Source organism: Fundulus heteroclitus, chromosome 20 (genome assembly GCF_011125445.2).
Source record: "Fundulus heteroclitus isolate FHET01 chromosome 20, MU-UCD_Fhet_4.1, whole genome shotgun sequence".
NCBI lineage: Eukaryota > Metazoa > Chordata > Actinopteri > Cyprinodontiformes > Fundulidae > Fundulus > Fundulus heteroclitus.
In genome coordinates this window covers 28,759,608-28,903,786 of record NC_046380.1, presented here as the reverse complement: position 1 = coordinate 28,903,786, position 144,179 = coordinate 28,759,608, and the positions used below count along the sequence as shown (strand labels likewise).

General features: G+C 41.5%; 4 protein-coding genes across 11 annotated transcripts in view; 3 read left to right on the top strand and 1 right to left on the bottom strand.

Moving 5' to 3' along the window:
• Positions 1–8,074, top strand: part of mapk14b (mitogen-activated protein kinase 14b) — a 25,738-nt gene extending 17,664 nt beyond the window's left edge. The window contains exons 8-12 of one of the 2 annotated variants that reach the window (XM_012870529.3): positions 584–655; positions 3,808–3,887; positions 4,326–4,404; positions 5,115–5,288; positions 5,384–8,074. In XM_012870529.3, coding sequence (XP_012725983.1) covers positions 584–655; positions 3,808–3,887; positions 4,326–4,404; positions 5,115–5,288; positions 5,384–5,448 — 470 coding nt within the window. In that variant the 3' untranslated portion in view covers positions 5,449–8,074. Of the gene's footprint in view, positions 1–583; positions 656–3,336; positions 3,417–3,807; positions 3,888–4,325; positions 4,405–5,114; positions 5,289–5,383 lie in introns of both variants that reach the window. The other variant, XM_012870528.3, reaches the window with a different exon arrangement.
• Positions 8,075–9,396: 1,322 nt separating this feature from the next.
• Positions 9,397–28,060, top strand: srpk1b (SRSF protein kinase 1b). Of its 3 annotated transcripts, XM_021320459.2 has the most exons (16): positions 9,397–9,523; positions 10,124–10,178; positions 17,002–17,129; positions 18,068–18,176; positions 18,933–19,020; positions 19,724–19,811; positions 19,985–20,091; positions 20,233–20,398; positions 21,315–21,340; positions 21,434–21,653; positions 23,206–23,622; positions 24,146–24,240; positions 24,424–24,531; positions 24,951–25,020; positions 26,471–26,563; positions 26,750–28,060. In XM_021320459.2, the coding sequence occupies exons 1-16, from the start codon at positions 9,511–9,513 to the stop codon at positions 26,932–26,934; spliced, it is 1,968 nt and encodes a 655-aa protein (XP_021176134.2). In that variant the 5' UTR covers positions 9,397–9,510; the 3' UTR covers positions 26,935–28,060. The 3 variants fall into 3 exon arrangements, with proteins under 3 accessions (XP_021176134.2, XP_036007322.1, XP_021176135.2); XM_036151429.1 differs by lacking the exons at positions 9,397–9,523; positions 10,124–10,178 and adding an exon at positions 12,844–12,929; XM_021320460.2 differs by lacking the exons at positions 9,397–9,523; positions 10,124–10,178 and adding an exon at positions 15,053–15,846.
• Positions 28,061–29,313: 1,253 nt separating this feature from the next.
• lhfpl5a (LHFPL tetraspan subfamily member 5a) lies at positions 29,314–33,747 on the bottom strand. Its single transcript, XM_036151430.1, has 3 exons — positions 33,116–33,747; positions 30,750–30,986; positions 29,314–29,748 (listed from the first exon to the last, which is right to left on the bottom strand). Exons 1-3 carry the CDS (start codon positions 33,516–33,518, stop codon positions 29,738–29,740), a joined length of 651 nt encoding a protein of 216 aa, XP_036007323.1. The 5' UTR covers positions 33,519–33,747; the 3' UTR covers positions 29,314–29,737.
• Positions 33,748–46,742: 12,995 nt separating this feature from the next.
• On the top strand, positions 46,743–141,884 carry kif21b (kinesin family member 21B). 5 transcript variants are annotated; one of them, XM_012870520.3, is made up of 35 exons: positions 46,743–47,188; positions 77,501–77,723; positions 79,437–79,619; positions 80,715–80,864; positions 83,932–84,066; positions 84,333–84,512; positions 84,625–84,740; positions 84,832–85,027; positions 86,710–86,899; positions 87,012–87,075; positions 87,206–87,436; positions 90,060–90,183; positions 90,264–90,402; positions 90,544–90,732; positions 90,805–91,004; positions 91,092–91,199; positions 91,781–92,097; positions 92,740–92,923; positions 93,293–93,496; positions 93,589–93,690; positions 94,334–94,499; positions 97,439–97,499; positions 97,683–97,731; positions 98,174–98,418; positions 106,001–106,069; positions 106,173–106,283; positions 111,946–111,984; positions 118,487–118,623; positions 120,187–120,367; positions 120,627–120,791; positions 121,680–121,797; positions 123,746–123,916; positions 131,746–131,945; positions 133,378–133,514; positions 135,275–141,884. In XM_012870520.3, exons 1-34 carry the CDS (start codon positions 47,148–47,150, stop codon positions 133,475–133,477), a joined length of 5,088 nt encoding a protein of 1,695 aa, XP_012725974.2. In that variant the 5' UTR covers positions 46,743–47,147; the 3' UTR covers positions 133,478–133,514; positions 135,275–141,884. The 5 variants fall into 5 exon arrangements, with proteins under 5 accessions (XP_012725974.2, XP_021176151.2, XP_012725975.2 ...); XM_021320476.2 differs by having other exon boundaries at positions 84,330–84,512; XM_012870521.3 differs by lacking the exon at positions 111,946–111,984 and having other exon boundaries at positions 84,330–84,512.
• Positions 141,885–144,179: the final 2,295 nt, after the last annotated feature.

The following is a 144,179-nucleotide window of genomic DNA, read 5'->3' as shown; positions in this document are numbered from 1 at the left end:
TGTGTGTAAAATGAGAGAAAGCCTCGCTAAATCCATGGATCTGATTTAGGTTATTATGTACAGCGCACCCGTCTGCATATAGAAAGCTGCTGAGTCCCTTTTCTTTTGTTTCCTTCGGGAGTGGTTTTAAGTTTGCAAAATGATATTCCGGTTTGACCCATTCTGTTCATGGTGATCGTTAATATTAATGTCGTCACTCTTCAGTTTAACTTTTCTCTGGACTTCCTCGGAATAAACCTTTTTGAACAGCAGTCTGCTAATTTCCAATCACTGAGATTTGTCTTGTATAAAATGCATGTGCTTCTTTATTTTTAGAAGGGATGGCTTGTAATATCAGGTTTAAGTGGTTAACTCACAAAAGATTTAGAGCCACATGAATATGGCATGGCAATCTAAAAACTAGTTTTAGATCCTCCTGTTAAATCTGTACTAAACCAGAAAAACAAATGCATCTTTAATGCAACAGCCCTAAAATCTTATTTTATTATTTCCTGGGTTTTTCTTTGGAAGAAAATATTTGTACCTCATCTGTTCAAATTTGTTTTCATAATGGTGCTAATGTTTTTTTGTTTTTTTTTATCAGTGGATATCTGGTCGGTTGGGTGCATCATGGCCGAGCTGCTTACAGGACGGACACTCTTTCCAGGCACAGACCGTATCCTTTCACTAATGTTACTGTCATGGGTTATTAAATTACTTCTTGTCCATATTTTCTTCAGTGCTATGCATTTGTTGATGTGCAGTTTTCATGGTTTTCCACCAATCTGAGTTCTTTTTTAAAAGTTGTTCCAAGCACAATGATAATGCTGCCCTGTTCAGACTAAACCAGAAGTGTTAAGTGCTTGCTGGTTGCATGCCAGAATTATAAATCTATGTATCTTGTACATAAACCACAGTGTTGTGATTGACCCTTTAGTGCATGGCTTTACCTTTTTGTTTTTCTGCCTCTCCATGACAGTGCATTTTCCTGCTTCCTCACAGATGAGCACAAACAGCAGCTGGGTGATGATTTTATTAAAACATGCACGATAATAATGTTGTTCAAATGCGAACACAATGAAGTGCAGAAGTTTGCACCTGCCGCTGGGGCCATGGTCCTGTGAGAAACAAAGAGCATGGGGCTGGCAGGCAATTGTGTAATGTGTTTGGGGTCCTGCTCCAAGTAACCAACTCATCCACGCTTTCTGTGCATGTCCTGTGTGTGGGTGTTGTTTGAGTTGAACTTTCTTACCACGTCTGAATGTTATCAAGATCGAGCTTACTGGTCTGCCTCCTCACAACCTGTCTGAATGAAAGGTGATCGTTTATTTGGAAGAAAGAGATCCAAGAGGACTAGGTGTTTGCTTATTACAGTTGACAGTAAAAGTATATTTGCAATTATGTGCAATAGTAGCTAAAGGGGAGATGACTGATGCATCGTTGTCAGTTCTTGTGTTGTTCTTTTAGAGAGCAGCGCAGATAAAAAATAAAAAAAAACATTTGGTTAGTCTTTTTTGCTGCATCTCTGGTTTCATGAACTATCAGTAGGTGTCCATTTTCATACGGTTTTCTGGATTCAGTTCTTCCAGAATAAGGTCTTGCTGTATGACAGTAATGCTTGGTGGCTGAAAGCTAAAATAATGATTGGAGATGAACCGATTACAGTTTGTGGCTCATTTCCAGTCTCCAGTGTTTTCTTTTACAGGTCTGACCTACTTATACTTTCAATTTCTGCCCAACAACTATATTATAATAATGGCCATAGAAAATGTTTGAATTAATATTTTTATATTTGCAGCGGAGGGGATTTTGTGACGCGTGTAAGAGTGGAGTTGCTGTAAAACAGGGTTTTACTATTTTAAATCAAAGAAAATTATTACAGAGTTTAGAGTCTTAGCTATTAAGACTGCTAGCATCGTTAAAATGGCTTTCTCTCTGGGAACTACACAGAGAATGTGGATCGTTATGTTACCTGTGAAATTGCCAAAAGGCTGGCAAAATCTCCAAATTCAGTATATTTCATCATGACAAGCAGACGTTAAAAGTAAAACATAAGTTAGAATGATGCAACTTTGCTGTATTTTGTCCAGCTTTCTAACTATCCCCTGAAGAGGTGCTCTCTCTCGCCCCGTTGCAGCATGCATAAATTTTAGACACACAAAAGAAGAGTTTCCTTTAGCACAGCTTCTTACATCTCTGTGCTTCCTCTGACTTAGCGTTGAGCACCTCATTGATACTGAAAGTGGTCAACTTGGAGGCTTCTTCACTTTCTGACCAATGATTGTTGTCACTGCACCTTGATGGTTCCTGGATAAGGTGCAAAACATTAGATTTTTTTTAACCGCCATTCTGGTCCCCAAATGGTTTCTCTCTGCACTGCTAATAATTCATTTGATTTGAATTTAATTTTTAGTTTGTTGTGAACCTCAAAGTTAAATAACACTGCACGGCATGACGTGATGTTTTATACTTTGTGATGCTTACTGAGAGCCTAATCCTAACTCCTTATCCACTTTATGACTACACTTGTAAAGAGGAATTTTAGACAAATTTGCACCGGGGTCTTCAAATCCAGTCTGTGAGAGCCACTGTCCTGCTATTTTGACATGACTCTGCTCCAACATACCTAAATAAAGATGCTTCCTCAACAAGCCATCAATTCTGCAGAGGCCTCATAAAGAGCCATTTGTTTGTTTTCGGTTGTGTCGGCTTTGGCTTACATCCAACGTTGCAGGAATGTGGCATCCCCAAAACTGGAGTCGGAGACCCCAGAATTAGTGTTTTTGTTTTGATGCAGACAAAAAAAGCCTCTTTTGCTAATCAAATAATAAAAAAAGATTATTTGTTGCTGAGTGTGTTAACAAGAAAAGCACCAGTAGCAACAGACAGAGATCAATGGAAATGGCAGCAGGAATCACTCTTTTAACTTTAATATTTATCAGAGGGAAGACTGGATTGTATTTGCTTCTGAACATGAAGGAAAAAGCACCCCCTTCATAAACCAACAATTATAGATCAAAAAAAGGCTTTTATGTGTCAAACATTCACAAAATGACTTTGACATCTCAGACGGACTTAGGGCTCAGAAATTAGAAAGCTGAACGGATGATAGAGTAAATGTATACGAACCAGTAATAAATGTCTTAATAGAGATCTTGAAAAGCTCTGAGGGATTCTCATGCAGTCTTGCTAGGCTAGGTGGGTAGCGTTGCATTTTGTACTTGAAATCCAGGCGGAAATTAATTTGCTTGGTTTCTTCTTTTTTTTGCATGTTTTTTCACTCATCTTTCCTTTTTTATCAGTGTCGTCCATCCATTGCTTTGTTTTTTTTTGTTTTCCTTCATGCGAGTGTGGTAGACATTGATCAGTTGAAGCTAATAATGATGCTCGTCGGAACCCCAGGGCCCGAGCTCTTGATGAAAATCTCTTCAGATTCTGTGAGTGCTAAGTACCATCAATCCCAGTTTTTTTTTATTTTATTTTATTTTTTCCATTACCTGCTTGTGCATTACCTTTGTTTAGCTCTGGTTATCATCAGTCTACTTTCTTGTGTTTACATTAAACCATCTTTTTTCCAGCTGTGTGTTGATCTGCAGCGTGGCTTATTTTTATCTTCACTTTCCATGTTTGTGGAGCGGACTTTAAGCCCTGCTGTGCGCTCTTTTGTCTTGGACGGCCGGATGATTACTCTATACAGCAGCTCAGCTTCTTGTCTTCTACCTCCCTTCCACTCTTCCAATCTGCCTCTTTCCATCTAATTATAAACTCCCCCATGCCCCCCTCATGCTTGTTGACTTGCTATGATTCCCCTTGACTCAGAAGCTTTAGATATAAACCAGCTGCAGCAGATAATGCGCCTGACGGGGACTCCCCCAGCCTCCCTCATAAGCAGGATGCCCAGCCATGAGGTGAGACCCCCGTTTCCAAGGTGGCCGCCTTCAGCCAGAGTCGGGCTCGAGCAGCAGCAGCTGTTGTTTGTTTGCAAACAAATAGCTGCAGACTTCCCTTCCCCTCCGACAGGCACACCACCCTACGCTGTCGCTCCACTTCTTCCCTGTTTCCTTTCTGACTCACCATGCCTGTCACAGCGATGCTTTTCAGAGTGCTTTCCCTGTGCAGCCACTGTTGCACTGGTTATTAGTTTTCATTCTGATTTTTTTTTTTTTTTTTTTTTTACAAACTGAAGTGTGTAGTGTAGGTTGTTGGCCGAAGGTTTGAAGCCACCATCTCATTATAACTGAGCATTGCTGTGTAAACATTTCTAGAAGTCTTAAATGATAAAAGGTGGCATTGTTGTTGTTTTTTTTATTTTAATGGCTTAGCCCAATTTTGTTTCTCTTTAACAGGCAAGGAACTACATTAATTCACTTCCTCACATGCCCAAGAGGAACTTTGCTGATGTGTTCATTGGTGCCAACCCTCTTGGTAAGTTCCTCTTTCAGTATTGGGCTGCGGCTCATACGACTTCTGGCTCACTGCTTCCCTCTAGTGGCATCATAAAACATTAGTTTAAAAGTTGCAAATTTTTTTTTTTAAGCATTAACATTGAAATATATGAAACTGTTAATAATGATATTGAGCTGGGGAGCTAAGTCTGTGTTGTTGAGATTACATCTCAGACCTTTCAACTAAGGAAACAGGCAAAATAGGACAATCCTATTTCATTTAGAAACTACTCAGGTCATGTTTTTCATGCTTATTTCACATTTAAATCAGAAATATATTTTGGTGGGATCTTATTGAAAGATAAACACATAACCTCCCTGAAGTGTCAAATAATAATTGTTTCATGAGTCATCCTTGAAGAATTGTTTTTATTTTTGCAGACCTTATGTTTATCTTTCACGCATTCCTTCCCTAATTCAAAGCAACATCTCCTGATATGCATTATCGAGTGAGAAAAATTTGGATTGAAATTTGACTTTTGGTAGAGTAAAAAAATTAAACGAAGCAAAATCTAGTTAAGAAGTTTTTATAGCACTAATCGGGGAAAATTTAGTTCCACATAAACAATGTTTTATTTACCTCATCAGACGTACTCTAAAAACCATATCTAAATGTTAGAAAAGCTCCAACCATATCAGTGTTCCTCACAGCAAACCTTACATATCCATTGTGTGATCATTGTGCTTCAGCTGTGGACTTGCTGGAGAAAATGCTGGTGCTGGACACAGACAAGCGGATCACGGCGTCGGAGGCCTTGGCGCATCCGTACTTCTCTCAGTACCACGATCCAGAGGACGAGCCCGAAGCAGAGCCCTACGACCAGAGCTTTGAAAGCCGCGATCTGGAAATTGAAGAGTGGAAGAGTAAGTTTGGAAGAGGGAACTTGGTTTATGTACATTAAAACGTGTGTGCTAGAACTGGTTATGCACTATTTGTTTCTTTTTTGTTTCCCCCTCAGGCCTAACCTACGACGAGGTACTCAGCTTTGAGCCGCCACCTTTAGATGATGAGATGGAGTCCTGAGTGGGGACGACGCTTTTCTTCCTTTTTTTTTTTTTTATTTAGTTTTTATTTCAAAGGAACACTCTTAAACAATCTCACTTGACTATCCATTTATTTCCTGCTCACATGCAAAACCTTGACATTCAAGTGCCTGCCGTCATTCACACCTTGGGGACGTCGCGATAGCGGAGACAAAAATCTCGACATCCTGTTCACAATGTCTCCGACGTTGCACCCCGATCTGCTGAGCCCGTCTTTTTATCTGATCCTTTTGGGGGTTTTCTTTGCTTCCAACCTTTTTAGTTTTTAGCTTTCAAATTATATTCATCAAAACGTACAAGCCAGTATCTGCAGGACATTTATCCGAGGATTAATATTTAAAAGGTTTTACTACGTAGGAGTTAGCACAGCGGGGGACAAATTTTAATTAGTTTTTCTCTCCTCCAGATATTAGTATAAATGTTATTTCTGTGTAGATATTACAGCAAACAGTATTTGTACATAAGTATTTTAGGCATAATCACCATATTAGAAGACTTGTAGACACTTTAACCAATCTCAACAGTATAAATTTGATTACCAGAGCTCATCCTAAAATGGCCTAAAGTTGATAACATATGTAATTTATACCATGTGTGTACAGAATGAGGGAAATGTATGATAGTAATTCACTCTGACAAGGAAAGAAAATGTAGGCTTTATATTTTTCTTGGTTTTGTAGACTTGCTCCTTTTGTAAACAAACTATTGCTTATGAGAGTATTGCATAGTCATCAAATGCGTTTGTTTTTCTCATCAATTCACAATACTTGTTTATCTCCAAAATGAATGTTTTAGCAGTCGGCCAGCTCCTGTGTCACAGCAGCCTTTGGCTTCGTAATTTATTCACATCTGATGTTTCCCGCCAGAACATCAGCTGACGGCGTAATTTAATCATATTGCGTTTTCTAAAGCATATTACATATATTGTGTGTTGAATGTTTTTGGGCACCAGTTTGCTCTGTATTTATGATCTCATGTTGTTTGTATATCAGCGCAAAATAGAATGTTATTTGTCAGAATTTAGGGTTGTTTTTGTTATTTATGGAGAGCCTCTTGTGTCAACATCGTCAAATATCAGATTTTTTTTTCCTTCCCTCGTCGGCCACGGGGACTACAGTTACGGCTTGTGCATCTAAGCAGACAGTGAGCGAGAGCCCGGTTGTCTCACATGTATTCATGTTGGGATTGGCTGAAAACTGTGTTCTCAGCATCCTGTCCGTGTGATGGCCCTGTTTACGAAGTCAGGAGTTTGTAGACACCTTCAGAAATCTAGAGCCTTGAAAATCTGCTCATACCTCTTCAACTTCTTGTTAAATTACAACAAAATTTTAACGTACTGAAAATCTTTTGTTTAATGGACCAACACAAAGTATTACATAATACAAAAAGAGGATGCATGGTTTTAATTTAATTTCACTTCATTTACAGCTGCAAACAGTTTGCCTCGACTAGCTTTGTCGACCTGGAGATGAAGGATTTTTGGACGAGGAGCATCAGTTAACATGTTTTTTCATTCTTTCTACAGTTTCTTAATTGCAATTAGGTCTGGACTTTGACTAGGCCATTACACATACTTAACCTTTAATAACCTTTAATCAGTGCTCTGTGATCGGGGTCGTTCTCTTGAAAGAGGAACCTTCACCCCAGTTTCAACGCTCCTGCATCCTCTCACATGCATTTTTCCATGATTGTCAGAGATTTAGCTACATCTATCGTAACCATCAACTGTGACCAGCAGTCCACACTACTTTTAGAGTGTGGTGTTTGTTTTCGGGCCACACGTAATGTTTTAGGCCAGATGGTTTTAGTTTGGTGTGATCTGACCAGACAACCCACTTGTTAACGATGTCCCCTACATGATCTGACTCTCCTTATGCTTTGTGTTGGTCTGTTGCATTAAATCTTGATAAAATACATTGACGGTTGTGGTAAATATATAAAATATAAAGTTCCAGCGGTATGAGTACTTTTGAAAGTCACTGTTTACAGCATCCTTCAGACCACTAAAGTGAAGTAATCTCTTTCTGAAGCAGGAAAAACATTTTCCAGTTGAACCACATTTCTAAGCCGCGCACAAGCTGTACTATAGTTGCTCTGGCCGTGTCATCTAAAAACGATGTTGCATATCTTTTTCATTTCTTATCTGTTGGTTCATCTAGTGTTTCTTTCTTTCTGATGCGTTACTTTGTGTTGAGTCAAAATGTAATGTCAGTCTTTTATATAGGGTTGATTTTTTTTTTCTTTTTTTTTTTCTTTTTTTGTATTAGTATTTTCCCTCCCCCTTTTTGGAGGATCACAAGCACCGAAAAGTTCATTTATCAGAATGTTCAAGCAGGGCACATGAGTGGATGTTTACTCACTGGATCCTGAAGGGTGATGCTGAAGTCTCGCTGTCATTTTTTTACACATTTGCATCAATCAGATTAAGATATTTTATCTTCTCCAGGTCCCAATGTCATGTTAACTTGGTTTGCTTGCTTTGCCTGAGATGTGTTCATGTATTTTTCACAGAGTTCTTTATCCTATGTACCAAGACAGCAAGACCGTACTATCTGTAAATATAAAACCACGAGAAAATAAAGGCTACTATTTTTCAAAGCTGTAAAGGCGTGCATTGTTATGGGTTGCAGTTTGGTGGTTGGTAAATCGCCACATGGGGGCAGCATAAGGCAATAATCTCCCTTTTTTCCACACCACTCAATCAGAGTAAATGAATCGGAGTAAATTGAGTAAATTAAAGGGGCGTTATCACACCGTTTTGTAGACCAAAGTAGCATTTCTTGCAGTAGAATTTTGGCTTTTTCTTTTCTTTTCACCTTTTAAAGGGGTTAAATACTTATTAAATGCAGGGTGTAAAACGTTATGATGATTGTTATTTTAATGCTTTACCCTGCAGCACTCGGGACCTTTATGGTCTCTTGTGATTTGAAATGAATTATATTTTTAGAAATCCATTTAGTGCATTGCTGTTTATGGCTTAATTTATAATTTGGGCTAACATTGTTTATTTTACAAATATAAAAAGCCAGGTAGCATTTTACTGGATTGATCACTAGTCTTATTTTAAATGTATTAGACATTCTGCTAAATGTGTTGTTTAAAAGTTTGCCACAAGTCATGCAGGGGAGGTGAAAAAAGACATGTATTACAAAATAACACTTTTTTGTTATTTTATAATAAACGCTACAGGAGGCACAAAGCTAACACTGCCCATCGCACGGAATACAGCATTCTCACGGTGAAACATGGTGGTGGCAGCTTCATGCTGTGGAGGGTCACAGTTGATGGGAAGATGGCTGCCCTTCAAGGTTAAAACACTGCTGACCAATAAGAACACAAGGGCCCACCTGAGAATAATATAAAACACTTCAGTGTGAGAAAAAAAAGAAGGCATTCTGGAAATGTGAATACCTACGTTTAATCAACAGTTTCCAGGCACGGACCATCTACACCGCATATATCCCTTTCTTTCCGCGCATCTCAAGCGATCTAGTGATGAGCATCCCGGCTGTGTTTAGAGAACCGGCTCTTTTGGCTCGTCTCAACAAAAAGAACCGGAACTCTTTCGGCTCCCAATGGGCTCTTCAGATTAGGTGTCGGTGATTGTGGTGTACTGCATGATGCTGTATGCACACTACCACATCCATTAATAGCAGGTTATCAGCGTGTCTATTTTTTTTTTTTTTTTTTTTTGCATTTCACTAGATCCAGATGTTTTTCCTTTTCTGGCTGTTGCTCACTTTCTTCATGCCGCCTTTCAAGTAAAGCGCGTTCATTCTCTGGTCCCTTGCTTTCTTTTTCTCTTCCCTGTTCTCCTGTTTTGTCTGTGCTGTGACAGGGAGGACACGACCCTTGACAAATCAAGTGAAAAAACTATGAGAGAAGGGGGTGAAAGTGGCTCCCGATCGTAGCCGGTCCCCGTCGTTCACTTAAAAGAGCCGACTCTCACAGCCGTTTTTATTCGCGACCGGGCGGCACGTCACTAACACGGTTCCCACATTTCCAACAGCAACTGAACGCAGCATTTGACGGGTTGTTCGGCATGGAAAGAAAAGGTAACGTCGCCAACTAAACCAAACGGCTTTGTACATTTTGAACCCGTAACTCACAACTTATTACTATTAGACACTTCTCGCTGGTTACTTGCCCTAGGAGTAGTTGCGGAGGAGATAAAGCAACCCACGCAGGAACCGGTGTAGAGTAACCGTGGACCATGCGCTCTGCTGTGTGTTTCTGTGGTAACATTATGTTAGCATTAGCTTTGTCACATTAGCTTCACATTGCGGACAGTTTGTGCCGAAACATGTTTGTGCCGGGAGGAAATATAGATTTATACACGTCTTGTCGTCACAAACGCTTTTAAATAACAACCAGGAATATTTGTGGCGAAAACAATTTTCAAAGCGAAACGCTCAACGTCGCTGTTAGCCGCTATTTAAAAAAAATACCCATAAGACACCGCTAGGCTCTGTTACCTGCTAACCACATAGCTGCTTTTATTCAGCCGTCACTGTGTTTTTTTTCCACACCTCAGAGAAGTCAAGTATGTTTTCCCCTTGATGTCAGGCGTGGGGGGCTCTGAATTAAACGCGTGTTTTTCTCTGTCACACAAACACATCGCCATGTTTTTTTTTTGTTTTCTTTCTGCTTTTCAGTTCTCGCGATCCAAGCGAGGAAGAAGAGGACGAGGCCGAGGAAACCTGGCAAAAAGTAACCAGAAAACTCTCCCCCTTTTCCCCCCTCTTAAACACATTTTCACACGACAGGTTTCTTTATTCTGATCAGGGAAGTTACTATTTCAGGGACTCACTCCATAAAGAGGATCTGATCTAAATTCATTAAACACAGGGTGATATATTTCAGCACTCTATGTTTTTGTTTGATTTCATAATTATGGCTTCCAGCTAATGAACACACCAAATTCAGCTTCTCATAAAATGTATAGGTGCACCAGTTACTGCATTAATGCGGCGTGCCACGGAGGCGATCGGCCTGTTGCTCTGCTGAGGTTTGCCCAGCTTTGCTTTATTAGTGTCCTATTGCAATTAGATCAAGCCAGTTTGCTGGCCAATCAGGCGCAGTGAAACAATGGTGATTCAACCAGGTGTTGGCACTTTTTGGCGGTCTGAGCAGGTGGCAAGTCCTGCTGAAAAGTGAAGTCTGCATTGCCATAAAACTTGGCAGTAGAGAGAGGATTGAAGCGCTCTAAAGAATACCTGACCAGGGGCTTTGCTGACTCTGGACTTGATAAAACACTGGCTGCTCCATGAAATGCATCATTTCATGTGAAAATTGATATTTGGGACAACTAAGCAACAGTCCAGCCCCTTTTTCTCCTCAGCCCAAAAGCACGGCACCCCTGATGTCTCTGGTTCAGGAATGGTTTAACACAAGGACTCCAACGGTTGCGGTCCAGGATACGTCTGTGTTTGTGTGTGTGAGATGGCTCTTAAAGCACAGACTCCAGGTTCTGTCCACGCCTTCTGAATTTCCCTCAAACTATTGCTTTGTAATCCTCTTAAAGCTTTTAACCTTGTGCACCTTTTTCCTACCACTTAACTTTCCATGAATATGCTTGCATTCAGCATGAGGCTTCTCTAGCGAGAAGACTGTTTGCCGATTGTGTGTTAGGCCACGGCCTCAAATCTAAAAGCCTTTGAATATATCACTCTTTGTTTGATTAATCAGTTTTTTTATTATTATTATTTCAATTAATGAAGCAGAGAAACTTTTCAATTCTTCAAATTTATTGAAATGCACTTGTATTCCTAGTGCTGCAGCTTTGTCTTTTTTCCAGATTACGTTTAGTGCAGGGGTCAGCAACCTTTACAAGCCTCAGAGCCACTTTTGCCCTCGGTCCAGCTAAACAAATTTCTTAGAGCCACAAACGTTACACATCTTTGAAACAAGAGCTTGTTTTTATAGTATACTATAGGAAATTTGTTTATTTTTTTTATATCAAAGATCAAGTTTTATTATTTAAACCAACAGTATTTTTATACTTAGGTATAATGCATTTTCTTCAATTGGACATTTGATTTTTATAGCAAATGGCATCAAAATAATGAAAAAGCAAATTGTTTGCAACCTATTGACAAAAATATACTTCATTTATCTTTAGTAAAATATTCTATACACCATTAGTTTCTTTCTTTCGTTCTATTATGCATATATTGCAGAAGTAAATGCATCCTAAAGCCAGCAATTTTAGATTACCTTTACATTTAGAAACATTGACCAATTTTCTTCCCCCCCTGCATTTTTGCTCTAAGTTTTTAAGAGCCAAAGCTGAAGGTGTAAGGAGCCACAGGTTGCAGACCCCTGGTTTAGTGGAAGTTAAAACATCATGAGACGATAGACGGGGCACAGTTTGATACATGATACATAAAAACGAGGCTTTCAGTTTGCCAGGTGTTGTTTTAATAACTGCTATCAGTACCAAATGTCCAGCTTTTATGATCCAGTAGCCGTTCTAAAGACCCTAAGGTGCCGCTTCGCTGCAATTTGCTTTAATCTTTCAGATCATCCTCCTCGCAGCTCCCGGTCTGACGGTAAATAGTACTATAAAGATATCGGCCAAAATGATTTAGGTACATCTGTGTTAAAGAGACTGTTAGGGGGGGCTGTCATTTTTGCAGTGTTTTTTTTTTTTTTTTTTATTTCTTCCTCACTTACTAACTGTACTCAAAAACGGGTAGTGTTTAATAATCCCTTCATGGTTTGTCTCTACGGCAGTAAAAGATGAGTTTCTTTATCAAGGGTGTCAATAAATGGGGCTCTATGTTTCCATTTAATTGGTGATATGATCTTTATGGGTGTAGTATATGTTTCAGATGGGGGGGGTTCGGGCCCTAATGGTTTGGTCATGGCTTTTTTTTTTTAAGGTGACATAATAAGACAAGCTAGCGGACTGATGCTGCTCGCTGGGACGGGGCAACCTCTGGAGCCTAGAGAACGTCTTAAAGCATCCTGCTGCGCTTCAGGATTTCTAACTTTCTAAAACAATATGGCCTCCCTCGGGTCGACCTTCTTCTCGCAAACGCTGCAGACTTTTAACGCGTGAAGCGCGGATTGCGTTGCTCTTTAAATTGAGAAGGTGTCATTTGTGGGGTTTTAAAAATGTATTTCTTTCTGAATAGCTGGGAAGCAGCCTGATGTTGTTCAGTCTCCAGCTAAGCCTGCCCCTGCTCCCTCCCTCCCTCCCTCCCTCCTGCGCCTCCTATTGTGTGTGCTGTGCTGAGAGGGACTGGGGAAGCACAGAGCATCCAAACAGCAGAGGGGGATAGGGCAGACCTGGTCACAGCCGAGGGTCTGGACACATCTTCCCTCGCCTCGTTCTGGCCGCACTGGTCCGCGTTTTAAGAGGGAGAGACTTTTTGTCCTTTTTGTCATGTGGCTCTTGGACTGGATCTTCTCCATCAACACGGCTGTGGTGAAACTTGCCAGCGGTCTAACGTGCAAGTGAGTCGTCTGTATGCGTTTGTTTGGAAGAGAGACCGGTCACAAGTTTAACGTTGTAATAATGTTGAAACTTGGTGTCTGCGATCACGATGATGGTATCAGCTTCCGCCGAGCCTGACTCGCGTGTTATTAGGATGATGTATTTTTTATGAGGGAGCAGATTGTTGCAGCTTCAGCGAACACCTGCCTGCCTGCTTGTTTCTTTCTGCTCACCATGGGAGAAAAGAACCGATTGTGGATTTTTGTGCAACACGTTTGAATTTTCCGGTGGCGTGACGCTCTCTGATCTCTTTATTTTTCGCATCCCCCGTTAGTCAAACCACCTGTTTAGGTAACTTTTCCTGCGTTGAAGGAAATTTTCATCAACGCGTCTCAGCTCAGGCGAGCGAGCAAGCAGCAGCCGCCTGGGTGCTGGCGAGTTTTTGCCAGTGTTGTGGCTCTCTGTCGTGTTTTTTTTTTTTTTTTTTTTCATCTCTGCTGCTTCTCTCCCAGCTCTAGCTGTGCCTTCATTACATAACCCATCAACTCCTTTCTCCTCTGCAGTCCACTACAGCGCCGTGTTCTCACACTGCAGGTCCTCCTGTCCTGTTTGTGGGACAAATACATTATTACGCCTGTGCAGATTTTATTATGCCTGAAGCTGGGTGACTTCAGGCGGAACAAACTGTTATTTTTTTTTAAGCTGTTTATAACCAAGAGCTGTTGTTTGTGTGAGAGGGGGAAAAAAACCTTCAGTGCAGTAAAGAGTCTGTTTTGGCAGCTTTCTCCTCAGTACAATGCTAGTGGAGAAAAACCTGAAAAGTCATTTGATCAAAACTTTTAAAGTTTGCATACTGTTGCTTTGAGCCTTCTTTTATGACTCCAGTAGGAGCTGGGAGGCTAAAGTGGAGCAATTTACTACTTGGTGTGCATTGCACCCTCTTTCTGCTTCTCAGACACTTTGTATTGATTTGACGTGCAGGGAGGGGAGCTGGGACAGCGGCCTTTCTGGCCCAGCTTTGTTGTGAGGAGCAAAGTCTTCCTCTGCGCCCTCGTTTTATTCTACTTTGTGAAGCGATGCGCTCGCTGGGGCAGCGGGCGACGCTGATGCACGCCGTCACGTTACACGTTTTCCGCCGCGGTGGACATGTCAGGAAGTTGTTTGAGTGTTAGTTTTATCACTAACACTCAAACTTTTGTTGAAACGAGCAAAGGTTCATTCCTCGTGCAATCCAAGTGCGATTCAAACTGAGTCAGTTCTCCAGCTAAAGATTCTGACTTTTATTTTTTTATTTTTTTAAATAGTCTTGAAAACATAAAGCCCATGATGATTCCGGCAAACACCTTGTTTAGCCTCAGCCAGCTGTGTTTCCTGGCATTCCCCTTTTAGACAGAATCTGGATTTTATGAAGCAAATCAGCTGACACTAACTCAAATTAGAGACATAGTGGCAGTTTTATTTTATTTTTCTTGGCTATACCTACCTGGATGATGGTTGGGCAGCGAAGTGACAGGATGCATTAAGCTGCAGCTCGTCTCTGCTGTAGCTGCAAATCGTTTACGCGCTCCCTGCCTGCAGCAGCTTGGTGCAGCGATAGAAGAGACCCGTCTATTAGTTTTAATGCTTAGGGCTTGAGCCCTCAGTTGATGGTTTACAGCCCAGAGGAAAACGTTATCATCAAGGTTAACGCGCGGCGAGAGGCAACATCCGTTCAATACAAAGAGTGCGCGTAACAGGCTGAAACACGCAGAGCAATCGGCGGTATCTAGGAGGTGTTGGAGGGTTTCTCCCCCAAATAGGCTGTTTACAGCTAGGTTGTTGGTTTAGTGAGTGCACTGCTCACCCGTCATAGGGTCAAACTGAAATCAGCGATTTTTTTTTTTTTTTTTTTTTTACATAGGTTTGTCGTTTGCCCTAAAGATGATGATCTCAGGGAGTTTAATGATACTAATGCTGGGTTTCGTGAGCAGAAATCCTTATTTCCAGAACTGTCCAGATCACGGCATGTTTATCAGACATCATTCTGGCCGGAGGAAAGCCGGCTTGGCCTTCGCAAAACAATGTTGGTGTTAAACACAAACCAACAGGGTTGTTATGTTTATACAAGTGTTTAGAAAAATCCAGCCTTTAATTGGAAGGGTGGATGGAGAAATGCAGCTTGACTGGCATTCCAGGGGCGGAAAAACTCCTTTTAGTTTGACCAGTTTACCTAATCTAGAAATTTAATTTCAGCAAAGCGTAGAGTTTTGAAGTGAAAGATGTGCAGCAGCTACGTGAGTATGTGGGTGACTTATGATCCTGTGGGCCTGTTGTTCTTCAAAGCCCCGAGGAATCCCTCCGGACTGCAGGGCATCTGAAAACCCTCTGAAATTCCAGGACATTTTACCCAAACAATCTGATGGAGTTTATCAGAAACCTAGACTGTGTCATCAGTAGATCTTTAGCGAAGGAGATTGGTGTTTGGCTCAGATGAGGAGGGGCTTTGATGTCGCACCTCACCTGCAATGCAGTGCTGGGCTCTCTCCCCCAATCATCTTCCAGCTGTCAGCGAGAGGGGGGCGGGGCCAGAGGCTGACGACAGCCAAGGAGAGTTCTCGGTCAGACGGAGCGATGGAGAGACAGTAGCGGGAGAGGGAGAGGAGAAAGTGAGCAAGAATCAGAGCATGTAGTGGAAGCCTGCAGTCCAGGACTCGGTCTGCAGCGCGGCCTCGCCAGCCACGGCTCCTCTCCTCTCCTCCTCCGTCTCCTCGCTATATTTGCTTGGCTTTCTACTCGTCAGCGCTGGGCGATTTCTGCTGCCCTCTCTCTACTTTTCCACTTGCTCACCACCTCCATATTTTCCTCTTCTGGCGCATGGAGTGAGAGGCTGTTTCAGTACCCGCCCTCCCCTGTCCTCCTCCTGGCCTCCCATCCCATGGGCATCCGTGCATCTTGCAGGTAGGACCTGCATTGTCATGCTGTTTTTATACAGAGCTGTAGCACCCTTCATGCCTCGGCAGCCAGAGCGAGGATTGGGTGCAGGTATCTCCAGTGTTGCTGAGGTCTTTCAACTATCCTGGTGTCTGTGTTTTGATTACAGGGCAATGAGCTGTCTCTGCTCTTTGTGTTGGAAATAACAGGACGAAAACTTACTCCCCTGATGCATGACTTGGAAAAAACACGGTCATGTTGTTCTGGGATCAAATGTCTGATAGTTTTGAGAATGGAATTGGCTCTCCTTAAATGATGTACTATAAGACTAAAAGTGTGTTTAGTGTTTAATGTGACGGTTTTCTGATTAAATGAAGTGGAAATTCAGGCAGTGCTATGTTTCGGAAACGATAAATGCGTCCTTTGCGTCCAGTTTCTGTGAACAGGAAGGGCATGTTTTATTCAAAACAGTGCTGTCACTTCAGAGTCTCGCCATGATTTATGTTGTGCCTCGGTCCTGCAGAGGTGCGCTGTCCTCCAGAGCAAGGACAGCGCCCCCCCCCCTCACTGTAGACATAATGTCCTGGCTCAAGGAAGTCAGGGACTCACTTCGGCCTCCCAGCAGCAACTTAAGATGATCCAACGCCTTTTAATTGGTTTTAATAGGTGGCGGCCGCCGTCGTACTGCAGATGCCGAGGTGACACAGGAGTCTAGGCGGTCGCTATGGCGATGTTAGGTTGCAAAGCATTAAAGCGTGCTGACGATCTGCTCTCAGACGGGTTTGCATCCTCTGACTTTCAGAAGACTCTTCCTGGCTGCTCGTCAGATCGGGTCCTGCAGTAAAGCTCGGCTAATGGCTCCTTTATGCAAGGTCGCCACGATGCTGGCCTGTTTTCTGTAACCTAGCAACTCTACGCTGTATATGGTTTCATGTTGCATGTGTGGAGAAAGTCGCAGCCCTGCACATAACTTCTCTTTAGTGGTGCGAGTTATCTTGTGACTTTCACCTGAGCTGTTCTGTGAGCGTTTTCACAGATTTTCACTAACTGTAGTCAGTGAAGGAGCCTCTTGGTGCTTCTTTTAATGCATTTCTTTATTCTGTCCATCGCTGATGGTTCCAGCAGTCCTCTCTGCACCCCCCCCCAGCCTTACGTCTGTGTTTGTCGCTGTCGTCCAATCAGACCAGAGCCTCACGGTCGCGGAGGGACCTCTCAGCATGGCCAAGCGGACTCTCCCCTTCCAGAGCAGGACGAGGAGATCCTGGGCTCCGACGACGACGAGCAGGAGGATCCCAACGATTACTGCAGGGGTAGGGTCTCTCTCGCTCTTCAGACATCAAAAACATGAAAAATTACTCAGAGGAAATCAGTGTTGGCAAAACTTGATGTTGTTTTATGTCTGTAATGGATAAAGCAGCTGGACTGAATCCACGTTTTGATTTTTATTCCACAGAGCAGCTTAACCTGATACTCCTGTTGTTCTTACCTGCTTTTGGTCAAATACCTTTCAGCTCAGGTGACAGAGAGTCTGTCTTAACACACCCTTTACAATTATTTTTTTTCTGCTTTAATGACTCGAGCAATCGTTTTTACCATAATACAGGTAGAAGATTCAGGCTCAGAACTGTAGATGAAAGAGAAATGAAGTAGAAAAGAATAGTTGGGTGATGGATAACAGAAACAATTCAGCTAAAAAAGGTTCCTACACAGTTTGGCAAAGGTGTGGAATTTGATTTCCATATTTTCTAGCTCTGGATTACTATTAAAGAAAAGTTGTGAATGATGAAATAGACTGTTTCTAATCCAGTCATTTAAATTTTGTGATCTTTTTTCTTTCCCATCATCCTTTCCTCTGTCCATCTTGTCTCTCTCCCTCCTTTGTGGTGTTCCCTCTTTCTTCCTGTCGCTCCATCCCTGTGGCCGTCCTTTATACCTTCCTTCTTTCCAGCCATGTCCATCTTTCCTCCCATCCTTGTGTTGTACAATTCCCTTTCCTGTTATCCTTCCTTTCTTCCAGTATCTGTATTTTTTTTCTCCCAGCTCCCATATTTAAAGCATCCCTGGTGTAGAGATATTTGCCATAAATCAATGCTGGACTGGATTTCTAAATGAATTTTATATGGATCCAAGTTTTTCTTGGAAATATGTGTTGGACCCAAATATACGCTAAACACAGAGCGCCTTATTGTACATGAATGACAACGTTTCAGTTGGTCTTCATGGTTTTTTTGCGTATGCTTTTGTTCAGGTGGATATCATCATGTGAAGATTGGCGACCTGTTCAACGCGAGGTACCATGTGATCCGTAAGCTGGGCTGGGGCCACTTCTCCACCGTGTGGCTGGCCTGGGACATCCAGTAAGTCTGCTCATCAGTTTGAATCTCGCCGAGGTTCTTGCTTTCTGAATGAAACAGTGAATTCAAGACTTAGCAAAAAGATTTTGTACAAGTTGCTGCATATAAGTGATGCATATTGGCGTAGTTGGTTCAGGATTTCTTTAGTAAGCAATTGTTCTGAACGGACACGAATGACCTGATGTTGAGTGATGGGACGAAACTGGAAGCTGTGGTGACAGCCGGTTCTGCCAGCTACTGCCAGCGCAGTGCCTCTAAGAGGTTAGCGCTTCAGATCTGGAAATGATGTCACACCCAAGCTGAGCACGCTCTGAACGTAGGAAAACCAGTATGATTGGCTAATTGTTGTTATGATAAAAGGCGTATTCATTTTCGCAAGCAGAAGCGGTGAAGTACTGCGTATGCTCTCAGGTACAAACTATTTAGCAGCATCAGACGTGCTAAGAAATAGTTTCTACCTGCAACTATTTTTTTAATATAAGCAGCCGCCATATTGAACATTGAGCTGTGGGCGGCTCAGAGACGTCCAGCTTTCCACTTTAGAAATCCAACAAGAAGATGTTTTTGTTTCGATGCCGACTGAAAATCCGACTTATGATTATAAAGACTACTCAACAAAATTCTCCTATTAGTTTCACCTTTTTCACCTTTTAACTACATGTTACTTTATCCTAAATGTCTTTTGAATTTATTAATGATCTTTTTGAAAAGTGTATTCTGATTTGATACATATTTCATGCATGTTTTTGTCATTTCCAGAGAGAAGCGCTTCGTGGCGATGAAGGTTGTAAAAAGTGCTGAACATTATACAGAGACGGCCCTGGACGAAATCAAGCTGCTCAAATCTGTAAGGCACACATATACAGTTACATATTGTATATATAGTTGTTACTGTATAAAATATTTACCTGTTTCCTCCGTATGTCTTTTAACCAGAGTAAACCTTTACTGTTTCAGGTTAATTAAGCTTCATTCTATCTACCAGTATTCATATTCTGAATCAGAAGTTTATCTACACTAAAATTACTGTGTAATTAGATAATTTTGGAAAGCCCAAATGATGATTATCGTACGTGGTACTCTAAGTGTTTCACAGGTTGTTTCACAACATTGTAGTTGGGTGAAGGCACCCCTCCAGCACACTGCCACCTTGTGTGCCATCACAGAAAAATATAAAAAGATACGAGCCACGTCCAGAGGAATTGAATTTACAGACCTCCGTGGGTCTGGTTCATCTGTAGGTGGCACCATCACTTTTCCCAAACCGTATAGACATAACAGCAGTGTCCAGCCATCATGCTGTTCAGAAAGGAGACGGGGTTTTGATCCACAGATGAGTGTTTTGATGCAGAATGTGTGAATTAACCCAAGAACGAAGGCTTAAAGGCAGTGTGAAACGGCACGTTCTGTCCTTTAGCAGATCAAAATCCTTTTGTTTGTAACGGACCTAAAACTGGAAAGCTTTAATCTGATCTAATGTCGGTGAAGAAACATTTTTTTTATGTCCCTCATCATCACTGTTAATTTTAATTTTTTTATTTTATTTCCAGGTGAGAAACACGGATCCCAGAGATCCCAGCAGAGAGAAGGTGGTGCAGCTGCTAGACGACTTCAAAATCTCCGGCATGAATGGAACTCGTATCCTGTAGTCCGGAAAATGTTTCAGGATAAAGAGTTGCATCTTCCATCTTGTTCTTTAAGTTGCTAGCCTGTCGCTAAATGTCAGGGCCGATGAAAGGCTGCAGGCTGCTAGTTATTCGTGCCACCTGTTGATTCTGTGCTAGAGATCTCCTTGACTCTGGTTCCTTCAGATGTATGTATGGTCTTTGAGGTCCTGGGCTACCACCTTCTGAAGTGGATTATAAAATCGAACTATCAAGGCCTGCCCCAGCCTTGTGTGAAAAGCATCATACGACAGGTAGAGCACAAAAAACACAAAACGGAGTTCAGGGAATCAAAATGTCAAACGTTCAGCGTGTCAAACCTGACTTTATTCTCTTACACTTGAATCCATTTCACCCAAAAGATCCTTCTTCTTTTTGACCCGACTCTTCTGCAGGTTCTGCAGGGCCTAGACTACCTCCACACCAAGTGTAAGATCATTCACACAGACATTAAACCTGAAAACATCCTGCTGACCGTCAACGAGCCCTATATTAAGAAGATGGCTGCTGAGGCTACACAGTGGCAGAAGTCTGGTGCTCCGCCTCCATCTGGATCTGCAGGTAACAACTTCCTATCTTTTACACCTTAACAAAAAATTAATAGATTTGAATGCTTCTGTGATCCAGCGTTTTTTGCTTTTGTTTAGAAATTTCCTTCACAACACTTTGAAACTGGCTGAAACATGTGGAGGAACTGAAATATATCTTTAACTATTACATATAATTTGATCAAGCGATGTTATTCTGGTGGATCCTTAAATTTACAGATTGCCAAGTACCTAAGCAGCTTATACAGTGCCTCGTCTTAGGTTTTCAAACCCCGTAAACATTTTTGTCACATTCCAACCACAAACGCCAAAGTATTTTATTGGGATTTTATGCGATAGAGCAGGAGTGCCGTATAGAGATGAAAGCCCACCATAACCCGACTGAGAATCTGTTTAATGAAATGAATCATTGATCTTTGTTATAATAAGATAATCTGTCTGGATCAATATTTTAGCTGACACATAATTGATTTCTTAACCAAAATTATAACCTCTCAATATTCTCCCATTTTTCACTTCATGCTACCCTGTGTTGGTCTCTTGTATTGTAAATTTAAGGCACATTTTAATTATATACTGTGATTTTTAAAGCACAATTACGCTCCCTCTTTTTTGATATAGTCACTTGTACTAAATTTGATGACATTGTTCAGAAGCTTGAGCGTTTTCAGTCTAAATCTGTTTCTAATAAAAGCGGCGAGCTGAGCCGCGTCTGCTATGAGTCACCGCTGGATTGGTTACGGCTGTTATCGTCTCGCTTAGAGAAATGTATGAGACTCCTGCTGAGCACCGAGCCTCTGCACAGGCAGTCTGTTAGCAGAGCGGATGTAAACTCAGCCACCAGAACAGAATACTAATTATAGAGGGGCTATGAATGTGCTGCCGATCACTCAACATTATTTTCCTTTGATTTATCCCGTCTCCTACAGTCAGTACAGCTCCTGCACCCAAAGCTGTAAGTCCTTTTTAGAGTTTTTTTTCCATATATTAAGATTTGAGAGCGGGGAATTCTGAGTTTAGAATCCAATGCTGTGTTTTCCATGTTTAGATGGCAAAAATGTCAAAGAACAAGAAAAAGAAGATGAAGAAAAAACAAAAGAAGCAGGCCGAACAGCTGGAGAAGAGGATTCAGGAGATGGAGGGAGGAGCTTTGCCTGATGGTGCGGAGGAAGATGAGGATGAGGAGACGGAGACTAATGAAGATGCGTCCTCAGCTACCCTTTCTAACTCTTCCACGTTGCCAGACACTGCTAACCATACGAGCACAGGTGAATAACGGTTTCAAATCTGCTCTTCTCTTTGGATCTCGGGCAAACGCTCCTCTGACAGCGTCATGGCTCCTATTAGCTATTTAGAATCTCTTTGCTTTAGTTAAGACATGTTTTATTGGCTGAAAAGGGGCTTCTAGAGTCTAGATATGCCGGTAATCCGATTTGGGTAATTCCCATGTTTGGTCAGTCTGGAAAAAAGTAACAAATGGTCAAATATTTGCACTTCAAGAATATTCCCTCTCCCATCGTTTTCTTGCTTCCTTCCTTCCTTGAGGAATAGAAAACAGTGTATGTAATATTTGTACATCCATAATTTTCCTGTTAGTCCTGTTTTCCTCTCATCGCTCCATCCACCGTTAAATCAAACCTTCCTTTTAAAATTAATGTTTTAAAGACGCTTCTGTTAAAACTGACTTAGGTTTGAGAATGAGGGAAATTTGAGTTTGAAAAAGTACAGACTATTGACCTGAAATTACGCTATATTGCCAAATACTCATCCAGATAGTGGAAATCAGGTGTTGCAGTCACTTCCATTGCCACAGGTGTATAAAATCAAACACCAGGCATTAAGACTGTTTCTACAAACATTTGTGAAAGAAATGGTCGCTCTCAGAGCTCAGAGTTGCAGCCTGGTTCTGTGATACGATGCTACAAGTGGATCAGGTCCAGTCATGAAATTTAATCGCTCCTAAATATCCCACAGTCAGCTGTCAGCAGTATTATAACAAAGTGGGAATGACAGCAACTCAGCCACACAGTGGTAGGCCACCCAAAGCCCTTCCTCCTTCAACATGACTCCACCAGAGCACAGAGCAAGGTCCATGAAGACATGGATGACCTTGACTGGCCTTCAGAGTCCAGATCTCAACCCTATAAAACACGTTTGGGATGAATTAGAGCGGAGACTGAGAACCAACATCAGTGTCTGACCTCAGAAAGTCGCTTCTGAAAGAGAGGTTGAAAAATCCCCACAAACTCTTCAGAACCTCATAGATAGCCTTTTCAGAACAGTTGAGGGATTTAAAGCTGCAAAGGGTGGACCAAAATTATATAAAACCATATGGATGAAGATTGGGATGTCGCTTTAGTCCATATGTGAGTCAAAGCAAATACTGTTTAGAAAGTGGTGGAACCCTGATGAAAATTAAATCTTTGCCTGACTGAAGTAGGATTTCATGTTATTTCCCCCCAGGCCAAGAAATGCTCCTAAGATTCTTGTAGAATACAAGAAAACGTTTCTTTTCTAGAACTACTTCAGTGTGTCAGCTGTGGCTGGAAAGGGTTACAATTATCAGATAGTCTCTCCATCATCAGCTGATGGGTTGAGCTGTGCTCCCTCCTTGGTCTTCATGATGCTGTTAAATACTAGTCGGCTCTAAAGACCACTCTACACAGGTGGACTGCGTTTAGCCTTGCATACAGCACTTTTTACAATCCTTACTTGTAAAAACTTTGAGAATTTGAGTGTTGATCCGTCAGGTAGCATAATTATGTATTAATAAAACAATTAATCAAGCCTAGGTGATAATCCAGCCTATTTTTGCTTCAGACTCCACTCCCGAGGAGCAGCCCCCTCTGCCGCCTCAGATCGGCCATCAGACAGCGGGAGCGGCCAAGGAGGAGAACCGACTGGAAATCAACTGCAACGGCCATTCCTCCTTACCGGAGACAAAGGACCGTTCAGAAACCCAAGGGACCAAGCAGTCTGTGGAGAACCAGGAGGACCAGCAGAACGCCAACCAGCCAGAAAGCAAGGCAGAGACTCCAGACACTTTATGTGACAAAGAGGAGCCTGAAGGCAGCGACGCCTCACCCGGAGAACCCGAGCCCCAGCAGCTCCCCGCTTCGCTCGGCTCGGACGCCGCCGTGGAGCCGGACGGTGGCCTACGAGAGAGGAAGAAGACGGAGGACATCGACGCTCAAGCTGAGAACAAGAGGGGAAGTGAAGACGAGGACAGGCAGAGTGGTTAGTTACAGAACCAATGTTGGTTTCTCCTTTTAATAGAGCTCATTAAACTTAAAAGATTTGCAAAATATTCAAGTTATTTGTGCATTTCTTCTACAGTTAAACTGAGTTTTATTTGAAGATATTGTTTTTATTAAGTCTAGAGTTCAATTTCTTACTCATTATCTCATAAATGTACATGGAAATTATTTTATTAGAGATTTCATATGAATATTAAAGAATTTAACATGACATGCTGCATTTTCTCAAAAATAAAAAAAATTTAATTCAGATTTAAACCATGTTTTAGTTTAATGCGTGACAGATGTGGTCAGAAAGCGTTTGCTGAGCTTCTAAACTGTGCATATGAATGCATCTTTTTCTACACGCTTCACACATTAAATCATTTGCTCCGTTCTAATTCGATAACAAACACTGTAAGCGCACTGCAGCAGCAGTGAAATACCTGGACATGTTGTTTTATGTAGAGTGTGGCGTTAAAGATGACTCGGTACCAGTCCTCATCTCCTCCGCTCTCTGCCAGGTTCAGCAGGCAGCATGTTGGTAAACCCCCTGGACCCTCTCAACGCCGACAAGCTGCAGGTCAAGATCGCTGACCTGGGCAATGCTTGCTGGGTGGTGAGTAAAAATATGCCCCCTCCCCTCCATCAGCAGCAAGTTGACTACATGTGGGCGTTATCGGATGGGGCTCTATTGGAGCTGAAGCCTTTTCTTTTGTCGATTTGTTTTTTAGATTATGTTGCTCACCTGTTCATTTCGGCATCTGTGAATTTTACTAAACCCTTTACTTTGTTTTTGCAGCACAAACATTTTACAGATGACATCCAGACACGGCAATACCGCTCGCTTGAGGTTCTGATCGGCGCTGGTTACAGTACTCCAGCTGACATCTGGAGTACAGCCTGCATGGTAAAACCCAAACACTGGACTGTTAAAGTTACAGCGTCCCTGATGAAGAAATGTACAAACGCCTTAGAATAACTGGTATTATATGGACTCTGTGCCACTTTTAGTGCACTTCTCTAGCATTGACTTCTGTAGTTATAGTTTATTTTTTAGTGTCATAGTCCAAAGAAACAGGAAGTCATGCATTAATGACTAATGAGTTTTTTCTAGACCTATTGATTAAAGTAAGATATCAATACAAATGTTTCAGTCCCATTGATCCTGTAAGAAAGAAATAAAATATAGTGTTTTAGCAGGAAAGGGCTTACTGGTTTATAAAATTGCTATTTTTTTAAGAGAGGCAGAAACCCCAAATAAAATAAATTGACTGATTTACTATAATTGAATGGTCCGTAACTCTGACTGTGTGTGTTTTTCGTCAGGCCTTCGAGCTTGCTACTGGAGATTATCTGTTTGAACCGCACTCTGGAGAGGACTACTCCAGAGATGAAGGTTAGTTCTGCCAAGAGGTTCAGAAAGGAGAACATCCTCCACAAGTGGCAATCTGCCTTCAGATGATTTAGTTTTTATTTTCCCTTTCCGGATTAATAAAGTATTCTTCAATTAATTTTCCAAAGTGGATTCAATTTGAGGCCTGAAAAAATGTCAGAGCATAAAACGATTCAAGTTCTGACTGGATGGAAACATTAGTATTAAGATGTGTTTTTTCTTTAAAGTCTAGTTCTTTCTTTCCCAGATAAAGGGTGTTGGAGACATTTTAAAAACTTCCTTAGCTTTTAATATTTGGTCAGTTGCAAGAGTAACTTTTTGTATATATTTTTTGGAGCTTTTTGTGATGGACCAGCACAAAGTGTTGTTATATTCGAAGGAAGAGAACAAGATTTGTGGATTTCAACACTATTTATAACCAAAAGCCTGAAAAGTGAGGCCTGTAAGTGTAAGCAGCCATCTTTTCTGACACCTATCAATCAAATCTGTTGACCTCTAAGTTTTTTTTTAATTGTTGGGAAGATGAAGGCTATGTTAAATTATGAATATGAATAAAATCTAATCAGTTTCTCACTCTTTTCAAAATGCATGATATTGGAGACATTCACTAAAACAATTAACTAATTTCTTTAGGGTCACAGATTTACTAATTAGTAATTACACTAATGTTCTTCTTTAGGGATTCGGTTGTCCAAAAAAGCACGAAGCTCACAACTATGTGACAAGAGAGGTGCACAGGAAATAAAAGTTAAAATGCTTTATTTAGCTAATAGGGAAACTCAAATCAACAAGGGCTGATCAGGCACGCTCTGGGTTAATGAAGGGGTTTTGCTCATAGTTTGAGGTTTTATTGTCGATTCAAAGGCAGGAAGACCTATAGATCTAGCCACGTCCCACCCCAAAAAGCAGCGCTGATCAAAAGCACTTTGTACCGCGTCTTCTCACCTCTCAGAGAACGCGGCTTGATCTCCTCTGCAGTTCTCACCGTTGCTGAGCGCTGACGTGAATGTCTCCACAGCTACTGTTCGACCCGGCCAGAAGGTGGTAATGTGGAAGGGGTTTCCTAGCCGTCTGATCTGGCCCAGGTCGTTTGAATCACTTTGGATCACTCAGAAGCCCAGTTGGATATAGAGACAAAAAAAAAAAACTCCAGATGAAACAATATTTAGGAGATGAACAGCTAAGAGGGATCAGTTCCATCGGGCTTCTCCCTCCTGATGATTATCCTAAACACACATACAAGAATCCTTTTCTGACGGAAACCATGTGTCCTTTTTTTCTTCCACAGTTGTTTTATTCATGTAACTCTTTAAAAATCCATTTGGCTTCGAGGTTGCAGCAAAATGTAGAAAAGTTAATGGGGTGTACTTCTCTACGTCTTTTTAACAGATGTTATTTTTTTATGCACTCTTTCTGTCTGTGTGACTCTTGGTGTGTTCCTGCCTCCCTGCAGATCACATAGCGCTCATCATCGAGCTGCTCGGGAAGGTTCCTCGGAAGCTGATCGTGGCGGGCAAATACACCAAGGAGTTTTTCACCAAGAAAGGTAAAAGGCACCTGCCCGCCGCCAGCTGCCCGCTGCAGATTTCAGTTTGAAAGCTGATGAAAAGATAACTATTTTAGGCTAAACCACGTGATGCCTCCAGAGGGCAGCCATCTGCTGGGATTAACTGAAGCGCAGCTATTTGATGTTGAGCTCTGCAGCCAGACTGACGAAACTTGTTTCTCCCAGGCGACCTGCGACACATCACCAAGCTGAAGCCGTGGGGTCTGTTCGACGTCTTGGTGGAGAAGTACGAGTGGTCCAAGGAGGAGGCGCACTCTTTCAGCAGCTTCCTGCTGCCCATGCTAGACCTGGTGCCTGAAAGGAGAGCCACAGCGGCCCAGTGCCTCTCCCACCCATGGCTCGCGTCCTAAAGCCTGCACGCCACCACCCTTTTTCTATTGTGAAGCAGCCCAGCCAGCAAATGCATTCATGTCTGCGAGCAGGATCCCCCGTCGTGGTGCCCGTACTGTTGTCAGCGTACCTGCACACATCCAAGCGATGGAGAGGAAGACCGTCCAGGCTTTGTCCTGATCTGGATTTCACTAATTGGGGAACCTTCAGTACCGCTCACTCCTTGTACTTTTAGCATTTATTTTTCCTTTTTTTCTTCTGACTGCAGCTCCATCGCTGGTGCACATTCTTTCTCTTCAAGAACTGAAATTTGCACTTTTTCTACACGGACAGGAGCGCCAGAGGCAATCTTGAAACGTTAAGCCATGGAAGCTGCAGGGCGTCGTATAGTTCACCGTTGAGCCAAATCTTTGCCAATCGTCATGTGCCAGCTTCTCCACTTTTGGCTCAAAACTGTGTGTTCAGAGTTTATCCCTGCACAGCGCTTGCTAAATTAAAAAGCAACCAGTGATCTTTTAAGTGCTGTCATCTGAAAAATTATCATCTCAGTCAACAAACAGGAAGAAAAATATATTAATTTTTGTACATTTTTACACAAACGGCTCCACAGGATTAGAAAGCAGACGTTTAATGCAGTGAGCGTCAGTGATAATTGTCCAAAAAAACAGACTCTGACAACCAGATTAGTTTCATTTGAGGCATCGTCAAGGTTCTTTATTATTTAAAATTTTCATGCAGCATTTGGTGTGAGGGTGTGAACAGTTTTAATAGACTCAGTTATACTTGGACAGTGAAATCAAACCTTACATGGATCAGCATCCAGTGTACAGAACATTGTACCAAAGAGTTTGGCTTAATGCAGGTTCTGAACAAAGCAGTGAGCAGCAAAAAGGTGTTATTTCTATTTTTTTCCTGAAGGGCTTAAAATGTTTTGTTGTTTATGATCAGGCAATAAATTCAGCTTCTGTACAAGACTTAATTTCCCCATGAATGTGCTGGTTTAACAAAAGATTGTATCAACTGCAGATAGTTTTTACTTTTGACCTTCGTTACAGTTGTCATACATTTTTAATGCAAGTTTGATGTCCATGTCTTCCGTCTATACTTCATTCTGTAGATAATGAGAATAAACACTTTTCCAAATTAGTTTGCCTCCTAAATTGAAGGTTTTTTTTTAGTAACTTGGTAATTTTAGTAATTCATTTTATTTAAAGCTACAAGCAAGACGTTTGTGGAACAGACATCTGGTAGGGTGTACCTTGCCAAAAATATAGTTAACTTTGTCCACATTTTTTCATGTTAAAACAAACTGAGCGTATTTTATAGGTTGTTAATAATGTGATGGGCCAACAAAGGGTAGCAGTGCCATTATATTACAACATTTGCAGCATTTTCTTTGCAAATAAAGATCTGTTACGTGTGTTCATTTGTGTTCTGGCCCTCTGAGTCAATACTTCAACTCTCGCTTTGCTGCAAGTACAGCTGCGAGTCTTTTCAGGCATCCAGCTCCTTTGCTCACCTAGAAAAGCTGAGCAAGCAAAAGTAAATTCCTTCCAACGATTATCTGCATAGAGGGCAGATATTGTGGCGTGTATAACGTTTTCCTCTCAACGAATGGTCTTCATCGTCAAGCTATTTGTTCGCTGGTGTTCTCTTAACAAACCTCAGGGACTTCACAGAACACCTCGATTTATACCGAGATACACACAAGTGGAGTAAATTTCACCAATCAGGCAATTGGTTGTGGAGCATTTTATTTATGGTGTCAGAATAAAGGGGTTGGAAATAAACGCATCCATCAATTTGCTGATTTTCTTTAATTTGTAAAAAGAAAATATATTTTTCCTACTAAACATTTATTTTGAATGAACTGAACTTCTATAGCACTTTTCTTGTCTTACAGACCCGTCAAAGCCCTTTACAGCTACTTTCATCCAATAGCACTCTTAACAAGTAACCAATCATACATTGACAGTAGGGTACTTTGTGCCTCTCCCAGGAGCACATTCATATGTGACAGGAAGATGCTGGAATTGAACCTACAACTTTCTGATTGCTAAATGATTACCCACAGCCCCACAAAGTTGTGCATAACTTTGTCCGAGCTTATAGCATCTTTATAAAATGTAGGAAAGATGGGGTTGCATACAAAATGTGAACAAATCTAAAAGCTGTGAATACTTTTGCAGAGCGCCACGAAACCTTTCGGGAAAGCCAAAATGTTTTTTAGAAATACAGTTAAGCCTCAAATTATTCATAGCCCTCTGAGACTTAGGAGTAAGTTAATTTACCAACTTGTGTCTTCTGGGTGGAAGTGCTGTTCATGTTTTCATGATTGGCCCAGGCTGAGTCTAGATTAGGAGAAATCCTCAAACTATCAGTAAAAAACATCCAAAAAAATGCTTGTCAGTAATTAAATAACAAGGGTTTGATTGGTGTGATGCCAGTAAATATTTGCTGAACAGCTTAAAAAGTATGTGCATGAATGAAAATAAATTAGTCTAAATATACCAAAGATAGGAATCATTTTGACCTTAACTGGAAGTCTCCACTGTCACAGAAAGTGTTGAGTGGTCCCACCAGCGCATGTAAAATTATAAACCGGTGCTATATAAATAAAATTTGAACTGGAAGCCCCATAAAGTAGAGTCCATGTCATAAAAGCAAGGCTGTACTGAAGCCAGAGGTAACTGGAACTCCATCTCAACTCCAGCAGTTGTTTTTTTTTTTTGGAAGGACGCACAGAGTTTACACCAAGAATGACTCCTGTGAGCCCCTGGAGTTAGTTAGTTGCTTCTCCGCCTGCTGTCGTCCATCAGGGATTTATGCATTATCTGTTGTAAAGAGAGAGAAAAAAAATGGTTATGTCAGATTTATTCACTTTACCTCATGGGTCAGAAGTCTTATTTCTAGCATAACAAATAAGCTCCTCACCACCTCATGCATCAATGCATTATACAACACAAAGAAAAAAAGTTACATATCAGGTCAAGCTGAATAGAAAAGGCCCAGTGTGGATGACTTTGCAAGACGCTGTGCAACTAGAGCGTGCTGCACCAGAGGGCATAAGTGGTAGCCGCGAGTCGAGGAACAACGTTGCAGGCAGTCAAAACAGCGCGACCGACACGACACACAGGACATGTCCACTGGAGCCACTAGAGATCATTGCCAGGACTTGGTGGGGGATCTTACACACTTTCAACCCACACTTGAAATTTGCCCTCTGTTTAAACTCAAGCAAGTGTTAGTGTTGCTTTCTAATGAGTGTAAGAGCTTTCCTCGCTATTTTGACAGACTGTCTGATGCTTCAGCACAAGGCTGCTCCATACCAAAACATATTTATTTCTAAAGCACTTAAAATACAACATGGCAGCTGACCAAAATGCTGTACAAATACGAAAACAAAACAAATATACAAAAGAAATCAAAAACAAATGTTTTTCAACGAGTTATAAAAACAAAGAGATGACTATCTGTGATGCCACCAGTTATGCCCTCTGGTACTGACCGTGCTCTACATGTTTATCTATCTATCTATCTATCTATCTATCTATCTATCTATCTATCTATCTATCTATCTATCTATCTATCTATCTATCTATCTATCTATCTATCTACATTTTATCTTAATTCATCTATTCCTTCTAGAATCTAGGTGTTTGTTGTGGTGGAGTGGAAGTTAAGTGTGCTGAGTGTTTTTCTAGGACCCAAACTATTTAAAGTTATTCCTCCCTGGGCTCTTCTCATCTATTTTCCTTCTCTGATATGTTTTAAATCCTTTAAGCCTTTGCCCCTCTTTTCTCAGCGTTTTCCCACCACGCCGTCACCCACTTACCCTTTCCCTCCACCTGGAAGTCCGTGGGCAGCAGCTTGTCCTGCCGGCTGCCCAGGCTGAAGGCCAGGAAGGAGAGGATGAGGGAATCCATGATGCTGATGATGGCCAGGATGTAGGCCCAGCGCACTGTGCAGTTACCCAGGGTGTATTTGTCAGTCCGCTGGCCACACATGCGCTTCACTTCCTCCGAGTCCCAGCCATCGGGATAGATCATGCAGCCGATCACCATGCACGTACCTGGGAGGAGGGAGCCACAAAGTGGTGAGGTGGTTGGATTGTGAAGCTTTACAAAACTCGTGTGTTCATTTATTGCGTTTTCATCAATGTGAAAGAATATATTTTCTGTACTTATAATGCCTCGCCAAAGGGTTCATATGCCTTGAGGTTTTCCATGTTAAAACCACAAACTAAATGTGTTTCATGGTGATTCTCCTTGGTTAACCAAAACAAAGATGTACTATTTTGATATGGATGAAATTATATTCTATATGTAAACTCCTCTACAAAAAAAACTGTGAGTCACTACTCCCCCGATCCACCAAATATTAACTCAGTGGAACCAACAGGCTTCAGGAAGTACCTAATTCATAAACAGTGATCACTTGTGAGTATAAATACAGCAGTTCTGCGAAGGCCTCGGAAGTGTGTTAGAAGACACGAGTGAACATGAATGAGGATGTGGCGGTATCATGCTGGGGGAATGCTTTTCTTCAGCAGGGACAGAGAAGATGGATGGAGCTAAATACTGCAACAAAGACAGAAAACCTGTTGGAGGCTGCCACAGACCTGAGACCAGGGGCGGTGACCTCAAACATAAAGAGACGAAAGAATGGGTTAGATAATTGATCAGATAATAGGTATGTGTTAGAATGGCCAAGTCAAAGTTCAGATCTAAATCCAACAAAGAATCTGTGGCAAGACTTGAAAATTGATGTTCAAAAATCTGTGTGGTTTGTATTAAATGATAACAGAGAATATGCTGCTGCATTGCAAACAGTCTTACTCAGTGCTAATAATAAAACAGCAAGCCATGAGAAGGGAAGTCACCAGAGAAATAAACACACACACACACACACTTGGCCCATCTGAAGCACAGAAAGTCGAACCTGTTCATCCATTATTAACTCTGCAGACAGGTTTGTGCAATCCCGCTTTAAGATGATGAGCTGAAACACAACGCTCACACGTATCGGCTTTTATTTTCTGATGCTTACAAACACTTTAACACTCACAAAAGTGCTCATCTGACTTCTGGAGTTTTCCTTCTAATAGCAACAATTTTAACAGTCAACATTTCAGAATAAGTCATCTTTTTATTCAAATTAAATCAGGGGTTAATTTGAGTCAATTTGTTATTTAATGTATTGAACCCACATCATTGACACTTCCAACAGGTCGTATGAATTCATAAGACCTTATGAATTTCAATGAGAGAGAGAAAAAAATAGTCTGCAGCAGGTGAGTTGTGTCTTAAAAAAGCGAGAGTAAAGTGTGTAACGGGTAACGGCACACCTTCAGTTTTCCTCTCATCACTCGTTTCATTACAGGCTGGTCCTTTCACTCACAGGTACATCTGTTCACAAGCTGCATCATGTTTCCAGGCCATACTCATGTTTCACTTCTGCCTCTGAATAGGCATCCGTAGCAGAAAGCTACCCACAAACTACCAGGTTTCAAATTCACACTCTTTCAGACATTTTCCTGGCTTTTCCGAACTTTACCAGCACTGAGCCAAAGTTATGTTCAACGATAGCGACAGGGTTAGCTGTTGTCTTATGACTGCGAGGCTTTGACAGTCCTCCAAAACCACATGACAACCTGAGGCGAGATTAGTTTCCAAAGAAGAATGGGCAACAATCTTAGTCCCAGGGTGTGCAGAGCTGGAAAGTGACACCCTTGCAGACAAAAGAGCAGCTGTAATTGCAGCAAAATGTTGTTCTACAATCTCTTGACACAGCGGTCCTATATGTAAATGCACACTGCAGACTTGATTGATTTTCCATTTCCTTAAATTCTGCACGTTAAAAGACAAAAAAAAGTATTTGATATTAACAAATGTTGGAATATTCAAGGGATCCGGATACTTACACTAGACATTATGAATGTTAAAATATCACTTTTGTTTAACAAGGCGTAATAACAACCCTTTATGATTATCTTGCATATTATAAATCTGTGTGCAACAGTTTAGTATCTCCATCTGAAATATGAAGCCGTTTACTGGTTTAGTGGACGGAAGTAAATCTGCTTAGCTCTGTGCCATTAACACAATTATGCATCCTCCCTGCACCTTTCACCTTTTTATAATATGAGCCCCTTCAAGACTAAATCACATAGCCCCAGACAAAGTTTATTCTAACGCTCACTGGAGGCCAGCTGCATCCAGGCGCAGATCTTGTAGACGCTCCCAGCGTTGCAGAAGAAGAAGAGGCTGAAGCAGACGATGCTCCCCACGATCAGCAGCATGGAGATCCCCACGAAGAACATGGCCGTCTTGAAGGCCCCGGACGGGATGGAGCCAAAGTCCAGCGCGCTCCCTTTGCAGGTGAGCTCCGAGGTGAGCGCGTTCCCGATGCAGTAATGGAAGAGGCCGAAGTAGCCGGCCTGCGGCGTGTTCACGCTGTCCCCGATCCAGTAGGGCTGGATGAACACCACCACGGTGATGACCGCGAAGGTGATGGTGAACACCTGCCACATGACGCCCATGGCCCGGGCGTTGCGCACGTAGTTGGTGTGGTAGATCTTGGCCGCTTCCTGAGCAGGGAGCATGCTGAAAAGGCCACTTTTTCCTTGCTCTCCCCGACAGCTGCGTTTAGACCTCACAGCCAAATAATTTCCCTCCTGGTGGGAATTTAGGCGCCCAGGACGCCCCTCATCTCAGCAGGATTCAAAACCACGGACAGCTCCCGGTGCTGAAAACAGCCTCAGACAGTGGCTGGTTTATCTGCCCTGCAGAGGCGACGAGTCCCTCTTAAACCACCGACTGGGCCGCTGCAGCTGTGGGGTTGTCACAGTGCCTCATTTGGAGGCTATAGTCTGTTATTTGTTAGTGTTTTTTCCCCCCTCCCCGGGGAGGCTGTGGTCTCCACATAATGAATGATTAATGGTTAAAAGATCCGCAGAAGAGTGAGACCGGGGTGTGCAAAGCCGAGCAAGTCTTCAGAGCGCTTGACATCCAGCAGCCTTACACATTTTATTAATGCTGGTGGATATTTTGTCTAATGGTTGGCTAATCTAATACTTAATCAATGGCACCCATTAGAAATATGAATTTAATGGGCAGAAAAAAGAAGGAAGAAAAAAAAGATAAAGAGAAACAAGCCCGCTGTTTTCACACAGAGTGTATTTATAAACTAATTTTAATGAGTATTCTGACAAAGTTGTTTAAATGTAACGAAGTGGCCACATGGAGATAAAGGGCTGAGTTCTGCAGCTTTTTATTTGCTGTTGATTAGATGAGAAACGATCCTGTTTGCATCACAGTTAGACACTAGAGGGAGCTAGAAAACCACTGAGCGCCTCATCACAAATCTTTCCTATTCTGTTCTTTTCTAGGCCATATTTGACCCCCAAACGTCTGTATATACTAATACCTTGTTTAAAAGTGTGTTTTAAGGAATGCAAGTTATTTTTGGTGGCAAAACACTCCTTGACGAAACTCCTAGCTCTTTATTTTTCCCCAAACATGATCTTTAGAATGAGACATAATAATTTTGATTACAGAATGCCCTCTTTTGTTATGTTAGAAGTTACATATTTTACAATTTTGCTATTATAATTCAAAGGCAGCAATTCTAAAAGTGGCAACTAATCAATTAATTGACTGGTGGACAGTATTGTTGGAAAGTTTTAAAGCTTTGCGACATCTTGCAAGCTATAAATCTAATATTTTCTGCAGTGAACATGCAAATCGAAGTAGTTCCAATATATATATATATATATATATATATATATATATATATATATATATATATATATATATATATATATATTGATTTTTATTTTGATTTTTTTTTTTTTTTTTTTTTTTTAATGACAGTAGGACTCTAAAATCTCAAGTGTTTAGGGGTAGGAGTTTATAAGTTCTCACTTCTTCCTACCCCGTTTTGAGCATGATATGTTAACTGAAACAAAAATCTGTATTTTCTCTTCTTTCTTATGCACTTCTTGTTACTGTGCACTATTTTATTTTTATATTTGTATCATGTTCGAATAAATAAATAAATAATAAAAAAAAAATATTATTGAGTAGTTTTCCAGTTCAGTTTAAGATCTTTGTTCTCTGTGTTTGTTTTCATGTTGCTGCACAACAAGAACACAGGAATGTATAAACTGAAAGGCATCTTTTCATAGTCTTAATCCCAACAGATTTGTTGCTTCATCAGACCTCTAATCCTCTCACTGCCTACAATGTAGGCGTGATGTTTGTCCACCTTTAGCTTGGTTCAGTCATATTTCTTCAAAGGTACGTACAAGAGACTGATTTATGATCATGCAACTGTTTCTCTTTCTATTTAAGTGTGGACACGCCAACATGGCACTGCACTCGAGCTTGATTAAGTGATACAGGCCCTGGTGTGAGGCAGAGGCTGGTCATAATCAAGTTATCTGGAGAAGCAATCCAATTTTCTATTACAGAATGGAGTGAGATTTAATGTGCATGTATGTGTGTGTGTGTGTGTGTGTGTGTGTGTGTGTGTGTGTGTGTGTGTGTGTGTTTGTGTGTAAGAAATTAGTAGAGGGGGGTGGATTTCATGTTTTTTGTGCATATTGTTTTGTTTTCATGCCTAAAAGGGTGACTAGATCATATAAGATGTTGGCTTCCTTAATTCAATGCGTGAATTGTAATGAACCATAATCAGAAAAAAAAACTATGTTAAGCGATACTCCTCTGAGACTGATCGTTTGCAGCACAAATACTCTTCCAGATGCAGCAGCAGCTATGCTAGTTATTGGTTCTTGTTGTATGACTGTAAGTACAATTTAGGCGTGCAGAGATTTCACTCTGTGGTTTTTGTGACATGCAAGTTCTACATTTTCATTTACCACTTTACTCTGATAGCGTGCATAAATAAAAAGGCTTTTCTGCCATTTTTCTACACTGCCAAATAACTTTTGTTTTAGCTAATACGCTAATAACAACCATGTCCAGCCAGTTGTTTTAGCTGGACGACCATGGCTTGGTAGGTTTACACATGATGGGCCATAATGTTCTTGATCTGCATTTGTTTCCTCATGCTCTCTAACAACCCTCTAAAGCCTCCATAGAGCAGCTGCATTTAAACGGTGATCAAGTTACACAAACAAGGACTTATTGGGTGACTTCTGAAGGTTATTAGTTGTTCTGCCTTCTTCATAGCTATGCACTATTTTGTGCTGGTCTTTAAGCACATGGATAAAGACAAAATAATTCCACTAATGTAGCAATTAGTTTACACATTATTACTAATATGCAACAGAATTTTTTTTTTCTTCTTCATAAAGGTAAGGGCAGTTTATTGAATGCACAGTGGTATTGACTCAGAATCTCCATTTTGTGTCTCGATAAGTGAATGCAAAAAGCATCCAATTAGCTACGGGCGGCATACTCATGAACAGCCAAACTTTACCATCCCTCTCCTCTCATCACACGCAGCTCTTGATGTTCCCCAAGGGGCTGCAGCGACCCACCACTGTGAGCCACCTTCACGCCTCCCCTCAGTCGCCAGCAGGAAGAGTCAGGGACAGGGGAGACATCCTGTGGGTCATTATGTGCCCTGAGGGGTAGGATGCTAAAATGTAGGTCTACTTTGTGGTGGACTCATTTCTGATCAGTCACAACCAATAACCCCCCTCCCCCTCCCCCCTTCCACATATCTCTAAATGGCATTACTGCTTTGACACTGCTCTAATGAGCCTATGATATGTTCATCCACAGATTCCCGTTCTAATTATACGGCTCTGCTGCTTGATGTGTGCTCATCTGTTATGGAAAAAAAGGAACACTGTTGTACTGCACCATTTCTGAAATGCTGCTGTTTAGTTCTGGTCCGTTTAAGCCCTCCCTCTGCACCAACTGGGTTCAGAAATGACTTGGACAGCTGTTCACTCTGTCACGGTACCATGCACAAATACAGTGCCTTGCAAAAGTATTCGCACCTCCTTTCACTTTTTCCATCTCTTGCAGCTGCAAACTCTGTGGGGATCTCTCTACCAGCTTTGGTTTTAGTTTAGCAGTGTCACAGTATTAGAAAATACACATGCAGATCCCATTTTATACGTTTTTTAATCGTATAAACCATGTATCATTGTCCTTTCTTGCCTGGCACAGTTGAAGTCTGGCAGTGTTTTGTTTTTGTTTTTTTGTTGGTCATGTAATATAAATCAGTTTGATCGGGTTTACTGTATCTTACAATTTTGGATTATTGACAATTTACTCTTCTTTTTTCATAATGCTTTGACGACTCACTCTATGCATCTTAAGCCAAGTGAATTTTGCAGGATTAACATCAGGATTTTTCAGATGGAGGAGCATTTTACCTTTGTTTCATTTCCCCACCCACCTATTTCACTTTTGCACTTCAGTATGAGCCACTCATAATCAAAATTGTTAGTCTGGGGAAAATCTTCAAGTATTTACATTTGCAACTGCTGGACCATAATCAGATTGTAAATTGGGCTCTAAAACGAAAAAAGAAGAAGAAAGAGAAGCAAGTAGAACACCTTATTTTGAACCGCATTTAAATTCAAGTAGGTTGATTATTAGCTGATCTAAAATTTTAGACCTTTGGCCAAAAACAAAAAACCTCCAAAACAGTTTTAAAGAAAAGGGTGTGGCCCCACAGCTCCTTTTTTGTGCCTATATTATTGCATCCGAGGCCAATATTTCAAAGTAGACAGACAGAAAAGAGGGTTGGGAGATGCAGCAAAACTCTATGGGCGGGGAATCAAACCTGAGGCCTCTGTACATGGGTCGCCCGCTTTTAATCACGTCAAAAGTTTGTTTAGACATGCTTTACGCAAATATTTCCAGACTGCTCTCTGCACAGGTAATGGGATTAATTTGGTTTGAATTTTGCTTGGATTTTCATGACCAACATGTTGGATCTACCGCTTAATTTTTCGTCACATAACTCCTTGGATCTTGTGGGAAAGATTCAAGGATCTTTCCCACATCTTTCCCCCCTCCACCCACCCTTGGCAGTAAAGGCGCCTATCTGTCATGTGTGTCCCTGTGCAATGCATAAAAAGGGTAGTGCTCAGTTACATTTATTGAAGTAACTTTTTGAACAAAATGTATGTTTAAGATAAGTTTTACTGCACTTTGCTTTTTACTTTTACTTGAGTAAAACTATTAAGAAGTATAACTACTCTTACATGAAACTAATTTCTGGCCACTCTGCCCTCCACATGTAATGTCATTGAATGAAATACAGACTTGTTTGAACCAAAAATGCACCTAAGTCACACACCTACATTCATGTTAAAGTGAGACTTCTTGTTTGCACACAAGCTTTGTTGTTTTGACGTTATGGGGTCAGGTGAACATACAGGAAACAGTAGTCATTTGGACTGTTCTACCATACACTGTATTGCCAAAGGTATTGGGGCACACCACCGGATTAATGGATTCAGGTATTCTGATCACTTCCATGACTGCTGGTGAATAAAGTTTGGTGCAGAGAAGCTTGAGTGGCCTGCACAGAGTGCTGACCTCTACCTTATAGAAGACCTTGGAAAAAGAACGAGCAGAGAGGCTGCTATTCTGGTTTTCACATCTAACTACGAACCCACCACCTCCACAACCCAGAGGAAGATGTTTACAGAATAGTTAAAGCTGCTATTGCTGGCAGTGGGAACCTATCAGCAAATTTGACCTCATAGATTAGGAATAGGATGTCATCAAAGTTCATGTACATGCGAAACAGATGACCTTTGGCAATACAGTGTAGATACGTTAGCTGCTGTAAATATTAGTTTCATAGGTTTTATGTAGAAAAAAATGTTTAGAGAAGTTGTTCTTCTACTTGAGTTTGTTATTTTTTAATTGTTATTTTTGTAGATTGTTTATTTTAGTTATTAAATACCAGAATTTAAACAAACTTTATATTTTGTCTATCCGATTACATCATTTTAAAGTATTAAATCACATTAGGATTAGTCACTCAGTACTTGAGTAGCCTTCTTACTGAATACTTTTTTTAGTCTCACATGAGTCATTTCTTGATTGGCTACTTTCGCCTGAATATAATTATGTTATAGTAGTGCTACTCTTACTTGAGAACAATTTTTGGCTACTCAACCCTCCTCTGGTGTTACGGTTTGTCTTTGTTGCCCTCAGGTGCCTTCCTGGTTGCTGCCCTGATGGGTTTCACCTGTTTACAAGTATTTGTCTCCTATTTAAGCCGCCATGTTTCCTCTCCTCTCTGCTACTTTGTCTCAACTTCTGTCAGTGTACCAGCGCTTTCTTGTTGGACTTGTGCTTTTCTGGATTTTGACCTTTGCCTTGTTTTTTTACTACCCTTTTGGATTTTGGACTGTCTGTTTATGGACCTGTTTTACCGCCTGAATATAGTCTACTCCTTGGATTCTACTCTGTGTAATTTATAATTTGCAAGAGGTTCTGGCTGTGCTGAATGTCTGACACAACAATTTACATAGAAGAGATAATTGTGGGCAGACTTGGACTTTATGAGGCTAATGGTCTTAAACTTATTATTATTATATGGGGAAAAAATATAAATGTAATAGCTGCACTTAGCAGCAACAACTGCAATCAAACGTTTGCAATAACCTACTGTGAGTCCTTTTCAGCGCTGTGGAGGAATTTCTTTTTTTATAAACATAAACTGACTTTTTAAAGTCATGCCACAGCATATCAATGGAATTCAGGTCAGGACTTTGATTAGGCCACTCCAGAGTCTTCATTCTGTTCTTCAGTCATTCAGAGGCGGACCTGCTGGTGTGTTTTGGATCAATGTCCTGCTGCAGCAATAAAGTTGGTTTCAGCTGGAGGTCACAAACATGGCCAGACATTCTCCTTCAGGATTTTGTGGTGGACAGCAGAATACATGGGTACATTTATCACAACAAGTCTTCCAGGTCCTGCAGCAGCAAAACAGCCCCAGACCAACACCACCATATTTTACTGTTGGTCTGCTGCTCTTTTCTGAAATGCAGTGTTACTTTTACGCCAGATGTAACGGGACAAACACCTTCTAAAAAATTTTAATGTTTGTCTCATCAGTCCGTGGAATATTTCCCCAAAAGTCTTGGGGGATCATCAAGATGTGTTCCGGATTATAGAGATGAGGCTTAATGTTCTTTTTGCTCACCAGTGGTTTTTATCTTGGACCTCCACCACGCAGGCCATTTTTGCTCCATCTCTCTCTGATGGTGGAGGCATTAACTCTGACCTTAACTGAGCCAAACGAGGCCTGCAGTTCTTGGGATGCTGTTGTGGGGTCTCTTGTGGCCTCTAGGATGAACCGTCACTGCGCTCTTGGGGTAATTTTAGAGGTTCACCATGTTTTCTGCATTTGTGGATAATGGCTCTCACTGTGGTTCGCTGGAGTCCCAAAGATTTACGAGTGGCTTCGTAACCCTTTCCAGACTGATGGGTCTCATTTACTTTCTTTTTCATCAGTTCCTGAACTTCTTTGGATCTCGGCATGACGTCTAGCTATTGAGGAAGTTTTGGGGTACTTCACTCTGTCGGGCAGGTCCTATTTATTCTTCTTGAGTGAGAACAGATGTGGCAGTAATCAGGCCTGGGTGTGGCTAGAAAAGGTCAACTAAGGTGTGATAAACCATTTAATGTTGTAACGGGGGAGGCAATCACCTTTTTTACACAAGGCCATGTAGGTTTGGATTTTTTGTTTTTACCCCTTTTTAATAATAAACCTTCATTTAAAAACAGCATTTTGTGTTTACTTGTGTCGTATTTTGCTAACACTTAAGTGTGACAGACATGCAAACAAGAAATCAGGAAGGGTGCAAAATTTATTTTCATCCCCCGGCACTTGTAATTTTGTCCCTTGTCTTAAGGGTTTAATCTGAAGTGTAATACACCCACCTACGTGTTTTGCTGTTAGTAAAATGCCTTTTTTGGGGGTAATCCCTGATTAGAGCTAAACAAGCCGGATTCTCTCAGTTCAGAAAAAAATGGAGCTTGTTCATTCCCTCACCACTGACATCAGCGATTGTATCATTCTCCTCTGCATAAACCGTAAAGTTTTTTTAAAAGCTATGCATGTTTTCTTTCCTTGAAATTGTATGCAGGTTGATTTCAGCAGAATCCCCGCTGAGTAATGTGGAAAGCGTACTTACAGACCAAGGCTTAATAAAACTCTTACCTTTTTATTTATTTACTTTTAGAAATTATTTAGCATTTCTTAGTCTTTTTCCCCTGTTTCCCAGTAATTTTTTTTCACAATGCAAAAGTCGTGAGAAACACAAAACAATGCTGAAATATAAAAGTGGTTGTTCATTTGCCATTTATCCAGGTGTTTGTTCAGTTTCATGTAAATAGCCTCATTTAAATCCCAACTGTACTTTGTTTTTCCATGCTTCAAGCTTGGAGCCAGAAATTTTAATTTGCTATGCGCAATCCATAGCCTGGATTGCGCATGTTCCACATTGGCAAAGACTAGATGTTCTTAGTTTTAAACTCCGCAAAAATTGAGAAATAGTATAGCTATGAATAACTCCACATTGCAACAGAATTACATAGTTGGACTCACTTTTACTCAGATTTCATAATAGTTAAGATTCTTTTATAAAGATTTGGAGATGTCGGATAAGAATAAAAGCAACTATTAATTCCTGAAATGCCCAGTGAAGACTTTATCTTGGGTGAACAATGTGAGGTTCTGCTGGATGATGGGACAAAACACAACGCTGCCCTGATCTAGCAGTAGATAGCTCTCTTTCGCACCGCTGCAGCTGACACAAATAAATCTAAAACACAGCTTCTCTGTTGCACACATGCATGAAAGACGGCCAGAATCAAACATCCATGAATGCTTGATGAAATCCAGCCAGTGCTTGCATTGTTCAGAAGACAGATGGAGGAAAAAAAACAACGAAATTTCCATTTTGGCAGAGCACCTCTTCTTATTCCAGCCAGTGGGTCTACAAAATGCAGAGCCTTGCAAAATGTATTCATACCTTTAACATTTTGATCTTAAACATTAAGACAGTCAGACGAGAGGAACCTTTTATGCAAAAGAGTGTGGCAGAAAAATAATACTGCACGTCACCCTGGATGCATTATTCCTACCCAGATATGTGATGGTGGCAGCATCACGCTCTGGTTTGGTTTTTCTTCAGCAGGGACAGGGAAGCTGGTCAGAGTTGGGGGTATGTTGGATTTCATTAAATAAAGAGCAATAACTGAAATAAACCTATTGGAGGCAGCAAAAGTGTTTGAATGACACAAAATGTAGATCAGACTTTGAGATAATTTGAGAAAAAAAATGCATTTCACAAAGAAATTACATGAATATTGTTTTGTTTTTTTGTGCGCAAATAAGAGTGATATCCCAAAATACTTGCAGCTGTAATTCTAGCGAAACGTAATTTACAAAGTTCAGGTGCAAATGTTTGCCACACTTTTCAGTTTTATTTGGAAAAAAAAGAAAGAAATCCAAACAATGGCCTACTTTGTGTACATCTAGCGCATATTTTCCAAAAGAAATTACTTGAAGCTTGTTGCTGTAAAGTGACAAAATTCAAAAAGGTTTCCAAAGAATGACTACAGCAAGGCCCTGGTATGGGTGGCACATTTAAACAGTTTCAGAACAGAATGGAGCAGGATAATTTTATAGACCTTATATAAACCATGAAAAGGGATTATAGAAACACTAGCGCAAGAATGGCTTTCCATTTCTCCTATCTCTTCATAATTTCAAGTCCTTTTTTTAAGGTAGGTTGGGTGATACTGGAGTCCAAAAATCAAGACTGGATTGTTTGGGGGTTAAATCCATCTTACTTTGAGTTTACACACCGACACAAATCCATTTAATTAGATTTTATTTTCCTTTAACCCCCAATAGAGTTTTATGGAAAATGCACCAAGTCAGAATTATTCATCATATAATGAGTCTAATTTAAATATGATGCATTTAGTGTTTAAAAATACCCACAAAAAGACTGCGGCTCAGAACAAATCTGACTCATCTTCGGTCTTGGTGGGTAGGATATGATGGATATTCTCCAAAAAGTAAAACGGTTGGATTGAATTTGTGTTTCTGAAAGCAGCATCCAACTGAACCTGGACTGATGCAACCCGAGGGCAACTGGAATCATTTCATTTCAACGCCTCTCATGCTATCAGGTTGCTGGTAATTTGACTGTATGCATCTGCAAATAGAGGGATTACGTGGTGGTTATGCAGATAGGAAATTAGAACATTTTCAGGGGTTTCTAGCCCACACAGCGCATGCTTATGAAATGTGCTTTTCATACGCTAAAAATGCTGAAGACCTTAAAAAAAAAAAAAAGAGGGAGAACAGACAGAAGGCATTAAATACTTTCTGAGGAGGAAGGCTTGAGAAAACAGGGCAGCCTGATTACATAACATTCATAGAGTCTGGAAGCCTGAAAAGGTAATAGGCATATGGATGTGTGTGTTTAGGTGCTTTGCAACTCTGTTTCTGTGCCGTTGTCCCAGTTGTCGAGGCTGGTTCTGTGCAGATCTGGCAGGATTGCAGCTTTATCCTTATAACTGGATGCTAATCTTGTGTGGAATCCAGTGCTGCTGCCTGTGCAGCACTAATATTGCCTGGTGCACCAACACGCACGCCGTGAGCTCCTCTTTGGCCACACAATATGGGTTTATAGTTCATGCAAACACTCGCAAACTGAAAAGAGACTTTCATCACAGTTCTGGCCTTTTATTTTTTTTTCCCTGATCCAGTGAGCCTGCTGCTGTGTTCAGCAAACAGGTGAGGGTGCCAACTTCTCACTGCTCAACCCACGGATCAGCTTGGTTGTTGTGAAACAGCCCAGAGAAGAGAGTTTTGTTGGGAAATAAAAGATTGGGTCGCAGGCGTGCAAGCTGTTGGTCAGTTTTGATCGCTTCCTCTCTGGCGATCCATGGACGATGATAAACAGGATTGAGGCTCGAAGAGATTAGAGGTCCTCACAAGTTAGAGCGTCGCCATCAGCGTGGTGAATTGCGGTGGGTTCGTCTTGCATGCATGGCAGGCCCAAAGCAATCAGCAACCTAAGCTGCTGCTGTTGCTGCTGCTGCCCAGGGCCCAGGGCCCCCGAAAGCCACATGACTTTTCATGCAGAACATGAATCTGAAATCCTCTTATCTGTGATTGCGTTTTAAAATAATAAATACATCTTCTAAACTTTCCTTAAAGCTCTAAACATTAAATTTAGAAGATTTCAAAAGTCTTGATTTGTTTACAGTTTAAAAGAAGTGACAAGTGTACGAGCTGTAATTATAGAGAAGGCAATCTTCACAAATTCATGGTTATGTTTTTAATTTAATGCGGCTAATTCACTACTTTCTTGTGCTTTTGAGTGTGCTTGAGTCTTATTTTTGCACGCTGTCTTTGTAAATAAATATGAAAAGAGAGTCATTTGAATGATTTCTTGCTAAACTAATTGAACTTGACCCCTCTTTCCCTGTGATGCGGAGTCTGTTTTGAAAAGGAGCAGACAAGATGAAATGATGGAGTCAGAGAAATAAACCCCCTTTCCTAAATGCATTAACTACTATTTGTTAAGTTACTAATGTAGAATAACTCGTTTTAGGGTAGAGGAAAACCGTTTGGCCCAATGGTAAACTGAAACTAGTGGTGTCAGCTTGGAGTATTTAAAAGACACGTCAGGGTTAGAGCTGGTGGCTTTGTGGTGTTAACTGTAATTTTGGCCTCCAAATAAGATCCCATTAAAGACTCAAAATGATTTTCATCCGACTCCACTTGCATGGATTGTTCAATTTAGCAAGAGAGGAACATAGAAACAGACAATACTTACGTCATGAAATGACGCAGAAAACTGTTTGAGTCAACAAAGAGAAAAGGCCCCAATTTCCTCTTCTGAAGAAATGTGAATCAGGAGAAGTAAGAGTGTTTCGCGTGACTTCCTGTTTAAGCATTCAGCCAAAACTTCACCGTTCAGCTTGCTCATAATAATCCTGTGTGGCCTTTGGCCCCCAGGTGCTCACACAGGTGGCCCCACCTCACCATCATAGGATCTTTTTATTGCAGCAGCCTCATGGGCTTCAGATGTCACCGCTGCAGCAGAGAGCGTTCAGGCAGGCTTGGTAATCTTCACAGCAGACGGTGGGTGTGTGTGGTGGGCGGGGCCATTACGTGAAATACAGCCTGCTGATAGGTCCGTGTTTTAAAAAGAAGGTGGGTCCAATCGACTTCTTGGCTGTATGCCATGTCAATCAAAGCTGCTTTCACGGACCTTTGGTAATAATCATCATTGCTGATAAAATATTACTTTAAACGTTTCATTTGGTGTTTGGCCAAAGCCATGTGCAAAATGTGCAAAAGTATGAAGAGCAAACGCTCATGAGGTCAGCAGAGACCGTTGTTGTTTTTAAAAGCAAACTTTAGGTGTATCTTTTTTACTTTAGTTTTTATAACACATATTTCAAATTAATCTCCAGCGGTGGTGACACACAGTGCTAAACTGGGGTTGTCCAATGCTGCTTGCAGCTTTAATTTTGTTTTGTAGTTGTTTCTACTGCTTTTTATCTTAAGTAAATTATTTTGTGTACGCCTTGATTGATTGATGTTTATCTTTGCTTGATTGCTTTCATTACAGTGGCAGGTTATACTTTTTACAACTCTAATATTACAAATAAGATTTTTTTTTTCTCCACAGTTACGTTACCTTTGACTAAACTATGATTAAAAGTAATCAGTTTATCAAATCTAATAGGGTTAGCAAAACAAAAACATAGAAAAACCCGTTAAGTTATTCGTTCTTGGCCAGCTGTAAAATTACATTATTTTTCATTTATCTTAATCAGGATAACATCAGAATTAAAGTTTGTTTGTTTGTTTGTTACAGAATATGTTGTATATGATATGATTAACTTTATTGTCCCAAAGGAAATTTGTCTTGGGTTCAGACTCTGGCTGCTACATAGTCCAAACTATGTGTCACTCTGCATTTACACATAAAAACACTCCCTATAGAAATTCCATTATAAGAAAATAAATAAATACATAAAGAAGCATGTTACATTACATTCACAATAAAAAATAAAAAAAATAAAAAAATATTTTTTATAAAAAACCTTCTTTAAAAAATCTGTTACAAGACATAATGAATACATAAAAAAAGCATGTCAGTTTAGTTTAAAATTTTGGATATCATTGCCTATTCCGCTATTTACTGTTTGATACTGTTTATTGCTTTACTGGAAAGCGGAACAAATGTACCGGAGCGTGCTGCAGAGGGTATCGCCAGCCCAAGATACAAACAAACTAAACAACTACTTTTAGTGTCAGAACCAACAGACCTTTTTCTGGGATACTTATTTCGCCACTGAATAGGTTAGTCCCTTGCCTTTTCTTCATGGTAAACCTGCTTACTAAAAATGTTAACAAACTGCTACAATAAAAGGTTAATTTTAGATGTAGAATGAACGTGGATACAATACTCTGTTTCCAGACTATCGTATTCATGGTGATTGGTGGCGTTTGGGAGGGGCCCCCAAAGCAAATTCTGTTTAGGACCACAAACAACTTTGGACTGGCCCTGACAGAGGGGTGCACAACCACATCTGGTTTGCATTAATATGAGAAAGCGACACCGCAGTGCTGTGCAGCTCAGCAGCTGAAAGCGCCTTTTTGAACTAATTTAACCAATAAAAGTTGACTCTCGTCTCACTATTGCATTTGATCATTAAGCCCGCGTGTAAGTGAAAAATAAATACAAATACTTGAATGGAATGATTTTTTAAATTTTGAGGGAGAGAAGATCCCACATCTCCGACGGCCCCTTAACGCAGCACCACCCCCCTCCGGTCGCACGGCGTCAGCGCTCATTCAGGCTGATCGGCCAGAGAAGCGCTGTGGTTGCAGAGGAGCGCACATACGCTTCGCTTACGGGCAGCTTAAACAGGATGTAGAGACTGACGCGGAGCACGCACAGACAGAGCAGCAGAAGACAAAACGAGCGGCTCAAGTTGTGCGACGTGACAAGCAGAGACAGAAATGAGCGCCTCGGCGGAGGAGAGGAAGAAGACAAGAGGAGTCCCGGTGAGGAGGCACCTCACCGCAACTGGCAGGTCTTGACGGCTGCTCCCGGTGACCTGAGAGAGAGAGAGAGAGACAGAGAGCCAAGCCCTGGCAGTGACCAGCGGGGCCGTTTCACCCCCCGCAACGCCGAAAAACGCAGCGCAGCCGGAACAGTCCACAACAACCTTGAAGAGCGACCATGGCGAGCCAGAACGACTGCTGTGTGAAGGTTGCGTTGAGGTAAGCCTCCCCGACGTCTGCAGAGACCACATTGTGTCTGCAGCCGCAAAGTCAGACTCATCCCCTTTGGGAGTCATTTCCATCACCCAACAGCGCGCCTGATTACGCTTCAGGTCAGGATCGCCAGTACAGCCGTGCCGTGCTGTTTTGCAACATTTGGGTGGTGCTTCTCAATGCATTGATAAGGGAAAGCGTGTCTGTGCCATGCGATCTTTATACGACTGCTTTCGTGACGCGGGGCCTCTCGGCATTGGCCGGTTTAGCAGGGGAAAAGCTGGAGGTTGCGTTCGGGTCTCTTAACAGTGGCTGGAGTGACCAGGCAGGACAGCTGCAGCCAGGTGCAGAGAGGACAATGGGCGTTTCTATTCACACCGGCTTCAGTCTGATCGTCTCTGCAGACCTCTCCCTGCGTTCTCACCTTGCATCTAGTCAGCCCTGGACATGTGCACGTCATGTGCCAAAGCCAAGCTGTGCAAAAAGCAGTAGCCTTTACTTTCTTATTGTGCCTGAAATGAGCACAAAGAGATGCTCCCCTCCGCCAAACCCTCATCACCCCCCCCCCCCATTCAAAATGCAAGTATTAAAGCTCCATGCTTCTTTTTCAGTAGCACAAGCATAGATGGAAGATGATTTGCAAATTCAAAGACGATCATGTAAATGGGCCTTTGTGTCTCTGCACTTGCAGTGTGTGGAAGCATCTGAAATTGGCAGGCAGGACCTAATTTTGGCTTTGTCTGTATTCTGTAATCCTGGTCTTCAAAAAAAAAAAGAAAGAAAACACAACATGCATGCGTAGATGAGGCGGTGATGTGACAGACTCCTGCAGTCCTTTTAACTGAGAGCTTTAAAACTTCACATCACACCAGCTCTGCCCTTTTTATTATAGGAATGATTTAAAAAGAGGATTGACGTTTTTGTCTTAAAGAAAAATGCAAACAATGTCAACTCACATCATTCCAACATTTCAGCTTGTTTCCCATAAGTGCGGGATCATTTAAATGCCGATCTTTGTACTTGGAATGTCCTCCTTGATTCCATCGTGCAGCTACTTTTTGGGTCTAGAAGGTAGCGGGGCCTCGATTGTCCCTGTACCCACGTAGTTACCGCCACTGAACACATGCTCGGATTGAGCGATGGATAAGCGGGCATCGACGCTTTCCCAGAATTGATCTTTCTGATCATCTGGGTGACAGTGGCGGAGGGCTTAGGGAGTTCGTCCAGCAATTTGCGGGTTGCTGGTTCTGTTCCCTGCTCCAACCGTCTCAGTCCTTGGGCAAGACACTTCACCGGAATTGCCTGGATTGTAGTGTAAAGCGCTTTGGGGTCGTCGGAATAGTTAACGTGCTTTACAAGTCATTCGCCATTTGTCTTGACATCACCTGCGTTTTGCCGCTGTTTGGGGAAGGCCTGGTGAGAATCACTGCTCTGATTCAACCTTCTGCCATCATAATGAATCTGGTAAGCCCTGCAGATATTCTTGGTCTACCATCGGACCCACTTGGTCTCCTGAATGCCTGCATTGTCGATGCACCGGACTATGAGGACGTCACCCAGTTGTTGTTTGGCCAGGGAGGTTACCCATGAGGATTGTGGGAAGGACCTCATGTTCTCAGGCCGCACCACTGCCTGTTCTTTTCCAGCTTTACGTATCTCTTCTGCTGCTTTAACCCTAAATCTGATCATAACATTGACACCTAACACTAACCCTGACCCCCCTCATCCTAACCTTAAACACAAACTGAATTTCTAAGTTATTATCCAGTGCACAATTGCGACCCAGAGGAGAGTGAGCACATGTTTAGGTTTGCGGGGGGTTCAGACGGTGGGGATCCGGGTGGTTCTCCAGAGTCCGCAGTTGTATATTTTTTGCCGAGCATTGACACTAAAGAACACTTTACACTTTACCCCATTTCTTGTTTCTTTCGGGTGAGGATGGCTTCGGTCACCTAAAGGGAAAATCCTATCACAAGGGGTGTCAAACACAACTCATTCAAATGGCTTCACTGATGTCCGTAATGTTTTGGATGCGTCTCTGCTCCAACAATCCTGATTCACATAATTGCATTACCTCCCCAGCATGCCATTAAGTGCTGCCGAAAGCCCGCTAATCACATTTTACTTAAAGTCAGTTGCGTGGCAGCAGGATACACCTGTTTTAATTCGGCATCAGGCAATGATACGACAAGCAAGTTGAGCCGACTGATGTATGCTCCGTCTAACGTTGGAGACCCTTACTAGCTTCCAGTAGCCCTCGCGGTGCCACTCGGAGGAGGTCATGAGAGGCTGCCGACCGTTAACTCGGTACAGCGATGTGAATTTTAACAGCTCTTCATCAAGGACCCATTTAAGGTCTGCTGATTAAACCCAGTGGGGGCTTGAGAATAGGAAAGGTGCTGTGGTTCTGCAGAGCTGCCTGGTACAGCTGAGACTTAAAACAAATGGCTTCGTTCCCCTGGGGGGGATGTTTGAGTCTCTGCTGCCAGCCGCTGAGTGAATCTCTTTCTGCTTGTTCACACCGCCAACTCTAACAGGAAGTAGAGTAGTTCTGCTGAAAGAAAGCCCTAAAGAAAAGCTGTATAAACCAACAGCGGCTTCTTCACAACGGGTGTTATTGAGCCAGGCATAGATCAATTGGAGTTGATGCAGATCTGTGTTTAGGCATCTTGCAAGCCAAAAAAAAAAACAGGGTCAAATCAACTGAGAGCTGCAGAAACCAAAGAAAACCATTAAATCTGTTTAATTAACGGGCTGCTCAGCAGAGCTTTTGTAATTACATGACTGGTTTCGTTTTTGAAGTTCCTTTTCATCATAAGTGACCTATATTTGTACAAGCCCTGAGTGGCACACAAAGTGTCTGCGTATTTAACAGGAAATGGGAAACAGGCAAATAAACACACGTATAAGGATAACTTCCTGCCGCGTATTCCCCCCCCCCCCCATTTAACCACCAGCTAAGCTTCTATTTTTCCCAGAGAAGGTCCTCTGTAGATAAGGGGGGCTGCTGTTTAATTGCTCCCATGTTCTGTTGCCTGTAGGTTCACTAGTTTCACAGAGAGGGGGGTCAGTTAGGTCATCATGAGACTGAAGCAACACTCTTACCGAAGTCGCCGGTGTCCACTTCCTTAGTGCCTGCTCTGGCTTCCCTAAACAATGTCCCTACACTCAGTGACATGGCCTACAATCCTGCATTCAGACCCGGCAGGCCTGAGGGGCCGGTTATTCACACGGCATCTGCAGCGTTGTCTGGTCAGACGTGACCGCATGCGCCCGATGAGACAGTCAGTTTATGTCAATAACTCCATTCAGGGATTCAGGGAGTAAACCTCAAGTATATATGGATTTATCATACAGAAACTAATAATTCATGTGATTTTTGTGCTTATTTTGATAATTACAGTGGTTTTTTGGTAAATCCAGACGCAGATGGAGACGTATCCTGGATAGTGGTTACAAATGAGAAATGAACGCTTGAAAATGATCTCTGTCAGTGATGAATCTGTTGAAAACAGGAGATTCACTTTTAAACTAATGACTGAAATAAACAACCTTCTCAATGATATTCTGTTTTGTGGGGAAGCCTGTATCGTGGGTTAGTTACCGGCACACCAGGGTTTTAAAGAAGGCAAACTTTCAAAACGCCCCAATTGATTTTGTTTTACAGTCCCTTCGGTTTGAGGTTGTTGTTTTTTTTGTTGGATTAACAAGATTTATCTGGTTTTATGCACCCAGAAATGACACAGAACTGACCCTTTCTCATTTCTTGCTGCACCCTAATAGCCAGCTGGCCGAAGACAGGCCGCTACACTTTTCACTCGCTTACAAGAAAGAAGAATGTGGCTGTTTGGAAATCTTTCTTGCCGTGAAAAACCCAGTCCCTGTATGGAAACAAAGGAAGTGCCACCCATCACTTTTGGTAAAGAAGCTGTATTAAAATGATTGCAGGCTAGTTTCGAGAGGCCTGCTGACTGAGCAGCTGACTACAGGCCGGCTCCCTGAGCAGATGGCCTGACTAATTAGCCTTATAAATTGTAGTTGTTTCTCCTCGCGTCGTTTCCATAAAGAGCAGAATGGCGGAGAAAATTAGATCATGTTACGCATTTTTGTTTTCAAACTTCGTGTTAATACCCCGATGCCATTGAAACTGAGGCATTTTTACTTCAGGTGATCATAGTGTGGGGATCTCCTGACGGCCCACGCCTAAATGTAACCCACCCAGTGTTTTTCGTGCGCTGTTATGAAAGCCAATAACTCATCTTTTGTGGTGGAGCTTGACTTGAGAGCTATGAGCACGGCGTGAAATTCCTTTTGCATATTGATCTATCCCATCGTTCCTCTAATTAGACCAACACGTGCGTCGTCTCCAGCCGAACTGCGCGGTCAGCCTCTGGAGCTGTGTATAAATAGACACAAAGACAAATCTGTTTAGAGCGGCGTTTGAACTTGTGACCACGCCGAGATGTTCTCACCTCAACAGACTTCCTCCTGAAAGCTGTCCCGCAGGTCCAGTTTGCAGAATTATCAAAAGAGTAGACCTCTGTGTCTTCACCGCTTTTTTTGTTTTATTATTATTTGTGGGGTGGTGACTGTGACGACGCGGACTAAAAAGAGAAACTGCAAACTGCAGCATAAAATATTCAGTGTTCCTTATTAGCCTCCAGGTGAATGGCAAACTATTGTGACGCGGAGCGCTTTTGAGCCGAGAGGCAGCGGGTGCTCAGCTGATGAGGAGACGATCAATCTATCTTAAAGCGTTCAGACACAGGCGGCTCTCATAAATCCGTTACTGTGCTCCGCTGCTTGCAGCACAAAACAAGAGCAGCGGAGTACGACTGCGGAGGTGGACCCTCTCACAGCTGATACACAAAGGCTTTAAATAGGAGGGAAAAAAAGTGGTGTTTTGTTGTTGGACGTTTGTCCTGTATACACTACCAGTCTCGCCTGTTTCCTGTGTGTGTGTGTGTGTGTGTGTGTGTGTGTTAATAGCTTGGCCCACATGCACCGTCTGGGTTACATACCTCCCATGGGGGCTCTCATTTAAAAAAAGGCTGAGTTCGGGGAGAAAAAGTCAAGGTTATCAGGCTTCCATTACTGGAGTCACTGGTCACAGGGATCGGCTGCTGCCGCTTAATCTTCTCATGAAAGCATTTTTACACGCGGCCTTGATATTTCCCCTCGTCTCGCCACCGCCGACTGACCAAAGTAAAAGGATTGTTTGACGGGAGTCGCTGCCGAAATGGTTTCTAGTGAATTTGAACTCCAAGGAGGGAAGAGGAGCAGGAAACGTGGCAGAGCACACGCCCGGGTGTACCATCCACAGCTGTGCATCACTTCCTTCTTCCCCACTGCTCGTCACGTGGTTTTAAAAATGTCTTTTTTTTTTTTTTATCTATAGCAGGTTCTTATTTGCTCGTGATTGTGAAGAAACAGAAAATGAGGGGAAAGACAAAGCGGGGTTCGAAGCAGGATTCTGTAACCCTTCCAGTTATCGGGCCACCCGTGGTCACATGTTGTTTTGTTCGGTGAGGGTGTTCTTTGTATCTCTGAACCTCCGTCGCCTGACAGTTGTACGTGAATGTGGCAGGAGAGCTCAAGAAGCTGTAAACATATGTCATCTGAGTTATAGAAAAATGCAGATGGGAGACTTGGAGAGTACCAGCAGTTCCACATTTACCTGACTCCGCCAGATGGATTTGCTCCGCATATCCATCTGGAAACCTTCCGTTGAAGTAATTTTGGGAAGGTGCGAAAATACTGGTTAGCTGATTGGCCTATGTTGGTGATAGACGGGCCAAATAAACCAATCAGATTCGTCGTCACTCTGTTACGAGCGACGACGAAAACACAACCACAAGCCAAGCTACTCTTGCTGCTGCAGGTAAAGGCTCGTTAGCTCAGCAAAGAAATACTCTGTAATTCCGATAAAACTTGCTCGATAGCCACGCTAACGCTAGTTTCATCGGCTGAAGCCGCCATGTTCTTTAGACTGAACTGTCGCGCTTCCCGTTGCGTCACACCTCAACCCGCCTCAAAGCCAACGCTGATTGGACGTTCGTTTGGTGAACGGCTCCAAATTTTCTTTAACGGAGAGTAGCCAGACTGATCTGCGAGTGAAACCTTGAAAGCTTGCGAGATCAGGATGGTCTCACGAGGCTAGTTCCACATACATGTTTAAACTAAACTGCAGTACACTATGTGGTACTAAACAAAAGTCTTGTTTGCTTTTCACCTGTTTTCTACGAGTAGAACATTTCCCACCCCCCCGGCTGTGTAAGCAGACTCTTGTCTGGCTAAGGGGGTGTTAAAGGTCAGTCGAACAAAGAAGCCTGTGGTTACTAAACTGCACTTTTTATTGCTTCCTATTGTTTTATTGTTTACTACTCTATGCACTTTAAAGGGCATGAATCATTTTATATCCAGGTCCCAAATTAAACAGATATGTAAAAAAAGAGAGAAAAAACATGAACTTTGCACAATGCAACCAATGGTTGAAAACAAATGGTAATATACAGTAAGGAGCGCCAAACCTGAAGAAGACTCCAAACCCTTGCAGTGGTTTTACGGGTGGTGTGTGGCAGTGAATGGAAGCAGCTGAAAGTCACATTTTTTATTTACACATAACTAGCCTCTTAGTGTTGTCTAGGTTTGACTAGCTGTCAAAATGTAATTCCAAGGACATCGGCCGTCCTGACCCGTAAACACTTTAACTCTGCTTACAGTTAATTTTCTCACAGAAACATGTCATTCTGTCGTGAAAAGCCACTTTACTTTGAAAAGTCATATTTATAGTTTACAATATGTTGTTCACTTGGCTCAAGAAGCTCTCCTGCTATTCCTGGGTAGTCTTCGGGGAAAGTAACAGTGCTCACTCCATCCTGTTCCTGTGTTGCCAATTAGCAGCCAGAAAACTGATTGACAAATTCTCCTGAGAAATATTTGTGTTTGTCAAGATGACAGTAAAGCCTTTTCCAGCAATTTTCAATCACGCTCTGTGATTACATATGCTAAAAAGCTCATCAATGTTTGGTAATGGGGATTTTGTTTTAGAAAGGTCTACCTTGCTGTCGGAACTGTGCATTTAAATAATGCGTCAAACCTTGAAAACACTTATTCATGTTCAAACTTTAAATCGTTTAGTTTTTCCGGCCCTAAAATGTGATAAAATTCGTCTTTTGAAGTCATTTAGATTTGTTGTGACCATTATCAGGAAGCTGGAACCTGTGTGTGTATATTGGAAAGATGAGCAGAAACGCCTGACTCAGCCTCTGCATGCTTTTGCTCCAAATGTCTAAGTTGCGTAAGCATTTGGTTGATGAACTTCTCCTGATTCAGTGCATCGGGACTCCCAAATGGTGTGCTGCTGTTGCAGAATGACTTCCTGTAAGGCCGCTGCCGTTATATCCACTCTTCCTGTTCACTTCCTGCTTTGTGAGCGGTTGCTGTTGACACGGCTCGGTGCGTGACTCTGAGGTGAAACAGACCCGCGGGCAAGCCTCGGGGCCTTAAGCTGACGGAAACTGGACAGTGCACATTCTGAGGGTGGCAAGCGTTCTCCCATCAGTATTTTTTAAAACTCCCTTTAAATGCCTTTCTCTTCTCCTGCTGATGCAGTTTGCAAAAGTAATTTCTTCTCTCGGGCCCCCCTTTTCGTATTGTGCTGGAGCACGCACACATAACGCGCGATCACTCCAAGGCACATCTGCATTTATTTGAATGGACTCATTTGAATTCAGAAAGGAATGAATGGCGCTTCAGTCCATTTCAGCATTAGTTTGTCACTGTTATCAGGGACTTGTCATATGCCAGTCGGCCCTCTAAACAGCTATGTTTATCATTATTTATGCAGCCTCAGCTCAAGGAAACCCTTTTTTGCCGTCTGTGTGGCCACGACACATAATAATGGATGTCCTTGTGTTGTTGCGTTTACGAGGAACAATAAATGCATTTCTTTTAGGATCCTTTGAAGCTTGCATATTTTGATAAATCATATGTGTGTGTTGACATTGTTGTGGTCAGTTGGAGATCACAAGAGGCTGTGTGTGTGTGTGTGTGTAGGGAGGGGGAAGGGCTCAGCTGAAGCTCTTTAAACAGAGCACCTCTTGGGTGAGTGCAGACAGAGGACACAGTGTGAATGAGTCTGATGTCACTGCAGGTCTTTGTGCGCTCTGCTGAGCTTGCACACGCGTACAGAGACAAGGGTAAAAGAGGACGAGGCTCAGGCTATAATTTTTAAAGAGTTGTGAGAGGAGAGGTGCTTGGAGTGCATTCCTTTTGTTGTCCTTTTTTTTCTCTCCACAAACTGCTCTCCCTCCTTTAAAAGGGAATAACGCTTCCTTCAGTTCAGCAAGGCAAGCAGCAGAGAGAAATCAAAGAGGTGGAGATGCAGAGGAGGACGGCGGACAAAGGGCCGGCGAAGTGAGGAGGGTTGGGGGGGGGGTGAAAGAGCAAGTGTCCTGTCCGTTATGAAAAGGGTCACTGTAGCAAGCTAATATGAACCGCACATGGCTGCGCGTCTGAGTATTGAGCGTATGAATAATTTGAGGGCAGCTGCACGTGTTTGCTATTTTCCCGTAGAGAGAAGCAGCGGCACGGAAGCCCTCAGGTGTGTCTAGACTGTAAAGTGTTTGTCTGCTTCCCTGTTTTAATGCCAGCAACCCCCCTTTTTAAAAAAAAAAAAAATATTAAATTCTGTTCTTTTTTTTTTTTTCTTTTTGGAAGTTTATAACTAGTGCCTTATTACTACTTTTATATAGACAAATTGTCCTTTTCGTTGGAATCGCTTTGTTAGGTCGATATAGAGGCATGGCGCGTGAGTGTTGGGGACCAGCTGGCCCATGATCACCTCCACCATTAAGTAGCTTAATCACAGCTGGTGTCCATGCGGCTTGCCCTGTGTTTTTCTGTCACTTCTTTCAATGAAAAAGAGGCCTTGTGCTGAAAAAAACATAGATTTGACGCAGGTTATATGGGATAGTTATGAATTACAGTGCTTGGTAAAAGTTTTCATACATATTTGTGTATGTACCAAATTGTATGTGGCCCCCATGTTTTTAAAATGGATTTTATATGAACGGCCAACCCCCGGTAGCACATGGTTGTGACTGGGAAGTAAAAAGGTTGCATGATTTTCAAATTTATTTTAACATTAAATTCAGAAAGGTGTAGCGTGTGTTTGTACTCGACTACCCTGAATCGGTACATTGGCCAGCCTTTGTTGGCTGTAAATAACGCTGCAAGTAGGTCTGTACCAGCTTTGCACATGTAGAGACCGACATTTCTGCCCCTTCATTGCGGTAAAGCAGCTCAGGCTCAGTCACGTTGGATGGAGGTTCTCTGTATGGAAATGCTCAAGTTATGCCACAGATTCTGAATTTGATTTAGGCCAGGACTCTAACTTGGCCATTCTAGCACACACATACGTTTTGATCCCACTTCCGGTCGTACCAGTTGTACCTCCACCCCATTTTTGCTAGTCTTTTACAGCCTCCAGCAGGTTTTCCTCCTGGAATCTCATGGATTTGGCTCCATTTATCCTCCTTCTAGCTTTGACCCGTGTCCTTGTCCCTTCTGAAGAAATGCATCCCCTTAGCAAAACAGGGACGGTGTGTTCCGGGTGATGCGCAGGCGTTACCTTCTATGCATGTGTGTGTGTTGCATGTAGGCCAAGGTTTGGTGTTATTCGAGCAGATCTTCTTGTTTTACGTGTTTGCTGTCTCCTGAACATGAGTTGAGGCAAACAGAACATTTTCAGACTTCCTTCTTTTTTTTTTTTTGTCCCCCTTCTGTTAATGCCAGGTTTGTGGAGTGCACGGCTAAAACGGATGACAACAGATTCTCCCAGTTGATCACTTTCTTCACAATTTTATATTTTAACTCCAGTTTCAGATTAGCCTCTTTTGAAATAGATTTTCAAGATGCACACTGTAGATTAATTTTTTTTACTACCTGTTATTGAATGAATGTGTGTTCTGTCATTAAATTTAAAGCTTAAGAACAAGAAATGAGACAACAGGATTTGAACCTACCCTTGCTTACCTCGGGTCAGCTAAATGCATTTGAATAGTATCTATGGATTATTATTATTTTTTTTGTCACTTGTCACGTCCAGCTTCAAGGCAAACAGAATGCTGCTCTAAGTGCTGAAGTGAATTACTTGCTTTACCCCAAGGGAGGCTTTTTATCACAGTTAAAGTATCAGGTACTAACTGATGTGAAACGTGACAGAGGAGGAGGAGGGGAGGAATAACAAAGACAGAGTAAGAGAAAGGGGAAAGGACATAGACACAAAGAAATGTATAGACAAAAATGTCAGAATCGGACAACCAGCTCCTGCTTAAGAATCATCTAGCTGTCACCATGGGGAAACCAGAGAAAGACAACCAGGAAACCCTGAAAAGAAATAAAGCTATATTAAGACGTTTTTCAGAGCTTAAAAATAGGCCCAGTTATCAACCCGCTCTGCCGTTGAGGGTTATAAATAAAGATGCAGCGAGGCTTGGGTTGGTGATCGAATTGACCAGATAATGCGCCATTGATCAAAGGTCATGCTATTCACAACACTCTTCAGTGTGGAAGTTGGTGTAGAAAAAAAGAGACTGTTGTCTATTTTCAGCATCAATGTTTCAACACTGTAAGTAGCTAGTGAAAGAAAAACGGTGACATCTGCTGTGTCTTGTCCACTGTCTAGTCAGGCTGCTACAACAGAGTTTTATAGAATTTGGTGCTACTTGGCATTTTTCTCCTGCAATACGGTGCACAAATTGATTCGAATGCTGACTTAAGTAGATACAGGATTCATGAACGTTTTCACGGCCAAGTTGCTCAGTTTGATCTTTTGAACCCTTCAACATATATGTTATGGAACTTATTGAAGTTGTAAACGTTAAATCATTTTGTCCCAGAGTTAAAAAGAAAAGTAAAACTGTTTTACAGTTACACACTGTCACTCACACAGTAAGATGTTTTCTCAACTTTTAATAAAAAAACGAATGATCATTCAAGCCAAAAAGGTTTGAAATAAGTATTTTCAGTACTCTTATTTCTAAATTTCTATTAGAAATCAGCAGAAAGAGTTATTTACTGGTGGAAGCTTTGCATAAACCAGAGATCGTGAATCAGCCCCAGGTCTCTGAGATGTAAATGCGTTCTAGGGTCTCAGTCTACCCCCTGAAGGTGGCTTCTTTCCAAGAGCTATAGATATGTTTTTGAGAAATGCAGCTCTTTACCCTCTAATTCATTCTTTTTCTTTATTTACTGAACTAACATCATTCTACATCTGGAAATTCTGTAAAGTTGTAAAAAAGTCAAGTTAAGAGATAATCCTGCTATCGGGAAAATACACAAACCAAAACGTGACCCAAACCCAGACTTGATTTAATTTCTCTCTTCAGTCACTGTTTCGAGGTTGAACTCATTTGATTTAATACATAAGTCGCAATCTATTGGAGAGCATGCATGTGTTTTTGCAGATGCCTAGCATAAAGCTCCACATACCTACAGACAGACAGAGAGATGCTGGCTGACTGCATTAGCACTTAAAGTAAATGCTGTCTGACAGTAGGAGGCAGGGTGGGTGGTAATGTTAACCAGCCCTCAAGGGAGCGAGCCAGACAAGCAGAGTCATCGTAGCAGTCTGCCGCTCCACTGTATTTGTTGTACGTTTAACAAAGGCATCTGTTTCCCAGTGTTTTCTATATTGGATTTGTCCCCTGTAATTTATGTATATAACATCATCCCAGGACGGTGGTTTTAGTGGAATTTCCATCGCTGGTCTAGCATGTAAATCGGCTCTTAACTCCAAGCCTTTTTTTTTTTAGCTTAAATGCACTGTTTTACTGCTACACTTCCTTATCTTATATCTAAGCCAACAAATGTTAAATGCAACACTGGAGAATTTCAAACCTGGGATGCGGTTTATAACATGCAAAATATGAATTTGCATGCATTCTAGGGAAGCTAGCCCCTTTATAGGTGACCACAGGCGGTGAATAGCCACATTTTGTATCTATCATACTAATAACTTTCTTTAAGTCTTTCATATTTTTTCCTGCTTGGTTTCTCAATTCTTTTAAAACAAAACCAATGTAACTACCAGCGGTTATTACAATATCCACTGAACATGTTTCTAAAACTTACGGGGGTTCTGTGGTGCAATAAAAAAAAAACATCTTCCCTCCCTTAATGTTTTAGGTTACGGAAATTCATTAGAATCAAGTTCGCATTTATCCTTGCTGACCTTGACGACACTGTCTGTCATGAAAACGTAGCAGAGGAAGCTAATTTGATTCTTTGTCATGCCTCCACCTCCCCCCATGTTGCAGCTGACAGAGCAGATGAGACGGATAGGAAGGGGGAAAATGAGGAAGAGGGGGGGTTGGATGAGGAAATGGGGTGAGGATTGACCCAGAATCGGTTCTTATGAAGCGTACTGATGTACTCTGGTAACAATGAGCTGAAACTGACTGATGAATGCTTGTATTTGACTCTATTTGTATAGAGTGGGGGCACGTCTTTCCGACTGGCACTGTATCTGCTCTTCAGTAATTTGAGTATGAGAAGTGCTAATATCTTTAAAATAAGTGGCTCATGCAAAGATAATAAAAAGCGTCTTGTTGTGACGAGAACCTTTAGGGCAATTACTCTGACAGCCAATCAAGGCGATCTTTGATGGCTTCGTTTTTATATCCTTTGCCAAAATCTGTCACAGCTGAGGCTTCCCATATGGTCTGCTCCACACAACGCTGTCCTATTTTTAGCTGATATTTTCTGCAATAATTGAGGATATTTGGGGTCTTACAGTCTCAAATCAAACACTGCAATGTTGGCTTTAGTCCATATATAGATAAACTAGTATAGTTAAAAAAAAAAAGCAACATGATTGTGGATTTCGACTGGCCTTAAACTTCTAAAACCAGTTTCCTTTGGAGATTAATTCTTTATATAGATAAAACATACCTGTTTTAATCATCTGATGCATCTCGAAGAGTTAACTTGGCTCTAGGCTGCAGTAAATGTGGGACAACTCTCTATCCAAGTCTGGTTCAGATAAAGAAACTCTCTTGTCAATATCTATGGTCCAGTTTTCCCATTTGCTCTCCAGAGGTTGACGCTGTATGTTAACAAAACTAGTCCAACCAACGTTCAGAGAGCCCAGTTCCCTCTCATGGCCGCTTACCCATTGGCAGCATTGCCTCTGGCAACGGGCTCGTCAGCCTGCGAGGATAATGTGATAGACAGGGATAGCATGAAAGAGAATGGGAAGACTGGGTCACAAGTTTTCTGTCTGAGTTTATGAGTGAACTAGGTAATTACATGAAGGAAAGCGCTCTATAAAACTGTGTTTGCATTTATTTAAAAGGAAGGTCATCTTTTCCTGGGGTGGTTGTTGGTATCTATCGCTCCAGGTTGCTACATTTTTTATTATTGGCTGTAACTACACTATTTTTTTTTCATTATGTTTTTTGTTCAAATCCTCCTTCTTGTGTAAAAAAAAAAAAAACACTCTCCATTTAGATGCAAACTCTTATAATGCCAAGCCCGTTTTTGAGCATGAACAGCCTTTTAAGGTGATGCTGCCGCATCTCAAGCCAGTTTATGTTCAGATTTTGATGAATCTACTTTAAAGTAACAGACTGGCGACCTGTCCAGGTGAACCCCGCCTCTCGCCCAGTGAACGCTGGAGATAGGCACCAGCACCCCCCGTGACCCCATGAGGGATTAAGCGGTTTGGAAAATGGATGGATGGATGGATACTTTAAAGTATTTTTCTTTTTGATCCGTTCAGAAGCGGACTTGCTGCTGTGCTTTGGATCATTGTCCTTTTGCATAACCCAAATGAGCTTAAGGTTGAAGTCATAAAGATATAGGTGGAAATTTCCCTTCAGGATTTTTATGCTAGAGAGCAGAATTCATGGTTCTATCAACTATGCCAAGTCTTCCAGGTCCTGAAGCATCCAAAAAAAAAAAAAAAAAACCCTGACCATCACACTACCATTCAATGGGTGTGATGTTCTGTTCTCTGAAACGTTGTTAGTTCTAGTCGAGAGTCTGCAGAATATTTTTCTAAATGCCTTTGGGACTTTGAAGAAGCTTTTTTTTATTAAGAGAGCATGAGATGAACCTTTGTTTCTTTGTAGTCAGCAGTAGGATTTGCCTTGTAACTGTCCCATGAATGCTATCTTTTGACCTTTTCTTGTTGTTTAATCACTGAGCTTAATTGGGGCAACTGAGTTTTTTGAGTTCTTTTCTGGGTTCTTGTTGGACCTCCCGTATGAATTATTGATGCGATTGTGGCGAGTTCTTTGTTAGCCGACTGCTGCTGGGTAGCTTGACCACCGCTTCACGGTTTCCTCATTTGTGAATAATCACCTTCACTGGGGACCCTTTCCAGAAACATAGATGTCAGTGACTTTGTTTTGCACCTTGAATGTCTTAAGATTGGGTCATTACGGGTTGCTATTTGAGATCTTTTAGCCTACTTCATACTGTCAGACATGTTCTGTTTTAGTGATTTCTTGCTTCTGAACATCTGGCAGTAATCAGGGTGGGGTGTGGCAAATCAAACTGAATCAATAAAATGTGGTTGATCACAGTTAATTTGAGATTTAGCAACATAGGTCAATTTTCTTTGGGATTGATTCAGGTTAATTTGGATAGCTTTTTCCCCCTAACTGAAATGACTATTTTAAAACTGCATTTGGTATTTACTCTTATATCATTTGTTTGTCCTGAAACATTTAAAAGTGACAAAACCACAACAACACACAAACAGAAGAAATCTGAATGGGTCATATATTTTTGCTCAGCTGTGTACATGTAACATTCTGGATCTTTTTAAATGCTTTCTTCCACCTAAACCTATCCCTTTCTGTTATAACACTTCAGTGCTAGAAGAATAAGATCCTTTTTATCTAATTTAATGCCATTTTACAGTATGGCTTTGGCGCTAACGTGATCATAGCTTGTCACGAACGAGACATTCTCACCAATTCACTGTAAGAAACGCTGAACCGACGTAAGAAATGCTGAATGTCAGCCTGTACCACTTGGCTCGCGGCCCGTCACCCTGCTGTGTTATTGGGTCAGTGGGAAGCGCTGGAAGCTGAGGCGAGACACAGATTTTGGAGCGAATGTTCTGCTTCCATAAGCCTGAGTGGCAGAGTGTGTCCTGCTATTTCACTCACGCACGGACACTTAACTGATTACAATGCGCCGACGTTATGGGAAGAGCGTCCGGAATTGACTGCGATGGATAGAGCATCGAACAGATGAGGGTAAGAGAAGGTGGACCGGCGGGGAAAGAGTCGGCTGATGGTTTTATGTGCTGAATCACTGCCGTCTGCTTATCCGGAAAATCAATGTCAGCGCTGATTAAATGGGCAACGGCACAGAAATGCCCACTGTGGCTCAATAATCCCAAACCTTCAGCTGCACTGTGCTGGGATTCGTCTGTTGGATAGCACGGAATTGGTATTAAGACACACGACAAATGGTTTTTGATACAAACCATTAAGATACCAAGAGCCTTAGATTGGTACGTTCAGATCAGTCACCGTGCAAGCCAAATTTCTTGCAGAAGTGAACCGAGGTTTTAACTGATCCTGGATCAGTAGTAACAAGGTCAACGTAAGGGAACCGTGTCGGACTGGCTGACTGATGCGTTGCCATTGGATTGACAGAAATGTATGAAATTGAGTCATTATGGGACAGTATATTTTTAGAACTAGCTACTTATAAAACGTTGAGTCCTACCAGCTTTAAAGCTTTATTTGATCCTTTTTGGGTTAAGCTATCGGATCGCAAACACTGAGGTCTATAAGTTTGTGTCTCTGGGTTTCTTTTATAGGCAATTCAGAATCTATGATGTTACCATTTAGGCAAAACCATAAAATATTCTCACATTCTGAATTTAAATGGTGGGGACAGCTACCATTCTCCTTCAGATTTAGCTGATAAAATTGCTTAAATGTGCGCTTTGGTTCAGTTTTTCTCACGTTTCCATCAACTTTGACTCGCTGGCCTGTCCCTGCTGAAGAAACACACGCCCACAGCATGATGCTGCCAGCTCTGTTTCCCTGTGGCGTCCAGGTTACTATTCAGTATCGGTTACCTGCAACACATAAGGTTTGTAATGTACGCTGAAAAGATAGAAGAGGTTTTGGACCACCCACTGACCAGCGGCTCTTTCGCTTCCTCCCCCCTTTCTACCCTCATTCTTTCCTTTTTGTCATTTTGTCTCGACCTGAACAGCCACTGCTGTGCCTGTCCTCCATCCATCTCTGCTCCTCTGGGCCTCTCTCATTTCATCCCTAAGTCACTGATATGCCCAAAGCTCCCAACCCTAAATAGGCCGGGGTAATTTCCTGAGTTTCTGAGCTTTTCATGTCAAACATGCAACAACCTTCTTGAATTGCCATCGCACCCATCCTCTTATGTTCTCCTTTTTCAATGAGGCTCTTGTTGTCAGCCTAGGCAGATACAGTAAGCATGCAAAAGAGAGGTAAATTGTTTAGAGGAGATTATTTGACTCCACCTTCACAGCTTTTAGTGCTTTTGGATCAGTTGCTCAGTGTGGATGGAGGGTGTTCCGCCTTCAGAGGTGTCTTTGTCGGATGTCTGTCCCTCATCCCTTTCTGTCAATGTAAAACAGTGCCTTAGCAATTACTTGTTAGTTTCATGTACCTGGGAAAATGGTGGGGGTGGCAGCTGGATCACTTTAAAGGCAAAAAAAGAGGTAAACCCTGGAGCTTTCTGCCAGTCCATCACCGTGGAGTGTAGAGTCAGCACTAAATCTAAACTATTTATACCTCTGATAAGTTATTTGACCAATGTGTTTCTTCTGACCAGAAGTAATAATAACATTCTGTAGCAGTCCAGACAGACAGATCCTGTCTTGAATCTTATAGAAAATCTGTGGAGGGAGTTAAAGGTTGGGATGATGGCAAGGAGGACTCTAAGACTTAAGATGAATTATTAAAAATACCCATGGAAACATAAAAAAGCTGCTCAGCAATTATGAAACAGCTTAATTGCTGTAATACCAACAATATTAGAACAATACTGATTATTTGGAAAGATATATACAATTTTTAACAGTTTATTTCCTCAAATGTGAATAAAAAGACATTTAAAAAATTTTACCCCTTGAGTCGTTTCAGATTGTTTTTGTAGATGCCTGTGTCATTTCCTGTCAGAAACAAGCTTCTTGGTTGAAAGAAAATAACTTTGAATTTATATCTGCCAGCAGTACGAATCATTTTGGGCTTAACTGTATGTTTTTGGACCATAAATGGAAATCAGAGAAGGGCTCCAGACTAACTTTTTTGCTCTAGTTCCACTGGTCCACCAGCTCAAATTTCCAGGTGGTTATTTTAATGGTCTTGTTTCTTTATTATCATACTCCATTGCATCTACACTAGTTATTTTAGCTGTAACAATCATATGCCTGCAAGATTCTTCATTTCATTTTGTACAACAGAGATCGTACAAAGTGACGATCTGACAAGTCCATCCATCATCTTCTGCTTATCTGAGAGAGCGTAGCGGTGGCAGGTCCTGGACACAAAGCTCCACGATTCCTCCACAATGAATAAAACACATTCTTAAACTGTTAACAGGAAAAAGCTAAAGATTTTTATATATAAAAATGTCCTTCCCCTTGTTCCTGTTTCTGACCTAAACTGTGCAGTTACATGTTTTCTATCTATCTCCACTGCCCCAGGTTACATGCCTCATTCTGGCCTAGCAATAGAAGAAGTGGTCACAGTTAGGGTTCTTCTGAGAGTGAGAGGAAAAATAGAGCAAAATACCTGGAACGTTAGGTTCATTAGTGCAATCAAGGACAAATATTGGAAGATGCTCAATAGAGTAGGTTTTTGACCATTTGGCTCCAGAGCAATTTCCGCTACAAGCAGAATACCCAGAAATGACCCGCACATACTGTACACTGGGATAAGTGTAGCCGGAGGTCCACTCAGAAAAATGTGATAACCGCACCAAAACCATGTAGCCCGACTCACTAAATGTACTACTCAATGTTTCCAGGCCACATGTCAGGCTCTGACTGTTAAAGTAAATTACTGTACAGTAGTTCAAAGAGAGGTTCAGGGGGTCAATTTCCTTATTTTAAAGAATGTCTGTCTTGCTCTTCACAGAAGTGGACTTCTTTGAAAGCATGTGCATGACGTTATCTTTTCCTGGTTGCCGTGGGACATGGGTTTGACGTGCTCACACATCAGAGATAAGAGCCCAGATGGGTTTGTGAAGTCAGAGAGAGCACACCGACAAACGACGAACGTTTTTTTTTTTTGTTAGGTGTTTATTTTTCCACTGTTTTTTTTTTTTTTTTTTTTTTTACCTAGGAAACCGTTAAGCTTCTCAGTGTTAACAATGGTTCATGTCTGCCTTGTAGCAATTATTTTCATAAACCTGTTGCCACAAAGGCAAATGCATGGCTAAAAATACAGATATTTTGTAATTCGGCATGTTTTTTGCATGTGGATAAAGCCAAACGCACACGGCGGTCAGTTGGGGTAATCCTTATCTGAAGTCTGATGACAAAGCCCAATTCAGAGGGTAGTACAGGCAAACTGAACAGTACCAGATGGACGCTCTGTGCTTCTGTTCATTTAATCTCTGTGGTGCTGTGTAATCTCTCTCTTTTTTTTTTTTTTGGTAAACTAAAAATAAAACTGTGGGACTGGAAGGTTCTTTCAGGTGATTATTGTATGTTATTACTGTTGGGCTGGATTATATATAACTTTGTTGACCTTTATGGAAATCAATTTTTCCGCCAATTTATTAAATGCATAAAAAACAACAACTGCCACAGTTTTATGCCTCTAAACAAATCACCCAGCAGCGTCTACGTTGATGCACTTTTTTCACTTTAATAACATTTGTTTTGACTGCAATACAACTTTCACCGCTCTTTTGTTACAAGTCCATTTTGTAATGGATTTTTTCTGCTGTGAATCATAATTTCTGGCCCATACTTTGGAACCTTCATAGATGTTGCCTCCAGTATAGTTAGTGGTATAATTTAACAGTAAAACAAAACACGCCGGTGTGGGGACAATAAACAAAAAGCCCTTTGGTTAAGGATTCCTTCGTTGTATACAAGGGTGACTAAGTTGTAGTTAATTGGTTGTGCCGTGGTTCATTATTATTTGACAGCACATACGTTTTTAGGAGTTGATCAGGAACCAAGACCGAGGTGGTCCTGTAGAGACAACACCCTAGCAGATAGCTATGTGGCGAAGCTGTGGTGCAGTCAGAGCAGCGGGGATGCATCCTGAAGCGGGTTGGAACGCTGGCTTCCACAAACAAGTGATGACAGGCCTGGAAGTAAGAGGAAAACACCTCAAAGCCCATTAATTTCTTTTAGGAAAATCATTAGACTCTGCCTTTGAAGTATATGCATAGTTTGTATCCTGTTGGACTGAAACCTAGCAAATGTGTTACTGAAAATAGTAATTAAAAGTATATTTTTTTTTGCTACAATGTCATGCATGCCCGCAAGTGTCAATACTTTATTAAAAATAACAAATTAATTAAAGATTTTTCTAAAAGTAAAATGCTTAAAGCAAACAAATTATTTCTTTGGAGTTGTCCAAAGGTGCCAAACAAAGTCTTTATTACTACTTTAGTATCTGATTGTCATATTTGAACATTGTTCTTAGTCCTGAAATCCTCTGGGATTGTTCTGCATCTAGCAACACAAGTTCAAACAAAATCTACTCCGTCTAAATAGAAGAAGTCTTCAGTGATAAATAACAATGAGTAGATATACTATTAATGGATTCAAAACTTTCTACCATAACTTTCCATAAGATGTAAAGTAGTTTTAGGGAAAAGTGTCAAGAGTGATCTGCTTCTCCAGCCCTTCCCCAACTTGTTGCTGCGTACTACTGATCAGAGGACTGAAAGAAGGCTGAGACATATTTCACACTCTTGCAGGAAATGCATATTCTGCGGTCCTCTGCTATGTTTGCAACCATGGACTGTGCTGCTGCCGTATTTGCTTTCCATTGTATCGTTGCGGCATTCTGTCTATCTCATGGCCGTTGTGGCTCTATAACCATCTACCTCGGTGGCTGCCTTTAACACCCACCCACCACACCAAACTGTTGATACCTACAAGCGTCAAACACGTGTAGATCACGGATTGAACGTATGATCTGAAAGGGCCTATTGACTTTCTTTCACCTGACTCTCCAGAACAAACCCCCTCTTTGTGTTAAACTCCCTAATTTACATGCAAAGCACCGAGGGAGAATGTGAATAAAGATAAAAATAGCACAAAATGGAAACAGGCTTTGCATCGAGAAGCTTACAGAGTGGACCTAATGGAATTTTAAGCCTGCTCAGTGAGAAGTAGGTTTGAATACTTCTTACTGATAATTGTTTTCCATTGAAAACGGGGAAACTTTTCTACTTTAGGTTGTTGATAAGCAAGTCACACTACCACAATTTGACTTTTTACAGTTTATTAATTACCTATAAGCTTGGTCCAAAGTAAAAATCAAGGCCTCTTTTTAGGTTTTTTGACCACCACTATTTTTAATGAAAACAGCTCCTTGTATAGTATACGTGAGATAAAAGAGCCAAAGCAGCTGCAGCTGCCATGTGCATTGCACACACATACTGCTTTGGCTGCAGCCAGAAAAGATCTCACCGAGCAGCGGAAATGGAAGATCAAAAATCTCCATGCCAGTGCATATTCTTCCATGATCGGCCTCATTGTATATAGAGATCGGTATACATTGGGCTCTCTGTGGAGTAAGGCTCCTGGATTTTGTGAAGTGCACACACCTCCATATTGTGTATGGACTGGTTGGTTGGAGAGATTGTCAGTCTGCAGGTTAGATGTCCTTGTATTTTAACCGCAAGCTTTATAAGAGAAGGCGCAGCTTTAAATTTAGTGATGAGTTTAGTGATGATGGAGGACAAAAGCGAGAAGAGCAGGTGTTTTGCGATACAGAATGCAGGGGGAAAAAAGACCTGCAGTGTTGGAGTGTGAGAGTGGTCAGTTAAAACAAAGCTTGGATTTTGATTGCATGATTTTTACTGACTGAACTTGGAGAAACAAGTTCAGTCAGAAACAAGTTCAGATACATGTGCATGGTTTTACAGATATTCTGTGATCTCACCACGTTGAATAGTCAAGGAGGTGTGGAGGCCGTGCGGGGCAGTCTAGAGAGATACTCTTGGAGGAATTGTCCATTGTCTTTAGAACAGGTTTAGTTTTATATACTAACAAACACAAAATCAGTCCTAATCTATTTGCCTTCCTAGAGATAATAGTTAAAAGTGAGATTTCCGAATATTTTTCCTTATCTGTGTTTTTTTGGTGCAGACAGATCACCTGCCTTTATCGTCTACCTGTGACGTGAGGACTTCCTAGATGACAAACAGACTACTGAGTTATCTGTCAACAGCTTTTCTGGATGTGCTGAGTGATCAGGGGAGTGGAAGGACGGGGTGCTTGTATTTTAAACAGTTGTTGGGGAACAGACACATTTTATTTAATGTTTTTTTTTTTTTTGTAGTAGCTGGGAGGCATTTGATCATAAGAAAGAAGGAAAGCCAGAGGATCATTAAATGAGGAAGAGGGATAAAGTCACACTATTGGAGAGGCTCTCTTGTTATCAGACGGAAAAGGAAAGTGGAACAGGCCCTTTAACTCCCTCTGCTATTCAGGCTTTTGTGCTGCAGTTTTCATTGGCAGCAAACCGAAGCTTAGCTCCGAACAGAACGAGATGTGAGGACGAACAAGAGCACAAAACATCAGACACTTTGCCGTGCCCCAGTTGCAAAGTTAAGATCACAAAAAGCAGCGGAAAACTAGAAATGAGTTGTTTAAAGAGTTATTGATTGAGGAAGAGAAGATGTTAATCTGCTTTACAAAAAATGGGCTGTACTAAAGACATAAATGGAGCGTAGCTTCCTCTGCTGGCCCTGTGCCAGAGGAGAGACAACAGAGCTCTGAAACACTCACAGCCCCAGTGAATACTGTTAACCGTGTGTGTGTGTGTGTGTGTGTGTGTGTGGGGGGGGGGGGGGGGGGCTTCCGCCTTTACTGAAGTGTTTACATTAGGGAAATGAACTGTGGCTATCACTCGCCTGGTCATAGAGGTTGATTGAGCATGAACACACACACACACACACACACACACACACACACACACACACACACACACACTGAAAAAGGGCATTAGCTCAATATTGTAAGAGATCGCACCGCCCCCCTCGGTTGTAAAGCAGATCTGCCATTTGGATCGGGCTATTTTCTGGAATGCAAATGGATGTTCTGTCAGCTCTTGCACTACAGCAAAGCTTAGTGGAAAACTGGACGTGGTCGGTCATCGGGGTTTGTAGTTTGCAATTAGAGGACCACCATAATTATTATGCATTAGTGATTACAGCTCTAAACTATGTTAACAGGTTTTTTTTCCCCCTATTTTAATCAGAAATGCATCATAATATTGCCACTATCTGCAACATGGACTCATTTAATTTCCAATTTTATTTTTAATTAATGTGTCAAGATAAACCAAATATTTAGCTCAGCATTGTCCCTTTTGTAAAGGGGAAATGTAAAGGACACAGTCAATATGATGAAGAAGGTGATCTGGACAGAACCAAACCAAACCTTTTCACCTTCGTGTGAACTGATATGTTGCCAGAAACGTTACACTAAATAAGCTATCCCCACAGTGAAACACGGTGGAGGCAGCATCACACTGAGGGGATAGTTTTCTTCAGCATAGACAGAGATGCTGATCAGAGTTAAGATCAGAGTTAATTAGAAAAAGTGAGGAGTTCAATACTGTGAAATACAGTCTGCTAAAGACTGGAGGCTAAGGCAGAGGTTCACCGTTCAGCAGGACAACCATCCTAAACGAACAACAAGAACTAAAATAGAATGGATTAGATCAAAGCATGTGGCCTAGTCAAAGTTCATACCTAAATCCAGTTTACGATCTGTAGCAAGACTTAAAGGTTGATTACATTCTATAAAGATGTAAAAAGCCTCTAATTTTTCCCACAACCTACAATGTAGCTCATTTTTCTGAGTTCCACGCCAGAAAAATCACCTCGGACGTCCCTGTAATCGCAATTCCAACTTCCTTAGTTTAAAGTTTTTAAACCTGCTCTTGATCGCACAATTCTTTCTATCTATAGGCTGATTTCTAAGCTATCCTTCATTTCTAACATTATTGAGAAGGTGGTTTACGATTGATCAGCTGATGGCCTTTTTTGGAGGATCATGATATTTTAGAGGTTTTCCAGTCTGGTTTTAAAAAGTTTACACTGCACCGAATCGGCTCTCTTAAGGGGTTTTAACGCTATTTTTCCTGCTACAGATCCTGGAGACTGTGTGATTCTTTGTTTTTTTTTTTTACTTAAGTGATGCTTTTGATACTGTAGACCATAAAACTTTAGCCTGTGAGGTTATTATTTTTATTTACAGTTTGTTTTATGTTTTTATAGTTTTATCTAATTTATGTCTTTGAGTCTCTGTATTTGTGCGTTCTTTTTTTTAAATTATTTTTACCCTGTTTACTTTATAGCACTTTTGTCCTTGGGAAATTTAAGAGTGCTTTACCAGTAAAATTGGATTGAATTGAACCCACTTCAATCATGAATTCCTGTATGGCTGCAGTGTTAACAGAATTTCTACATTTCTGCAGTGATTAGTGATTTATTGGCACTTCTAATGGTTGGTGTACATCTTTGTTGGGAGCAACTTCATTCTTTATGTTTTCATTATGTTTTTAGGAGGAAATGGAAGACAGATCAAATATAAAACTTACTCTACCAAAGATACACAGCAACACATTGCAAGCTAAATTATGAGTTATAGTTATTTTCTTAACTCTTTAAATGAAATACACCAGCTTCATTTGTTTCGCTTTTGCCGTATTTGCTGTTTTCGTGGATGTGTGGCATCCTGATGTTTTATGGCGTGCCTCATCTTTCCTGCTGACATGTCAGATTTCAAAAGCACCGGTTGTTTTTAAGTTGTGACATTATCCAATCTCAGTTTTCTTGTAAATCTAAACATCCCATTACTCTGGGAAAGCAGGAATGTGATGAGAAGAGCTGTAAGTGTCAGGACGGTCTTCCTGACTCGGTATTCTGAAGAAGCCTGCTGCCTCCTTCATATTTCAGATAAGTCTATTTCGAGGTCATGCATCACTGAACTTTGAGGCACTCGAGGCTGATATAGCAGTTGTCCCGTAGGTTCTCTGAAGATCCTTGCACTCCCTGCTGGAAGAACCTTTTTTTCTTGTTACATTTAAAAAAAATTAGAACAGATGAACATCGGAAGTAGCTGCATCCGTAATGTAGTCTCCATCTCGGTCCTCTCTGTCTCAATCCACATTAGATCGTGGGGACTTGGACTAATTTTAGCATCAGCTGTGCTTTATTGATTGTGTGGTCTGAGTCTGGGCGATTGTGCACATGCGAGATCAATGCTATGGATCTATTCTTTTGTTGCTGCGGCTGTCTTAAACACTCATCCAGCTGAGCCGTTGTGTGAGTCTGGGTGTCCGCTGCTTATTTATTGAAAGCTGCTATTTCCTCCCCCCGTTGGCCATCTGATGGGAACTCATTGACATGTGTGTGTATGTGCGCATTTTGTCATTCGTGGACACAGATGCCAAGTCAAACGACTGGATCTGTATAACCCCAGGTAGTGAGCATTGTTAGCAGTATTGGTTTTTGCTAATAGAAGTTAATTTTGTGTCTTTCATCACGTTTTTTTTATCTTGCCTAGAAGGCACCCAAACTCAGGGGAACTCAAGATCTCTATTATCTGGTGTCTCCACATAACAGACATCTAAGCAAGGAAGCTATTTGAGATTAGATGCTCCTGTCTTGTTGTTTCTTTTGTCCTCCACTTGTTTAATTTCCTCATTTTCTATGCAAGTACCACTCAGTATGGCAACCTGGGCACCCAACACGACTGAAAATGGGTGGAAACAACACATGACTGTGAAGAGGAAGGAAAATGTTAAAGGGCTTTAAATTTCTTTTTTAAATAGTAAAAATGCAAATCTGCATTTCTTTGTAAGTGCCCTTTACTCTGATAATCCTAAATAAAATGCCTTCAGATGTGACAAAAGAGATGGTCTACCTGTGCATTGTTTATAATTTTCTAAATGCAGCAATCCAGGGAAGGCTCCTGAGGTTTGTTAGAGAACATTAGTGAACAAAAGACAGCATGAAAACCATGAAACAAAGCAGGGAGTTCAGGAATAAGTTGACAAGAAGTTAAAAGGAGGGTCATAAAAGTACCTAAGTGTTGAACCTCTCAGCACTGTTCAGGCCAACATCCAGAAATTGAAGGCATATGGCGGAAAACTATCAACATGGCAGTCCTCATATGCTCATAAGCTGAGCAAGAACGGTTTTAATCAGCAGCCAAGAAGCTCTTGGTAACTCTGGAGGAGCTGCAGAGAGTCATAGCACAGGTGACAGAATCTCTCAACAAGACAACAACCATTAATGTGCTCCATGAGACCGAACTTCAAATTATGAGGACATGCAAGAAGAAAACCATTTGAAGTCTCTTGCAACAATCTCTGTGGCGAACACTGCGAAAACGTGGTAGGAGGTGTTCTGGGCAGATGAGACCAAAATAAAACTTGTTGATCTATAGAATGCCATGTGCAGGGTTTAATTCTCCCTGTGCAGGGTTCTCACCAGGTTGTTTTATTTTGGCACAATGGGGGATGGCTCGCAGCGAATGGGGGTGAAGAGGTGCTGGCAAGAACCCTGCAGTGAACCATTGTGGTGGCAGCATCATGCTGTGGCTTTGATTTTCTTCAGCCAATGTCTCTAAAATTATAACAAGAGTTTGATTGGGTTTAAATTAAAACATATTAATGTGTTTAAATGGCCTAGTCAAAGTTCAGGCCTAAATCCAATTGAGAATCTATGACAGGACTTTAAGGGTAGATATTTAGATGTTCTGTATCCCCAAAATGTGCAAATCGCAAGACTTGAAACTGCAATCAGTATCGAGTCTACAGCCTATGGAGGAGTTGATGTTGCAGGCCACACTAGTTGCGTTTCCATCAACGTTTTTTGCTGCACATTTTGAAATGTCGCATTAGAAAGGGTCGATGGAAAAGGCAAAAGTCTAAATAACTCACAAAATTTTGCGGACAAGTTTTTACGCTCGCTTGAGGAGGTTTTTGACTTTTTCAAAAAACATTAAATGTGCCTAAGAGGAGATGGAAACACATTAATTAACAACAGGTATGTGTGGACCGACGAAGAGACGAGCATTTCTAAGTCTCATACATAAAAAAAAAAAAAAAAGTTGATTCATTCATAAAAGCCTCACTCCATTGCTGACCTGTGGTCTGTGCTCGTTAGCAACAATTACTTCCTGTTTATCACAGCCAACTTCAACATATGATGACGTGATGCTGTGTGTCTCCTGGTAATTTGTTATAAACCAGTAAGTTGAAACACGTCTGATGCGTATTTTCTTTTTTGCGATATTTTTGCTCAAAATTCGCATTAGAATTGGATGGAAACACAACTACTTTTGATGTCTTTGTATATTAAAGAAATGTAAACCATGTATATTGTTCCTTCAGTTTTACTTTGTGTTGGTTTCTCACATAGAATCCAAATAACACTTTGAGGTTTGTCCTTGTGACAAAATGGGAAAAAATCGCAGTGGTATGAACACTTTTGTATAGTGTACTACTAGAAACAACTCTTAATATATTCAGTTATTCACCTCTCTTTATTGTAATATCATTATTCCACGTAATGAGTTCAGTATAAACATGACAATAAATTAATGCTGTCTTAAATGTACTGATGCAGCCCTTTCTTGCGCTCCGCCACCTCTCACACGGACACCACCATAACACACACGGACCCGCTATATCCTGCTGCAGTCAAGTCTTTTGCACAAAGCCGGTGTGCAGCTCCTTTGCCGTATCCACTTTATGCTTATAATTGGCTTAAACAGCACTTTTAGATCCATTAACCTCTGCGTCAAGGTCACATTCAGGAATAAACGAAACTCATCTGTCAGCGCGCCGCTTTCAGAGTCCCTGTCTTTATAGTAAGGTTGGCCCAGGTTCTTATGCGGCTGCTGAATCGCACTATTCAAATGTATTTAAACCCCTGCTGGAGGAATCTCTCTGCTGAAATGTCTGTGCCGAAAGGGGGGGGGGGGCGTAAAAATGCCCCCAGTGTGTGTGTCTGCAGCACCATAAAGACTTGTGGTGAAGGGATTAAGTGTGTGTGTCAGTGGTGGGTGTGGTACTTTATGCATGCTTGAGAGGAACCATGTGTGAACTGAAGATAGTACTGTTGATTTTTCTTCTTTTTTTTTTTTTTTTGCTGCATATGTAGAGAATTTACAGAAGTTCCTGTGTGGATGTTTTTGTGATTCAGTCCCATCCTACGGCAGCTGTTGGGGATTTCTCCTGCTCTCTCTGGGCTTCTCTACTGTATCAGTGTGTTTGTGTGTTGCTCTTGTAGTATGTTTGTCTGGAAATAGAGGTTTATTTGCACCCACTAGAGACGTTAAAATGCAATGCTTCAGTAAATGGTAACTTATGACTTTTCTTCTCATCCATCCTCTCAACTATACCTCTACTGTATCTCCTAAAGCTACGGATGCAGTCCAGGAGACCTTCTCCTCAGCGTAAAGTAAATTCGGAACAATAACATTTCTGATATTTTTTTGCCTGAGCTACTCTGCAGCACTGACGTAGCAGCCTGTGATTATTGGGTGTTTTTTTTTTTAACTGCAATAAATCAGCTTTCTCTTATCTGCACGGCTTTCTTCCGTTGTTCTGTCAGGCAAATCAAAATCATCCTAAACTTGAATGTTCAGACGTCATTTGTCACGAGTTCAAAGCCGTTCCTCGGCAGGGGCCGCTTTCTTTCGCTCTCATCTTATCAGGGATTATTTTACAGCTGGGATGTCAGGGAAAAAGTAATTAACTTCAGTGAACTACCTGTCAGGGAGAGGGAACCCGACAGAACCCAAAGTCCTGATGAGAGGAGTTAACAACAATGGCTGTGAAAATGACTGGAGTCTTTCTTCGTAGACTAAGATGGAGGTTTTTCTCTTGAGGATCCACTTCGTCTGATCTTAAATGAGCAGGCAGGAGTAATGGTAATGTTTTGATGTATTTCTGATTTCTCCTTAGTTTCATCATTTAAAGATAAGTGAAAGTGTTCCTTTTATGTGGGTTAGTTGAACTCACTCCAACCCTCCTCTCTGCTCTTGCAGTGAATCAAAGTAAATAATCTTAAAGCAAGTTTTTGCTCTCACACTCTGTGGTGTACTTAAGTTGAGAAGCACTGATCGAAGATTTAGAGGCCACTTTCTGATCACTGATTTTTAATCCCTTGGAGAAAGAAGCTAAATTTTGAAATTCAATAATTTATTGTAACCACTCAGGGCCCTTTTTGAAGCGGTGTCAGTGTTAGAGAGCAGTTGCGTTACACAGCTCTGCAGTTAAACAGGATGTCGCTAATTGCATTACTACTATTTTAAAACAAAATCTAAATACTAGGGGAGTTCCAAACTGTCTTTAACATCTTATTAGCATGATTAGCATAGGAAGCTTAGATAGCATTACTAACGGCCAACCCTGCCTTTGTTGCTGGTACAGTAAATAGATCCTTTCTGTAACAGAAACTTCCAAAACACTCCCAATATTTTCTAATCCATCGTAAACCATGACAGATGTAGTCGGTACAAAAGTATTAAACAGAGCAACTTTGTTGTTTCAGTATATTTACTACTTTATTACACTGCATTCTAAAGGCTTTACTGAATGCAAGCATGGTCGTTTTTGCTAGTTGGTCAGAAAATTGTAAATTCTGTCAATTACATAAAGGCCCTACTCCAGACAAGAGCAAGCACTTTCTGTGAAGCAAATTATTTAACAATCACGTGTTGGAACTATGCAAAACTGTAAATTCAAATACTGTAAATTTGAATAACATTCTGTTCTTCTATTCAGTTTGCTGCAAATCCAACTTGTATTTACACCCCCTATATCAATTTTCCTAAAAGGTATAAATTTGCATTGCTGTTCTACAAATAAATTTGTCAAACGGGCATTTGTGTAACGTGGAGCCCATGCCTCTTGGCACCTGTTTGATTTGTATAACGTAGCTCTGGCGCTAGAACTGAAAAGCTGTTTCTGCTTTTCGCATCCCCAGAGTAAAGGCCCAGGCATCATTAGTGCCACTAAAATGCTGTAAGTGCCATGTGTGAAACTCCAGAGGTAGTTTCTCACTTTGGGTCAAGTGATGCAACAAAAACAATAAAACAGTGGGCATTACTATTGATCGAAAAAACATTTTTGAGTCATGGATTTCAAGATCTAGTTACAAGTCCACATGACTGTTTAACTGTGGATGAATGTTTTTGTTTTTTAGTAGCTAGAGAGACTACTCATTATCTTTGGTCTATGTTTGCTACGATTCTAAGGCAGAAAGACATTAACACTTGAACTGTTTTCTGGAGTTAGGGGATGCTAATAAAAGCACCCAAACCTTTAACTTTTCTTTCATTTGAGCTAGGATGATTAAAAGTAAGAAGTTTGGTACTGAAATAAATAATTTTAAGGATTTTGGGCGGTACGTTATACCCGCTAAGGCATTTTCCCACATGATCACCACAGATTTCAGGAGAAAATTGCAGAGTATGGGCCAGACGTTTCCCACAGCTGCTGTTCACACATATATTTGACAGTGGGGGATTTTCTACTTGGGATAAATTCTCACAGCACGACCACAAAGAACAGGGTGCTTGGAAGCCGCTCTTTTTGGCTACGTTAGGCAGGACATAATTGAATGATCCCGTTATGAAAGATAATACAACATTGCATGTCCGGAATGAAAAAAGAGGCTCTTTGTTGATTGTTTTGTTGTTGATATCAGCTCCACTTGTAATTAAATGTATCTACAATAATGATGAATTGGTTAAAGGGTTCACACAAGTCAGCAGATACCAGTCGGCAGCCCCCCCACAACCCCCTTTCATCTGCAGCGAATGCTTTCAAAGATTTACTGCGTACTTGTGTCCTTAAGATGTTCGGAGAAAATACTGCATATATTTGCATATTCCAGTTATGCCAGCAAGCAAAATGCGTATAAAGGAGTAAGTTGGTATACTGTTTGGTGCAAATTTTCAAATAAGCTCTAAAATATCAAGCTACTACACTTCCACAATTACATTTGTCACCATGCCATTAATTTCCTCATTCTTTGTTTTTTCAATTTCTGCTTCTTTTTGTCTTTCCTATCTTTTAGGATTCGTCCTCAGATGGCCAAAGAGAAGATCGAGGGGTGCCACGTGTGCACACTGGTCACACCCGGAGAACCGCAGGTCCTCCTGGGGAAGGACAAGGCCTTTACATACGACTTTGTGTTTGACATAGACTCGGAGCAGCAGCACATCTACCAGACCTGCGTGTACAAGCTCATCGAGGGCTGCTTCGAGGGCTACAATGCAACTGTGTTTGCTTATGGACAGGTGTGACCACAAGGCATTTGTAGATTTTTAGAGTTAATTATATTTCAGTCACTATATATCCACACATCATTGCATGTGACAGAAACATGTTTCAGTAACTGCCGCGGGGACATCAAGCGTAACAAGGCATGGTGGCCTAGAAAACATCAGGTCTGCTTTTTGACTGAAAGGAAAGAAACAAAAACTAGCAGATTTCACAAGTGATGCACCGTTGACAGTTTTGTGGCATATTCTTGTTTTTTGTAAAGCTGTCATCTACCGTTATCAATTTTAGTCAGTTCTGACTTCTCTTTGAGAGCTAAAAGAAGATGTAAGATCGGTTTTCAAAATGTTTTGTCTAGGCTTCCTCGTGTCAGTGGTCATTAAACAAAGACAAACTGATCACATAGTTGGTGACAGAAACTGTCTTTATTAGTAAACATTTATTAGTACTTGGTTAGGAATACAACAGCATTCTAAATGTAAAAACTGAGATTTCTGAAAGGCTGTCAATTATTTTTCAAATCCAGCTTGTTCCATGACAGACAGGGGTTGAAAGCTTAAAAGGATAAAAGAGCTTTGCTGTTATCTTCTGAAACTCGCTCACGCTGCCTGAATGAACTAAAATCATGGCAAAGACAGATAATCCTCGTTTGTGACCGCTGCTTAGACAACAAAACTTGGATTAGACACTACAGCGGCAAAGCAGAAAAGTAAAACAGTCTTAAACTGTACACATACTCATATAAATATAAGCTACAGTATATAGGTGTCTATAACTGTTGTCTATATATCAGAAAAATATTGAATAGAATACAATACAAATGCCTTCATTGTCCCACAATGGCAGAAATCCCAGAGACAGAAGACATCAGAGTTGCACACTAGCTCATATGAATAAAAAAGCCAAAGTTAAGTCCTAAAGTAGAAGAGAATGAATTTATCAGAAAGGGGAAATATTATGCAAGTATTAATTGATAATATGCCATTTTCAGATGAAATGCACACATGAAACATGAAACAATGCATAAATGCGTTGTTTCCTCCTAAACTGCATCACTCGTCTCTGTTCCTTATCTTTTAAATCCATCCATCTTTGAGTCTTCTTCCTTCAGTAATAACTTCTACACCGAAGTCTGTTATAGTCTAACGGGTAGAGCTAAGTTTGCTGATCGGTAAGAGAATAGGTTTTTAGGTTGACACCACCAGTCAGGGCCGTTCAAACTAAAAATTTGCCAAATAGCGACACCAGTTGATTACTTGGTGCATCCATAGATATCACCAATGAATTAAAAGAAATTTAATAAGCTGATATAGTCTGTTCATTAGGGCTGAGCAATATATCGAGATTTAACAAATACTGAGATTTCTTGAAAAGAGATATAAGATGAGACTATATTGTTTATATTAAGATTGTCTTTGTTGTGTTATAATTATACAGTTCTGTATTCCAGGAGGTTATTTTTCAGCTGTTTCTCATATTTATCTACAGCTTGCTGAAAAATATGCCTGTGGGACATTTGGGATAAAGCTTTGATTCAGAGATGCCTTTTCATAATTACTTTATGAAAAGAAAAATATATGAAGACATCAGCATTCAGCCTAAATAAATATTGAGATATTATTTTTGGAACATATCTGCCAGCTCTACTGTTCATAGGGGGATGTGAAAACTGATTTAAGTGTTGTAATTGAAAGGATATTGTCATTTTGATTAATAAAAATGTCTTCCAGACGGGCTCAGGGAAGACGTACACCATGGGGACGGGTTTCGATGTGAATCTGAGTCTGCAGGAGCAGGGCATCATCCCGCGGGCTGTTCACCATCTGTTTGAGGGCATCCAGAGCAGGAGGGAGCGAGCCCAGGAGACCGGCATCCAGCCGCCCGAGTTTAAAGTCAGCGCACAGTTTTTGGAGGTAGGACGCATAAAAAAAATCCAGTATTTTAGCAGTGCTATATCAATAATTGTTTTTGTGAGGGTGCTGGATGTTGGTCAATATTAACGCTAACCAGACGGGACAACATAAAGGGAGCGACAGGATCAGCCTCCTCTTCCACAAACAGGAAGTGACAGTCTGAAGACAGATGGGCTGAAATGTCTGCGTGTGCTTTGTGGGACCTGATTAATGTTTGCCATTACCTCTGACATTATTCCTCATCACCGAGGAGCAGAAGATGGATAAGAGCGAGGAATCAGAGGGAGGGCGGGATGCTTGTGAAGGAGAAATTAGATATATGGCTACTAATCATTTCCTCAGGGGATTTCTGGATGGTAAATGTTCGGGGCACATTAGGGAGGGTTGTACGTTGTATGAGCGCGTGTGAGATCTGGTTGCTCTAATGATCAGCTTGGAATATAAGTTCTAATAAAAGAGGAAAATAATCATCCGCTCCAGACTTCTTCCGTTTCTTTCTTTTTCTAACTCTATGCTGTTCCTCGCTATTGGTGTGTTTTCTTTATGTTTTTGGGTCATAAGGTTATCTGTGTTGATGGTAAACAGATGGATGTGTGTGTGCTTTCAGTTGACCTCTTTGACCTTTGGCTTGGCTCCTTTCAGAGAGGTCATTATTTTGAACCTTGTTCCTGCAAATTACCAGTTTTTTTTTTTTAACGAGAGACATCTGGTTTATACAGGGTCCCAATATATGGTATTCTGGAAAAGTATAGAATTGGTTTTAATATTTTCCAGGTGGGGATAAATCTGCAAAAGAAAGTGGCATGGAAAGATTTTTTTCCTTACGTTTTCTAAAGGATTAATTAATTTTTGTTTTTACAGTGTTTTTACATTGAGTTACGTTTAATTCACATTCTATCTTTAGTTTGCCATATGACGCTTTGATTTTTAACCTACTACCCTGCAGTGATGTTTTTAATCTGGAAAACAGCCACTTTTGTGATTTTAAAAATGTGTAGAAAGTCCCAAACTCAGTGTTAACAGAAACGATCCACTTTTTCAATGAATCTTGCATAATGACTGTTTAACATGTGGATTTGTGTGACTTCACTGTAGTTGTACAACGAGGAGATCCTGGACTTGTTTGATGGAGCCAGGGATCCCGACAATCGCAGCCGGAAGTCCAACATTAGAATCCACGAGGACGCCAACGGCAGCATCTACACCACGGGGGTCACTTCCAGACTGGTGCAGTCAGAGGAGGAGGTGGGACCTTGTTTATATGAGAGTGTTATGTGGGTGGTCTCTTTAGAGTCACACAAAAGCTTACCCACCTTTTTTGCCCTTTTTCTTTCTCTTTTACCCTTTACTTAAACTTCTGCTCAGTGCTGCCAAACTAACACAGTTCGCTTTTTTTTTTCTCTCCCACAAATGACTTAATTTGTAAAGCTGTTTATATAAAAGTTCCTGTATTGGATTTTCTTGTTAGGAAAACATTCTTCTGACTCTATCCTATTAAGATGCACCAATCAGAATTTTGTGGTTGATTTCCAACGTGCTATCAGAGCTTTGACCTTCTAAGACAAATTTTGTTCAGTTTTCATTTAGTTTTAGGTGACTCTTGTATAAGAAAATATGATTATCAGAATTCATAGTATTGTTTGCTAGTCTTCCTGCCACAAGCGGTCATTATTAGCTGTATCAGTCACATAATGTGTGAGAAATAAGCTTCTTTCAAATATCATAAAGCAATGGAAAAATCATTATATGGTTCACATTTTAAACTGGCTTTAGCATTTATATATCAGCAGATTGCATGGTTAGCTTGGTTACAATTATTAAAACTCCAGTTTACAGACGGCTGCCATCTCTCCTCAAATCAGTCATGATTAAACAGAGCAACCTTGCTGTACTCTGGTTTAGAATAGCATCTTACATCTCCGTACTTCCTGACTTTATTGTTAAACACCTCAGTGACATGAAATATGGCTAAATTTGAGTCCTCTTTCTTCACTTCCACACCAAGGAGTATTGGAAAAAGATCACATTTTTCAGTTTTCAATGGGTCGCTGTTAGGCTGGTCAACCTGAAATTGTCTATTTGTATAATAGACAATTTATAACAGCAAAGTGTAAATAAAAGTAACCTACAACAGAAAACATTTCACACAAATTCAGTGCAGGGCACAAAATCATGACTTCATGCTTCAGTTGAAAACAATAAGTAAGAATCCTTTATATACATTTAATGTGCCAGTACAGCAATCAGTGACTATGTGGGGAAAATACTTCATATTTGTCACTTAACGTGGAATATTTGGTAAACTGGGTGACAAAGAAGAGGCATCTGGTGATTTTGCTGAAAGTTCACGAGAATCGATTCACCATGGCAAGATTTCCTGATTCATTATCACTATTTCAATCATTATCCAGAGCGTTAAAAAGAACAGAAAGAAGAATTATGGCTTAATTTTTATTAGCTCATCAGTGGTTTAATAGACCTATATATATATATATATATATATATATATATATATATATATATATATATATATATATATATATATATATATATATATATACTTTTTTTTTTTTTCTAATGCAAAAAAATTGGTGCGAAATATAATCTGTTTGAGGTGGCTTGGTCCAGCTTAGGTGGCTTTGGCATCTGGTTAGGATGCCTCCTGGATGGATGGAAGGAATATATTTGAAGACTCCTGATGGCAAATCCTTTTAGTGAGAGAAGACTTAATCCTTCAAGGTCTAAGGCATTTTTGGGGCAAATTTCCACCTGAACATTTTGTTATAACACCATCTTAAAAGTTTCAGTCAAGTGGTATACAACCTTTTTTCCTGGATGAGCTGAATTTTCATGTTATAAAAACTTTGGAGTGCTCATAAGAATATCATAAAAGATATAGAACCAGAAATACAAAGAAAACTTTTTGGCAGAGTTTATCCTTACAAAGTTTTATTGATGAACACACATCAAACACCAATGAAGAAGCTGAAAAAACAGCTGAAATATGATCTACATGGTCTACTTGAACAATGTCCAATTTATTTTCATTTGTAGCATATCTACAAATATGTTAATAGTACAAAAGAAAAATAAGCAAAGGCACTCGTTTTTATGCAAGTCTTTACCTAATGCTGATGTAGTCAAAAAATTGTTCCTATCAGCTATCAGGCACAGGGGGACATCACAAAAATGCTTTTCCAGGGTGTGGACTGCTGCTTGTTGTGCTTGGTCAAACAGAGCACACACTTCCTCCTCCCATAGGATGCACGCTTGCTGGGATCATCCTGTGGCGTACAGGGCAAATGTTCGCCCGATGCTTTGGGCATATCTTTGGCACATCACTATTACAAATGAGGTGGGGGGAAAGTTATCGTGTGCAACTTGCAGTAATTCACATATAGCAACTTCACAAATTCATACAATATCTTACACAGGCCAGTCAAACTAACTAAAAAATATTGATCCAAAGAAAAACTACTACTAGAAATTTGAGTTTTACATGGTCTATCCACATAACATTGTATTTATGTGCTTGATGCTTGGATAAACTCTGTCAGAGGGAAACCAAACCTTCTCTAACAGATAAAAATGAAACACAAGAGCATAATGTGTCACTGTTTTATGCAGATTTACAGTGAATTTATAAATTTTACTTTATTTATTGTATATAACAATTACAATTATTACAAATACTTACTCTTCAACTGGATCTAGACGCACAAGGTAATCCAGCTGCTCATCTCTCTAGAACCGGTGTGTTTTCTTTCATTGGGCTCTTATTTTCACCCGCTCATCACACGAGTTAGGGAGAGCAAACAAATATGTCACATGTGGTATCAGCGGAAAGGCTAAACTATCACGTTTCAGATGAAAAAACAGTATGTTGATAGGTCTTATGGATCAAAATATACACGCAAAATTGTACAGCATATACTGTGAGGTTGTAAATGACCTCATAGACCTTGAAGGGTTAAAACAGAAAAAACAGGTTGGGGGAAGTGAACGTGGCGACGAAGGAGTCAGGAGAACAGATGGAGGCAGGATGATTAAAAAGCTAGGAGAGATGATAAAGTTGGTTGACAGACATTCAAATGAGCAGAAATGTGTTTGAGCTGTGAGTCAGCTATATATAAAGTTATTTTTCTAAATCATAAAATATATTTGGAAGGTTTGGAATACCTTTTGGCAATGAAAAGCAAGAGTTTAACATTGGATTTTATTCTTACAAATGAGTCTGCTTTAATAACGTATTTTTCTTCTAATATTAAATTAAAAGACTCCAAATGTCTTGTGTGTTTTGTCCGTTCTGCAGCTGCTGCAGTGCCTGAAGCTCGGAGCTCTTTCCCGTACTACAGCCAGCACACAGATGAACGCACAAAGCTCCCGCTCACACGCCATCTTCACCATCTATCTCTGTCAGATGAGGGTCTTCCAGCAGCAGCAAATGGTGAGACTGGAGGTCCGAAGTAGAGATGTAGAGAGCAATAAAGATGAAAGGGAGAAGGACAATGCTTGAGTTTGTTTTATCAGTTTCCCTAAATGAGACTGGGAAGCCTGAGAAGACAAAGAGAGCATGGTTTATTAAAGCATGTTTTTATATAAACTGAATAAAACATAATTCTAAGCAGCATGTCTGCTGGTGAAATAGTTACGAGTTTTATAGTAAGATGATTTAACCCATGGCTTGCCTCTGATCGTGCCGTCTCGCAGCAGAACGAAGGAGGAGAGAACGGCGACGTGAACGGTGTAGACTCCGCCCCCATTGCCCAGCCAGAGTACGAGACCCTGATGGCCAAGTTTCACTTTGTGGACCTGGCAGGCTCAGAGAGGCTCAAGCGCACGGGGGCCACCGGAGAACGGGCCCGAGAGGGAATCTCTATTAACTGTGGACTGGTGGGTCAGAGACGGAACAAGATTGTATCCTAAATGCACTCAAACCTTGCTGGTTGCGTCTTCGTTTGGCTGTGCTTAGATGACGTTTGGGTGCTTCTCTTCGTTGTGTTAGCTGGCTCTTGGAAATGTGATCAGCGCTCTGGGTGATCAGGCCAAGAAAGCGGGACACGTTCCGTACAGAGACTCCAAACTCACCCGACTGTTACAGGACTCGCTGGGAGGCAACAGGTACTCAAACAAACTGTATCTTCAACTGTGGCTAGATGTTGACTAACGAGATATTTCAGAAATGAACTGAGCAGCTGATCCACCTCTTTAGCCGCACAGTCATGATCGCCTGCATCAGCCCGTCGGACCGGGACTTCATGGAGACGCTGAGCACCATGAAGTACGCCAACCGTGCCCGAAACATCAAGAACAAGGTGATGGTGAACCAAGACAAGACGAGCCAACAGATCAACGCCCTGCGTGCCGAGATAGCCCGGCTCCAGATGGAGCTGATGGAGTACAAGGCGGTGAGTGATGGATCTTACTGGGGTGGGGGGGGATAGGGGTGATGGGTGGGAACAGAGACGCAAAAAGGAGCCACTTTGGATTAAAAAGAAGTGGGAGTGAAAGAGAAATGGAAAGTGGCAGGTTGAAGAAGTGATGACGCGTCGTCATTGTGACAGATACTGAAAGGAGGAACGAAGGAGGTGACAAGATGAGTAAAACTGAGGATAGTAACTGGACAGAAGAAGAAAATAAAACAAGGTCTCTGGGATTAAGTTGAATGGTACAAAAATATTAACCAAAAAAACAAAACATACACATCTGCATACAGTCAAAAATGTTCATACCCACCGAAACTTTCCCTTTTTTGTCACAGTGACAATTTATTATAATTTTTTTTAAATTATAATCAATTATGTAATTCGGTGTGATTGTAGTTAGAAGTTGATGACTGTAAAGTGGAAGAAAAAAGATATTTAATTTTTTCCTTTTTTTAAAACTAGAATATAAAGTGTGCCCATATTGCACAACAATTAGAGCTGCAAAAATCGTGGATCTGTCTGGTTTGTCTCTACCATCTTTCTATTGAAATGTGTGCCTCTTTTTCTTTTCAAAAAATAGCTTGAGCTTTTTCAGATTAGATGGAGTGCATCTTTGAACTCTAATTTACAAGACTTGCCACCAACTCTAAATTCTATGTAGTTCTGGACTTTGACTTATGTCATATGAATATGGTTTGATCTAAACCATTTCATTGTCCTACTTAAAGACGAACCTCCGCCCCTGTCTGAAGTCCTTTACAACCTCTAAGTATTACCCTGTATGTTGTTCATCCATATTTCCATCAACTCTGAACAGCCTCTGACCTCATAGAAGAAAAGCAAACCTACAGCATGATGATTCAAGGTGGTACTGTAGGTGATGTGCAGTTTTAGTTTTGTACTACACAGATGGACTCAACAAATAATCTAAATTCACACTAAGCTTTCTTAGGCAATCATTTTGCAAACCATGTATCCTTTTTCTTTCACTTCACAATTATAGTATGCGTTGCTTTGTGTTGGTCTATCAAATAAAGACCCAATAAAGCACAATAAAGTTCGTGTTTTTTTTTTTTTTTGGTGAAAAGAATTAAAATACTCAAGGGGAAATGATACTTTTCAGATAGGTGCCAGAGATCAACATGTTACAATATTATAAAGAGATGCTTTTGTTAAATCCAGTATTTTGAACGCAGGCAAATAGCAACATGTCCATCAAGTATATGAAAAATATAATCAGAGAGCAATAAGGTGAAAGTTATTTTTCCTCTGCTCTGACCTGTGTGCCTGAAAGAAATAAGCAGTTGTTTACCCTGCAGTTGCCACGGTTACAAGAGGGAAGTGACCATGACAAGAAACTGCGAGCTGACCTCGATGTGGTAACCAGGGATGTGATGTGACTGTAGTCTGGTAATGGACTCTGTGGCTGGATTAGATACTGGCTCTCTGTTTGCGGCACAAACAACAACATTTTTCCCCCTCCGAACCCAACAATGGCTGCTTGAAGCGCCACAGACAGTCGCACTCATTGGAAACAATGGCGCCGTGTTTGGTTGGGATGCGACGTCAGAGCGGGTTTTCAGGTCCCACTTTATTTCCCTGAGGGATTTTATTAAATTTTTTTGGTCTTTTTAGTCATTTTGTTTTTGTTTACTTCCACGCAGGGAAAGCGTGTGGCGGGGGAGGAGGGTTCAGAGGGATTCAGCGACCTGTACCAGGAGAACACCATGCTGCAGAGAGAAAACGACTCGCTGCGACTGAGAGTAAAGGCCATGCAGGAGACCATCGATCACCTCAACACACGGGTGACACATCTGCTGGCCAACGAGGTCAGCACTCTGCTCACCAAGTCAAGTACGTGAACGCAGAGATGCTTTACACCTCAGCTCTGTTTCTTACACTTTTAAGGCTCTCTATATACCTATTGGTTAAAACTAACTGATGTAGATTTTGTTTTGTCCTGCAGGCGAAGGCAATGTGGAGATTGGAACGCTCATACAGAACTATATCCGAGAAGTGGAAGAAATTAGGTAGGCTTAACTCTAAACTTTCTATGGGTTCTGGAGAGTTGTGACATATGTGTGGGATGTATGAGCTGAAAGATCAATAATCTCTAAATCTCACCTGCTTCTCTGCTTCCCAACATTCCTGCCCTGTCAGATCCAAGCTCCTCGAGAGCGAGGCCATGAACGAATCGCTGCGACGGCAGGTGGCCCGGCTCTCCTCTCGCTCCTCGTTACCGGCCTCCGCTCTAAGCCCTGCCCCCGGCCACCCGCCGGGCTCCTCCCCTGTGTCCATGTCCATGGAGGCCGAGATGACGGACGTGCTGCGGCGTGCCAAACTAGACATCGAGAGGCTGAAGAAGAAGGAGAGACGGCAGAGAAGGTTGAGGTGAAGAAATGGGGACTTAAAACGTCAGACTGACTACAAAATGCTTTAGTAGTTTGATTAAGACTGGAAATGGATTTAAGTATTTAAAGCCAATGATAAGTATAGAAAAACGTTCTGTATTTCCATATTCATTAATCCCGTTTTGTAACATCCATCCATATATCTATCCATACGTCGGTCAGTCTTTATTTACTTTAGTCCTTCATCCTTTTGTCTATAGTAGGGATGTGCATGCAACTCAAAATTACATTTCCAGCGACTCATTGCTACCATAAATTCAAAAAGACCAAGGGTCTCATTTACAAAGCTTGCGTACACACAAAGCAGAGACAAAATTTTCCGTACGTCACTTTCCATGACGAGACAAGTGAAGTGGTGAATTGCAGCCACACTCCATCTTGATTCCTCTCAGACATTCAATTTAACTCCATATCAGCCTTTAATCACAGATCAACTTTATCATAAGCATAAAAATTGCCCATAAGCACACTTAAATCTTGAATCAAAGCCCATGCAACATTTCATTGGGATATTTTCGTCACATTCCTCTCCCCCGATGATCAGCATGGTGATATGTACCACAGATTAACACATACACTGTGACAAGGTCGGTGTGAGGCAACAACACTGATTGCTGTAAACATTTCAATACCATGGGACATTTGTGCGTAATACTCTGCAGTTGACGCGGCACTGCTGGACAACCTTGCGAAGGAGAACTAGGAGGGAATCGCCAAGATTTCCTGACCCATGATGATGGCTGGCTAATATGCCGATTTAGACTCCCTAAACTAGAGCATTGCATTTTGCTGTGACCTACAGGGGACACTGGCTACCCCCTCAGGGGCTGGGTCCTGACCCGCTCTCCAAACACCAGAGCACAGAAGAGGTGCGCTTTAATACCGCTCACTCCCATGAAAGCTCAACTGTGGAGCGTGCCATTGGCTTTCTGAAATACCGGTGGCGGTGTTTTGATGGGTTTGGGGGGTGAGTACGTCATCCGGGGTTTAAGACAGCAGTAAGGTTCAGTTTTTAACAGGTTTTCTTAATGTGGGCAACATATGTGCCTTTACCTCTGATTTACACATTTAGTAAAGGCTTTTCTTGGACATTTCTTCACTGTCTTTTTGCTCTTTTCACCATGGTTGCCATTGGCTACCATGAAAGACCAATGATCAGCTGACCCATTTATGCTTTAATAAGGGGTAGAACATGAGCCAAAACCTGGTACACAAACATTCAGGTACAGCTGTGATTTATAAAGTGAAACTGCGTGATGGTGAGAGTTCGCGTGGTTTTATAAATGAGACTTTCCTTTGGCGTACACCATTTTCAGCATACAGAAACTTTTTGGATAGATCCTATGTAATGTTTTGTAAATGAGACCCCAGGAGTTAAATTCTGGTGAGATGGAGCACATGTCATCAAGATTAAATCTCCACGAGCCACTGATAAAATCAAAGTAAACCTAACATTTATCAAGCCAGTATCCACAAGTGTTTAATGGTTAACAATACAGATGATAAAAGGAACTCACAGCAAATACAATTAAAGGATGAACAAACAAAGAACATACAACCTCCATTTAATGATAAGAGGACAGGTGAAGTATTGAGCGGGCTTATTTACCTGATTAACCCTGAGGAGACATCCAGGCTTCAGACTTTCATCAGACTACGTATGACGAGGTCTCCACTCAATCTGCATTGCTATCTGATCTAAGAAGTGAAAGAGAGGAAGGGTTTGAACTTTTCTCCTCCACGTCTGTTGTTATCCAGTAGCAGATCTGCAGAGGAACACAGTATTTCCCCGCCTCATGTGCTATTCTAAATGTCAGCCATTTACTCACTTTATCGCAGGTTCTCAGCAGTCTGGTCGCACAGCAGGCAAACTGTTTTATCTCTTATGTCGAAGGAGCCTTTGCCTGTGACCCCTAAGAACAGTCTCCTGAATATAAATAAAGATTTACATTCTTCTAAAATTGAAAGTGGCACACTGAGCCTGCATCTCCAAACACCGGACGGAGCTTCACATAAAGCAGACTTCTCTTTGCTCCTGCTCAGCCTGTGACGATGTACCTGTGCACATTAAGGAATAACATTCTCTGCAAACACGCTCTATCTGCCTCGTTTTCTCTTTAAGAGACGCATCCAAGTCAATTATGACTTTGGGACATTGGGAGAGTTGGAGCGCTATCAGAGCTAGGTTGTAATGCTGGCAGGGACTCTAAAAGGTTTCACACAGTTAGCCACGGGTCCTGAGAGACGAGGAGTACGAGTCTGACGGACTAATTGCATAGAAATGGTGGCAGATGGAATTGGTGATTAAAAACTGTAAAAGTAGGAGCAAAGGGGAAAATAAAGGTAGTAATAAAACTTAAGAACCTAATGGGAAGGATAAAGGTTGATGTACAATAATTGGGCTTTGCCAATTACATTAAAAGGCTGATTTTTTTCCATAAGCACATCTTGCAAGAATCCCAAAGTGTTGCTGGAGCGCGCCACCGCCCTTTTAGGGGCAGCAACCCTGCAGGGCAATCTGCGGATTAAAGTATATTAATGATCTTTTACGTACCCGTTTCATCATAAGGTGTAACCCCAATGCACGTTCCTCCCTCCTGCAGCCCAGAGCTGGAGAAAGGTCTTAAGAAACGAGTGAAGCTGCACTCTCAGGAAAACGGGGAGAGCCGGCAAAGCGGCGAAAATGGACAGAACGGAGAGATCGATTCAGATGACAATTACACAGAGGTGAGACGTACGGGCCTTAGCCATTCATCCCCAGATGAGCAGGATAACGTTTTATCTAAAGTCTCTTTTTGTCCCTGCAGGACATCATGTCTCCCCTGCAGGAGGAGAGCGGCTGTGAGGAAGACGAAGGTGAGGACGAAGAGGAAGGCAGGGAGGAAGAGGATGATTTCGACAGCGACGAGAGCCTGGTGGATTCAGACTCTGACTCGGATGAAAAGGGTAATGCAGACTATGCTTGGTATTTACACTCAGGTCAATCGCATTTTATTAGATAAATGTCTCAGCCCTGATTCACCGCTTTGATTGATTCACATTTTCAACTTGTGCATCTCGTATAAAAGCCGTTTCTTAACCTTGCAGCCAACTTCCAGGCAGATCTGGCCGACCTGACCTGTGAAATTGAGATCAAGCAGAAGCTGATTGATGAGCTGGAGAACAGCCAGCGGCGGCTGCTGATGCTGAAGCTGCAGTACGAGGAGAAGCTCATCCTGCTGCAGAACAAGATCAGAGACACCCAGCTGGAGAGAGACCGCGTGCTGCAGAACCTCAGTGAGTGTAGTTCGGTAAATCTTCGTCGCTGACTCTGCAGCACCTCTCTAACGTTGTGACGTGGCCGCGCAGTGTCCATGGAAAACTACACCGAGGAGAAGGCCAGCAAGATCAGGCAGGAGTACGAGAAGCGCCTCAAAGAGATGAACCGTGACCTGCTGAAGCTGCAGGCGGCACAGAAGGAGCACGCGCGTCTCCTCAAAAACCAGGGGAGGTACGAGCGGGAGCTGAAGAAGCTCCAGACCGAGGTGAACGAGATGAAGAAAGCAAAGGTAAGGGAGCGGCGAGAAGCGCTATTTGGTGGAATGGTGAGAATAAATTAGGTTGTTTGGTCAGACAGTCTCCCCGGTTGCTTTCAGGTGGCACTGATGAAGCAGATGAAGGAGGAGCAACAGAGGAGGAGGATGGTGGAGGCCAAGCGGAATCGCGAGATTGCTCAGCTTAAGAAGGAGCAGCGACGACAGGAGGTTCGGATGCATCTAAAGATTGTGTGCTGTGAGGAGATACGTGTGCCGGCGTGTTTATGTAAGGACTTGGCACGGCTTCACTGGGTTGTCGTTATCACAGTCTGCGTTAATATTTTGCATACGCATTTTAATATTTGCTCCACTTCCAGAAATAGAAGTGGTGTTGAGATATGAAAGCGTGCGCATGCCACAACAAACAACATTCAAGGTCAGGTGTCAAAAGAACCTTAAAGGAGAGGAAAGGCTGAAAGCATAAAGAAATTATAAATGCAAAGCTAGAAAACAACAAAAAAAAGGGGTTTTATGGATCATCATTTTGTATGCTGAATTTTATTCCTCACATTAGCACGTATTCTACAAATGTTACCTTCCGGCCTTGCTTGCGTTTACGTCTCACGAGCACGAAACCGTACACAGTCATGCCGTAGGTTTCACTCTTAATCCTTTTTAGTTCGAGCTTCATATTACGTCTTTCTAAACTTGTTGTATGAAAAGTAAACAACCTGAGCTTTAAAAAGAAATCTATAAAATTTAAATAAAGAAATCAATCCTGTTTTACTAATCCCCGCTTACCACATCAGTACCAGATTCGGGCGCTGGAGTCTCAGAAGCGGCAGCAGGAGCTGGTGCTGCGCAGGAAGACCCAGGAGGTGACCGCCTTGCGGCGCCTGGCCAAGCCCATGTCGGATCGCGTGGCGGGACGGGCGACCCGCTGGAACCAGACGCCTCCGGTTACAGATTCTGGAGCCGATCTGTCAGCCAGCACGACGGCGAGCAGCTCCGAGGCGGAGACCGCGAGGACCGTGAGTGGGCTGGTGCGGCAGTGGAACAACAAGAACAACGTGTACGGATACATGGCGGAGAGCGAGGGGAGTGTGGACGGAACGCGGGTGATTGGGTAAGGAGAGCTTCTGTTGTCATCTTGTTGGATAAACGTGTCTGGGCTGAGTCTGTGCAGTGCCCCGCAACTCTTTTCATATCCCCCTTTTGTTCAATAGGTTCATGTTTTGTGACGCTGCGACCGGAACCCTCAGTGTATTTCACTGAGATTTTATGTAACGCACCAACACCGACGATCATTATTGTGAAGTGGAATTAAAAACATAGTTTTCTACAGTTTTACAAATAGACTGAAGATTATTGTACGTAGACGTTTTCAGCCTCGTTTTGTCTGATGAACCTGAATACAATCCATTGAAATCAATTTCCTTACACTATGTGTGGCAGAAATCTAATATGGTGGAGGCAGCATCATAATTTAGGGATTTTTTTTTTTCTGCAGCTGAGACAGGGTTGCTGGTCAGAGTTGATGAAGCTAAACACGACTACCTACCAATGCACAGCACAGTTTCTAGATATTTATTTGGCAATAAATAGAAAATCCCTTAACCATTTTCCTTCCACTTCACACATTTTATTTTTAAACCTATTATAATGTATTGAAGCTTCCACAAGATGTGAAAATGTTCAAAAGAGTCGGAATACTTTAGCAAGGCACTTTTTTTCTCAAACTGCTTTTGCTCGCATTATAACTTTGCAGCGGCAGGAAGAAGCTGCAGAGGAAGCCAGCAGGTCTGGGCAGTACTGCAGCTGCAGGCAGAGCCAACAGTTTCTCCAAGGCTGCCCGTCTAAAGTGGCAAACCCTCGAGCGTCGCATAATGGACATAGTCATGCAGAGGATGACCATCTCTAACGTGGAAGCGGATATGGATCGCCTCATCAAGGTGTGGGTTCAAATGGGTTCGTGAAAAAGTGAAATAACAAAAGGTTTTGTGGTACTTTTCCCTTTCTTAGAGTTATCTCATTACATGTTGGCTGAAGAGATCAGTTATCAGAAATTAGGCATCAGACAGAAAATCAAGTAGCAGTTGTTTTAACTCAAATGTGAGGACCTTTGTTCTCTGGGGTCTCCTGGGTTCTTTCTAAATAAACACTTTTGGAACTTCATCTTGAAATGTTTTGACGGCTAACTTGTTAAAGTATTGAAAGCTAAAACGGTTGTAAAACAAAATCGCTACATGCGATTTTTGCCTATTTTAGCCAGTCGTGATTATTTTACGATTGCGTGCTCTTTTGTGTTTTTGATGAGTCAGAAGCGAGAGGAGCTGACGATGCAGCAGGAAGCTCTCTCACATAAAAGGGAGGTGCTGATGGCGGACGGAGAGGGTCCTGAGGCTGAGGACCGCCTCCTCCAGGAAGTTAACGAGGAGATCGAGGTGCTGAATGCCAACATAGACTACATCAATGACAGTCTGTCTGACTGCCAGGCCACCATAGTGCAGATAGAGGAGACAAAGGTAAGACGACAAACATGGTTACGATACGACACGTCCCTCTTTGCGCGTGATGCGGTGCCTTCATTGATGCGCTGTGATGTGTTTTCAAACAGGATGAGCTGGACTCAGTGGACACCTCAGTGGTGATCAGCTCCTGTTCCCTGGCTGAAGCACGCCACCTGCTGGACCACTTCCTAAAGGCTTCAATTGATAAGGTGAGTTAAAATGCAACAAAAATAGAAGCACAAACACAAGAGAACCAGTACCTAAAACACATACCGGCATGTTGTGGCTGTGAATAGTTTCTTATATGCCATCTGGTGGCATCTCTTTCTACTGCAACATGTTCTTATAGTGACAGACATCATACACACATACGATCTATATGGTTTTATAGCTTTGACTTTGTTTTGAACAGCTTTTCATGGATATAAAAATGTATAATGACATTTTAGCACCATCTTCATTGGTGTTTTTAAAATTATACCATGTTCCTTTTGCAATCTGTATGGTTAGAAAAATGTATTTCCAAACTATTTGATTTTGGATTATTTTAAGTGAGTGCTGGAGAAAGTCTCCCTGATGTCACCTTGGCATCAATTTACTTCCTAGGTACCTTCAGTGTCTTTGTTTTTTAGCTGTTAATTAGATTAATTAATACGAGAAGGAAAGGATTATTCACAAATGACAAATTTTGCATTGCATTCCGGATTTTTGGAGTAAGTTTGAAGCACATAGCTGGAAAAAGCTGACAACCGTGAAAGCATTAAGCTAAAAGTACTCGACATTTCAGTCTGGGAACATATTAAATTGTAACAATTGTGCTCTGTCTCTCTCTCTTTCTGTGGTTGTGTGTAGAGCTTACAGGTGGCTCAGAAGGAGGCGCAGATCCGACTGCTTGAGGGCCAGCTGAGGCAGACGGATGTGATCGGCTCATCCCACAATCACATGATTCTTGACGCGCTGAGAGAAAAGGCAGAATGCATCCCCGAGCTGCAGGCTCTCATCCACAACGTCCAGCAGGGTGAGAGAGGATTTTTGGTTTCTGCTTTTGAATGCAACAAGAAAAATCGTCAAACTGAAACTAAATAAAAAGGGGAGAAGGTCAAATATTTTTGCATTCAGTTTTGTTTGATTTACTTCTCCACCTTAATATTTAAGCACAGTTAAAGCGTCATCATAAAACTGATGTTCAAAAGGATTAGTTTCAGGGTTTGTTTCAATCCACAGGGTACTAAATATTTTGGTTAAGTCACCTAGCCACCCTTTTCTCTACCACCTTAAGCCTGTTTGCTGCCAAAGGTGTGGCAATGAACAATGAACGGTGAGAGGCGGGGCAAAACCTTTATGCATTTCTGTTGTGGAAACATCTCTGCTGTGAGCTCAGGAATATCTCTAAAAAGTTAAACTCTGCCTTCTTTTACTCTGAGCCAATGAGGCTAACACACAATAGAAAATGTAACATTGCCGCCTAGATACATTTTTCTCAACATCAAACTTAACTTTAACAGAACACAAATCCTTCGCAGCTTTCAAAGCTCTTTGCAAATGAAAAATGTAAAAAGAACATGCGTTTATATTTATGACTTCACTCTGATGAGCCTTAATAAAATCCAGTGCAACCAGCTGCCTTCAGAAGGCACCTAATTGTTGAAGAGACTCTCCCTGTATGTAATCTGATTGTAGAATGTATCCAGCTGTTCTGAAAAAGGCAATAGAGGTTTATTAGAGAACGTAAACAAACAAATCGTGTCATCGAGACCAAGAAACATAGCAGACGGGCCAGGGATTAAGTTGTGGAGTGTAAGGTTTGAGCACTGTTTAGTCTATCTTATGAGTATGGAAGTATAGCACAAGTGCAAACCTATCAAGACATTGCCGTCCACTTTAACTGACAGGCAGGGCGAGCAGAGCTTTATCAAAAGCAGCCAACAGACCCATTGTTACTCTGGGGGAGTTGCAGAAATCTGCAGCTCAGGTGGGAGTATCTGTACATAAGGCCCTGTTTACATGACAATGTCTTCTGACAGAAACCGAAAAGTATGGCTGCGTTTGTACTGTTCATCTGCACGACAATGGCAATGTTCACTTTGGCAATGGCACGATTTTAAAATGGGTTCCAGAGTGTAATGTAATGTAATCAGAAAATGTCCCGCTTTCTGTTGTTGTGTAAACTGGAAACATTGAAGTTTTATTTCCAGGAATCATGCACAGTATGACAAAGATCAGTAAAAATGAATGCTCATGCACACAACATAATGAGTGACAACAATTTTTAAAACCACAGAAGAAGAAAATATCAACAATGGCTGATAGCGTAGAGTTCTGTTTGTGCTACCAACTCGTCTGAATAGAACGAAATTTGGTGGTTTTATAAATCAAAGCCACCTTAAGCAACAGTTGAACCTCGTCATCTGTCCACAGGAAAATGCTGCCAATTCACTGCTGTCTTGAACGTTTATTGGTTGTGGTGGTTTTTAGGAAGAAAGGTTTTGTATGCATGTGTTAGGATATCAACGAGGTCAAGTGGAACGAGCTGTTTATCCCAGAACTGCATGGCACACTTAGATGCATGCACATTTTGAGTTTCAAAGAACATGGCATCAACTAGTGGGGTGGTGAGGGAATAACACCGTCTCTACGTTTGCTGCGTAAACAGGACAGTCTGGGAGAGAAAGAAATTCCCTTTTCAACGGATTGTTGTCATGTAAACGGGGCCTAAGTTGTTGGATCCAACTCCCCTTATGGAGCTGTGGCAAGAAGAAATCCACTATTAAGAGAAAATCTTAGGAATTCCCACCTAGACTTTTCTGTAAGTGATGTAGGGCAGGGGGTCCCAGACTTTTCAGTCTGCGACCCCCAAAGTAACAGTGCCAGAGACTGGAGGCCCCCTTTTGGAGGGTCATAATATTATGAGTTTATTCATGTAATTTCTAAAAAAAAATGTGTTAGGGACATTGTAGAATAGAAAATTGTTGAATTATTGGCCATGGAGGAGTAAATTTCCACATAAAAAATCTGATTTGAAATTAATTTCACAGATTTGCCAAAAAAAAGTACATGTACAATCAAAGGTACACATTTTATATATTAAAACAAGTATATCTGACACTGTGAAGTGAGGAATTTGAATCATCATTTGGATCATCTCGTGAAAACTAACACTTGAATACACAATCCCAACTGTGAAACTTAGTGGTGGCAGCATCATGCTGTGGGGGTGTTTTCTCTTCAAAAGGAACATGTAAACTCTTCAGCGTTGACTGGAAGACGGTAGAACTGCACAATGTATCAAATCACAGTTACCACTGCAATATCATTGTGTGCTTTATCGCATTTGAAATGGTTTGCTTAAACCTTCGCATGTCTAATCATGCAAAGCTGGGAGAGATGCCCAACATGAGCTGCAGCTGTAATTGCTGGCATGGTTACACAAAACATTGACTCGGACGGGCTAAGAGGAAAACAAGCCATCCGTTCCTAATTTTATTTGTAAAAAAAAAAAAAAAATATGGATTAATTTCCATCGCCTTTGTATTTAAGTGCTACTTTGTGTTGGTGTGTGACTTAAAAACCCCATAAACATTGATGTTTGTAGTTGTAACAATGAAATGTGGAAATGTTGTGGAGTTGTGAATATCTTGCAAAGCACTGTTATAGCTGAATACACGATAGTATACTGCTGTATTAGAGCACATATCCTGCTTGCACACAGCTTGCACATTTCTCATGCATTACAGCATCTTCCTTCTGTCTGCAGTACAAAACTGTCACTGATCAAACATCAAAAATGGATTTGCCACCACCAAAGCACCGGCTTCTGTTGTTTTTCTGCACAGAGATTTGTTTGTCCCATGTGCTTTGAAAGGCGTTGCTGCCGTCAAGTTTAATTTGACCACATCCAGAAGAATCCTTACTGTTTACGCTGGGGCTTACAGGTGTTTGGGCTTTGTTTGCTTTCAGAAAATGGCTATGCCAGCACGGATGAGGAGCCTTCCGAGTTCAGCCAAGCCTCGGACAGCAGGTGAGCTATCCTCTCCACGTCGCTTCCTATTCATCTATAAAAAATGAACAAAAACCTACTGCTAAACCTTTGTGATACTAATCATCTTTTCTTAATGTGGAGGGACAATTATGTTAAAACATTTGTAGAAGTTATGCAACACCTGTTTATATTTCATCCCCTTTCCCTTTGACGTTCCTTTAGTGTGTCACAGATGAAGGAATCCAACAGCCAGGATGACTTTAAAATAAAGGTACAAATCTTTATATATAAAAACGTCAGTATGTCTTTATGTCTTCACCTGAGCTCTCATTTTTGGCACCATCCTTTGTGCCTCAGGTTTTGTCTGAGTATCTGCTATGACTGTTTGCGACCACTGGGGGGCAGTACAAGCAAACACTTAAACCTTGATGGCAGGAAACCATGAGATTTGACACAGATCCTTTTTGTCAGTGCTGGTCCTTTTTTAGGCTTTAGTTTCTCTTGTTTTTATTTAGCATTTATATATTTTTTCCCTAAGCAGCTTACGCTCGGATCCCCCCCCCCCCACTCATTTTGTTGCTAAAACATGCATCTGAATCAAATTTTGTCTTCGTTACGGTATTCCATCCTTTGATATGTGGCCATCCCACTGCCCTCCTGTCTTAGTTCATTCTGGCTCTTTGTAACAAAATTGCTCCACTCGATTCACCCAGATGGAGCCTCGCCTCTCGGCCCAGATGAAGGCGGTGTCAGCGGAGTACCTGGGTCCCATCCTGGACCCCTCATCAAGCAGCAAGCAGCAGCACATCACCAAATCTCTAGCCTCACTGACAGACATCCAGGAGGATGGCTTAAGTCTCATCCCAGGCAGTCTGGCGCTCAGCGTGCCCCTCCGAGACCCTTTTCACAGGGACCGAGTGTCCCGCACCATCAGCCTTCCTGTCAGGGGACACACTTTGTAAGTCATGGAGATATAAATATTGGTGACGAATTGTCATGGTCAGGGGTGGAAGGACTGGATGAAGTGAACTCCGCATTTTTCTGTTCGGATGCACCGATCAGCATTTTGTGGCAGATTTTTGATCTTGTTTATAAAGCTTTGAGCTGCTGATAGTGCGTTCTGCTTAAGGACTAAGATACAAGGGAAAAAAAAGGATTAAAAAAAAATATTTTTCTAGCCTTCCTGCTGTAAGCGGTTGTTAATTGTTTTTATATTAGGAGCAGAGGTGACATCACATTGTATGTGTGTGAGAAAGCACTCACTGTTTAAAGGAACTTTATACTAAGCTGTTATAGTTATACATTAGTGACCTACATGATTAGCATTACAAACCGTATAATCTACAGTTTCCCTGTGTAGTCCATAAAACGAAAGTTACGTATGTAACTACGGTTCTATGAATCCCGGATGACCGCCAGAGGCGGTGCTGAAAGCACTGAATGTTCCCTTCGGGCATGCGCAGTTCGAGTAATTATACCAACAGAGTCACACCTGTGACGCCGGATGACCACTCGGAGGCTATATAGCCTGCTGTCATCCTTGGCTCTGTTCCTACAGAATCTTCTCGCAGAAGCAAGGATTCTGAGTGACAGAGAAGCTCTGGCGGTCATCCGGGATTCATAGAACCGTAGTTACATACGTAACTTTCGTTCTATTTCATCCCTCCTGACCGCCAGAGGCGGTGCTGAAAGCACTGAATGACTAATGCCAACTATGTCACAAGGAATCCTGAGCACATACCTCACTGAGAGGGCCCAGCAGAACCTTGTAAAAGGACCTGACCCAGTGGATGAGGGACAGTCACATTGACGTTGTAGAACCTCGTGAAGGTGGTCGGGGAAGCCCATGATGCAGCAGCACATATTGCTTCCAGAGGGACCCCTCTCAAAGCCGCCCAGGAAGCAGAGACGCTCCTGGTGGAATGTGCCCTCACCCTGACTGGCAGGGAGCGGCGACCTACAGCGTAGGCGTGGCAGATGGCACTCACTATCCAATGAGACAGACGCTGCTTGGAAAGAGGGTAGCCTAACCTCGGACCCCCATAACACAGAAAAAGCTGGTCTGAGCGTCTTAGACTTGCGGTGGCAGAAATATATGCTTCCAATGCCCTTACTGGGCACAATAACTCAGACCCCTCGGTTGCACCTGACTGGGGCTGAAACCGAGCCAACTGCAATGGCTCGTTACGGTGAAAAGGAGACAACACCTTAGGCACAAATGCAGTATTAGGCCACAGGGTAACACCGGAGTCATCTGAAGCCCACCTGATACATGTAGGGCTGACAGAGAGAGCATGTAACTCACTGACTCTCTTAGCCGACACGATAGCCAACAGAAAGGCGGTCTTGCAAGAAAGCCACTTGAGGTCCGCTTGTGCCAAAGGCTCGAATGGAGGATGGCACAGGGCCGCAAGAACCAATGGTAGGTCCCAATCGGGCACTCGTGGAGCCGGCAGCGGGCGTAACCTACGAGCACCGCACAGAAAAAGAGAGACCAGATCATGGCGCCCTACTGTACGGTCGTCGACAGGTAGGTGACGACATGAAATTGCCGCAACATACACCTTAAGGGTCGAAGGAGAGCGGCCCTTATCAAGGAGAGACTGGAGGAACTCCAGAATTGTGGGCACCGAGCAGGTAACCGGATTCTCATTGTGGGCAGAGCACCACTGAGAAAAAAGACGCCATCTGTTGTCATACTGCAGCCTAGTGGAGGGCGCCCTAGCACTCAAAATGGTGTGTCTGACAGGTTCTGAACACCCAGTCAGCCTCCCAGGGGCCAGGCCCACAGCTGGAGACGTTGAGGGTTGGGGTGCCATATCTGTCCCCCCAACTGAGACAGCAGGTCCCTCCTTGTTGGAAGACGCCATGGAGTACTGAGACACAGACTCCGAAGCAGCGGGAACCATGGGCGTGCTGGCCAGAACGGAGCTACCAGCAACACCCTGTGGCCTCCCTCGAGAACCCTCCGTAGAGTAGGCCAAATCAGCGAGAGGGGTGGAAAGGCATACAGGAGAACCTGTGGCCATGGATGAGCCAGCGCATCCTGGCCCAGTGCGCCCCCGACCCCTGTCAGGGAATACCATAGGGGGCACTGGGTTGACTCCTCTGTGGCAAACAGATCTACCTCTGCCTGGCCAAAGAGGTTCCAGATCTTGCGTCGCGGTGAAGAGACCACTCTCCCGGAGCAGGTGCCTGGCGGGATAGAGAGTCTGCAACCTGGTTCTGCCGCCCTGGTAGATATGCTGCGCGCAGGGTGGACAGACGGGGAAACGCCCATTCCAGGAGATCCCTGGACACCTCCAGGAGACGTGCTGACCTGGTGCCTCCCTGGTGGTTGATATGGTAAACAACAGAGGTGTTGTCCGTTCGAACCAACACATGCCGTCCTTCTAGGTGGGGCAGAAGGCACCTTAGGGCCATGTGCACAGCCCGCAGCTCCAGCACGTTTATGTGCTCGGTGCGCTCCCTTGGTCCCCAGAGACCCCGAACCGCTCTGTGTTGCCACACGGCGCCCCAGCCCTTGGGGCTGGCATCCGTGGTGACCACTTCCCTTCGAGACACCACTAACCCCATTGGAACGCCACAGGACAAGAGGGTCCTGTCCTGCCAATGAGCTAGGGCACGGAGGCACAGCCTCGTCACCATGAGCCTGTGACGTCTGTGCAGCCTGGCATCTAGGTGAAAGCTGTTGAGCCACCGCTGCAAAGGGCGCAGAAGGAGCAAACCCAAGGGCACGACACGAGTGACCGATGTCAGTTTGCCCAGCATTTGCAGGAAGATGCTGTAAGGAAACTGCCTGCCCAGCCTGAATCGACCGACAAACTGGAGTATGTCGTCCACCCTGCGAACAGACGGACGGGCCTTCATGGTAGTGGAGTCCAGATGCATCCCAAGAAAGGTGGTTGTCTGAGATGGAACCAGACAACTCTTTGCAAGGTTGACTTTGAGGCCCAACCGTGACACCTGTAGAAGAAGCCGGGACGTATCCCGAGAGGCAGCTACCTGAGTGGGAGCACAGAGAAGCCAGTCGTCCAGGTATGGCAGAATCCTTACTCCGGAGGCCTGCAGAGGAGAGAGGGCCGCTTTCACGCAACGAGTAAACACCCTCGGGGAAAGGGAGAGCCCGAATGGGAGCACCCGGAATTGCCAATGGCGACCCTGATAAGCAAACCTGAGAAAGCGGCGATGTTCTGCCGCAATAGGTACATGGAAGTAGGCATCTGTCAGATCTACTGACGTAAACCAATCCCCTGCCACGACAGTCTGAAGGACCTCTGCTGTGGTGAGCATGTGGAATGGAAGGACTTTCAGGTACTGATTGAGTCCCCTTAAATCTAGAACGGGGCGAAAACTGCCAGTCTTCTTTGCCACGAGGAAGTACGTGGAATAGTAGCCTCTGGGTTGCCGCAGAGGATCCACAGCCTCGATTGCTCCCTTGGCTAGGAGGGCGGAAAGCTCCTGGTCTAGTGCCAAGGATTTCACCGGGTCGGTGATAATGGTCATTTTGACCCGGCGTGAGAGAGGGGGCCGCCGTCGGAACTGGAGTCTATAGCCATGGGTTAGGGTGGCAACCACCCATGGATCCACAGAGTGAGCAGCCCAGAAACGTAGCTGCTGATGGGAAAAATGTCCGACGGCTGGCCCGGTGGCGTCATCTTCTATCCCCTCGGCCTCTGGGAGCCCTGGGGGGAGGACGTCCAGGATCTGAGGCCCGGGTCGGTCTAGCTGGGCGGCCGACTGGCCTACGAAAGTCCCTGCTGGGTCTCTGCCGCAGATCACGGGGATAGGAACCACCAGATCCATCACCAGTCTGAGGCCGTGGCCGAACGCTGGGGATAGTGGCAGGGCGCCCTGAACGCTGAGGAAAGGGGGGTACGCTCCTGCGAAGGCCAGAAAGCTGCTGGCTGGTCTGACGCGCCTGAATAGTCCGCTCCAGTGCCTCCAGGGCAGCTGACCCAAACAACTCCCCTGGCACGACCGGGACACCCCTGAGGGTCCTACGGCAAGCCTCCGTGAGAGGAGACTGTGCAAGCCAGACCTGTCTACGAGCTTGGACAAGGAATGACATGACTCGACCGAGCTCTCTGGTCATCAGCGCAAAGGCCTGCAACGCTGCATCACTAAAGCCAACCGCTGCAGCTGCACCACCAGCGTCCTGAACGGATGTAGAGAGGGCGAACATGAGGTGCGCCAGGGAGTTGCCAAGACGTCCCGCACGCGCTCCTGCATTGTATGCCTTACACAAGAGGTCATCTGTAACCCGGCATTGAGTCCGTGGGCACCTGACCTCAGGACGTAGGGCCTCATCTGGTGACACAATCAGTGAAGCAACAGCTGGTTCAACTGCTGGCATACGGTCCAGGCCGGCTTTCACCGACTCGTGCATGGCAGCCAACACCCGACCGTCTGAGGAGAGCCGTGATAACGCTCTCGGGTCCCGCCAGCAAGCGTGCAACTCCCTAAGGTACTCCTCTGATGGAGGTACAGAAAATGGAGTAGGGGCCCGTCCGCGCCTGAAAAAGGCACTCCCGGAGTCGGACACCTCTCCTTGCGGGAGTTCTAGCTGCAGCTGCTTCAGGGCCATGGACATGACATCCCGCATGGAACTGTCACTGGCCTCCCCAACTGCACTCCGGGATGAAAACGACCCATTGTCAGAGGCTTGAGAGGACCCTGCCTCCTCCTCATCTCTGAAATGAGAAGCAGAGGCAGCCAGAGATATGACGTCCTCCTCCGCAACTAGTTCAGGCATGGGTGGGGAGGAGAGCCCAGCCACTGGAAGAGAGGTATCAGACCGATGTGTCTGCAGCAAGGACTTCATCTCTGCCAACTCCGCTGACAACTGTTCCACCCTTGTGGCCAGGCCCTGGTCAAGTTTGGCCCGTCTCCTCCGAGGAGGGGGTGCTGAGACCGCAGACCCACCATGGCGCTTAGAACTCCTGGGGGGATCCACCTGTCCAGAGGGCGGAAGGTCAGAACCCTCCTGGGGGCACAACTGTGCCAACCGGGCCACCCTCACTGCATGTGGCATAAAACTGCAATTCATGCAGGGGTTCTCGGACAACGCCTCCACAAGGTGCTCATGTCCAAGGCAGGTAGGGCACAGGTCGTGGCCATCCTCTGCCTGGAGGGCAGCCCCACAATCCCTGCAGCTATGGAAGCCATCCATGTCTAAGGTCGGCAAGGCTCAACCCAATTAAATGAAAATGCGCTAAAATCGGGAGAGGGGGCGCGAACGCAGCCGTCACCAGTTATGGCAGAGCCAAGAAATAGGCTGCAAACACAAGGAGGCTGATATTGGGAGAGGGGGCGAACACGCTACCGTCACCAGGTATAAAACCAATAAATCAAAGGCGCTAACAACGTTAGCCGTACTTCGCACTTGAGTAAATCAACTTATTAGTCACACTGGGAGAGGGGGCGAACACGCTGCCGTCACCAGGTATAAACTGGTAAACCAAAAGGAGCTAACAACGTTAGTCGTTTTTTTTTTTTTTACCTCGGTAAATTAACTTATTAGTCACACTGGGAGAGGGGGCGGACACGCTGCCGTCACCAGATATAAACTGGTAAACCGAAATGGGCTAACAACATTAGCCGTACTTCACACTTGAATAAATCAATTTATTAGTCACACTGGGAGAGGGGGCGAACACGCTACCGTCACCAGGTATAAAACCAATAAATCAAAGGCGCTAACAACGTTAGCCGTCTTTTACACTTCAGTAAATTAACTTAGTCGCACTGGGAGAGGGGGCGAACACGCTGCCGTCACCATGTATAAACTGGTAAACCGAAATGGGCTTACAACATTAGCCGTACACAACTTCGGTAAATGATTTTGGTCGCACTGGGAGAGGGAGCGAACACGCTACCGTCACCGGTATAAACTGATAAACCAAATAACTAACAACGTTAGTCGTCTTTAGACCTCGGTAAATTAACTTATTAGTCACACTGGGAGAGGGGGCGAACACGCTGCCGTCACCAGGTATAAACTGGTAAACCGAAATGGGCTAACAACATTAGCCATACACAATCAACAGCCCCAGCTGTAGGTAACAGGGTAACGAAAAGCCGTGAGCTGGGAGAGGGGGCGCGAACGCTACCGTCACCAACAAACAGCTTACTTACCTTCCAAAGAACTTCCACAATCAACCCGTTGCAGCCCTGGGAGGGCGGAGGAAAAACCGCAACTCCGCGCGTTGGGGCGTCACACAACGGGGAAGTTAGCGAACCGCTTGCGAGAAGAAAAAAGGAACAGAGCCAAGGATGACAGCAGGCTATATAGCCTCCGAGTGGTCATCCGGCGTCACAGGTGTGACTCTGTTGGTATAATTACTCGAACTGCGCATGCCCGAAGGGAACATTCAGTGCTTTCAGCACCGCCTCTGGCGGTCAGGAGGGATGAAATAGAACTGTGGTTCTCTGCTTGATTAGTTGAGGGATGAAATTTAAGTTTGCTGACCATTTTTACCAAGAAGTTAAAATTCTCCAGTGTGTGGGTAGAAAAATGAACAGCAGTTCTCTAGCGGGAAAGGCAGAGGGGCCTCCTCATCCCTGGCATCCAAATCCAACACGGCTGCCAGGCATCTAAAACTTAGCAGTAATTGTCATTAAAAAAAGTTTAATGAGTCAGTTCGGACTGAGGATGTTTCTACAGTGTTGGATAGTTGGCAATACTCTGAGCTAGCAAATCTCACAGGTTTTCAAGGTTGGAACAGGGGGATAGTGAAGTTCCCAGATCCAAGTTTCACCACCAACACTTGCTCTTGAGTCACTGTCGTCCGCTTCAGCACATACTTAGAGCAGTTTCTGTTTGATGGGAAAGTCCTTGTGCTTCTTGTTTATGGTTGTTGGTACTTATTAACTCTGCACCACAAGCCATTTGCACATGATTGCATTGCCAATAGTTAATAACAAAATCTGTAATGAGTTCCAGTAAGACAGCTATAGAACAAGCCATTGTACTTCTACCAGAGTTTGAGAACTTTGGCCTGAGACACAGGCTGAAAGCCCAAATGGATAAAACAGAGCAGCTTTGCTGTACTTTGTTTACCTTTCTGTTACCTGTTGAAAGCCTTGCTCTTTCCTGCCGCCTTACGAAACTGCACACCTTGATATGTTGTAGAAAATGCAGTTTCCTTTTTAACTAGCTTCTTACAGCTGTTGTGCTCTTTCTCTGTTATATTTTACCATCTCTTTAATATTGGCAATGGCTAAGTTTGAGACTTCTTTGCTCAGTAACAGCACATGCCTTGAAGGCTGGTGTCAGCAAAACATGGTAGCTGTGGAGTATGTGCCGTTCACTGACAGGAAAAAGGTCAAATTTTTTAGCTTTTTGACTGGTTGGTCGCCTTCAGGCGGCGATCAAGCTGAAAGTCGTCTGTTCCCAGTCATCCGCTGATTTCTTATTTTCTGTCTTTGATAAAACCTACATTGACTGGCATTGTTTCATATCATATCTGCTTCATACCTCACCACCTGTGCAATATGTGGAAATCCTGCTTAGACTTTTTTTCACCTGTGTTTGTCAGTCCTAGGCAGTCTCGAGGTTATGACACTTCCCCCATTACGAGACGTAAATCTTACGACCGATCGTACAGGTAACTGTGACGCTATAGTAGTTTGAGATTAGATGGAGATCACTGAGTAATGCAATTTAGTTTCTGTTTTCACTGACATAATATTTCTTTAATTCCTCATCAGGCCCACTGATGGCTACACTCCCCCCTCCTCCCCTCCGTTAAGGACAAGGAACGACCGCAATGTCTTCTCCAGACTGACCAGCAACCAAACACAAGGTTCTGCTCTGGACAAGTGAGTGCCGTCCCACACAGTGACGCACGCCCACGCCGTGCACTTTCCGCACCCACATTCACATCTGCAAAGTTCAGTTGCCCTTCGAGTCTCTCCCTTCCTCTTCTTCCTTTGTTGTCTGTGTTGTCGGGCTTTAGAGATACGCTAAAGGTCAGGTCTTTGGAGAAAAACGTTGAGGTTGAATCCCACTTCCAGAGCTTATCGTCTGCCGTTAGTGTTGATAAGTGTTTCAGAAAGTGCAACAATCTAGGCATTAAGAGGCTGCAAAAATCCAACCACCTGGATTTTGTAATGCTGACGACATTGTGGGAGGGCCGGCTTGTATTATTGTATAAATTTAAAAAACAGAGTGCAAAAGTGATAGATATTCTCGACCTGCTTTCTATTTAGCTCCATCCATCTTCCTATTGACTCCGACCAGCATTCCTGTAGCAGGGATGAAAAGCATCCCCGCAGGTGCTACCAACATGTTTAATTCATTATTAATTATGCAGTACTTTTTGTGTATGTCCCATCATATATATATCAATAAAATACATTAAAGGTTGAGGGGACAAAATCAGAAAAAAATGAATGGGTATCAATACATCTTCAAGTTGTTGTAGACAGACCTTCTCTGCTAATGTGTTGTCAGGAGAAATTTTGCTCCCCTGATAATCTTGCTGAGCAAGATTATGCTCACTGTACATTGACAGCGATGCATCTCATTAGTATTTACGCAGAGCCTGAAATGTAAATAAAACAGCCCAACCAATCTGCATTTTGCTTTTTTTTAGGAGGCCTTAAACCCTGTTAAAAAAAACAAAACAAACTTCTTGCTATGCGGGTGTGTAATTTTGATACATCAGCCTAAGGAGGGGAGGTCCTATGGGAGGAATGTCAGCCCAGTCAGAAATGAGTACTTCCCTTCCTGCTCCCAATCAATTCCAACTTCCAGCTTTGACAAATGTCAGCGGTTAATTTTAACCAGTGTTTGTCAGGGGTTTTTATTTTGCGTCTGTTATTAAGTCAGCGCGTTTCCCGGCTTAATAGACCCCTAATTGGTAGCAAGATTGCTTTGAGAAACCATTCGGGGTGTTGTGGATGTGGGTGTGTGTACAGTATGCGTTAATAACTGCTAGCTTTGTGTGTGCCGGAGCCTGTGGCTCCTCATTATCTGGACCAGGGGTAGGTAAATGGGATGGCACTTGTCATGTGCTCGTGCAGCTGTTTTTGATGGAAGCCATTTGAGTTAACATGGTGTGGGAGGGCGTTTATGTTTAACGTCTCTTATAAGGTTGCCCCGGGAAAACGCTCTCATACAACACAATGGAGGAGGATGGATCGAGCTGTGCACTTCTCTTATGTACTGTTGGGCAGTTTTGAAGTTTATTTTTACAACTCCCTCAGCAGATTCTCCGTCTCCCGGGTCATGGCAACTTAAAACAGGCTTAATTGAAGGCAACCAAACTTTGGGTCAGTTTTTCTCAATGCATCTGGACACCTGTTCAATAGTCTGTCAATTCTGAAAGGCTCGCTGTTTGGGTTGAGTTTTGGTAGCTGCTGTTTTTCAGCACATGGAGGCCTGTATTAGTTTATTTCACTGTTGTATGTGAAATGTGTTAATGTTTTGCTCAAAAGTGTGTCTCTTTCTGTTCCAAGTTCATTATTTTATGATTTTACTTTCCCTCATTTGGCTGTTCTTCCATTTTTCAACTCTACCACTTTAGCATCACCGACGTATGTTTGCATGTATCTAATATTTCTTTAAAGTACAAAGCCACTTAAATGAAGAAAAGTAATGCTTTAATGTTTACATCTTTCCAAGTTCAAAGAACCCTTTGCAATGCAAAGAAAAAATACTTACTCCCCCTTTCACTTATTTCAAGCTTGACTGTGTTTGTTGCCATCGAGACTGGAATCAAGACCTTTTGGGTTTAAACAGCCAGTAGAGCTGAAGTAAACAAATCTGAAACAGTTTTCTTTTTTAATCTTTGATAAACCAGCTTTAATCATCAGATCTAGTTGGAATTTGCTGTAGATTTATAAAACTAACATTTTTAAAGACCATTAGGGAAAGTTGCAAGAAAAAATAGAAATGAATGAATTTGGGTGAGTTTTTAGGCTTGCTACTTCCTCCAACCTGCAGCTAGACATGGGCCAATGTGGGATTCTTGCTGTATGATAATCTTAAATTGAAATGGAGCAGTTTGATGGTTTTATTTAATTCACATGAAAATGTGAAATTAAAATCTACAACATTATCTACTACTTTATCAAAAACGAAAAATACTTGCACTGCTGTAAAATAATACAGATATATTGAGTTTAATGGTCATAATTATGCTACCTATAATAGACGAAACCTAAGAAAAACTGCAGAATATACCTTGAAATGTTGTCGTTTTCGAGTGCAGTGCCATATTGCAATGAATATTTTACCCTTTTGCTATTGTGATCTTAATAATGCAGCAAAAGTAACCCCAGCTGATATTAGCTGTATAATTATAGTTGGGCTGTCAGCCTAATATCAGCTATTTTACAGGTGTGTGAGTCATAGCTGGTCAACTGTAGCTTTAAATGAGTGTTCCCATAAAACAATGGTGGGGTGTGCTTGACTGTTCATGCTTTTCACAGACATATGTTTCCAAAAAATATTTTCAAATAAAATGTCTTCTTTCTTTTTTTTGTAAGTGGAAGTTTAGTAACTTCTTTTCAGCCAGCTAAGCAGCAGTCTATAGCAACAGGAGGTGAAGGGAGAGAATCAAATCAAAACTGTGGTACATTTTTGTTCATAAAGAACTTCAAACTTTAGAAACAGAATAGAAATATATATTTTAATGTTTTATAGCTATTTATACATTTCTGCATTTATTGCTAACATTTCATGTTTTAACCCTGAGAAGCAATTTGTTATTTTGTCTTTGATAAGTGATTCATTAATAAATTCTTTACTTACTCATTGTGATGGATAATTGTAAAAGGTTCTGAAACCATGACTTTTTAAAACACTGGTACACCTTGAAACAGGTAACTAGCTTATACCTACCTTACCTAGAATATTTAGTTGTATTCATTGTCTATAGAAAGATATACTGTATATTGAATGTACATTTCACATATACATTAATGGGAATGCTCTATTACTTCCATTCAGAGCCTGTTTGAATTGTGTGTGTGTGGCATGGATGTCGGGTTTTTCTTTAAATCAGCCGTCTGTCCCCCTCCTTTTAACCCTGTTTGCCATCCAATATCTATTATCTGTACTAATGTCTTGGAAGTGTCTGCAGAGATTGACCCTGACCACATTGTCAGACACAAATCAAAGTACAACTATTCTGTGACCTTTGACAAGACTGTCTTGGCATCAGTGCTTCCTCCTAGAGAGCCTTCTTTTTTGCTTCCTCATAGTCCACTTCAGTTTTTATTTCATTACAACTGACAGCTTGACATTTTTGTAGATGCTACTATTTGGTTTCTTCAAGAGCAAAATGTGAGAATATTGGCCCTACTGAGTTGCCTTGTTGGTTCACGCAACACAACAAGCAGCCAGCTTACCTTTAGTGTATAACTCTTGTAAAAGTGTAAACTAAAGAAAGACAATCCATCTATTAGTATATTTAAAGTACGATTGCACCAATCAGAGATTTGTGGAAAATTTTTTAAATAGTTTTTTGAGTTCCTGAGTGGCAACACTGATTTTTCTTTAGAGTATAAGAGAACAGCATTAAAAACAAATCTTCTAGCTTAGTTGTCACATCCCGTGTGGAAAAGAGACACCACTCCAAAAAAGGGTTTTACTAATTCATTACAAGATAAAATCATTTTTACTTTGGCTTTTTAAATATTCTTTAACATCTTATATGGTAGTGGTTAGGGCAACCAGCAGCACTAAAACAACAGTCCCTCCATGAGTATCTGCTTGGGAACACAGAACCCTACCATAATTTGGAGATTTCCTAAAGGCTCCCAACATTTATAAATACATAATGTTCAGTGACAGTGTTTAAAAGCACAAAAGGTTAAAAGTTTGCTTCGCTACTGTCAGCCTTCCTGTTATGACTGAAAATATTCCTCTCTTGTTCTGCAGCTGCCCGAGGGAGCTGCAGACATATCAAGATGGAGTGCTGAGAAAAGTTTAATTTTTAAACAGATCCTTATGTCTCTGGGTTTCCCTAGACTTTACTTTTAAAAACCTCACTGAGTCTAGCCAACCTCAAGTCTCTGATTTGCAGTAGCAACTTCCATACTAAAGATTTGTTAGTGTGGGGGATGTATTATGCAAAATAATTTTTTTTTTTTTACACGTTTGGTACTTGGGTTATGGTCTCCACTGCTTCTAGAAAGAGTTCAAGCTCTAAACAAACAAACAAAAAAAAAACATCCAGCCATTTTTGCCACTAAGTAAATATTTTGTTGATGCCTGGAAAACGAGCCATTTCAAAAACCTCCCAATTATTACATCATAATCGGCGGGCACTGCCAATTATGCCCCTCACCTAGCAATCCACGTGGAGCTCTGCCCACTTCATCAGCTGGTTTTACCGCCGTATGTGTTGTACAATGGCTGTTCTGCAAGAAAATGATTTGTCCTTTAGCAAAAGCTGCCACTAATTGGCTACCGATAGCCCTGTGTCCATTTAGAAACGTGCCATTCAGAAACCACTTGCTGTGTCTTTGCTGGTTGTGCAGGAGGCTCCACTTCTTCTGCTTTTGGGTCTGACTCGGGGACAAACATGCACCGTTGTACCATTGTGCATCTGTTTGCAGCCATTTTCCCTTGTATAAAATGTGAGTTTAAACATCAAGTTGGGGGTGTGGCCAGCTACAGCTTATTTGCATAAAAGTGACAGAGCCCTAAAACTGCTCCTTCTGAAAGGAGCTCAGAATAGGGAAAATGAGGAGGTGAAATCTCATTATCTGAGAATGAGTTTGTCCAAGAAATGTAATGAAAATGTTTTGTATAGCCCATACAGCCATCCTAACTTGTTTAAAGGCAGCATGATAGGCCCCCTTTAAGGATGCAATATTTAGAATAAAGGCTGATTGAGTTTCCGACCTACTGGTCACTTTTTGGGACAGATTAAGCTAAAAGAAAAAAAAAGCCAATTCACAGAGTCATTACACGATTTCATGTTGCATATTTACTTTATAGTTTAGGAGCTAAAATACTGTAGTATGTATTTTTTTAATTTCACTGAATAAAAACTGTTTTTGCTCTTGCAGACATCATGCTACCCTAACTAGCCATGTCCCAGGCTAACGGGTTGACAGGTGTACATTTTATAAGGCTCAATTTTCTCTTCTCAGCTCTTGACCTGAATGTAAAATGACTGTATTTCCCGTAATGTCTGTCACTTCTAAACCCTTAACCCTTAATGTTTAACACAACCTAAAAGTCCACTGAATGCTGAGTGTTGGTGTGGCTGGACTGAGTCTGACATTGGTCAAAGAATACAGCTTATTCAGTGATTTGTTTCGCAAGCTGCCGGATCTCACTGAGCAAGACGTATTTTTGACTGAACTTTCCTGCCTGTTTGTGCATTTATGTCTGAACCCCTTTCTACTAGTCTGTACTCCCTTTTTAACCCTTTTGCCAGTAACCCTTCTGTCTTTTCTTAGCGTGGTTAACCCTTTCCTCTTCCCACCTCCCGCCTTCTCCTCGCTCCTCTTCTGCCTCCAGGTCGGATGACAGCGACTCCTCGCTCTCCGAGGTGCTCAGGTAGAGGAATCGTGTGTGTCGCTCTGTGTTTTTTTTCTTTTTTTCTTTTTCTGTTTTGCCTGTTAACGTATATGTTGTCTTGTCTCCACCCCTGCCTCTTCCTTAAGTCCTCCATGGTTGAAGTCACTGTGAAATGCATGCATTAACCATAGGTAACTTTATCTATCTCTGTCATGCTGTGTTTCTATGTGGTCCCATGTAGGACCTGTATAAACCCTATTGCTTTTTTTTTTTTTTTTTTTTGGCCTGCTGTTGAACGCTATAAGGGGTGCCACTGCAAAATACCTATATGTGCAAAGCCTGCACATCTGGTAAATGGAAATATTGGAATATTAGTTTGTTTTTTGTTGAAAGGCTTAAACCTGAGGGTAACAAAGTAGTGCTTGCTGTACTGTTGAGTGTTAAAACATTCATATCAGCGTTTGTTTCTTAGTTTTTAGGGAAGACTGTTACCTTGCTTGGTTCTGCCTAAAAGCTTAAACCAAACTAATGCCTGGACGATCTATGTAGCTGTAATAGACATGTCATGTCCAGCCATGTTCACTATAGTTCTGTTATGTCCTGATTGGTCAACATCTTAAAGCTATACCTATTTACTGTATTTTCTAATGGTTGGAAAATAAAACAAGCCTAAAACATGAAAGCTGTCCTCAATGTGCATTTCCCCTAATGTCCAGCAGCAAAAGGACTTCTAGTTTTCAAAAGAATAAATTTTATTTGAAGGTTTGTTTGCGTTTACACACACAATTTGCAGCGTTGAAAGTTTCAAGGCACCTTCTGGAAGTGGCACAAGTCAGAAAGCATGTGTTCACACTCTATGCTGTAGGACGTCTCATGGTAGATTACCTCCAACAAGTACCTGGTCTGTAAGGCTAGTACAATGATGGAGTGAGCCAGTGTGACACGCCAGCAGCTAATCCACTCTGCCACCCTGCACGTTGCTTTCTTCTCGCCCATCAATGTCTTGCATATGTTCAAGCAGGGAGCCTCATCTGCTCTTCTCGGCATGCTGAAAATAAAAGAAAACAGATTTTTCCTCCCCCTGCATCTTCTCCTCACGTCCTGCCTTCTGTGCGTTCAGCCAATGCCGCACACTGGAAGATTTCCACTTGTGAGATCACAACTCCAGCTGGGAAGATCTCCAGCTGTGAAGTACTTGCGTGAACAGCGGCTAAAGAGGATGTTTAAAAGCAACTTTCAAGTCTCTGGTGTTCACATGCAGTGCCAACCGCATTCACTGGCGTTTCTCAGAAATGGTTGTCAAACGCTTTGAGTAAAGGGCATCTTTTATTGCAGTAGCATAATCTCACATGGAACAATTTTGGAAAAACCAACTTTGATTTGGGCAAATTGATTCACTGGGGTCAAAAAATTCCAGTGTTAAGAAATAATTAGTGTCGATCAAATCGCTGGAGGTGCAATTATTTGCATCCATGCTGTCAATACATTGTATTATCGGCTTCTCCCATAGAGTTCCGCAAAATTGGAGCATACTTACAAGGATCTTCGTCTATATAAGCCAAGAGAGTCATGGGCCCTCTTGTTCTGTTTTCTCTTCAGCTCATCCCTCAGATGAGCAGAGAAAAATGTTGATTTCATGTAATTTCTGTGTTAATTTGGCTGTAGGTTTTGGATCCTTTTCAAGGTTTACTGGCCACCAGAGTCCAGAGATTTTAGATCCTATGATGCTATGCACTGTGATAGGGTTCCCGTGTTTCTTTTTTTTTTTTTTTTTTTTGAAGAGGAACAGGATCACAGATCCTCCACTTTACATAACAGTGGGCATAAGGGGGTATTTCCCATCCTGTTTAATGGATGTTATGAAGAGTTGGTGCCACTTTTTTCTGTGGTTCTTTTGTATTGAGTTTAGGAATATTTATTTCAACACCCTTATCATCCTTTTCCATGTTCTATTTAGAAATGCTGATTAATCTAAAACTGAAAAGTAAGGGAAAAAACAATTCTATTCCATTAGTTTTATTTAAAATATATATATATTTTTCGGCTTTAGTGTTTTTTTTTATTTTACAGTCGCTAGAAAGGAAATGAGTGGAGAGAGAATGGGGAAAGACGTGCATCAAAGGTCTCCTGGTCGGGATTCAATCCGCGTACAGCTGCATGGAGGGTTGAGGCCTTCAAACATGGCTTGCCACTCTACACCTGCGCCACCGCCGTGCCCCCTAGTGCATTATTTTTTAAAGTGATTAATGTTACCAATTTACTCAAAGGTTAGATTTAAAATGTTCCGTGTGCAATTATGCTAATCAAATAAGATGAATTTATTGCAAGGCTTTTAAAACTTTTTCATAAGACTTGTCAAGAAGGTTATTTAAAGAAGACTTACTTTTCAGTAAGCTTGGTAGTTTACAAAAAGTCCTTAAAGTCAAAACATTTAAGTTTTCGTTCAAGTAAAATATAGTATAAGTATTTCCCTTTTGTAGTCCCACAGAGGGGACATTTTGTCTCTGCCACTTCCACATTATCAAGAGTTTTGTTTTAACAGAATGATGTTCATGTTAATAAAACGGGCAATTCCTGTTGTGGTGCAAGATGTTTAGATTTAAAAATCACTTCTTTCTTGCCCATATTAGACATCAGCAACGTTTATCTACCAGGCAGGCGATGGAGATTTCTTGGTATATGTTCTACAAAAGCTTTAGATATCAAAAATGTATAATATGAAAAGAATTTCTATTTTGTAATCATTAGTCTCTATTTTTGATCTTGCACATGCAAAAAGAGACATCGGTGCACCTTCCTGAGGATCCCTCTGCTCATTTTTCTATGTGCATCAGAGCGCACACGCTGATCTCACACCATGTTTTCATTAGTGCTGGTCTCTTGGGTCTTATCCCTGCAACATCCATTAGCAGCTCTCACAGAGCGCACAACACAGTGGACCCTGATATCCTGTCCTCAGACGCTGATAAAACTAGAGCTATTTCTGCCATTTGTACCGTGGCTCCATTGTAAGATACGGAGCGCCGCATTAGGCAGCAGTACCAGTTGTCATTTAGAGAAAAGCACGCAGACTAGAAAGCCTTCAAACTGAAGGTGTCAATTTGGTGGAAGCTAAAGTAGTTGTGCAGCATCGATCTAAAAAAAAAAAAAAAAAGATTTTTCTTTGAGAATATTAAATTATTTTCCAGGTGAATTGGCCATTGCCATGCCTCCTTACCCAAATTCCCCCATGCCTCTTTGTGGTACCACTGATTTTATTTCTTGCTTCCTTGTGCCTCTGCATTTGTTGAATGCTATGAAGAATTTTCTCTTTCTAATTTTGACAAATACACAAAATATAATTAGTAAAATGAGTTTAGCTCCAGGTTTCCTAATCTAGCATAGAAATTTGATTTATAATGGGGGAGAAAAGTGCACAACAAGCTTTTGATGACTCTCAGTTCACTCCATCCATCAGCCCTGTTATCCCCAGAGAAGCTGCTAACTGGAGAACTTGTCTCCATCTAACCTACATGTGCCACAGCCGTCTCTCTGGGTCCCTAAAGGCATCGGGCTGTGGAGGAGCGGAGGCACTCCCTCCTGAGTTTGGGGATAAAAATCCACCGTGTGCTACATGTGTCAGTGAAGACATCCCAGGAATGGAATACATTGTCTGCGGAGTTGTTCATTCAGCTGTGAATGATTATAATTGCTTTTTAGCTTATTCTCTGCCAAGTTTCAATAAACACAAAAATCAAACCTGTTTGCAAACATGCATGTATCTTTTTTTTTATTTTGTTTCTTCTCTTGGATGAGACTCGGTTTTCTTAATTGGCTAGCCATTTTACATGCTTCGAGCGAGACATGTGAAGTGTGCTTTAATGTTTATGATTTGGCTTGTGTTTCCTGCACACCCGTGTGGTCGTGAGTGGTGGCATGTTGCTGTCCTTGACACAACGAACCGTGTTTGTGTAGAAACAAATCTGTTCGGATTCTCTTGGTGTGCAAGTCACAGTTTTCTTTTACTTTCTCACATCCTCTGGTTATCCGTGTGTCTTTTGCACTTCCCCTCACGCTTTCTCACATACATGCACCCTCACTTGTGTGCAACCTACTGCCCGGGAAGCCCACCAGGGACCAATTTTTTCCACGGCTCTCTCTCCTCCTCTCACCCTCCTTCTGCTCCGTCTCACTCTGATGACTGCTCTCCAGGCGTTCTGGGACTCTGGTCTGTCAAAGGGACATAGATTGGGAAGGTTGGGGGTGAGGTCCATCTCGAGAGCCCGAGTGGACGCATTACACGCGTTTGTGTATGTGGGTTTATAAGGGAGAGGAAAGGCACTGCCAAGTAAAATAATGGAGCGACTCTTTTTTTTTTTTTTACTGCTGTTGTGAGTTAATTGGGCTGCTCTGCGACAAAAAGTGAGCAGCAAAGAGAGAAGAGCTAAAGCCAACATGAATCTGTTCAAAAGATAGCGAGGAAACAGTGCAAATACCCCTTCAACTTTATCACATTACATCATGTTACAACTACAACCTTCTGTGCGTCTCGTTGAGATTTTGTGTGATAGGTCGACACAAAGAAGTGCATGATTGTACAGTGGAAGGAAAAGGATGCAAGGCTTTGATGTTTTTTTTTTCAAAATATTAGTTTGGTTTGTTTAGATTGTATAAAGTTACTGCAATTGTCAAGGCACTTCATAAAACTAGAAGAGATCCAACCTATAAACAGAAATTTATAATCAAATCAGTCCAATTATAATGAGAGATTCAAAACCAATTAAGACATTTTTTTGTGAAGTTTTAAAACAACGCAATCAAATTGTTTATTATCATAAAATCTTCTATCTAAGGAAGCCCAGTTGTTTACATGAAGTCAATGATTTTGCCTCCTTCTTGCTGAACCAGCATGTGGTGATAAGGGAAAAAACAACAACTCCTTTTTAACTTCACAGCTCAACTGTGAGGCTCAGTATGAGTGACTATCTGATGTTGTCCACTGGGGGTTGAAAAGACCAGGCAGACGCCCAAAAAAAACAACAGAAGCACTTGTCAGGTAGTACTTTTTATGGTAAAGAAAAAGTGCACTGAAGCTGTTTTAGGAGAGAAAAATACCCAATAGTCTAGCTCTGAGTGTGTGGTACATCTAGTTAGTGGCAGCAGTCGTAGGTGGCTCTGTGGCGTTGTCCTGGAGAGTGATGGGGTTAAAAGCAAGGACAGGGCAAATTCTGTCCTCTACAGAGAGAGAACATGAAGTTAATGGTGGTATTACCTGAGCGGATAGCTGCTTCATTGAAGGTGAAGCTAAACACAGAAAACACAGAAAACACAGTAAACGCAGCTAAACACAGAAACGCAGCCCGGTGTTTGTGTTTCGAGGTGAACAAAACGTGTGTGGAAAGGTGCGCTATGCAAATGTATTCAGCCCCTTTAGTCAGCAGTTGGTAGAACCGCCTTTAGCACTTTTAAGTCTTTTGAGGTATATCTACCTCAAACTTTGCACACGTAGAGAACTTTCTGTTACTGGTCCTAGCTGAATAGCTCACGCTTAGTCCTTTTGGAAGTGTACAGCAATCTTAAAGTCTTCAACAGCAACATATTCTCATATGTATTTAGGTTGAGACTTTGGGCCGTTCTAACACTGTTGTCCTCTGAGGGCGGACCTCTGCCCTAGTCACAATGTTTTACAGGCTCTAGAAAGTTTGCTTCCAGCATTGCCCTATATTTCATCCACATGTTTTCCTGAACTCTGACCAGCTTACCTGTAAAAGTGCTGACACAGCATTTGTAGGGATGTGTGGTGTAGGTTTCCCTCCCTCTTATCTGGCCAGAACACCTTGTTACCCCTGTTTGTTGTGTTCCCCTAAGTTTTCTCTGTCTGCTCTCACAGGAAGGGTCGTTTGTAAAATAACGACTCGCAGTTGTCTTGTTAACAGATCTATCCACATGAGCTGTGTTTCTGTGCAGCCCCTCCAGTGTTACTATGGGCCTTCTCCATTTAATTGTCTCCTTGTATACCCTGTCAGTGGAAGAGGATGACCTTCTCTCTGTAGATTTGCAGTTGTACCACTAATTAGGTGACCTCTTAAAGCCTCTTGCAGCAATGGATTTTTTTTTGTGGGGCATTATAGTGAGGGGGGGCTGAATACAAATGCATGCCACAAGTTTCAGATATGCATTTGTAAAAAAATAAAAATAAATTAAAACCACTTATTATTTTTCTTTCACTCAGCAATCATGTGCTTCATTGTGTCGGTCTGTCCAATCCAAATAAAATACTTTGAAGTCTGTGCTTGACACGTGATAAAGTAGAACTGAACAACATTTAACATACAATGGGTCTCAAGAAAAAAATATTTCCAGCATAATCCGCCCGGATTGATACGCTTGTATTTTCTTATTGGTTACAAGTAGGTTTCTTGTGTTATTTTGTTTGTGCATGCTCACAGTGAGCCTGTTTTCTTTTATTGTACATCCACTTTCTGCCTAAAGAAGGCAACCGACCTTCCTGATTTAAACTGAGAGTAGATTCTGATGCTGTTTCTGTATTTTTGACCCGTAGGGGTGTGATCAATCCCATCGGGGGTGTGAAGGGTGGTCGGACGGCACCCCTCCAGTGTGTCTCTGTAGCCGAAGGCCACTCGAAGCCGGTACTGTGTGTGGACGCTACAGATGAGCTGCTGTTCACTGGATCTAAAGGTACTCACTCACACACACAAATGCATGGATATCTTGTAAATGAAGAAAAATTTATTGTTTTTACACTGTATATATAACATTTTAACAAACAAGAAACGCATAATCAACAGATGTTGTATAAAATAATCCTAAATTATATGTTTATTTTATTCAAACTGTCGAAAAGTTTTATTCAGTTCTGTTTTTTAATCAGAATGTCAAGGCAGATGGTGTGGACTTTACTTCACTAGCAGTAAATAAGAAGCCTATTGTCAAACATTAACCAACCTATCTGCATGGATTGCTGAAGTAGTTGCCAGTAAGATCTGTCCTGAAAGTATAATTGGTGTTGCATGAATTACATCAGTGTAGCGTGGCATGGAGGTGATCAGTTTGTAATTCTGCTGAGGGGTAAAGGATGCTCAGGTTGTTTTAACAGCAGCCTTGAGCTTGTCAGGCATTGTTGGCTCGAGTGTCTTCACCTTCCTCTGGCCAATACTGATTAACTATTGGGTTTAGGTCAGGTGAATTGGCTGACTGATCACGCACAGTAACACCATGGCCATTAAACCAAGTATTGTTACTTTTGGCAGTGCGGGCAGGTTACGAGTCCTGATGTAAAATGAAATCAGCATCTCCATACAGCTTGTCAGCAGAGGGAAGCATAAAGTGCTGGAGAGTTTCCTGGTAGACAGTCTTGGACCTGATAAGACACAATGGACTAACACCATTGGATGACACAGCCCCCCAAATCTTCACTAACTGTGGGAACTTGACACTGGACGTCAGGCAACGTGAATTATACGCCTCTCCTCTCTTCCTCCAGAGTCTAGGACATCCATTTTCAAATGAAATGCAAAATTTGCTTTCATCCAGAAAGAGTGCAATCCTTTTTTCCCCTCAGCTCATTAAAGACACTTCTGACAATCTGTCTGGTTCACCACTGGCCCAACGCAGGTAATGCAGAAGTTGTAGTCATGGATAGGTCTGTCTGCGGCGGCCCCTGAAGCTCGGACTCCAGTTTATAAATTTACAACAAAACTTTTCAATGGACTTTACTTTAAAATCCTCTTAAACTAATAGTTGTCCCTATAGTTTGTGCACATTTCTTTGTAGCACACTTTTTACCTCCGCTTATTTTGCTATTATTAGGTTAAAATAAAGCCCCTTGTGAGCACCCATAAAGTGGGATTATTCAATATTTAATTTCAAAGCTCAAAAATATGCAGTGTGAATTTCATCAGCATTGACCTGTTTTACCATGCATATTGAATAGAGATTGATGCAAGCTGTTGATATTAATTTGTCAGACTTGCAATTGTTGCACTTTATTATATTTGAGCAGACTATTTTCAGCAATAAAAATTAACATCAATGTTACTTTCATGTGGTCTGAATGGCATCACTTTACAAACTAGCACTAAATGATACGGCCAACAAAGTTATTGCCTTATTCTAGCTGAACGACGGAGAGCTTTGTAAAATGTAATGGCAGAGAGGCCTATTGTACAGAAACAGAGTTTTATCCTAGATTTAGAGTTAAAATTCAGACCCTAATCCAGCTTTTCCTGTTTCCTTCTTCAGACCGCACCTGTAAGATGTGGAACCTGGTCACAGGTCAGGAGATCGCCACCCTCAAGGGCCACCCAAACAACGTGGTGTCGGTGAAATATTGCCCCTCCTCTGGTCTGGTCTTCACTGTCTCCACCTCATACATCAAGGTGTGGGACATCCGGGACTCTGCTAAGTGCATACGCACGCTCACGTAAGTCTTTTCTTCTCGAAATCAACCAGATGGAACCAGTTGGAGGTTTGATGAAACATTTCAGTTCAAGATGATGTTCAAATATGCTTTTTTCCCCCACCCTTTCAGCGATATACTTCAGGTTGCATTAAAGTGACAAATGAAACCGTGAAGTGCTTTTAGAGAAAATGATGGCTGCTAACTGTTTCTCATGTTTGATTGTTCTTTTTTTTCCTTCCCCTTCTTATACGCTACCTGGCCTCTCATTACCTCCTGACAGGTCATCGGGGCAGGCGGTTTCAGGAGACGCTTGCGCTGGCACAACCACCCGGACAATCACCTTTGCTCAGGGCGAGTGTCAGATCAACCAGATAGCGCTCAACCCGTCAGGATCCGTGCTCTATGCTGCGGCTGGGAATATCGTTCGCATGTGGGACCTCAACAGGTACATTTGTAATTAGTCTTTTATATGTTATTCTTCCTTGGTAACTTTGATATTGAGTCAGAAATTTAAATATCCTCTTTTTTCTTCTGCTAAGTCATATGTTTGGTCTTAATGTTCATGATAGGTTCATTATACACTTAGAAAAGAGGTGATTTTTAAAGGCAGTCGGTTACTGCAGGAACTCAGGGTTAGTGATATGAAAGATGTCCATAAGGTGTCTCCTCAGACTCGAAATGTTTTAGAAGCCGGGAATTTAAGCATTTTCAAGGTTTGGATAGGTCTGGAAAAAGTAAACGGAGTAAGGAAAAAATGTATGCCATTCTCAACTTCATTCCTCGTCCCACGGTCTAAAAGTTGTTTGTCAGGAATCCATCAGTCTGTTTCTGACATCTATCCGTTAGTTTGCCCAAGTTCGGTCCATCCGTCCATCCATCTGTCCGTCCCTCTGTCCCTCCGTCCGTCATTTAACCATCCGTTTTCACCGTCATCCATTCCAGTCTAAAGTTCTACATATTAACCCTGTCCATATTTTTTAAGTAAGCAGTTTTTTCATCTTTTAGTAAGGCCTTATTTTCTTTCCTCAGTTTTTTTATGCTTCTAAAGGAAAGTGATCAACAGATTGGAGCAGACAGTTTGCGCTGAGGGGCTCCAAGCTATTTAATGATGCGTAAGAAATCCCCCAAGAAATGAAAAATGAACAAATTAAGCATTTCTTCATTCTCTGCCAGAGGCGTCAGTGTGTCCCAATTGTTTAACGCGAGGAAGGGAAGGTATCTTCATTTGGTGACAGAGGCAACTTGAAAATCAGATGTATTTGTAATGAATTTCAAAGACCTTTGTTTCACCTCCTATCTGCTGTTTTTTTTCTTCTTCTTTTTCTGTGTGCAGGATGCAGGCGACAGGAAAACTCATGGGCCACATCGGTTCTGTCATGTGTCTGACAGTGGGACAGTCTCTGCTGGGCAAAGACCAAGTCATCACTGGCTCCAAAGATCATTATGTCAAGGTACATGTCATAGGTATACACATACAGGCGCTGGTCATATTAAAAAAGAGAAGCTTGTAGATTATATTCAGTCATTACACACAGACTGATATATTTCAAGTGTTTGTCTTTTAATTTTGATGATTATAACTGACAACTAATGAAAACCCCAAATTTAGTGTCTCGGAAAATTAGAATATCATGAAAACATCCAATATTGAAGACACCTGGTGCTGCACTAATCAGCTCATTAACTCAAAACACCTGCAAAGGTCTTTAAATGTTCTCTCAGTCTAGTTCTGTAGGCGACACAATCATGGGGAAGACTGCTGACTTGACAGTTGTCCAAAAGACAAGGTTTAAGGACCATGGTATGCCTGTTCTTAATTGGCCAGCAAACTCACCTGAACTTAACCCCAATAGAAAATCTAGGTGGTATTGTGAAGAGGAAGATGCGATACGCCAGACCTAACGATGCAGAAGAGCTGAAGGCCACTATCAGAGCAACCTGGGCTCTCATGACACTCGACTTCATGCCACGCCGCATTGCTGCTGTAATCCAGGGAAAGGAAGCCCCAACTAAGTACTGAGTGCTGTACATGCTCATACTTTTCATTTGGACAACATTTCTGTTGGCCAAATGAAAAGTCATGTTTTTTTTCATAATGGTCTTAAGTAATATTCTGATTTTCTGAGATACTGAATTTGGGTTTTTCATTAGTTGTCAGTTATAATCATCAAAAGTAAAAGAAGTAAACCACATCAGACTGTGTAATGAATGAATATAATATACAAGTTAAACTTTTTGGATGGAATTACAGAAAAACATCTATGTTTTCATGATATTCTAATTATATGACCAGCACCTGTAGAATGCTCTGCTAAATTATTTATACACTCTTAAAGTTTTTTTTGTTTTTTTTGTTTTTTACATTTTTGTCACTTTACAAACACATTGTAAAACCAACATTTTACTTGGAATTGTTAAATAGCTGGACAAAGGTGCATTTTGTTTTTTAGCAAATGGATTGGGGCAAAAAACATTTGAATTGAGCTCTCTGAGGCACTACTTCAAAGTTTTACTATAATTACAGCTGGCTTATAGTTTGGTGTAAATAATTCTACTGTAGCTCTGGCAGCAATGTTTACTGCTGTCCTGTTGGAATAAGCACCTCCACCCCAGTCTCAAGTCTGTGGCAGCCTCCAGTAGGTTGTCCTCCAGGATGGCCTTGTATTTAGCTCCCATGGTCTGCATATTAACTCTGACCAGCTTTCTAGCAGAAGAAAAGCATCCCCCAAATACTGCTGCCACCAGCGTGTGTTACCATGATGTTTTCAGACTAATTTGGAGAGTTAGTTTACTCCCACACATAGCATGTGACACGCAGACCGACAATTTGTGTTTTCTCTGTTTTTGGTCTCATCTGACCAGAGCCCCTAATTCCACAGGTTTCTTTGTGTCCCCCTCATGGCTCTTGGTCTAGTTTAACTGTGACTTCCTTTATGCCTTTCTTTAAACAATTACTTTCTTCTTATCCTTCTTCCAAAAAGGCCAGAGTGGTTTACACAACTAGTAGTTGTCCTGTTTACAGATTCTCTCACCTGAGCTGTGGCTCTTTGCGGCGTCTCCATTGTTACCATAGGTGTCCTGGCTGTTTTCAGTGCAAAGATATTGTTTTGTGATGTAACCCTAGTAAGAACATCTCTACTACTTTATCCTTAACCTGTCTGCTGTTTCCCTTGGGCTCTGTAAAGCTGTTTGTTCATTAATGCTGCTTTATTTAGGCGTGCCCGATTAATGGGGGCTAAATACATGTGCCGGCCACACTTGTGTTGTAGTTTGTGGTTGTACCGTGACAAAATCTGAAGAAGATGGAATGATATTTGCTATATACGCAGATATCTGAGCATTTAATCTCAAGATCTTTCATGCTATCTATAGATGATGTTTCTTTTTTATTCTCTTGAGATATTTGATGTGGCAGAAGGAACTCTGGGTAATGTAGGTCCTGCTCATAACTTTGAGCCTCCGCACTACGACGGCATCGAATGTTTGGCCGTGCAGGGAGACGTGCTGTTCAGCGGCTCGCGAGACAACGGCATCAAGAAATGGGAGATGGAGCAGCAGGAGCTCACACAGGTTGGTGCTGTTTTATGATTGTTTTAAAACAGCTACACGAGCCTAATGTATCGTTCAATTCAATTCAATTTTATTTATAATGCGCCAATTCATGAAACATATCATCTCAAGGCACTCTCAAGGTATTGTTTCCTGCTGAGTTAACAACGCTGGGTTGAGTTAACAAGAGGAGGAATGTTTTATAATCCCATGGATAAAATGTTCGCACATCAGAATTTCAGGAGTAGTATCTGCAGACTCATTCCACAGAATGAGTCTGCAGAAAGACCAATGCATCAGTCTTGAAAGCAATTAAATCCTGATCTCCTGACCCTCCTTATCTAAATGCCGTACGTATTGCAAATCAAGTGCTAACATGGTATTTTGTTGGAAAACTGTAATAAGATCTTTTTTTATTAGTGATGATGGGTAAGAACTGCTTCACTGCATATGCATAAGCTCTTGATCAGTGAGCAACAGCTTCCCTTTTTTTGTAAGTCTGGGAACATTTGTTCGTCTCCGATTTCTTTCCCATTTTTAATGCTATTTTTTTTTTTATCCACAAACTGAAAAAAAAATATACTATTGCAAATAATTGCTTAATTATTCTGCTTCAGTAATAAAAGTCTCTTCCCCCTCACACAAACTCCTTCAGCCATATAAAAGAAACATAAAGGAGTCAGATTATACTGTAAGTACCTTCAGACTTCTCAGACCTGATCTGCCTGTGGTGACAGCTATGTATATTGCTGTGTCTGAGGTTAAACGAATTATGTGAAACATTGATAAAATCTGTGTCTGTTTCTTTGAAGCTTACTTACTGTTATTATAAGGAGCGTCCCAGTAATCGGCTCCTAGTTTATTACTGCAAACTACAAATATGCTAAAGAGTCTTGCAGAGATCAGCAAGAATAAAAAAAAAAATGAATACAAATTGTGAGGGTTGTGAACTTTTGAAATAAATGCCTTATCCTAACAAGGTAAACCAGTGAAATGGTGTATAGAGTATGAGAGCGTGCTAATGTGAAACTAAGAGTATTCCCTTGTTTGCATGGGGAGTGCGGTTTCAACTATAACTGACTGATCTGACATAAAATGGCTCATTCATTTTATGAACTAACATGCATTTTATGAACTAATTACGAGTATAAATGACTGTAAATTACACCAAAACTAAACATGCATTAATAATTATGGTTATTAGTTTATTAAATTTAATCAATTTTGTAACATGTCTATCCCTTGTGGGGTCGCGAGGGGTGCTGGTTCCTATCTCCAGCTGTCAGTGGGTAAGAGGCGGGGTACACCGTGGACAGCTCGAAAGTCTATCGCAGGGCAACACAGAGACAAACAGGACTAACAACCATTCACACACACAACTCACAACTAAGGAGAATTTAAAGAGCCCAATTAACCTAATAGTCATGTTTTTGGACTGTGGGAGGAAGCCGAAGTACTCGAAGAGAACCCACGCATGCACAGGGAGAATATGCAGACTCCATGCAGAAAGGGCCAGGGCAAGGGTAGGACTTGAACCCAGGACCTTCTTGGGCAACAGCGCTACACACTGCTCCACTGTGCAGCCCCTTTAATAAACCAAATAAAACTTATTTAAGTTTTGAAATGTTCAAATGACAGCTTCTTTTTCTTTTCTAATCTAATGCTAGATTACTTTTGCTATTTAAGGGAAGAGCTGGTTGAACTTTTTTGTAGAAATATATTTATAAAAGTAAATGACTACCTATAAATGGTTATTAGAACATCATAAAAATAAAGAATCTACTGCCAAAGTTTTTTTTGTATAAGTTTAAAGACTGTAAACCTATCATATTGTAGTTGAGCCAGTTCATTGTTTTCCAACATTATTTGCTTAGTGTACTTACTGATGTTAGTGTTGCCACCCTCCCGTACGATTGATACAGAAGCTCTAAAAGTTGTTGTTGTTTTTCTCCAAGAACACATTTGGTTTGTCTGACCAAACGTTTGTCATAATCTTAAACATGTTACAGTATTTCTTTTGTCCCTTTAAAGGCAAGCAAAAAAAGACATATTTGAGCAGCTGTAGCATTTCTGTTGTGTTTTTCAGATTTTCTAAAAACCTTTTATAAATTGTCCCAATGCATCTTAATAGTCCATGTAGTAAAAAAATTAGTAGGTCTACTAAATTCTTTTCTAAATTCTTAATATCTCAGTGCGCCTTATAATCTGGTGTGTCTTATATGTGATTAAACTTGTGCTTTCTGACTGATTTTATGTGGTTACAATTTGTTCAAAAATCTGTTAAAATGTATAAGTACAACTTTAGTAAGCAACGCAGCCGCTCCGCTCAATGGATATGTGGATATGCATTACGGTACACTGTGTCACTACCTGATCGGATCCCTGAGCTATCTACAAGACTGCCTGACTGTAATGTTGAAACTAGAAGTGCGTTCATGTAAAGGACCCCATATACTCGGGCGTAGTTCACTCCGCGGAGGTCTGCGCATACTCAAAGTGGACTCTGCGCATACAGGTACATGCAGAGCTCAATTTGTACGACTGCGTACGCGGTGTCACACTAAAAATTTCTCGGAGGCAAGAAGTTTTTTACGTCAAACTTTTATATTTGACACCGAGCTTGGTACACTGAGCTGCTCCAAACAGGCGGTCGCAAAGACGCGCGGCATCACAGTCCATTTCTGTTCTCACTGACAGGTGTGCGGTGGGAGCCTGCTGGAAAAGAAACGGCTCTAGGTGCTCAGCTAGCTAATCACTCATTTTACCATCCATTCTGCCGCTTCGTCTCACTGGCAAAAAGTATGGGAAATGTAGCAATATGCCACAAGAAATGTCAGCAAGAGTACGCTCGACTATGAAGGGTAAAACGTCTGCGGAGAGTCAGCACGGAGAACACCAAGCTCACAGTATGCACACAGTACGCCCGAGTATGTGAGAGCCTTTAGGCAGTCCAGAGTACATGCTGGCAACAATAAACCTAGTAAGTTAATTCAATATAAAACTTAAATTTATTTTGGCCTTACGTTAGAAACAGGACAATGTAGTCCAACTACTCTGTTCCCCTGACGGAGACGGATAGCTCTCCCTCTCAGGACAGAGAGCTGTGTATGTGAAGGAGTGAAGAGAAGTGTGTGTGTGTGTGTGTGTGTGTGTGTGTGTATATAGGTACTCTTACTGTGAATTTGTAATCAGAGAGACAGCCTGGGAGAAGAAACTGTCTCTCTGGTGACTTCTAACTTCTAAGCAGTTTGTGTCCAGGATATGTGGAGTCTGCACAGGTGTTAGCTGTCCTTTTTCTGACCCTGGATCAGCACACATCCTGGATTATTGCTTACCTTTCTGGGCTTCCATACCTTGGTATGGTCAAAACAAAAACTCTCTTTGGAGCAACGGTTGTTCTTGGAAAGGTTTGAGTCAATAAGTAAAATACAAATACCATCACTTGGTTGCTTTAATAAGAGAAAGAATGTTGAAATGCACAAAAGGAATAGGAATACCTAAACTTTTACTTGATCGCTAAAGAGATGCTTCCTTTGCAGAGACTCGTCAAAATTGCTTTAACTTCTCATTTAAAACTGACTCCGTGATAAAGGCGGAGAGCTGCGCGGCCAGTCGCAACCTGGTGGACGGCTTCCTGCTCCATTCATGTCTTTTTCTACCCGCAGTGCAGGCTCTGTAGAGGTAGCCATCCGGGTGTGTTGTCATGTGTAATGTGACAGGAAAGCGCCGAGTCAACAGCGGGGAGTTTAGAGCCCACTCACGGCTCAGCTTCAGGTACTGGTGGAGGAAGATGTTGAGCGCGTCATTTTGCCTGTGCTGTATTCTCCGCCGTCTCCTGTGTATCCTCTGTTGCCAGCGTATGCTAATAATGTATAACTGTGCAGCTTGTGGGTGGATGTGGTTCACTCATTTGCATGCACATCACTTTCCCAGTTTGTTTTGCATAACTTCTGTTTTTCCCTTTGTTTATTCGAACAGACAAAGCCCAAATCACAGGACGTAATTATTTCTTTCCAGAGCTGGAATTAAATCAACCCGCTCTTTGCTGTGGACTGTAGCATATGACCTTAACCACATTTGTGAAGCAGCCAACACCATCCATTTTAAAGCCTTCACGACTCAGCTGTCTCTGTATAATTATGTAATGGGATCAAATTGTGGCTTTGGGTATAATAATATAACATATTAGAGTGGACTCTGAAACTCTGCCTTCTTCAGGGTTATTACTGGCAGCTGCTATGCCCTGACCACCACCATAAAAAGCTGCCTCAGTTGTTTCTTTCCTAAAGGAATATGTGAAGTAATATGCTTATAATTACTGTGGACTGCCGTCTACTGGACTGCCCCCCCCACCCCCACCTAACATGATGAATGTCCCAATAGAGCCTTCCCAACCAGCTTACACCGTGTATGCAAATTTGCCTGCTAATAAGTGCTTATGTAATTTTGTGCGTTATTTTTCTCTGTTAAGTGTTTAAAAGATTTAACAGATTTTCTCTTTTTGTTGTCAATTCCAACATATAGTTTTAATGTAGTAATTTTTTTCCAAGTCTCCTTGTTGTCTTTGTTCTGCCAAAATGTTTGAAGGAATTTTGCACCATATATGTTTTTTTTTTTTTTTTCACTTGTCGGGTAAAGTAAATACAATTATATTTCTATAGTACTATATATATATATATATATATATATATATATATATATATATATATATATATATATATATATATATATATATATATATATATATATATATATATATATAGCAGTTAAAACACAAAACACTTTAAACAAAGGCCATCTCAATAAAAATGTCTTTAGTTGTTAAGAGTCTACAGGGTCTGCACAGCATGGGACAATGGGAGCGCGTTCTAGGGCCTAGAGGCAACTGCCAGTAAAGCTCAATCTCCACAGGTTTTAAAACAGGTTTGTTGTACCACCAACAACTTTTGACCCAAAGACCTCAGAGTCCTAGACAGAGATAGAGGATCCAAAATGTGGAAGAATGTCTTGAGGGTTCTGTCCATGGAGTGCCTTTAAGGTTAAATTCAAATTTTTGAAATGAACCCTCAAGTGCACAGGACCCTCAACTGTGTCAACCCCTTAAGATAAAGCCTGTATTGAACTTCCACACAAGTTGGAAAATTGGAGAATGCAATTAAACAGATTTTAAAAAAAAAAGGAGAATGCAATTAAACAGATTTAATTGGTGTACAGCAAGAAGTGTGATGTTACAACCACAAATTTCAGCATATTTTACTGGGTATTTGTGTGATAAGCCAACACAAAGTAGAGAGTAAGTGGAAGAAAAAAATATTTGTGATTTTCTTTTTCTTTTCTCTTACAAATAACAATCTGCAAAAATGGCAAGGTATTTGTATTCAGTCCCCAAGAGTGACTACTTAGTTGAAAAACCTTTTGCTTCAATTACAACTACAAATCCCGTAAGGGAAGAGTGATACAGGCTGAAGAGTGATACAACCTTCTCAGGTCATTGCCGAGGTCCTTCTTGGCATTGTGTGTACACACTCCTGAATCTTCTTAAAGTAACCAGTTTATACAATTTGGTTTTTAATGCAATTTATTATTTGTGTAAAATGATTAATGATATCTATGGCCTAAATAAAACACTGTTGTTCGTGTGTTTGCATTATAGGCTAATACAAAAACTAAACAATACTGGTATTGAAAACTAATGTAAAGCCTAATCGTTTTTGGAGTTTAGTTCTATTTCTATTTATTCAATAGATCTGGCTTTTATCTGAGTGGCAAACATCAAAAGCTGTTTTTCTGTGCTCAGTAAACCCTGCCTCATCACCACTGACCTAAACACTATCTGCATGATGGTTTTTGACTGACCATTTTACGAGTCAAGTTGTTTTTAAATCCACTCCATTTCCAATTCAAGACAGACTGATAGCGACTTTAGATGGTGAGGTGCAGAGCAAAGTATAAAGTTGCTGTCATACTCTTTTCTTGTGTATGTTGGAGTAGATAAAAAAAACAGTTGTAAATGAGAAGAATTAAAGGACATTTTATGAAACATCAAGTTCTGTCACTATTTTAAAGTATATTGGTTGCCTGTGGTGCACCTTGTTTTGTATAGTGTGTATATATTGGGATTAATGGGATGAAATGTAGAGTGTACTATTGCTTAAGGATGGACTTGGATTTTTTTCCCCCAAAGTTGTGTGGTCTGAGTGGTCAGCTAATTATTAGTTGAATTAATTGGAATTACTTGACAGCCACTGTGAGTCAATCTTCATCAGTGCAGATGGAACATCTGCGTAGCACAGCATGAGAATAACTTCACTGGTGGGTCATTTTGCTGCTAATTTTCTACTTGGCATATAGTTGGTGAATATGTGTGGTATCAATGGCCAGGCTAAGCTTCAACGTTGCGACATTTATGCTTGGCATAAAAATGTTGTGTGTAATCTTTCTTGATGTCACTCATGATCTAGTTTAGAAATAGACTTAAAAATGTAGGCTTCTCTCGATACCTTTAAAGCAGTTGGTTACTTATATTTTCCATCCATCTTTGTAGAAGATGAAGGTTTCAACCTTGAGTGGGACGATATTTCAGATGCGGTGTGTCAAGCATGTTGACGACTTGAGGCTGCCATATGTGCTCTAGCCACAGTGTCGTCCACAATGATTGGCAGCCCTATTAAAAAAATAGCAGGTGAGGAGGGTGTTGCGTTAAGATTATCTAAATGTTTTTTGTTTACTTTATTTTAAAATAATACAAGACATTTCTTTATATTTATAGGCATATAGTGTGTTCGAACTAAAGAGGGAAATGAACTATATCTGTTGCACAAGTCTCAACCAGAACAGATTCAAAAAAATCTTTGAGGTATATTTGTGTGAAAAGCAAATATGAAAATACCTGAAATCGGTAGTGACGGATGTCAGACATGAAAGGGGATTCATTTATAAAAACTGTCTTCCTCAGTATGTGTTCCTCTGCTCCAAGCTACCTTAATGCGCAGCCCTGGTGGCTCAGATGACTGCAATTATAGAAACACATTAAAACCCAAACGGCAGGAGTCATAAAAGTTTAATAAAGCCCTGCATAAAATTTAAATTGCTCTCCCTGTGTTTGCTCTGTGTTTTAGGAAGTAACGGATGAAGTGATTGAACTACTTATGTTTGACATATTACCTCTGCAATGATTGATCGAAGCCTTTGGGTTCTCTGTTCCCAAAGCAGCTCTCTAAAAATCTGTTAAAAAACACAATATCCAATCAGAGACTGTTTGATATTTATGTGGCACTCTTTGTTTTTCTCGAAAGATAAACAGGGCTTAGGGAACCTTCTGAAAATAGAATAGCCGAAGAGTTCATTTGAGACCAAAGATTTAACCTAAATGAACCCTCACAGACTGTTTTGCCGAGTAAAACAAAAATGGTTTTGGCTCATCCTGAAAATAAGTAAGAATCCTGAGCCACATGGGTTCTTGCTTTTATCGTCTCGATCTTACAGAACAGACCTTCATGTTGATGCGAACAGATCACTCCTGGCTTATGAATTCTGTTTGAAGCCATTGTAAAACTCACAGCGAATAGACACACAGTCTAAGAATAGCTGTGGCACAGTCTAAAAACAGTCTCCAAAAACTTGTACTTTTATGTTGCCTAGCAACGACGAAGTGAACTTTTAATTCAAGATATATGTTGTTGTTCTTGGGAAAATTCATTATAAATCAAACACTGAACATGTACGTCTATCTGTTGCTATTTAAAGAACCCAAATGTCACCCATTAGCAGCTGGATTATGTTTTTATGGATGAAAGTGAATGTCAGATCTTTTATTCAGCTCTTAACGCAGGTCTGCTCTGACTTTACAGCAAATCCCGAATGCCCACAAGGACTGGGTCTGCGCTCTGGCCTATGTACCCGGCCGGCCCATGCTGCTGAGCGGCTGCCGGGCTGGCATGCTCAAGGTGTGGAATGTAGACAACTTCACGCCCATAGGAGAGATCAGAGGTCACGACAGCCCCATTAATGCCATATGCACCAACTCCAGACAGATCTTTACAGCATCCAGGTATGTTTAAGGAACAATGCATACAAGTTTTTCATCATATATAAATGGAAAGCATGCTCCACTACACCTCTGTGCAGTTTCTTGCAAATGTATTCACACCCATTGAACTTTGTCACATATCGTCATGCTGCTACCGCAGACTTCAACCTTTCTTTACAAATTAAACTCTATTTTATCGGGGCTTTATGTTGCAGACTAACACAAAGTTGTGCATAATGGGGAAGTGGAAGAAAAACCAGTCGAGTACTGAAATATTGAAAACCATCCAAGATTTTGCTCGTTCTTCTTGATTATTTCTCGCCACTTTTTCATAAGATGCATGGGATGCATGAGTATTGCTAAAATGTGAATGCAGCTCCTACAGAGTTTCCATGGGCCTCTTGGTTGTTTCTCTGATTAATTCTTTCCTGTTGGTTTAGTTAGACAGTAAATTGTAGTTGTTCCGTACTAAACGTTGGATTGAACAGTGCTTCTTAGATTGAGATATTGTTTCAGACCCTAAATGTGCTCTATCTTCTCCTCATCTGACCTGCCTGGTATGTTTCTTGTTCTTCAGAACCATGTTTGTTTACTAATGTTCTATGACTAATCTCAGTGACCTTTAGCTGTATTTATACTGAGAATAAGCACACACAGAATGACCTTTCACTAATTAGGTGACTGATGAAGGCAGTGGGTTGGATTTTTTAGGTGTATCAGAGTAAAGGGGGATTAAGACAAATCAACAATGTACTTTTAAGATTTTGTTTTAGAAGTTTGCAAATCATGCACCCTTTCCCATGTATCACATGAAATACCAGTAACTTACATTGAAGTGTGTTGCCGTAGCATCACACAATGTAAACTAGCAAATATAAACTGTGATTACTTTTGCAATTCACTGCATGTTAGAAATGCCCCACAACCAGCATCTTCTTGTCTCCAGTTTGATCACACATGTAAAATGATTTGTAGGTCGTCAGTTATCGCAGTTTTCTGAAAATGATTTAATGAGGGGTTTGGAATTAAAAATGCCAAATGACATGAAGGTCAAAATGTATTCAATATAAAATGTTAAGATCAGAGGTAAAAAGATTGCCCTTTACGCAAAAGGTAATCTTCCTGTGGAACGTTGAATCATTTTGAGAGTTAATAAGCTGTTGCTTGTCAGCCCAGAGTTGCTGAGAGGGGTTTGAACTACTGCTTCTATTTTATGACTGCATGAAAAAAAGATGCTGCTGGTTTAAATGTCTGAGTCTTCTCCTAGCTGTCTCCTTTCATTGCATCTTTAATCTTATTAATCACCTCTTGCTGTTTTCTTGCACTATTACCATCATCTCTATGAGCAACTGTTTCCTGTTGTGGACCTCCAATCTTTGGTTTCCTCCTCTCACTTCCACCTTCCTCTTCCTCCTCTCACCCCTCCTCCTCCTCCTCCTCCTGTGGACCCCAGTGACTGCAGGGTGAAGTTGTGGAACTATGTGCCAGGCTTGACCCCATGTCTTCCTCGCCGGGTCCTAGCCATCAAGGGCCGAGCCACCAGCCTCCCATGATTGCCTGTCCTCTGAACACCGACCCTCCTTTCCTCTGGTATTCTCTTAACCGGTCATTCTTGTCTTCCTCTTGTTTGTGTTTCCCCAGCTTTGAATTTTCTTTGCCTTTGTACCTAAAATCTGCCTTTTGATTCTTTGTTCTTCTGTTTCTGTTTCCTTTTTCTTTTTCTTTTGATCCACTTCTCCTCTTATTTGATTTGCTAATGTACCTTTAAAAATTCTTCTGTTTGGCTTTAAGGATATATATATTTTTTGGGTTATCTTCTGTAGATCACTGCCCCGTCATAGATGAGGGTGAATAACAGTCTTGATCCACTGTATGTCAATGATTTTTAGAAATCAACAACTTATAGTTTTCTAGGGGAGGTTTTTGATGGATTGGGCAGTAATCAGACTTCGAGATATTTGTCTTTCACCAAAGAATGAGATATAAAAATGCTCATATTCATACTACTGATGGGTTGGCTCACACTGAAAAATGTGAGTCTAGAAAATAAAGTTTACAGTCTAAGATGCAAAACAAATCGGCAGTAAATGATACATGTGCAAAACGCACTAGTATTACATTTTAGCAGAGGTGTCAAAAGTGCGGCCCGGGGACCATTTGTGGCTCTTGGAATAATCCTGTGTGGCCCCCGACTGCAGGTCCAGAATGGTAGAAATTCAGACCTGATGCAGATGGCCACTCTTTGACAATGTTTAGGGTGAGAATTTTAATGACTAAAGTAAAAAAAAGTTATCCTAACATTGAATTTTTCAGTTATTGCAGAGCTGGTTAGAAGAAAATAATTCACAATGAATAAAATTTTTATTTTTATTTTATTGTTTCTTTTAGTATGTATTTACGTGTATAGTTGTTAATATGGACCTATTTGTGTGTTTAATAAAGTTACGATGATGATAATGGAAGAAAACCCAAAAACGAATGGCCCCTCAGACCTTTCAAATTGCCGACTTTGGCTCACAATCCAACACTGCATATTAGATTATATTTGTATTTAAATACAATAAATAATCTATTACAAAACCAGTAAAACTTAGAAATAAAAGCAAATAAACAAATAAACACAATTGGAAAGAACAAATCAGAATTATTTATTACTATTATTATTATTAATTGCTACTAATAATTTAAATTATAGAAACTCACTATGGTGTCATCTTGCCACTGTTTGAAATTATGAGTTTTTTATTATTGTTACGAACATTATTACTGTTAATAAAATGGTTTGTTACAGACTTGTGCATCTCACCGCATTCACACCACAGGCAAGCAGATGGGGGACTGTGCGCTCAACAACCGAACCAACCTGCCTAAAATGAATATTGTTTGGTATAACGTGAAGGGAGAGGCACTTGTTGTGTTGCAAACAGCGTTCAAACGTCTCTAAAACAGCTAATGACACTCTTGAGTGCCCTCAGTTTAACGCATTCCTCCACTGGTTACCTGACTTGTGAGCAGAGGGTGGATTTGCATGTGACGAAGTGCTTAAAGAAAATTAAACCACACTTGATGTTGTTTGACTTTTCAGTGCAGTTATGACCGAGCGTAACTTTTCAGTAAAGACTTACCAACGTTGTGGAGAACGTTTTTTAATGACGTCTGCGTCGTGCGTGTGCATTAGTGAAACGCACTTTGAAGTACGTGTCTTTCTGGTGTGTCTGATGCACCACGGGTTGTTTTGAAAGGCAGGACTGCCTGATTGATGTTCCGTTATTTCCCTCCGTTGGTTGCGCTCTGCTTGTTTTCGTTCCTTCGCTCATCATCCCCCCCCCTCTCTCTCTCTTCCTCTCCAGCGACAAGACGGTGAAGATCTGGCTGTCAAAGGTGTGGAGGAAGAGGTGAGAAGCAAAGTGACTGTGGATCTCCTCTGTCAGCCATCTTGCTGCAACGGCAGCCGCTTCCAGCGAAATGATGCGACTCCGCAGTCACTGTTTCCAAGGCATCCGAGGCGTGGATCATGCGGAATAACGGTGGATCGGGAAGTCAAAAACATATGCCTTTCAGATTTTTTTTTTTTTTTTTTTTTTTTTTTAAACCGCCAACTTTCAAAGTGCCATTCTGCTGTGTTGCTACTTGGAGATAAATGTTGTCAGCTTGGTGAAGCATCCGCCAAGCAAAACAATTTCTCACCTGACATGAAAACAACCACCTGCAGCCTGGTACTAAATGAAAGTGTCCTTCTGTTCTTTCACCAAGGTTTCAGGCAGTGAGAGATGAACCTGCTCATGTAGCTGTGGGACTGAGCGTTGCGGCATTACGAACTGTCTCTCAAACACTGCGTTGTGTTTAGATGCTGAGCACATGGGAGGATCATGTTAAATGGTCATGGCAGTGGATTGGTGGACTATTATCATTCTTGACTCACATCACTGGAGAACTACAGAGACTAGCACTTCTTGGTGTCCATTTTTTTTTTTTGCCAGGGAGATGACGGAAGGTATATCCTATTTGTGTTTTCGTTATTATAATTTCTAATTTATTGTTTTTCCTACCTCACAAGTTTTGAACTCTGGCTTGAGGTGGGAACGGACATTTTTTTTACGGGTCTTTGTGAGCAAAAACTTGGTGCTTTATGCTTTCAAGTCTTCATTTAATCTTCATCTCTGTACGGATGTATCCTGCGTGGCCCCCTGGCAATTACACTGTCTGGTTGCAGAAAAGATAAGGATGTAGTGCTGGTCCAGGAGGACCTGACTGAATCTCATTATCTGTTCTATAAAGTGCTAACTGCAGCCAAAGTGAGGAAAAAGCTGTGCGGTTTTCTGACGACGTGAACACTCCCCTCGCAGAAATGTGCGGCAGGTATTACGCCGTAACCAAAGGGTCTGGCCGTAATGCTGTCAGTCTGCAGCACAGGGCCCGTTTTTGCCATTTATCATTCAAGCACCCACTCCCAGGATCCCCTACGCCTGTTTCCATTTGATGTTACATCTCACACTGACCAGGCTTACTTTGGAGTCCACCTTGTTTCCAGCTTCTAAACTTCTCTCGGAAGCCAATTTAATTAGAGTTCAGCTCTTCCAGCTGCTCTTCAGGCAAGATCTTCTTGTGTGAAAGTAGGTCATCACTGAGAGGGATTCTTTTCTTTCTCTCTCTTTTTTTTTTTTTAATCCCAGTTTTCTTCCACCCACCATTTAGCTGCTACACTTTCAAGCAGGAATCAACTTCCTGCGCCTGTGCACTGATGTACAAATCTGTTTATGCGGCAGATTAGACGTGTGGGCAAACGCGCGTATATGCACATGCCACGAATAAATAAACAGCCTGAACGGATGTTTCGGCTATCCATCTTGTTTGATGGGTCTTGGCATCTTTCACTGTGTTGATTTAGAGTCTCAATAATAACACGTACACTCTTATGGCTGCAGCATGCCCTGAAAGTCACTTCCATTACCTTTCAGTTGTCTGACACCTCCTAATACCGAAAATGGCTTCGCATAATTCCATTAGCTCCTACCTTTTTGCTTAACGCTCCAGAAATGCTGGGCCAAATTTTACGTTTCCTGCTGCTCAGATGTCTTACTGCTTGATTAAAAACCCAGTTTGTAGCTGCTAGTTGTGTTCGGCTCAGCAATATCTCTCTGAAAGAAATAATGTTTTGCTGATTTGGTGTGTTGCCCTCGCGCAAGGCCCAGAGTCGAACCATATGTAGTGAAATTATTAGGGATGCCTGGATCATAGAACGCCGTTCAGAGGAGATGAAAGTAGAAAAAAAAAAAAACTCCCTTAAACAAGCTTCCTGTTAAATGTCCTGCTGCTGTTTCATGTGTCCCAACATGAATCTGAAGCTGCTTAAACTCGCCAAACGCAACCTTATGAAATTGTAGTGTTCTGTTTGGGGGGTAGCCATGATTATTGTGATAAAGCATTGTCTTGAATAATATTTTGCTATGATTAGAAACTCAGGTATGTGTTGATGATTTCAGTCAAACTTTAGTCATTATGTGACCCTGCGAACTAGCTTTTTCTACCGACCAAATGCCTTGTTTGTGAGAATATTATTGTTTTGAACAGAAATGGTACTCAGTGTTTCATACCCTTTTGAAAAGCACTCCTTTTCCATGTTTCACCCTTTCCGTTTGATTCCCTTTACTTCTTATCTAAGTACTGTGCCAGTTTTACATGGCACCTTCCCTAACTGGCCAAAACTGAAAGCCTTGAAGAAGTTGTGCACTGATTTTTTTGTTTTTGTTTTTACAATAACAACATCTATAAAATGTGTATAGTATGTAATATATGTAAAGTAGCTGTCCTGTAAAGCTGGAATGACTGGTACATAATGTGGTTATCAGCAGGGTAATGAACTTTCACAACTGAAAAGGGTTTGTAAACTTTGACAATGAGTCTGTTGGGCCCTTCATTATACTTTTCTGTGCCAATTAGCCTAGCTGACCCTGTTCAACATCACACCAGGTTCAAAGTGGTAGGAAAATAATAAAAAAAAACAAGTTTCATCTCTTTCTTTTTCTAACTCTTCCAGACCCCTGCTTGCTTTTAGACTATCTAGTCCCGTAGGTTTAGGTACCCTGCTGTCCATCGCTTGTACATTTGCTGAAGGATATGTAATGTCAGTAATGCTGATTAGTTGATTTAACAACTTCATACATCCCTGTTCAGGGTGGTGGGCAAATTATTTGTCTTTACGTTACCAATCTAAGTGACTATTTGCTACCACTGTCTCATTTAGCTGTGGTGATTTTTCCTGGATTCTGAACAACATGCTAGCTCTGAGTTACTCTGACCATGCAAAGGGACTACATGGTGCATCTCGAAGGAAATGTTTAAAATGTTATCAGTAAAATTTTGATTATTATAACAGCCCCTTTATAATCCTTTCACTACCGTGTGGGTTATTTCCTTTTACACTTTTTGCCTCCACTCAACTTTCCACTGATATACCTATTTAAAGAACTCTTTGAACAGTCATTATAATTCAAAATGACGTTTGTAACCACAGTGGATAAAAACCCAAATTAAGTTTCTCAGACAAGATAATATTCTAATTTTAAAGCCATTTAAAAAAAATGTCAACGTTATAGTCATCATGCGAACGACTGCTTTGTTGACTGTTGTTCAGCAGACAATCGTTGACACCTTTAGGAAGAAGGGTGAGCCTTAAAAGATTATTGTTAAAATAACTGGCTGTTGAGAGTTGTAGCATTAATGGAAAGTTAAGTTGAAGGAAAAACTGTAGCGGAAAAAGGTCTGAAAGGAACAGAAATAACCGCAGCTTTGAAGTTAATATGGACCAAAGTCCATAACCATTCACATTTCCATATAGAAACACTTTAAGAATTTTGTAATGTAAATTTAAAACGTAAAAATCAATTACATTTTTTAGGATATTCTAAGTGTTCGAGGTGCACCTGTATTATCTTTTTCTGTTGGCTCCAAAAGCTCTGAAACCTGTACTTAAACCTATTTGATACCACTTTATTACCTGGTATGTAAATACTTTGTGCCCTACCATTTTTCTAAACAGCAATGACTGTTGGCTTAACAGACTTTCAGATCAGATGGTCCCAGATTGCTCTCTGCAAATTGGGATTTGCATGCACTTTGCAGAAAGGTTTGTTTTACAAACACTCTGCATTCTTCTTTCTAGATGTAGATTGAGCCTTGTTTCTTTTTATCTTACCTTACTAAAGGATGCAGACATTGTAGTAACCCCCCCCCCCCCCCCACACACACACACACACATACACATCTTTTTAAATCTACTGTAGGTTTAGGAATCGGTGATAATATTCTCTCTGCTAAGAAATGTTACATAAACATTCAGGAAAAAGGTGCCCTGCCTTTGAATTCCCTTTCTAATACCATCTTAAAATAAAAATAAAAAGGCACAGCACAAAACTTTATAGATCCTCAGGAGACTTTATCTTCATGTTCCTGTTTACCTGTTGATATTCTAGGATTTTCTCAAAAATACTGACCACAAAACCACAAAATATACATAAACTAAATGATTACGTAATAATAACTCAAGCAGCTAAAACTGTGTGATTGCATGTGAAACTGCCTACTACACAATAAGGAATATGTGTAAAGTGTTACAAAGTGTAACATTCTGATTCTGGCAATACAATAACACAAAATCTCAAAAATGCAGAACAGATCCTCATGTACAATTGAATTGGGGAAAAAATATCTTCAGTATACATCGGAACAGTCTACCTCACTAGCTGTATACCGCAATGCAAAGTGCTGGAAAGGCCGGTCAAGAAAAGCCTGGGAATGACTTCCTCCATTTAATTTAGGTAACTGTCAGGTAAATTTCTATCCTTGGAAGATCATGCAAATGTATCTAAATCATTCATATAAAACAAAAAAACTAAAAAGAAAACATAAAGTGATGCTTGCTGGAACCTAGCACTGGTTAAGTCTGCCAGCGCATACTGCAATAAGTGTTGATTTATAAAGTGAGGCAGACGCAGTAGGCTTTTTCTTTTAACACAGCATGCGTCCATGCTTTGAGCACACTCATCTTCTAATAGCACTGATAGATCTATGTGTAAAGGTTTGGACAAATACAGACATTTTCCAAACAGAAAATTTTGAAATGGAACATTTCACTTATTTTGAAGTAGGGCTGCGTTGAAATGCTTTTTGCAGTTTGGAGAACAAGTAAGAAGTCCTCAAGGGGGAATTAGCTAACAGCCGCTCAGACATTACATTTCTATTGTCCAAAACATTAACAACCAGTATTCCTAACTGGTCGATTTTAAATATTTATTTATACACTTTTGGGTAAGAATCTTGTTAACATTTTCTGAACAAGCGATGTTGATACTGTTAAATTATCCCACCTCTAATCAAGTCTTGTAAGTCTAGAATTTGGGCTCGAAGAAGACATTTGAACAGCTTGTTAGTTTCGTATTCGGACAAAGCTGGGAAACCCTGAGTTAAGTTAGTTAACTATGGGGCTGTTTTTTTTTTCAGGGTGCACATTACTGACAAAAAATCCAACAGCTAACTCCTGTCATAGACAACCTCGTGGCCCAGGTGTGTTGCAACGGCGTGTTGTATAGCTGATTGATACAACCGGCAGCATCAACCAATGTAAATCCACCTAGCAATGTGGAAGTTGTTCATCTGAGAGCAACAGCTAACTTAACAATGGTCTTTTGTCACACAATGTAATGCAATGTAGGCTGTTAATCTCTTCTAATATACCACTGTATCCCAGGTAAACAAACACTTTCAACTTTAGTTGTGGGAAATAGCTAAAACCTGCTAAATCAGGGGAAAATTTGTTACAACAAGCTCATAATGATGCCATCTTTCTACAACCGGTAAGGGAGCTATTACTGTTGACCTTAAAGAGCTTTACTTTAAAAAATGTCAAACTAACCCTTGAAGCAAAGCAAAACTGCAAAAAAATAATAATACAGTTTACCTTATTTAGCATCAGTTGGAACTACCTGAAGGTCCTATGCTTGAGTGCTGCTTATATTGCTGAAAGTAGCTCCTCAGCTTGAATCTCACATGAAAACTTCTATCTGATTTTCCAAGCTAAGATTACTTTTACTTTTGTCTACTTCAGGTGATATACTGAATACTCAACTACCCCCAACAAATTGGCTTAATACAAACCAACTATTCCTTTGATCTTCCACATTGCATAAGATTAAACTATTTCTGCGTAAAATAGGCAAATGGGTGACTTGTGTGTTTCTGCCAATTAGAAAATAAACACAATAGAGCGGCTGTTTGATGTGGTTTTTATTTATTTAGGATATACAGACATAAAAAAACAATATGAGAAGCCAGTGTTCATATTTAGCTAAGAAACCCTAAACTTCGCAAAGTTCTCTGCATTAGCCCCTTGCCTCAGCCAAATGTTCTGACTGCTTTGCAAAAACAGAGAGTCTATTAAGGACGTAGACAATCATCCACAAAAAAATTGATGAACCTGTTAGAACCTGTTCTGTGAGGATTGTAGATTGTCCATCGGTTCTGTTTTAAGCCAGTCAGTGCATCTGCTTGCTTTATCATCCTGGCAGAAAAAGGGCTGCGACTTTGCCTCGGGCCGCTGAGGGGATGGAATGGCATTTACACACTATCATGTGGGCTCTTGATCGAGAGAGCACTTGGCTACTCTGTCACACTTCAACACACATCTTCTCTTGCAGCTGCTTCAGTAGATTTCATCCAGGTTTGTGTTTCTCTCCAACACAATATCTGACGATGTCTGTGAAATATGTACACTTAGAATAGAAATGTAGGGGCAGACGTCAGGTGTGCCTTCTGTTGCACAGACTTGTCCCCCCCAGGTGTAAATGTATGTACAGTTTTTATATATATGACAATATGCCTGTAACGAAGCCATGTAAAATGATTTGTCTGTAAATAATGTCAATAAATATTTAATGAAGGATCCAATAAATAAATGAGTTGAAACCAACTACTGTTTTTTTTTTTAGAGATTTGTATTTTTTATCTTTTGCTTTGGAGGGTGGGGGGGGGGTGGATGTGCTCTGAAAAGTCCCAGGTACCCAGTTCAATCCCCGCAGACTGGTACCATGGATCCCTGAGCAAGACTCTTAGCCCCAGATGGCTCCCTGAGTACTATGAAGCTCCCCACTACTCCCTGAGGGATGGATAATTGCAGAAGACAATTTATGATGGGTTGTACTATTGCAATGACAAATGAACATTTCTTCTTTTTTCTTCTTTTTAAAGCAAAAGAGCTTGTGAAAATACAGGAAATTGATTTGCCAACATTGCCAGAAAGACCTCTCAGCGAGAAAGAAGCCTCTTTTTCCAGAAGCAAAGTAAAACATGCCAGACTGCAGTCTGTGAACAGCCTTCATTTTTGCAGAACTATCCTGTGAATTAAAGTTTAACCTTAATTTTTGTTCACAGGATAGGTGAGAATTGCTATCTTTACATTTTGGAAACAATGGGAAAGTCTGACAGCACCTTTGCAACCGTGAAGGGTTGGCATTATGCTGTGTGGATTTTTATTTTTTTTACATTTTGTATCTTTTTTTTTTATTTTGCTGAAAGGGAGACTGATGCACTTCACAAAATAGAACCAGAGAAAATAACATCTCAAGTAAACCAAGAAGTTGGAGCCTGGGCGGGCAATGACCCCCAAGGAAGCCACCATATTCTATATTTTACTGTATAGAAATGTTTTTGACATGCCATTGCCCCCTTTGGGCTGGAGGTCAGTCTCTGTCTCAGTTGGAGTTTAGGTATCTTGGTGCCTTGTTCACGGGTGATGGTAGGATGGAACAGGAGACGGACAGACGAACTGGGGCTTTGTCTATAGTAATGCTGGAACTGCTCCGGTCTGTTGTGGTGAAGAAAGAGCTGAGCCAAGACACAAAGTGCTTGATTTACGTTCCGACCCTCACCTATGGTCATGAGGAATGGATCATGACTGAAAGAATGAGATCCCATGTATTATTTTCAACCAAAATTAGTTTCCTCCAGAGGGTGGCCGGGCTCAGCCTTAGACATAAAGTAAAGAACTCTGGTAGAAGGAGAAGCTCAAAGTAGAGCTGCTGCTTTTCCATATCGAAAGGAGCTAGTTGAGGTGGTTTGGGGGCTTCCGGGCACATCCCACTGAAAGGGGTCCCCGGGGAAGACCCAGAACTGTCTGGCGGCACTATATATCCCGTCTGGCCTGGGAGCCCCTTGGGGTCCAGCAGAATGAACTGCAGGATGTCATGGGAGAGGGATCCGCGACCCGATCTCGGATAAGCGGAAGATGATGGATGGATGCTTTTGGAAACATTTGAAGAAATGTAAAAGGTTACTATTACATTTATTACAATTTTGAATTGTACTCTGTTTTTTTCATAAGCTTTTTAAAGCTACATTTTTCTTCCAATAGTTGACAATGAAAAATGCTTTAAATCTAAACCGTGAATAAAATGTGGAATGGCATTTTTATGATCATCAGAAATTCATTGATGATAACCTGACTAAAGGTCCCTTTTTTAAGCAATTACCTAACTGAGCCTTTGACAATATAAAAACCCCTTGCAAATGAAATGATCTTTACCTTGTTTATCACCCGGGATAAGCAGACAAACCCATGGTAAAACATGTCATGTACACGCAAGAGGTATTTTTTATCCTGATGCATTTCTTTCTACTTCAGGGGCAGAAATACAGACTCAAATGTCATAAATCTTCATTTCCTTTGGAAACTCTGATCATTAACTTGTGTCAGGCTGCGCCTGTCTCAGCCACGATGGGAGATGCAAGCACTGTGATGTACGATGGCCATTAACGTCTCAAAGGAGGCAAAACCCATCTGAAGATGCCTGTGACAAACAAACAGCCGTGCACAAAGCCAGTCACATCCGCGCTGTATGCGCTCCATCTGTTTTCTCCCAAAATCAAACTTTTGAAAATTCACTTGAATGCGTCTGTATCCGTCATCACAGAAGCTTCCACTAACGCTCTTAGCAGACTGATCCATTAGTTTTTGTCAGACCACATCATTCACCTTGTAACTTATTTAAACATAACATGTCAATAATTTTTCCTCCTAAATTTTTATTTTTATTATTTTTTTGGATATTGGTTTCAGTAGGTCGGTACTTGTCATACAGAAACTGGGCCACTACACAGAATTTATGATTGCAATTTTGACCATTTAATGTGTTGATTTAAAAAAAAGATTTCTATTTTCTGTTGATTTGGTCTCAATAATATAATATAGGACCCCTTTTTGTC

Bases quoted from the DNA above. Each gene is read 5' to 3' on its own strand.
- kif21b (XM_021320476.2), top strand. From the start codon at position 47,148: ATGGCGAGCCAGAACGACTGCTGTGTGAAGGTTGCGTTGAG. The intron at 90,733-90,804 runs GTGAGTGTAGTT...GTGGCCGCGCAG, and splicing joins CCGCGTGCTGCAGAACCTCA to TGTCCATGGAAAACTACACC. The intron at 93,691-94,333 runs GTGAGTTAAAAT...GGTTGTGTGTAG, and splicing joins TAAAGGCTTCAATTGATAAG to AGCTTACAGGTGGCTCAGAA.
- lhfpl5a (XM_036151430.1), bottom strand. From the start codon at position 33,518: ATGCTCCCTGCTCAGGAAGCGGCCAAGATCTACCACACCAACTACGTG. The intron at 30,987-33,115 runs GTGAGCGTTAGA...CCCTCCTCCCAG, and splicing joins CTGGATGCAGCTGGCCTCCA to GTACGTGCATGGTGATCGGC.
- srpk1b (XM_036151429.1), top strand. From the start codon at position 12,859: ATGTGGCTCTTGGACTGGATCTTCTCCATCAACACGGCTGTGGTGAAA. The intron at 18,177-18,932 runs GTAAGTCTGCTC...TGTCATTTCCAG, and splicing joins TGGCTGGCCTGGGACATCCA to AGAGAAGCGCTTCGTGGCGA. The intron at 20,399-21,314 runs GTAACAACTTCC...CGTCTCCTACAG, and splicing joins GCCTCCATCTGGATCTGCAG to TCAGTACAGCTCCTGCACCC.